The 124747-nt window shown below is 39.4% G+C and overlaps 3 protein-coding genes, 1 long non-coding RNA gene and 1 pseudogene across 5 annotated transcripts in view; 3 read left to right on the top strand and 2 right to left on the bottom strand.

Moving 5' to 3' along the window:
- Positions 1–3726: 3726 nt before the first annotated feature.
- Positions 3727–36189, bottom strand: MASTL (microtubule associated serine/threonine kinase like). Of its 2 annotated transcripts, none has more exons than XM_070408434.1 (12): positions 35983–36189; positions 32118–32255; positions 28907–29046; positions 28159–28247; positions 24501–24607; positions 23660–23810; positions 19675–19847; positions 15413–16555; positions 14042–14183; positions 7824–7937; positions 7635–7736; positions 3727–4641 (listed from the first exon to the last, which is right to left on the bottom strand). In XM_070408434.1, exons 1-12 carry the CDS (start codon positions 36166–36168, stop codon positions 4484–4486), a joined length of 2643 nt encoding a protein of 880 aa, XP_070264535.1. In that variant the 5' UTR covers positions 36169–36189; the 3' UTR covers positions 3727–4483. The 2 variants fall into 2 exon arrangements, with proteins under 2 accessions (XP_070264535.1, XP_070264544.1); XM_070408443.1 differs by having other exon boundaries at positions 14042–14180.
- Positions 36190–36425: 236 nt separating this feature from the next.
- LOC139006003 (uncharacterized) lies at positions 36426–37375 on the bottom strand. The gene is made up of 2 exons (XR_011470732.1): positions 37191–37375; positions 36426–36576 (listed from the first exon to the last, which is right to left on the bottom strand). It is a non-coding gene; the product is annotated as an uncharacterized lncRNA (long non-coding RNA).
- Positions 37376–37487: 112 nt separating this feature from the next.
- YME1L1 (YME1 like 1 ATPase) lies at positions 37488–97293 on the top strand. The gene is made up of 19 exons (XM_070432972.1): positions 37488–37655; positions 41724–41855; positions 49083–49245; positions 54344–54442; positions 60767–60876; positions 62094–62244; positions 62628–62711; positions 65737–65819; positions 80928–81018; positions 84676–84828; positions 86509–86641; positions 87386–87448; positions 88708–88820; positions 89745–89900; positions 91019–91170; positions 92255–92381; positions 92476–92549; positions 93201–93287; positions 96004–97293. Exons 1-19 carry the CDS (start codon positions 37623–37625, stop codon positions 96145–96147), a joined length of 2148 nt encoding a protein of 715 aa, XP_070289073.1. The 5' UTR covers positions 37488–37622; the 3' UTR covers positions 96148–97293.
- On the top strand, positions 43735–46816 carry LOC138998895 (cdc42 effector protein 3-like; annotated as a pseudogene).
- Positions 97294–110008: 12715 nt separating the features above from the next.
- Positions 110009–124747, top strand: part of LOC139019917 (putative ankyrin repeat domain-containing protein 30B-like) — a 15503-nt gene continuing 764 nt past the window's right edge. The window contains exons 1-8 of the mRNA XM_070429302.1: positions 110009–110103; positions 110825–110939; positions 111102–111275; positions 112801–112898; positions 114963–115030; positions 117765–117821; positions 123078–123231; positions 123936–123967. Of these exons, the coding sequence (XP_070285403.1) occupies positions 110009–110103; positions 110825–110939; positions 111102–111275; positions 112801–112898; positions 114963–115030; positions 117765–117821; positions 123078–123112 (642 nt within the window). The 3' untranslated portion in view covers positions 123113–123231; positions 123936–123967. The remainder of the gene's footprint in view (positions 110104–110824; positions 110940–111101; positions 111276–112800; positions 112899–114962; positions 115031–117764; positions 117822–123077; positions 123232–123935; positions 123968–124747) is intronic.

Here is a 124747-nt window from a genome sequence, read left to right as displayed (position 1 = left end):
AGCTTCATCATGGAGGCATGATCAAACATAAACTCCATTTCCAGTCTTTCCCCTTTCTGGAAAATGGAGGAATGGGACTGAAAATTCCAAGCTTCTAATCATGACTTGGTCTTTCTAGTCACCAGCCCTGTCCAGGAGTCACCTCAAGACACTCCTACCACCCAGGAAATTCCAAGGGATCTAGAAGCCCTGTGTCAGTAACTGGGATCAAAGACCAAATATTAGAACAAAAGATGCCCCAAGTGCTCTTTAACACTTAGGACAGGGGTGGGAGCCTTTTTTCTGTCAAGGACCATTTGGGTATTTACAACATCACTTGTGGGACATACAAAATTATCAACTTAAAAATTAGCCTGCTAGCCTGGCCGGTGTGGCTCACTGGTTGAGTGTCAACCCATGAACCAAGAAGTTGCAGGATCATTCCTGGTTAGGGCACATGCCAGGGTTGTGGGCTTGATCTCCTGTAGGGGGTGTGCAGGAGGCAGCTGACTAATGTTTCATCGATGTTTCTATGTCTCTCTCCCTTCCTCTCTAAAAATCAATACAACATTTTTTTCCCAATTGAATTTACCATTTTTCAGGCTTGTTCACTGATGGGACATGTGGATTAAAGTACAAAAGCTTGGAACTGGAGTTTTAAAATATAGTTTTACTAGAGACCCAATGCACAAAATTCGTGCAAGAGTAGGCCTTCCTTCCCCTTGCTGCTGGCGCCGCTTCCCTCTGGCACCCGGGACCTGGGCTTCCCTCCTGCACCCAGGACCCAGGCTTCCCTTGCAACCCCGGCTTCGTCCAGAAGGTCGCCTGGAAGGATGTCTGGTCTAATTAGCATATTATGCTTTAATTATTATAGATTGATTGCAGAGAGGAAGGGAGAGGAGAGGGAGAGATAGAAACATCAATGAAAGAGGATCATTGATCAGCTGCCTTGAATAAAACATCAGCTCTTGACCTGACAACGCTTTCAGGATGACAAAAAAGCATCTCTCAGGCCACAAAGGAGAAAATGCAAGTCTACTTACTGTTAACATCTCAGGAAATTGTGCTGTGAATATTTTGTACCTTTTAAAAAAGATTCTTTATTGTTGAATGTGTTATGTATGTCTCCTTTTTCCACCATTGGCCTCTCCCCACCTGTTCCCACCCAGCACATACCCTCACCCCGCTACTGCCTGTGTCCATTGGTTATACTTATATGCATGCATACAAGTCCTTTGGTTGATCTCTTACTGCTGGGGTCTTTCCCGCATCTACAAGGGTTCAAGGAATCTGGAGAAGGGGCTGTGCATAAATGAATGAAGAGACTAGAGAAGAAATATGAATTTGGACGGCATTTTGGGGTGCCAGATGGAAACTTAGTTCTAGTGACTAAGCTCCCCGAATCTCTGGACCCAGGGCTTTTTATTCACACATTTTACCTTCTAGCAAAGCAGATACATATATCAAAGGTAAGGTTTGGTAAACAGTAAAGGACCATCAGGTTGGGGGAATTGCAGATTTTCAGCCCTGCTGAAAGAGTCCATTCAATCTTTCGAGGACTTCTCGCATTTATTATGACCCGCTGGACTTAGCCTCCAGCATCTTACCTCCCCCCCCCACCTCCCGCCTTCCTTCTAAGGTTTGTCAGTCTGTTCGATGCTTCTATGTTTTTGTATCTATATTTGTTCATAGAGCAGGACTCCCTTCAGCAAGGCTCTGGTGCCAGCTGAGTCTTTCCCTTGAGTGTGTTGCTGGTAGAGGACGTTGGGGGCAGCTCCAGTGTAATCTGAAGATGTCTATTGGGTGCCTTGGCTCAGGGGCCTACTGGGAGGTGCAGACCAAGATCAGCCACTGCCTTTGCCCTGCCCAGGGCCAACTGGCACGAGCTGCAAAGCGAGCTGCACGTGGCTGCCACTTGTGCTGGCCTTGGAGGTGTCTGGGAGAGGCCAAGCTGTGAGCTGAGACCAGTTGCTGCTAGTCCCAGGCTTGGCAGTACTTAACAAGTTACAGGGCATGCTGAGGCCACATGCTGCTTGTTGGGGTTTATGGGCCTTTGAGAGATTTTAGGAAAGTCTGCTGCATTAGCCAAGACAGGCTATTTGTATTGAAATGCCACTGGAAGCAGCTTGGGTGGGCCCACAAGTTGGGTGGGCTGGGCTCTCGGGGAACCACCAGGGCAGGGTGAATGATGTTAGCCAGGAAGATGGAGACTCAGATATGGCCCTGGATCTGTGAAGGGGAAGGCTCAACAAAGGAACAATGGCCTCTGTCAGCACTTCCGTCTGGAAGAAAGCTGCCCTCCAACCCTCGCCTTGAAGCCAGACAACTCAGTTCCTCCCTTATGTCCCTGGTGCCTTTCAAGCTGCTGCCCCAGCACTGGAGCTCAGAGGGAGTGAATCTAAGTAAGTCTGTGTGCTGGCCCCTTAAGAGGGACGCCTGGGTTTCCAGCCACCTTGTCTCACTCAGCCACAATCTCCACTGGTTTTCACATCCAGAAGTTATGGAGAGTTCTCTTCCCAGCACTGGAACCCTGAGCTGGAGATCCTGGTGTGGAGCTGGGACTCCTGGGTTCACAGGGGATCTTCTGCAACAGAGATATCCAGCTCTGTTTTTTAACTGTATGTGTTGGTGCGGATCTGCCTGTTCCTTATCTCTACCTCTCCTACCAGGCTCAGATGTGGGTTCTCTGTATATGCTTAGTTATAGGACTTCAGGTTGCTCTGTGATGGTTGTTTATAATTTTAGTTGTGATTTGATGTAGTTTTGTGGGAAGATGCAAGTGCCGAGGTTACCTACTCAGCCACGTTGACCCGAAGCCTCAGGTTTTTCTTTAACCAGTATCTGAATCCACCACATCCTGACAGATGCTTTAAAGGGTTAATTTTAGATAATAAATCACTTGTTCCCAGTAAACACCACTACAGCATGCAGAGTTCCAGGCGACTATAGCAGCACATGCTAGGTCAATAACAGCACACTTTTTCACTTAAAGGCATGGTTGTTTCCTTGGGAATAGGGTCACTGTACATTTCCCAAATAGAAAAATATCCCTGGTCCAGGGCGTGGCCAGCAAGTGAAATGTCAGTGCATTCCCACCTGCTGAGCATAAAGAAACCTCTAGGATTGGATCTTACTCTTTTGAGCACCAATATTTTTTTAGTTTAGGTCTCTTTCATGAATAATAAAACATAGTTTCCTGCTTTATTAAAAAAAAACACCTTGGTGAGGATTAAAAAAAATAATCTTATTCTTTTACCTAATTAAGGAAATATATAATTTATATTAAATTAAGTTTTAATAACTTATTTTAAATATTTTATTAGAAGAGACGACTATTAGGAGGGTTAAATCTAAGTAATCATTACTATTAGCAAAACAAGCTCAGTAAAAACATTAAGCCATGGATTAAATTATATAGCACTGCTTATAACTGTCTATCTTTCACTGTAAGTTTTACACTTGTCCTATCTTTCTCAGCTACATTAGCAAGGCTTTTACTGGGATGGTAATGGAGAGTAAAAACATAAAGCCAAATGCAAAAGGAACAACAGTATTAAATAGATTAGCAGCAAATTTACATACAGTACACTTCAATTTGAACTCTGCTCTTTTGAATGGTAAGTACGCTGAAAGCCTCAATGTGTTTAAGATATGACCTGTGAAGCAGAATCTTAGTGCGTGTATGAAAGAATGATGTTGACAAATAATACACTTGAAGTATGTTACAATTATATTTATTAAGCCAAGGTATATTTTTTATAAAGGATCAGGCTGATAATGCTGCATATATTTTAAACAAATTATTTTAAGATGTAAACCATCACATTTTTTCTAAAACTGAACAAGCTGTTAAAATTGCTACAGTATATCACGGCTAACCTTTCCATAACTATTTTAAACAGATATGCATTGTAGAGAAAGCAAAGGAAATAGTCAAAGGAGCAAAACTATATTCATAGGAAAGTAAGCCAAAACCATAGTTCTTTTGTTTGTCCCTCATTCCCAAAAGGAGCTACACTACTGAGTGAAGAAATTTTCCAGCTGCATATTGAGGTCACAAATGCAGCTTTAAAGGATTGCCCTGGAGACTATAGCTTTTGCAGGCAATCATGTACAAATAAATTACATTAAAATAAAACTGGATAGTGTTTTGTTATTTTAACACCGAACTGAATGGTGGACTGAAATCAACAGATGAGAAAGAAAATCAAGCTCAAGGCTCACTTTCTCTAAAATGGTAGTGCCATTCTAGTTTTATTGATGCATTAATTTTCATAAAGTGCAGTGACAAAATAAATAAGATGAAAGAAGCTTTGAGATTAAGATAACTTATTGCTTATATTCTTGATAGCCTTTTACCTCTGCGGAAGCTGTAACCATATATAAAAGCTCATTGATCCAGGAAAAATGATTTCCCCCCTTAAATAAAACTCATATTAAGGAATATATAATTATGGTAGCTTTTTCTATAAGACAAGGTTAGCTTAAAGGGCAAATTTATGTGCTATAGACTAAATCCAGATACGGTCAAGTGCTGAGCATTATTTCTGGCTTCAAAATATGATGTATCTGTTTCGCCATCTGGTTGGGGTATGAAAGGCATAGGTTGATGCTGTAGATTTTCCCAGTCCACATCGCTGAAGAGAGGATGATGTTTCAACTCTTTGGAAAAATAGAAAACAAAAGAAAATAATATGACACCATTACCTAAGCAAGTACTGTTCTATCGGAATGAAGAAGAGACATTCTCACATGTACTTTGCCCTAATTTATTACGTCACTTTCATAGGCATTTGTTTGTCTGTCTCTCTGTTTACCCACATTCTTCTCAACGACACACACTGTGTCATTTTGTGTATCACTTGGTATAGGACAGGTGCCTGATCTGTATTTGTCAAATGAGTGATTGAATGATTTGTCTTGACAGAAGTCTTTCTCATTGCCTGCATCTTCTCACAAAATCCCTGACTTGAAGAGAGCGAGTGTGCTCTACTTCCTGATCCCCATACAGCTTCCAAACCACTCATCTTCCATGATTAATGTCCCATTCTCATCCCAAGTCTTTGCCACCTCTTCACAGCTCTGCAGTCCTTAGCACTACCTATTGCCCTCGATAACTTCAGCAAGAAGCTCATCTCCACTCCCTTACTGTCTGGGCTGGCTCCATCCTTATCTGTCATGGTGATTTCATCATATACATGGATGATACTTCTGACACATTTTTATTATGGTTCTTTGACTTCCTTGATATCACTGACTTGCACCTTCACAAAACACTGACTATCCAGCAGGATGATCATCTTTCCTATTACCTTCTACCGACTAAAATGAAAGTGTGCTCTTTTGATCACACTGATATTTAGTTGCTAGATACCACCCTTCTCAATCCTTCACTTCATGAGGTAACAATAAGAGCATTGCCAAAATAATGAAGTGGCCATTAAGGCAGTAAACAGTTAAAAAAAAGCAGCAATCATATTTGAGGAAAATATTGGGAGAAGACTACACAGACGGGAAAGAATTATGTGTCTGTATTGGGGTAATGGGTTGGAAAATCCGTATGTCTACATGTTGCCTTTTTCCTAAACTGAAAGACTGGTAGCAAGAGGAATAACATAGCAAAATCAACTTTCATTTAGAGAATTTATTTATCTTTTAATTGTTCAAAATAAATATCTGAGCATGGATTACTTTAGAGCTACTTGCCATAGTAATTCTTAAACTGTGATATCTGAATGTGATGTGGTGCTTTATGACCCTCTCATCATAGCTATTCACTTAAACTGAATCTACAGCCGAAACCGGTTTGGCTCAGTGGATAGAGCATCGGTCTGCGGACTGAGGGGTCCCAGGTTCGGTTCCGGTCAAGGGCATGTACCTGGGTTGCGGGCACATCCCCAGTGGGAGATGTGCAGGAGGCAGCTGATCGATGTTTCTCTCTCATCGATGTTTCTAACTCTATCTCTCTCCCTTCCTCTCTGTAAAAAAATCAATAAAATATATTAAAAAAAAACCCCCAAAAACAAAACTGAATCTACAAAGGAATTCTAATCTAGGTTAAAAGGAACTAAAACAGTTGAAGCAACTGTTTTGTAACTGAAGAATACCCCTATCATTGACTTCCCTATGTAAACTAAACTGTTCATTAAACAAGCAGAAATCTGAGGTCACTGGTAAAACTGCCTTTCTTCTGTCTCCACTTATTTTGAGCAAATTACTGTACATTATAGCTATTTGCTGAACAATGGTTTTTCAACTTCAGCACAACTGAAATTTGGGACCAGATATTTCTTTGTTGTGGGGACTCTCCTGTGCATTGTAGGATGGTGAGCAGACTCCCTGGCCTCTACCTACTCAATGCTCCAAACACTGTGACAACCAAAAATGTCTCCAGACAATGCCAAGTGTCCTTTTGGGAGCAAAGTCACCCCAGTTGAGAGCTCTTGTTCTAAAGTCAGTCTTAGAGCTCAGTTTACACAAATGTCTGTGCTCTCACATTATACAGATTTTTGCTCAAAGTCCACTTTTCACAGAGGTCTTCCTGACCCCTCCATCTAAAAAATATCTCCTACCATCACTTTGTATTCTCTCACCCTGCTTTATCTTTTTTTTTGTTTTGTTTTAATCCTCAACCGAAGATATGCTTTTCATTGATTTTAGAGAGAAAGAGGGAGAGAGAGAGAGAAGCATCGATTGGCTGCCTCATGCATGTGTCCAAACTGGGGATTGAATCCATAACCTGGGTATATGCCCTGACCTGGAATTGAATCCATGACCCTGCAGTGCACAAGACAACACTTTAGTCATTGAGCAACATTTGCCAGGGCCTGCTTTAACTTTCTCCATAGACCTTACAACTAGATGTCATTATGTCATGGTTGCATTTGTTTACTTCGTCTTTCCACTGGAATATGGGTACCTCTAGCACCTGAAACAACATTGTCTGGCACCTAGAAGTCACTCTGTAGGATTTGTTAAATAACAAACAAGCAAACAAACAAACTATGGAACTTATTAGAGGGGATACTCAGAAGCTGATGCAAATGACATATTACTAAAGCTAAATTTTCTAAATATACCCTGTAAATGGAAATGTAATGCTTATTTGTCTCTCTATATACCCTGTTACAAAAAGGATCTGATGGCAGCTGATGAGATCTACTAGCAGTTCAAAACTATAGTTTAACATATCCCTGCAGTGGAAAAAAACCACTGAATGGATCATAATGGACCAATTAGTCTTATTTGAGGTAGTATGGTACCTGATACATTTGTCAATCAATAATGGTATCAGAAAAGAAGCAGTATGAAATGATAGAATTAAAGTTTTGGTAAAAAAGTATTTCTTGTATTTTTTTTCTTTGTATTTATTAGGTTCTGATAAACCTAAGACACTGACAAGATAAAATTGTTTCAGGTACCTGCTTGAGATTAATAAAATTCAATGAGTGACTGTCACAACCTGACCACAGTAAATTTTAATGTAGAATAAAGACAAAAATATCAATGGATACCTAGAGGGCGAAAATAAACTAAAAATCTGTTAAAACAAATTTAACAGTTAAATTATCTTTAGTATTGTGAACTTCATATTATTAACATTCTGCCCCTGAAACAAATCAAGGGTAAAAGAGTTTATTAATACAAAAGCTTACCTTTCATTCCAGCTCTCTTTGTATCATCAATAGTTAAAAGTATTTCTACTGCACTTTGAGCATCATCAGATAACTTTTCTTCACCTTCAGGCCAAGGGATATCTACAAATATGAATAAGCTTATTGATCATTGCTCAATATAATACACAGAGATAAATGAATCTATCTTAATAGGAGAAAAAGAATCACCTCTTTTCAGAATATTCTGGAATACCTGTTGTGGTGTTTCATCATTGAAAGGGGGAATTCCTGTTAGAAACTCAAACAAGCAAACTCCAAGTGCCCACCAGTCTACCGCAGGACCTAGAATTTAAAAGGAAGTAGTTGAATTTGAAAGAATTTTCTACAAATGTCTGATCAACTAAAACATTAATACATGGATATTTGGGCACAAAGCATTCATTTCCTAAGGCTTTCTTCTGGCTTCATAAGGTACAAACAGTCAAATGACCTTCATTTATGCAATATGGCAATTACTTTCCTTCTCTATTTTCTAAGAAGTTAAAATTAGCATTTAATACAGCTAGTTAAAGAAAAGTTAAAGCTAACTTTGGTCATTTATTAATAACCTGATATTATGGATAGTTGCATGTTCTAAATCCTAAAACACAACCAAGGAATGCATTTAATCTAAAGATTATTCTCTAAAAGTAATTACAGTACCTCTCAATTTCAAATTGGGAAATAACATTTTGATTTCATGTTTCACGCACTTCACAAAGTATGAGATGAAGTAGCTACATTTATACTAATTGGAGGATAGCCTGGTAATTATGGAAAGCCTTACTTACAAAGTGTTTTCATGTGTTTTATTCCTTTTAAATTCATACAAGGATAAATTAGTTTAACAAGTAATATTCATTTAAACTACAGCTTGAGGTAATTAGGAGTTAAGTCTTAATAAGTAGGTAAAACTGATTTCTAAATAGTATTTTTATTGAAAGCACCAATTATATACAAAGATGTTTTAAAGGATTATTTTTAAAAATGACCGTATAATCTGGTTTATGCTTTTGTTTAGTTCTGTTCATGAATAAGGTATTTACTAACCAAAGATTAACTTTAGTCCCAAAATGGTTAACTTTAGTACAAATTTAGAATAGGGATTCTATAGCCTAGTGCTAAATTTGCCTGGAAATCACTCTTAAAATCCAATTTCACAAAATCCATTACAATGTTTAAACAACTGCCACCCTTTTAAAATAGGAAAGCACTGTGGAATATGCCATTAGGAAAAATAATCACATGCACATAGAATGCCTTTTCACCTGCAAGCAACATAACCCCATTTCCCCTGCGAACACAAGATGTAAACAGTCTACAGGCTTTTATGTCTTTAGTAATCACTATAAAAACATACAAACCACCTCAGTTAGTAGATTTTTAAAGCAGCACCAAGAAAGTATTCCTGTAGGTTAGATAATATAATGAATATAACCAAACAACAGAAAAGTAGGGGGACATCAGGAAAAAACATACATTTTATTTAGTTTACTTAGATTAGAAATTAGGACCCTTTGACCAGCTCAGCCCAAATGTACTTATGTCAAAAACATACATGCTTTCTCCATGGATATGTCACACATACCCATATATGTGAGTCAAAGTCTAATAAGATCATATATTGGGATTAATTGTAGCAATTATATCATTAGCCTGAGAAAGAGAACAAACTGATTTTATACTACTGACTTTCTAATTCACAGCCCACTTCTGTAATTGGTATATTGATACTGTTTATACCTTTTTATTTTCTAATAATAACAGAATTAAATGGTTTAGAAAATTCCAGCTATTTTGTAGCTGCTAATTTTATTGTTTTTATCAAGCCTATTTTCTTTGTTGCAGTAAAAAAAAAAAAGTGGTATCTTCAGTCTCTGCTACCTTTAAAAACTATAAACAATGCTGCATGCCTACATTTGTTTTCACAGAGCAGAGCAACCCTGGATGTCTTCCTGCTCAGAAGACAGAAGATACTTCATGTTTATAATTCATAAGTGAGCTGAAGTGAAAAATAATTTTTTTCTGCAATGTGATCTAGTTATACTTTGACTTTTCTGTTTAATGTGCTTTGCCGTATTGCTTTAAAGAGAAGCTCACTCACCGGAAGTCAGAAATCCTGCAGGTAAGAAAACAATAGTTAGGTGCATTGTATTAAAATTCTGAGTTCATTCTCTCATCATGCATTGAATTAGATAACAGGAATTGTGACGGTATAAGGGGTACAAAGATGATTAAGAAAGAGCTTTTTCTCAGGAGAAAATAGCCTGCTTTGGGAGAGACAACACAGATAATTTTAACACAATGTTAAGAAAGCTGAAACAAAAATATGCACAAGAAGCTATGGGAGTGCCCTGGCCGATGTGCTCACTGGTTAGAGCACCAGCCTGCGCACTGAAGGGTCTCGGGTTCGACTCTTAGCCAAGGGCATGTACCTGGGTTCCAGGTCAGGGTGTGTTTGGGAGGCAACCAGTCCATGTGTCTCACATCGATGTCAATGTCTGTCTGTCTGTCTGTCTGTCTTTCTCCTTCTCTCCCCCTCACTCTCTCCCTTTCATTCTCTCTGAAAAGCAATGGAAAATAACATCCTCTGGAAAAAATATCCTTGGGTGAGGATTAATTAAAAAAGAAAAGAAAAAAGAAAAAAAAGAAGCTACGGGAGAATCTGGCAGAGTTCCTATGTCTGCATGGTGAAGGGAAGACCAGGGAGGGCATCAGAGGAGTCATAGCTGTGCCTCAGCATGATAGTGGGAAATAGAGAGGTACACATGTAGTAAGGAGCAGAGACTGCCCCTGGGACCTGGGATGGGGACATGAGGGAACAGATAGAGAACAGGGAACTGCTGTTTTTTGTTTTTTTTCTCCTTTTGATTATAAATTGCTTTGTATTACTTGTTATTTTAAAAACGATATATCAAATCACTTTTATAGAAAATAAAAATTTAAAAAATATGTCACTAGATAGCGGAGGTAACTAGGTGCCCCACTAAAATAGTGGCAAGATCTGATAAAGTAAATCTTTACATCTGAAGCTGACGTTCATACTTTATCCTAAGTTAGAGAACATGCACATTGTAATACAGTAAACGGGTTAGCAAATCCATGACTTAGCAAAGGGGGTGCTCACTGCACAAAACCAGCTACGTGCCCGAGGAGCTTACTGCTTTGGCGAATAAAGGTGAACAGTAAATGCGTCCACTTGCAGCAGTGGAGAGATTTTTCTCAACGGCGACTGAGTGCTGCCCAGGAACTCTCCTGGACTGCTATCTCGAGGGAAACCTCGGACACTCGTCTTAGGAAACATTCTTAAGCGTTTGTAGTGGAGAAAATATAGTAACTAAAATATAACAACTAACTATCACATAGGTAGAGTGACATGAGCTTTAAACAGTTTCTAATGAAGTAATCCAGCAGTGAATAAGTAAATCTCCATAACTGATCAAGGGACATTTTATGGAACAGGTGACATGTGAACTGATGATAGATGAGAAAAAATTGGACAGGAAGATGATTGGGGACTGGCTTTTCTAAGCTACTTATGGAAATACTTGTGGAAAATTTGAAAACGAATGTGTCTCAAAGAGCGGACTGGGAATACAGGCCTGTTAGTGACTCTGAGAGGTGGCTGCCATGAGAGCTTGGGGTCTCACACACTACGACCACTAACCTGGCTTTTAAAGAGTCATCAGAGTTTTTCAAGGAGGGAAGCAGCACGAGCCATGTCACGTTTTAAGAGGAAAACCTGTGTTTTCTGTGCAACCCTCTGGGATGCCTGTGGTCTCTCTGACCATGGGCTCCAAGCTTTTAAAAGGTGGGCAAGGGTACAGAGTCATGGGAAGAGAATCATTTAAATTTCTAGACTGAAAAATACAAACCAGCTCAGCTATCTGTGCATTTTTCTATTGTTTTCCAAATAAATGTCTTAAAGAAAAAAAGTAAACAAGAGGGGAAGAGGAAAAATCTGGTGGCAATGATTATAGATAACAGAACGAAGTTGAAGAGACCAGAAAGAAAGCCATTAAATGAACGAAAGGAAAAGATGAGGCAGAGATAGTGGCAGAAATGAAAAGGTGAGGAGAAATACTGCAGAGATATGGTTAACCTGATTTAAATGTCTGAATGTAGGGACAATGGCTGTATCACCACAAAGATGGTGAAACCGAGATAGGGAACAGAGGAAGAGAACACTGGGTAACAAACCCAGTTTTAACAGGCAGCATTCGAAAGACCAGTAGAACGCTAAATAGAGACTAGGCATGTGTCTGCTGCCTAGTGAAAGTTAGGATTAGAGATCAATATTTGGGAAACATCAACACAGACCCAACCGAAGTCATGGGAGTGATGAGATTGACAGGGAGCACATGCATCAAAAAGGGTAAGGGGCAGAATCTGGAAGAACATCCGTATTTACAAGAGATAAAGGAAGAACTGAGGAGTAGCAATAGAGGTAAGAGGAGTGAGACTGAGAAGAGGCTGACAGATTTGTAAATAATGACATCATAGATGACTGGTAATAAAGTTTCAGTTAAATAGTTGGGATAATAACCAGATTGCCAAAGCAAAAGAGGCACCTTTGAGAAGTTGGGTAGTGAGTGGAAGGGTGGAAACTAATTTTCAGACTAAGGAAAAAAATCCAGCAAAGAAATAAAAGTTGTGGATGGTGGGGTGGGGAAGATGAGACAGATGACCACCAAGAGTTCAAAGCATCTATCAAGATGTAGAGGAAAGCAGCATGGATGGAACTGGAGAGCGTTACGCTAAGTAAAATAAGCCAGTCAGAGAAGGATAAATACCACATGATCTCACTCATTTGTGGAATATAATGAACAACATAAACTGATGAACAAGGACAGATCCAGAGATGGAGAGGCATCGATCGGACCGTCGGGCCTCGGAGGGAAGGTAGGGGAGGGTGGGGGTAAGGGGGAGAGATCAACCAAAGGATTTATATGCAAGCATATAGGCCTAACCAATGGACATGGACAGCAGGGGCATGAGGGCATGAATGGGGGGGATAAGGGGTAACGTGGGGATAAGGACACATATGTAATAACTTAATCAATAAAAAAATTAAACACAAACAAACAAAAATAGAGGATATGGAGCCCTAACCGGTTTGGTTCAGTGGATAGAGCATCGGCCAGCAGACTGAAGGGTCCCAGGTTCGATTCCGGTCAAGGGCATGTACCTTGGTTGCGGGCACATCCCCAGTAGGGGGTGTGCAGGAGGCAGCTGATCGATGTTTCTCTCTCATCGTTGTTTCTAACACTCTATCCCTCTCCCTTCCTCTCTGTAAAAATCAATAAAATGTATTAAAAAAAAAAAAAGATGTAGAAGAAAGGGCCCAGCTGGCATGGCTCAGTGGCTGAGCGTCGACATATGAACCAGGAGGTCATGGTTCGATTCCCGGTCAGGGGCACATGCCCGGGCTGCAGGCTCCATCCCCATTGTGGTACATGCAGGAGGCAGCCAATCAATGATTTTCTCTCTTATCATCGATGTTTCTCTCTCTCTCTCCCCCTCTCCCTTTCTCTCTGAAATAAATATATATAAAGATGTAGAAGAAAGGGTTATGTTGTGGGTTGAATCATGCCCTCCTGAAAAAAGATAAGTTGAAGTCTTAACCTTGAGGTTCCCTGAATGTGACATTTGGAAATAGGGTCCTTGCAGACATAATTAGCTAGGTTAAGATGAAGTCACACTGGAGTCGGGAGGGTCCCTAATTTAATATGACTGGGGTCCTTATAAGAACACAGCCATGAGACTACAGAGACAAAGGAGAACACATATGAAGAGGGAAGATTAGAGTGATCCATCTACAAGCCAAGCATGGTCCTGTCAACTCTTTGATTTTAGACTTCTAGCCTCCAGAACTGTCTGACCATAAATTTCTGTTGTTTTGAACCACCCAGGCGATAGTACTTTGTTACAGTAACCCTCGGACACAAATACGGCTCATTTTCAGAATGTAGGAAGGGAAAAAAGGATAAGTGAAAATGTCATCCTTTTTTTCCTATATTTCAATTTGAAAAATGGCTCATTTCTGGCTTGACCCTCTGCTAAACAGGAACAGGCTTCTGCAGACTGAACAGAGGTATTGGCTCAACTTTGTATTTTTGAGCCCAAACTACAACAGACTTGAGGAGACGTTTAAAGCAAAGGAAACCAGGGCTGAAAGGTGGGGCTTCTCTGGGTCACTGAGACGACACCAGAAGCAAACAACAAACGGCTGCATTTCTTCTTTTCCGGTAACAAATGCCACAGACAGGAGGAAAGAGTAATGCATGAGTTAATTTTCTTCTCCTTCAGGTAATCCAAGTACCAAAGAAATTTGAAACAATATTACCTCAAAAGAAAATGTAGTGTGATAGGTAACACTTCAAAAACTCAAGACATGTCTGCCTTACCATGGGCCCTGCCTAGTAACAGCTCAGGTGCGAGGTAGTCTGGGGTTCCCAGGATTCGCCCATCATCCACTGGGGCTGCCCCTCTTCTCACACTCTTTGGAGTTCGATACGGAGTTCCTGACTTGACCTGACTTGGGGTCTGCTAATTTAAAAAGAATTTTTAAAAGACAATAAATATCTTCATTTTTTTTACAGTGAACAGAAATGCCAAAACAAAAAAGCTGGGCATAAAGGACATACTCATATCCTTAAATTTGAAAAAGGACTCATAAAGAATTATAATTATACAAAGTCCTCATATCTAATAATACTCAATAGTTTAGGTAACACCAACTATTTCAATAAGATGTGGACATGCAAGAAAAAATGAAAACATTAACAAAAAAAAAAACTCCACTGTAGGAGCCTGAGGCTGACAAATGACTGAAATATTATGACAATATGTAAGATAGAACTAAATATAAATAACCTCTTGTGCTAACTGGAGTTTAAGTGCTTAAGGTATTTTGTTGTCTCATAAGGACTCTGACCTCAGCAGGATAGAGAGCATTATATTCTACAGACAGAAGGGAAACAGAGACTCTGAGGGTAAGGGACTTCTAAGTCACTCAGTAAGTTCTGAATAGAAAACCCAACTTGTAACTCTCAAGTTTCCACTTTTTTAAAAATTATGATGTCTCTCCAAGGGGAAAATAAAAGGGGTTAGAAAACAAAAACAAAATAAGATTTAGAATATGTATTTTCAATTTTTTTTCTGTAAAGAAGAGATCACCTAAATATGTCTTTAGAAGAGAGCAGAGTAGATTTTAATTTTATAACTCACAGATTTTCTGGGGTCAAGTGAAAATATGTAGTTATAAATATACTAGAGGCCCGGTGCATGGATTCGTGCACCAGTAGGGTTCCTCGGCCTGGCCTGTGGGGATAGGGCTGAAACCGCCTCTCCGACATCCCCTGAGGGGTCCCAGATAGGGAGAGGGTGGTTCTCGGGTGACACCCCCCGGAATTGGACTTGCTCCTCTCTGGTTCCAGGTGCGTCACCTGAGAACTGCTGCTGCCAAGTGACCACAGCTCGGCAACTCCTGCTTTGAGCATCTTCCCCCTGGTGGTCAGTGCACGTCATAGCTACTGGCCGGCCAGCCGGTCACTTAGGCTTTTATATATATCGATGATCGTAAATATGTGTAAGTGTATAGAGCAGTACAACCACTAGCTTTACCTTTCTTCATTAAAACTTCCAACAAATTTTCCAATAAGTAAAACAAACCTGTATGCTTAATATCATATAGTTTAGCTGAGAGGCAAGAGTCTGGCCTTCATAGTTTACTTTTCTACCATCCAAAGAACAAAGTGTTCGAAAGTTATACATACCTGATATGGCAAGTAGGATCTTTCTTTTTGAGTTGGGGTTATGGCCATGGGATATGAACCACTATAAGCACACGAAATATCCATTGCATCTAAATTAATGCTCATTTTGGATGGTTCTGAATTATTGGATACATTAATATGGCTGTTAAAACTTCGAAAAGCTACAGCATTTCTTTTAGAGACGGTTAATGTTTTCAACACCTCTGAAGAAGGAGCTAACATTTTTTGGTTACTGTCTTCGACAACAGGATTCTCATCACCTTTTGGCAAGGTACTTTCTTGGCAGCTGAGTGAAACACTAAGTAAGTCTTCAATATTTGACTCTTCAAAAGAAGATTCTTTGATGCTTTTGTTTGGATTTAAGGACTGCCTTTCTAATGGACTTTCCAATATAGAAATTCCAGGAAAAGATGAATCAGAGTCCATACAAATACTTTTAGAAGCTCTATCATCATCAGAACATAGAAAACTAGAACTTAAGTTGTCCTTGTTATTTTTGTCACAATCTTCATCCAGTTCGCACATAAGATTTTTTGCTATCACTGGGATATTTGTTTTTTCTGGTGTTTGTTGTTTATCCATAAAAGAATCGACCATATTCTCCTTATAAGTACAGTCATTTTGCTGACTTCTATATACTGATAATTTAAGGTCCTGAATTTCAGTTGTTAAGCCTGTACTTTGATTTGTATAACAATCTCTCATTTCATTACTATGCTTATACTCTATACAATTTTTTTTATTCAGTATAGTTTTCTGACAAGGACTGGAGTCAACTAACTCAAAATGTCTCTTAACACTTTTTTTCCCAAGGTGCTCTTCAGTTATCCCAGCAGAATTTACAGTCCCCTGATTTGACTGATGAAAACCAGACTGTCTCGTGCAAGTGGCCATATTAGTGTTATTTATATCCAGTTCTCTTGCTTCCCAAGAATCTTTCCCAGAGAAGCACTTTTTAGCAAGGTTTACACAAGAGCTTCCACTGGCAGGAACGGCACTACTATTCTGGATGGGAGAAAGGGCTAACTCAAGATTCTTCTTATTGAAACTTATGGTCTCGATGTCATTTGTAGATTTTGTACATAAAGGCTTTTCAGTTGTGTTCCAGCTCATCATTGGGGAGCCCAATCCATCGTCATTTTCCTAAGAGGAGAGGGAGAACCATTTTTTAGTTATATAAAGCTGAGATTTTTTTTAACCTATTAAACCTCTGTCCACTTAGGTGGAATAAATGCCTCATAAACTATTATGCTACCTATTCCTACTTTCCAATGGAACAAAAGAACGATGATAACAGATAATTAAAAAGCAGCATAAATTATATTATACATTTATACACATTATTTAGAGTGAAACACGGGTCTAAAATGTAAATCAATTACTCTTATAATACTTATTTGATATTCTATTACATGTTACTTAAATAGAAAAAATTAACAGGCAACATATTTAGACAAATTTTGGGGTAAGGCAGCATTATGTATATATCTTCTTTGCAATAGGAATATGATTGATTTTGTTTTGAACTGCAAAAGTACAGGGCTTGATATAAATATAGTTAATAGTAAATTATAGCTAAAATATTATTATTATTATTTGTTAAATATACTTTTATTGATTTCAGAGAGAAAGGGAGAGAGAAAGAAACATCAATGATGAGAGAATCACTGAAGGGCTGCCTCCTGCACAACCCACACCTCAGGATTGAGCCTGCAAACCGGGTATGTGCCCTGACCGGGAATCAAACAGTGACCTTCTGGTTCATAGATCAATGCTCAACCATTGAGCCAGGCTGGCGGGAATAGTCAAAAATATTATTAATACAAGCATGTATCACTTCAAACAAGTATAATAACATCAAGCTGATAAGGATGAGGCTAAATTAGTGGTAATTTATAATGAAAAAACAAAAATAACATGGGTTAAATCCATTTTCAATAAGTTGAATTAATGATACATTAATAACAAAATGTTTTTCTTGAAAACTGAACTCCAACCATCTACAGATGTTCTTGGGTGATATGAGCTTTGTACCTAATATTGCAAATTGGTGCATTAGGATTTTTACAAGATCATGCAATTAGAGGGAGTCTTCAATCACTATCTTTAATAGTACCTATTTTTGACATGTGAAAATGAAATTTTATTAACTCAGTATTAATTCGGAGCACTTAAGTCATAAACCAAAGAAAATTCCTGAATTACAACTCATTGATCTGTAAGCACAGAAATGATGCATTTGGGGATTAGCACAGGGTTCATCAGGGTTCCCTTGTCCTTCTATAATCCAATCATTGCATTCCTCAGGGATGCAGAAGTAGAGGAAGAAGGCAAAGCTGTGTACAGTTGAAATAGTATATTTTTTCCTTGAATAGGACAGAAATGAAATAATAGTACTAGTAATGCAAATCTGGTTTATTCTGTAACATATACGTATCACCTACAGAGCAGCCTATAAGGAGAAAAGGAAAAACAATTGAGAAATCCTGCCTTAACTAAAAAATAGTTTGACCTTGCTCCTAAAATGCAAATATCCAACAATAATAAAGAAAATCATATGACTGAGAATGAGGAATAAATACAATCCAAATTATTTAATCAAACAGAAGGTTTATTCTTTGTGTACTACCATTATTCTAATGAACATTAGTATTATTACTAGAGGCTTGGTGCATGAAATTCATGCACTGGGGGTGGGGGGGGGGGGGGGGGAGAGATGATGGTGGTGGTGGTGGTGGGAAGGTCCCTCAGCCCGGCCTGTGCCCTCTCGCAGTCCGGGAGCCCTAGGGGGATGTCCAACTGATGGCTTAGGCCCACTCCCCGCAAGGAGTGGGCCTAAGCCAGCAGTCGGGAGCACACTGACCACCATGGGGCAGCTCCTACATTGAGCGTCTGCTCCCTGGTGGTCAGTGTGCATCATAGCGACCGGTCATTCTGCTGTTTGGTCGATTTGCATAGTAGCCTTTTATTATCAAGATTATTATTATTATATTTAATCTTCACCCGAGGATATGTTTCCACTGATATGATAGAGGAAGGTAAAGAGAGAGAGAGATAAAAATTTATGTGAGAGAGAAACATTGATCAGTTTCCTGCCATACTAGCGCCCACTGGGGATTGAACCCAGAATCTGAGTATATGCCCTGATCAGGAATCAAACTCGCCACCTTTTGGTGTATAGGATGATAATCCAACCAACTGAGCCACACTGGTCAGGGCTAATCTAACATTATTTTATTGAAATTTTATGAGGGCAACTTTATTACAATTTAAAATTTTAGTTCCTCTCAGTTTTAATAGCTTTTAAAAATAGCAAAAACAGAATATATAATCTAAGTAAAATAATTAAGTAAATTCACTCATTTGGCAGCAATTTTCTTAGAATAGAAGCTTTTAAAGGTACACATATATTATCTTTGTGGTCTAAAAGTTATTTCTGGGGGCTAGGGGGTGACAAGATTTGACTTTGGGTGGTGAGCACATGGTGCAATATACAGATCTTGTAACATAGAAACCAACACCTGAAATCTATACGCTCATGTTGACCAACGCCACCCCAATAAATTTAATTTAAAAACCTCCACAAAAACAAAAAACTCTTAGGTAAAAGTTATTTCTTATCCAGAAGAGTTGCCATTCCATTAAATGAGAAACTGGCAGAAAACAGTACAGAAAGAGGTAGTGTTAGTTTAAAAATGAGATATAGGTTAAAAAAAATCAATAAGCTAATATCTGTTTCACAGGTAGGAAATTAAAAAAAGTCTATTTAGGTGCCTAGAAGACAAACATTTACTATCAATTTACAGCAAAAATTTTAAAAATTGAAATCTCATTATTTAAAGTGAGTAATTTCACATTTGAACAAGAAATAAAATATATGTATTTTTCTTTTTAAATATTTTTTATTGATTTCAGGGAGGAGGGGAGAGATAGAAATATCAATGATGAGAGAGAATCATTGGTCAGCTGCCTCCTGCACATCCCCAACTGGGGATCAAGCCCGCAACCTGGGTATGTGCCCCTGACCAGAATCGGACCCAGGACCCTTCAGTCTGCAGGCAGATGTCTATCCACTGATAGGGCAAAAAGTACAATATTTCAAAAGAATTTGACCGGATATACAGGAAAATGAAGAGTATCTTTACCGCTGTTGATGTAACAGCTTCATTTCCATACAGAATTTAAATGAAAAGGTAAAAAGTGTTCCTATCATTAATTTCACATACATAATTGGTTTTGGTTAAGATAAATTTCATTCTAACCTGGCAATCTTTTTCCCATGTAGGACTGCTGTGGCATTCAGATTCCATACTGGATACAAAAGTGTAGGACTGACTACTGGCACTGGATGTAGCCAGCCTTTTCCTAGACTGGAGTAGATTAGAAGTTAGACACTTTACAGGCATTCTGGGGTTGGAGGCAACTGTTTCAAGACCTGTAGGGAAGAGAAAATATTGAAGCTTATGACACATCTTTCTTTTTTTTAAAAAAAAAATATATTTTTGCCGAACCGGTTTGGCTCAGTGGATAGAGCGTCGGCCTGCGGACTCAGGAGTCCCAGGTTCGATTCCGGTCAAGGGCATGTACCTTGGTTGCGGGCACATCTCCAGTAGGGGGTATGCAGGAGGCAGCTATTGATGTTCTCTCTCATCGATGTTTCTAACTCTCTATCCCTCTCCCTTCCTCTCTGTAAAAAAAACAAAAACCAATAAAATATATTAAAAACAAACAAAAAAATCTCATAAATGATAAAAAATAAAACAAAAACTGTTCTGAGTTAAAAAAATACTTTCAACATTTGTAAAGTAAAAATCAGGACAAGGGAACTAATTTATAATTAGGAGGAAATCCATTTGAATATTCATTACCCAGTTTGATAAAGGAGCATTATTGATGTGCTATATCCAGATGTGACAGGAGGCTCAAATGTGACTAAATTTTCTCAGTTCAGTTTGTATTTAATTAAAAAATATAGCTTTATTTTAATGTTGGGGTTTATGTGCTTACAAGTGTGAATTATACACATCCATAAGAGATTTTTTTTTTAAAACCACTGGGTAAAACAAATAAGTAATGACAAAGTGACTAAGAGTGAGCCAGTGGAAGAAAGCAGCACTGTTAACATGATACATATTCCTTCATTGTGTAAATAAATAATGATGCCGAAAACTATTGCTCCTGAACTTATAATTAGACACAACAGACAATCATGCTTTTACCAAAGATCATAAAACATAAACTACAAAGATTTTGTACCTATATAAAAAGATACCTTTATCTTGTTTTCTTTTTCCAAAATGGGTGAATATAACTTTAATTCCAAATAAATTATTAATCTTAGTTTTTTAATTTAATAAATCTTGTTAGAACTTTAAATCTGGAAGAAGCATTTCAAAGCCCATCTAAGACAACTTTCTTTTTGGTACATAAATCTGTCAATGGAATTCCTGAAACTCAATGGATACCGTCCTTGATATTTGACCAAACTGTTCAGTTGCCTTTTCTGGTAATATGGAATTTGTGTCTAATCCAATGCCATGTGCATACTATGTATCTGCTAATGAGTTCTTTCTGGATCACTATGATCAGACTATTCCTTACTTTGGAACTTTTGATGTCTCCCCTTTTTCTACAGCTTAAATTCTAGGTTCTTGATAATGATCTTGACCCTTCTCTATCTGCTAAGCTTTCTTTTCCATTGTACATACTTCTCATCTCTCTATATAAAATCCTAAACAACCATTGCGACTGAACAACTTGTTGACCAGTTGCTATGATGCACACTGACCACCAGGGGGCAGACACTCAATGCAGGAGCCACCCCTTGGTGGTTGGTGTGTTCCCTAGCCACCTCCCCAGCCCCTCCCACTGGCCAACCTCCCGCAGTCCCTCCCCCTCAGCTGGCCGACCCCCACAATAGGCCTTAATCACCAGCCAGGCAGAGGGACCCCACCTGTGCATGAATTCGTGCATCAGGCCTCTAGTTCTCATATAATATAGTAAGTCCCTATGGTGTGAAGGTGGAATATACTTCCATGTGTCCATGCCTTTGCTCATGCTAGTGCCTCTATCTGAAATGCTCTTTTCTACTATACTTGGAGTTAAGTTCCTCTTTCTGAGTCTAGCTTGGCTGTTGCTATATCTTTATTTAGAACCATTCCTGATTTTCCAAGTTAGTATTTGTCACTTTCTGTTTTGCCTAAAAGTATGCCTCTGTGACATTTATTTCATTGTTATTGTTAGTTACCATTTTATACCTATAATCACCACAAAAGTATAATTTCTTCTGAGGCAAGGATATCTTTTATCCATCTTTATATCCATAGCAGAGTGCCTTGCAGCTATCTGATTCTGACTAAAGAATGACTAAGGAAGTTACAATTATTTTTTCTTAAGACTAAGGCTATAAAATAACACTGGCATATTACATACCAGGGGTACCGGTTAATAATGCGGATTTTGTAATCAAAGAAAACACGATAATTTCAAGAGAAACATCAAAAGGGCTTTATTCAAAGTAATGTCTATCGCTAGCTACAGATTTCCCCATCTTTAGGTAATTTGTGGATACTGTCCCAATAGAACTTTTCTTGTTTTGAGGCAAACCATTCAGAGACTCAATTTTCCACTTCTTCGTATGTTTTGAAGGGCTGCTCAAAAAGTGCATGTGCCATTGATCAGAATAAATGGTAAACTGAAGGAGCAAGGTCTGGTGAATATAGCGGGTGGGTTAATACTTCCCAGGCAAGATCTTTTAATGTGTCTTTAACTGGTTTTTAAGTGTGTGATGGTGCATTGTCATGAAGCAAAATTACTTTGCGTGTCTTCCGGCCCATTCTGGTTGTTTTACAATCAAAGCATGGTTCAAATTGACCTGGACGTTCTTTGTCTTTCACATCGAAATCATCACTTTTAAAGTGTTTAAACCAGCGTTCACAAGCATCTTGAGATGGAGCATGTTTACCATAAGCTTTCTGAAGTATACGATAACTTTCAGCAGCACTTTTATTCAAAATAATGAATTAAAACTTCTGGCAAATGCTTTTTTTTGGGCACAAAATTCGACATTTTTAAGCGTAAAAATGTCTATGATGTTAACACCTTCAGAAAAGTTGACATATGAAGTTTTGAAGCTTGTTGTCAATACAACAAAATAGCATACATATCAAATCGCCTATATATCAGCATATGTGTAACTCCATCTTATTGAAAAAAATCCACATTATTAACCGGCACACCTGGTATTTTATCAGTCTCTGTTTATCCAACCTATATATATATATATTTCAGGCATTTTCATTTTTACAGTGCGTTTTGACAGAAGAAACAAGATTCACTAATTTGGAGGAAAGTACAAGTGAACAGAAAATTGTATTTGGAACCAGGAGTCAGCTTACCCATTTACTAGTGTGTGACTAAGCGTTTTCAAATATTAGCTTTTCTCATTTGCACAAAGAAGTAACAGTAAATGTTCTAGACATGTACAGATTTGTCGAGGACCAAATTCAAAATGAGGTAACATCCATGAAAACAACTAACACTATGTCATTCACATTCTCAAGATGAAGAACATGATTGTGGAGAACTAAATTGCCAAGTAATAAAGAGTGATGTTAAGTACCATATAAATGTCAAGTGTCCCACTCTCCTCTTCTAGAACTTGGCTTTGTATTTAAAAAACACACACATATTTTATTGATTTTTACAGAGAGGAAGGGAGAGGGATAGAGAGTTAGAAACTCTGATCAGCTGCCTCCTGCACAACCCCTACCGGGGACCAAGCCTGCAACCAAGGTATATGCCCTTGACCGGAATCGAACCTGGGACCCTTCAGTTCTTGGGCCAATGCTCTATCCATTGAGCCAAACCGGTTAGGGCTGGCTTTGTATTTTATTGTTTGCTACTTAAAAAAATTATAACTTTTCTTTGACTATTTTATTTAAAAAATCTTTCAGAAATTTTACAAACACATAACAATATTACAGGTACTATATCTTCTCTATATAAGATTTCCATAGACCCAATATAGTGATATCTACCCAATGGTCATTCTAATGCTAGAAATAATTGAAGATTATCTCATTAGCTAGAATTTTTGTTCTATTGACTTAAACATCTGGAACAATCCCTGTCAGAAGTAGTGTCTACATAATGAAATATAGGCATGCCACAGAGTATTCAAATATTTGTATTTTTTTATTGCTAAACTGATATTAGAAGTAAACTGTTTTTTTTTTTTATACTCACATGATTTTAGTAGTTTGCTAGAATAAGGAGTACTGTCCATTTGTTCCACAGACATAGGACAAATTTGTCCTTGAGAAAGCTGTGAGGTTTCAGATACATGGGCTGAAAGAATATTTGCAGAGTCTTGACTTTCTTCTTCAACTGGTGGGTGCTATTAAAAAGAGAAAGACAAATATAAATGTTAATATTTATCTTCACAAAAACACCACCTACTGGTAAGTGCATATACCTAAGTAGATTAATTCTCAGAGTAATCTCACATGCTTGATACTTACATTAATTTCTAAAAAGCCATATTTTTATTGATTTTAGAAAGGAAGGGAGAGGAAGAGAGAAACATCAATGATAAGAGAAAATCACTGATTGGCTGCCTCCTGCATGCCCCCTACTGCCACCTGGGCATGTGCCCCTGACCGGAATTGAACCCAGGACCCTTCAGTCCACAGGCTGATGCTCTATCCATTGAGCCAAACCTGCTAGGGTTACTTACATTAATTTTCATAATTTATTTAAAAAGAAAAATATTTACATTTTATTATTTATTTATTTTTAAAAAATATATTTTATTGATTTTTTACAGAGAGGAAGGGAGAAAGAGAGGAATAGAGAGGTAGAAACATCGATGAGAGAAACATCGATTCAGCTGCCTCCTGCACACTCCCCACTGGGGATGCGCCCGCAACCAAGGTACATGCCCTTGATAGGAATCGAACCTGGGACCCTCCAGTCCGCAGGCTGACGCTCTATCCACTGAGCCAAACCGATCAGGGCAAATATTTACATTTTAAATGGTAATCATGAAAGACCATGTTATGTGAATTTTTCCTTATCAAGTACTTACAAATCCCAAAGAACTGATGAGAGATAGTATTTGTCCTGGGGTTCTTGAATAATCTTGCTTAGGTTTAGCCATTGATGGTGTTATAAGGATATCCATCATATTGATATCTATGGAAAGAAAAGTATATGAAATCTTTAAAAACTTTAATTGTCATTGACTAAGTCTATAATCATCTGTCCTGAACTTTGCCCCTCTTTCCACATTAAATTATCTACCAATTGGCTTGTGCCAAACAAATATACATAGGAAAGCCAGATGCCATAGAGCAAACATAAAAACTAAGCAACTGATTGCAATCATTAGTCTGATAAAACAGTCTTGCTCTGGAATGACTAAAATTCAGTGTAATGACAAAAATTCTTAGCTTTTCAGGGAGTTCTCAGTCACTAAACAAGAGTGTTATCTAACTGGAAACAAAATAATTCTTGGTAAATAAAATGTTAGAAAAGGTGGTGGTAAGCAAAACTAAGAAAGATATCAAAAGATAGTAGGAATATAAATTAAATTTTAATATCAGAATCTATTTAAGGAATTAATACAAATTATGGGCCTTTCATGTTAATTAAAATATGCAAATATAGGTCAAGATAAAATTAACACAGATCTTTATAGATTTCAGTGCATAACATTGTAAAATAAAATAATTCAACATCCACACATAATATATTTCTTGACTAAGGACCAGTGCATGAAATTCGTGCATGGGTAGGGTCCCTAGGCCTGGCCGGCGACCAGGGCCAATCTGTGGAGTGACCAGCAGGGCGATCAGGGGCCCCCACTGGCACCCATCTTGACTAGCCTGGGGCCTGTGGGCTCAGGGCAGATCCTGTGTTGAGCGTCTGCCCCCTGGTGGTCAGTGCGCATCATAGTGACTGGTCGTTCCACCATTTGGTCGATTTGCATAGTAGGCTTTTATTATATAGGATATGTCAAAAATGGTAAGAGAAGTAAAGGATGTAACTTTGCAGAGGATATAAGACTTTTAAAAATAGACTGAAAATTTGAATGTAACAAATTCCATTTATATGTCATCTGTACACCAGTATATAAAAGGTTAAGTGTCGGTCCTTCCCTCTGACCAGTAGCTATGACGCGAAATGACCACCAGGGGGCAGACGCTCAATGCAGGACCTGCCATGATGCGCATTGGCCATTTAAAAATAAACGGCACCACAGATCTGGCGCTGACAAAACAACATTTGGCTTCCCCTAAGTGGGACACAGGCCCACCACCACCCCAGAGCGACACCCCACCAAATTGCAGCCAACACTGCCAAGACCCCATAGCACGAAATGCGGCCCACAGCCCAGCCCAGCCCAGAAACAGTAGCTGTGGGTGCCAGGTAATGACATCACATAGCAACGCCCGGCTTCCTCTCCCTAGCGATTAGCCTCCTTGAAGTGTCTTCAGCCCAGGAAGCCGACTTGCTTTACAGCTGGGTGCAAACATTTCACAGTTCAACCAAATGTTTGTGAAGCATTTTCCTATGCCTCATCTTATTTGATCCTCACAGAAGTACTGGGGAAGATAGATAGGAGACTTGGTGGAATCCTATTTTCTTTTCATTAGCAAGACAATGGCAATTTAGAAAGTTTAGAAAGTTGACCTGACTGAAAAGAAGTAAGAAATGGTGGAACTTGAAAATGACTTCAGGTTTTCTCACTGCGCAGAATACAGTCAAACACTGCTGCAGCTAAATATTTTACCCTTTGTTCTCCCTGCATGATCTACAATAACAATATGCTTTGTGTTGATATTTACTGCTGTGTTGCTGACAATTACCTGAAAGTGAAGTTGGGGTGCTAAAGTTTAGCTAAATAAGAAAGCAGGTCTATTAAGCAAGTTTATCTATATACATAAAAGGCTGTTGACTCGTGCATGCATGATACATATAAACCTCTCACTGGTACCAATCACATGCATGTGTTTCAATCTGTCATTATCGATTGTGAATTTGGTTGATACTCCTATTATAGAGAAAGGGCGAATAGCGATATTAAAATATTTCTTCTAATTAATTTCCTTAGTATATGTATATTTGTTAATCCTCACCCAAGGATATTTTTCTATTGATTTTTAGAGAGAGTGAAAGAGAGGAGAAAGAAACATTGCATGCTCTCTGCAACTGAGGTACATGACCTTAACTGGAATTGAACCCGGGACCCTTCACTCCAGGATCTGATGCTCTAGCCACTGAGCAAAACTGGCTAGGGCCATTTACACCTCATATTGATAAAGCAATAAGTTCTTTTTTTTGCTAGTTTAGTAGTGTAAAATGATTCATTTATTATTTTTAATATGTGTGTGTGAATTGCATTTTCATTTTCTTTACCCTTTGTTTAATAAGATCTTATTGTTGGTCAAATATATTTGAATAAGTTTTTTAGCTATTAACTGTTCACCGTGTTATAGTTATTTTAGGAATTTACTAATGTTTAATTGGTCACAACCAGTTTCAGTAGGGGTAAAAAGTAAAAAAAACTCCCAGAAATTGTGAGTTCCTCTTTGAAGATCTAAAGATCTTCAAGGCCGAACCGGTTTGGCTCAGTGGATAGAGCGTCAGCCTGCGGACCCAAGGGTCCCGGGTTCGATTCCGGTCAAGGGCATGTACCCTGGTTGCAGGCACATCCCCAGTGGGGGGCGTGCAGGAGGCAACTGATTGATGCTTCTCTCTCATCGATGTTTCTAACTCTCTATCCCTCTCCCTTCTTCTCTGTAAAAAAAAATCAATAAAATATATTAAAAAAAAAAAAAAGATCTTCAAGGACCTTTGAGGATTTAAAAATAATTATTTCGCCCTGACCGGTTTGGCTCAGTGGCTAGAGCGTCGGCCTGCGGACTCAAGGGTCCCAGGTTCGATTCTGGTCGAGGGCATGTGCCTTGGCTGCAGGCGCATCCCCAGTGGGGGGCGTGCAGGAGGCAGTTGATCGACGTTTCTCTCTCATCGATGTTTCTGACTCTCTGTCCCTCTCCCTTCCTCTCTGTGAAGGATCAATAAAATATATTTTATATAAAAAAATAATTATTTCTATTTTTCATCTTTAATTGAAAGAAAGGAACCATTACACCTTTCCAGTCTATTTCAGAACAAATAATTATCAAAAGACAGCATAAGTTAATGAAATGTGGTGTCTAAAATTTGTTGGATTTTCTTTTTAATCCTCACCTGAGGATATGTGTTTTTTAAAAAAATATATTTGTATTTATTTCAGAGAGGAAGAGAGAAGGAGAGATAGAAAAATCAATGATGAGAGAGAATCATTGATATGCTGCCTCCTGTACACCCCCAACTGGGGATTGAGCCTGCAACCCGAGCATGTGCCCTTGACTGGAATCAAACCCGGGACCCTTCAGTTTGCAGGCCGATGCTCTATCCACTGAGCCAAACTAGCTAGGGCAAGGATATGTTTTTTATTCATTTTAGAGAGAGGGAAGGAGAGGGAAGGAGGGAAGGAGAGAAAGAGAAAGAGGAAGAGAGAAAGGAGTATCAATAGGTGGCCTCCTGTAGGGGTCCTAACCGGGGATCAATCCCGAACCTAGGTATATGTCCTGACTGGGAATTGAACCCGCAACATTTTGGTATATGGGACGATGCTTCAACCAACTGAGCTACCTGGCCAGATTTTAAAACAGGTACTTACCTCCCATTTTTCTTACCTCTATTCAAAGTAACTTTGGAAAGGCCAAAATCAGTTAATTTAATATGACCTTCATTAGAAATAAGCATATTGTCTGGTTTCAAATCCCTGCACATACAGAAAATAAATAGGCTATGATTAAAAGAGAGCTAGTATTGATGTTAGAGTTTTCTTGAGGGGAAAAAAGTTACAGAAGTCTCAAACCCTATTTATTTTCTTTAAAATAAGGCACTCATTGGTGGCTTTGAAACTACAGAAAAGTCTAAAAGCAAACAACCTTTTGTATATATGAATCTAAAACAAAGAAAACTAATTTAATGGTTATCTTCTGCATCATTCATTAGATAGCTCATTAAATGAAATCAATGTCATTGGATAAAATAAATCTCAAGCTAGGTCAAAATCCTGTTTACTTCTTTCAAGGAGGTTAAGATCAAGCTTTCATAGAGCAGAGCCACTAAACTCGAATTTCTTTGCACACCATAAATCAGCTGGAATTATAAAATATGGTAATTTTGTATGGTGGTAAAGGATTGAAAAAAAATGCTTCAATATTTATTAAAATAAAGTGGTACACTCATGGTCAAAGCAACATATTAAAAATACAAGGAGTCGAAGGAAGAACTGATGGAACCCGTTAATTTACACACGTCAGTCATAGACTTCAGATAACCTGGATATATGGGCAAATGATTATGCAAATATTTAAAACATAATTTGATTATTTGTGTTTTTAAGTAATAGTCCAGAGAAAAGTCAGTTTTTACCTGTGAATGATTCCATGTCTATGAAGGTAATCTAGAGCCAGTGCCACTTCAGAAATATATTTCACAGCCATCTTTTCATCAAAATAACCATATATATGTAGGAGAGATTTGACATCTCCACCAATAAGATATTCCATTAGCTATCAGAAAGGAACATAAATGTTGGAAAATAAAATCAATATGATTACATTAAAATTTATATTATCTGAGCATCACAGTTACATATTTTTAGCATGGTTCTCTATGAAGCACATTTTCTCGGTACCACTCAGTCTGCATTAATACCAGGTTTGGCCATGTTACCATATAGTTGTTGTTTTTTTCAATATTTTTTTTATTGATTTCAGAGAGGAAGGAAGAGGGAGAGATAGAAACATCAATGATGAGAGACAATCATTGATTGGCTGCCTCCTGCATGCCCCCCAACTGGGGATTAAGCCCTGCAACCTGGGCATGTGTCCTTGACGGAAATCGAACCTGGGACCCTTCAGTCCACAGGCCGACACTCTACCCATTGAGCCACACTGGCTAGGGCTACCATATAGTTGTTGTTTTTTGAATTTTTGAGTCTTTATTGTCTTAGAATTAACAAAGTACAATAACAAAGGATCATAACTGGTTAGCAAATGGTCTCTCTTCTCCCTTTTTCCTTGCCCTTGTACTTATTCCAACCTTAATAAGCCTTCCATGTGTCGTATATATCCCACCTCCATGACATTGATCCTTGGCCTTCCACTCTCCTCATCCCTCATAAAGTTGCCTTCTGACTACTCTTAATTATATACATTTATATTACTCCTTAATTATTTCCTGTGTGTTACACTTGTCTTCCTTCTTCATTGTAAATTCCTTAGGAATCTTATTTGCAACTTTTGTACAAAAAGTTTGGTTGATTCAGTCAATATTCTGGTGAGCAAGGTAACCATATAGTTTTTTAAAAAGTTTGCCAAAGTCACTTTTTTCCTCTCCACATATATGACTATAAAACAAATATTTATGTGAACCTTTAAGATAATTACGTTTCAAAATAACAATTATTAACATTAACACACATAAAAGCAGGTTTTTTTTCAGATAAAAGAGTTTAATTGAAAAAACTATATGGCAGCATTAGCAAATATTAATGTATAATTTTAAATCTTTGCTAAATAATCAAGAATAAGTTGAAGATATGATGACCCATCACTACTAAATTCATCATGTATCTGCTAACAAGCATGTTCTCAGCCGAGCTGGCCTGGCTCAGTGGTTGAGCATCGACCTATGAACCAGGTCACAGTTTGATTCCTGGTCAGGGCACATGCCTGGGTTGCAGGCTACAACCCCAGTGTGGGACGTGCAGGAGGCAGCCTATCAATGAGTCTCTCATCATTGATGTTTCTATCTTTCTCCCTCTCTTTTCCTCTCTGAAATCAATAAAAATATATATTTTTAAAAAAGGATGTTCTCACATAACTATGGCATAATATAATTCTGAGAACTTAACACACTAATATAATGCTATTATCTAACATATTGTCTATATTCACATTTCTCTGATTTCAATATTGTCCTTGAGAGCATTTCTCCCCATACCTCATGCCTAAGCCAGAATCATGAATGGGATTTAGTTGTCATGTCTTTTTTAGTATTCTTTAATCTGAAACAGTTATTAGCTTTTTAAAGGGGATAGTGGGAAGCAGTCTTTTATGACATCTTATTATTTTTTCACTATTCAATTCAAGTTATGCATTTTGGGCAGGAATACTACATTAGCAATATTGAGTCCTTCTCCGTGACTCCAACCAGGTGAGACACTCAACTAACATCAGTGTGTTCTTTTACTGGTGATGTTAACTTTGATCACTTAAAATTGTGACTTCCAGATTTCTTCACTGAAGAAGTACTTTTCCCCCCCCTTTGCAATTAATAATTAATCTGGGGGAGATACTTTGAAACTACTTAAATAACCTGTTTCTCAACAAACTTTCATTCAGTGATTTTAGCATTATGCAACTACAGATGATTTCATTATTGCTGTGTGTGGTTGCAAAGTTCTATTATTTCTTGTATACATACTGGTTATTATTTCAAAATTTTCTATAATATTAAGCTATAAAATACTGCCTACTAAGAACTTAATAAAACAAGGTCATTTCTTTCCTCCTTAGGTTAGTAGTTTCCCTGGTACATAGAAGTTAGTCAATATTTATTGATGAAATTAATAATTAAAAACATTTGTTAAGCACAGAATCTGTGCTATATGCCCTACTAGTACTGGAAATATATTCTCATCAACAGTGATTACCAATCCTTTTCATCTTTGTTAATCTAAGAAAGAAAAGACAGACCAGTTTAAATGTTTATTTATTTTCAGGGAGATATAGTATCTTTACATATTATTTTTGGCATTTTATATTTCTTCTTTGAACCACTTCTATTCTTTGCCCACTTTCTATTGGGGTACTTATCCTTTTTTTATTGCTTTGTAAAATCTCTTTATTAAAAAAATATTTTTTATTGATTTCAGAGTGGAAGGGAGAGGGAGAGAGAGAGAGAAACATCAATGATGAGAGAGAATCATTGATCGGCTGACTCCTGCATGCCCCCCACTGGGGATAAAGCCTGCAACCTGGGCATATGCTCTGACTGGGACTTGAACCATGACCTCCTAGTTCATAGGTTGATGCTCAACCACTGAGCTATACCAGCTTGGCAAATCTCTTTACATAGTAGTAAAATTAGCCCTTTTTTCTTCTGGACAATAACTATTTTATCCAAACATGTCATTTGACCATGTATATGGTATTTTGTGTCACATGTTTTTAAAATTTAAGCAAGTTTTATGTTGTACATAGTAAATCTTGTGCCATTCTATGATTATAAAAATACTGATATCAATTTTCTTCTAGTACTTTTATGGATTCCCGCTTTTCAGTAGATATCTCTGATATAAAAGGGGAACATAGGCACCTAGCTCTACATCATACCCTCACAGAGTATTATTATTTCAGGTCAGCATGAAAGGGTTGTTCCACAATGAGAGACATTTTTTTCAGTAAATAACTTGGTAGAGAACCCAATTGTTGGAGATGGGAGAAGTTAGAGAACTGATGTTTCACTGTAAGTGCAAGAGCTGGATTTTAAACCGAGGTACTCTGAGTCCAGAGACCTTAGCCTTAAGTCACTGTGATTGCTGATTGAAGACAAAAAAGTAAAACTGTTTACTCACCAAGTAGACATTGTTTGCTGACTGCAGTGAATAGTACAAGTGGACAATGAAAGGACTTTTGCTTAGGGCCAGTGCATCCCTCTCAGCTTGTACCTGATCAGTCATATTTTTGTTGATCATGTCTGCTTTTTTGACAACCTATAGTAGATAACATGACAATAGACATTCATTTTTAATTACAAATTGTTCTCAGGGTTGAAATTACCACCATGAAACAACCAGAGAGAGAAAATGCATAGATGTCATTTGGACCTTGGATTGCCACCAGGAAAATGCCAGAAAAACAGCTAATATGGGGGAAAAAAACAAAAGCAGAACTTTTCCAACAGAGAATTGCTTATCTTGATATCTAGTGTCAAAAGTATCACATCCCTTTTAAGAAGGAAAAAGAGTAAACAAATGGTCTTTGACTGCCCTGCATTTTAGGAGGGAAAAGAGTTTCTGTTCAGCTCTTCTTTTTTCTTTTAATCCTAACTGGAGGATATTTTTTTCCCCCATAAATTATTAGAGACAGTAAAAGGGAGGGAGAGAGGGGAAAGAGAAAGAGAGAAACATCAATGTGTCTTACATCCATTGGTTGCCTCCTGCATCATTGCACGTGCCCAACTGGACCAAAGACAGAACTTGCAACCCAGGTATGTGCCCTTGACCAGGAATTGAACCTTTGGTGTGTGGCTGACGCTCTAACCACGGAGTCACACTGGCGAGGGCATGTTCTGCTCTTTTTTTTTTTTTTTTTTTAATCTAAAAAAAATATCTATATTTTTATATCAGAGGAAGGGAGGAGAAAAGAAAGCAGCCTCTACTCAGTGGCAGCTTCTTGTTCCATAGGGTTAAGGAAGACTTTGAGGAAATAAAAGTTGTTTGGAAAAATCCAGGTGTAATTGCTTTATATGCTGTGATGGGTAGAAGGGATGAAGTAAAATGTGAAGGCCCCTCACACCGTCCATCTTGCCTCAGACCATGTCCTGGAACCCTGGGGCGGAGAAGGCGCCACTTTCATTCTGCTTCTTGGAATTGTTGACGGCCACGGCCACGTAGTGATAGAGAACCACAAGCAGGAAGAGGGACATGCCCAGCATGTTGGCGAAGAAGTAATCACCCTGACCCTCTGCACTGGGCTCCAACAGGGTCTGTGCACTAGCTCAAGGTAGGTCTGCTCTTCTTATAACAAAATCAAAAGGTAGTAATGTTCCTAATAGCTCCCAGATAACCAGGAACTTAGGCACAGAGAAATAGTAACTTACCTTATTACAGGGTGTCTCCCCACCCCCCCAAAAAATGTATACACACTTTAACAGCTAAGAGCTCAATTTTGAAAATAAAATGTATCTTAATAAACACTGCTTATTCAAAAGTATGTGTATATATTTTTTACTTTCTGATTCTTTGATGGATGGAAATAGAATCAGAAAGAGAAAGAATGTAGGAAGTTTGCCTAGAAAATAAAATCTTAATAATGGTTACAACTACTGAAACTTAGTCTCAAATGCTGCCTTACCAAAAAACAACAACAAACACTACTTTTTTCAAGTATCAAGGTAACTAGTAGAGAGACAAAACTATAATCTACGTTAAATGCAGAGCGCTAACTAAATAGTAACATTGAGATCAAGTTTCAGGACAATCTCAAGGAAAAGAAGATGAGGTATTTAATAAAATCATGAGTACACTGTCAATTCCAACCTTAGATCCTTACCATAAGAAAACTATGGGAAACTGACAAAGCCAGTTTGTAACCTATCATTCCATGAGATTGGAAATTCCATGAATGCAGGTTTGTTTGGATCACCACTGTAGCCCAGATCTTACAAATGAAGAGATGCTCAATAAATACTGAAAAATGAATTGGCTTCATTGGTTTTCATTTTAACAATGGATAATGATTGTTTAGAAAGTACAGTAGAAGGAAAAGCAAAGCATCTTGGGAACATAGGAAGCAAGGAAGAGTTCATTTTAATGGGATGGATCTGAAAGGTCAGGGAAGGTTTGAAGGGGAGGCTAAGATGAACCTTAATACATAAATAACGTAGGTGGCGAAGAGCAGAAAAGGGTAGAAGAGCACTTACGGAGGGACCAGAATAAAGATAAGCTCAGAAGGAAGACAAAATGCAAAATTCAGGGACTAGTCAACTGTCTGCAGTGGCTAGAACACAGGATATGAGGAAGATACAGGTGGAAGTTTAGAGCCAGAATGAAGCAGAAATGTTTTTTCTTTTCTTTCTTTCTTTTTTAAAATGAATGCTTTTCTAAGGGGTGCGGACTTTAGCTTGTATGCCACGGCCTACGGAACAGATGAAAAAAAAAGTTATTCCAGTTAGCGGGCTATTCTAGTAGACTAGGTATGGAAATGAAGGACTGTTGAAACTCAAAAAATATCATGTCAAGTGAACAGAAACCAAAGACCGTATATTGTATGATTCTACTTATATGCAATGTCTAGAAAAGACAAACCTATAAGATAGAAAGTAGATTGTTGGTTACCTGGGAGGAGGGTAAAAGGTGGAGGCACTGCAGATGGGCTGGAGAGAGCTTTTTGGGGTGATAGAAATGTTCTAAAATTGCATTGTGGTGATAGTTACCCAATCTTTAATTTACTTAAAAGCCAAATTCTACTTTAAGAAGGAAGGAATAAAGAAAGAGAATGAATTAAAGGAGGAAGACAGAATGAAGGGCAGACTTGGGAATTGGAATGGAAGGGGTAATAAGAATGTTAGACAAAATTGACAAGACTTCTTGAGAAGACAGGATACACAGTTGAAATAGAGGAAAGTTAAATGACACAAGGTTATGACAGGGATAATGGTGGTGGTTGGTATTAAATGGAGAGGGAATACAGGAGGTTCAGAGTTCAGGCAGTTAGTGGAGAGGAGTGGTCAAGGTTAGGCAAGTACAACAGGGAGATGCCTGCTAGACATTTATATAGCAATGTCCAACAGAAAGTCGAAACTTTCTCCTGCTGGTCAGACGGCTCTCCCCTTCCCTTTATCATGGACACTGACTGCTGAAATGTGAGTCATCTGAAACTATGATACTGGACAAGCAAGAATGACCGGAACAACTTCAAACACATTGAAAGCTCTTGAATGCTTTTGGAAGGCTATATACCGCTGCAAGGATAAAAGGCTGATTTAGGACATATTTCTGTTTAGTCTTTAAATAAAAATACATTCTAGACTTAAAATGGAAGGTTTGATGGTAAAAAATGAGGTTGTTTAATGAGATCTTCTCGCTATATAGCAGGTCAGACATTAATCTATATCGAACGGATAGAATCAAAACATAATTTGGAAAATAACTTTCACATTTAAAGTTTCAAACTTAATCCTTGTAAAGGCCAAATCAGTATAAAGCAGTGGTTCTCAACCTTCTTAATGCCGCGACCCTTTAATACAGTTCCTCATGTCGTGGTGACCCCCAACCATAAAATTATTTTCGTTGCTACTTCATAACTGTAATTTTGCTACTGTTATGAATCGTAATGTAAATATCTGATATGCAGAATGTATTTTCATTGTTACAAGTTGAACATAATTAAAGCATAGTGATTAATCACAAAAACAATATGTAATTATATATGTGTTTTCCGATGGTCTTAGGCGACCCCCAAAGGGGTCACGACCCACAGGTTGAGAACCGCTGGTATAAAGGATTCAGAAGTTCTGGTGTCTCCTAAGCAATCGCGGCGAGAAGGGAAGGGTGGGGCAGAGTTGAGACAACCAACTTGCCCTGGGCTGATGTCACCCTGGTGAGAAGTCAGCCGCCGCGGTGCGTGCAGGCGCCAGCAAACCGGGCCACCCAATCTAGTCGCTGCAGCGCCCCCGGGGCCTGCCTCATCCAGGGGGCAGAAATAAGGGCTTCTTACCTTGACTGCATACAACTTGCCGCCTTTCTGTCCCAGATACACCTTCCCAAAGGCGCCCCGGCTAATGGGCTTCACTATGGTGAACTCCTCGATGGAGGGAGGTCTTGGCACCGAGATACTATTCACGCATTTCCCTGTGGCTGCACCTCCTCCGCTCTCCTTCTCGCTCCCCGCGGTGGACTCCATTGCGGGCCACCCCAGACTGAAGCCTGCAGAAGCCGCCAGAGCCCCGGTCCCAGCCGCCGCTCCCGCCAACTGGGTTCAAAGCAAGGCCCCGCCCACGCCGCCCGCAGCCGTGACGTCACCACGCCGCCGCGCTCGCCTGGTCCAGCCCCGCGCAGCCCCATCTCAGTCATTTCCCCTTTGTAGACGCCGCAGGATCCAATGGGCGTGAGGGCGGGGACGCTGGGAATTTCTCCAACCAACCACACGCGACTCCGGAGCAGTGGCCACGGCCCACTTTATTTGTAATCAGAGGGGGTAGGGAGGCGGTGCTGCAAACACGGAAAGGGACAGCGGGTCCCTGAAGCGGAATCGCGGGGTTTGAAGAGTTAACTCTCGACCTTCAGAGGAGGCTGTTGGGATCCCGACTTCCTGCATTTAAAAAAAAAACTCCTTCGCGACCTTCCCCGGTTCCCCCTGCTCCCCCCTGAAATGTAAACCGGTTGGGTTTGTTCTGGAAAATGGTGGCTAGTGAAATCGTAGACGTCGAGAAACTGGAAGAGCAGGAATCGGGTGGTGTAATCTGACATTTTAACCGGATGTAACGTGCCTGATTGAAACAGATTAGGATCAAGAGTCAGAATTTTCTACTTATTGTGAAGACATAAAAAAAAACAACTTGTAACAGAGACGCCCTCCACGGCTTCACCCGTGGGTGTGGCCAGTTCCAGGAAACGGGCCCTGAGCCCTTGGGGACCTGGGCGTCTTCAGACTGCAGGTTCTGGGGCGACTGGCATCCCTGCACTTGGGCTTGGATTTCCCTGTGGTCAGAAAGGGGGGCGGGGTCTGCGTCAGGTGGTCCCCTCATCTGGGCCGGGGCTTCTCACATGGAGCTTGACCACACCACCTGCCCTCAGAGCCTACCTGTGCCCCGAGGAGGCCTGGCACAGGGGGTCACCCATTGATCATGGATTGCACAGCATCTGTTACCTCTTGGAAAGAAAAACAAAAAACAACAACAAAAAACTTGTAACAAAAGACCTTACAGCTCATTCTGTTCCAGTCGGGACACAATGCATTGCATAAGGAAGCTGCAGAAAGGTTTAACGGGGTGCATGCCGGTCCCTCAGAAACAGGAAAATACAGCCAAAGAAGCTTTCGGGGTTAGCCAATGTACTATTCCATATGATCATCAACTGCTTTCGGGGGCCAGCAGCACCGGCAGAGACGCCACTGGGAGGCGGAGGGCTGCCACAGGCCTGGCGGGGGCGGTGCTCCCCTGCCCCGGAAGTACTGTTGCGTTAGAGCTTTGCTTCCGGGGCAGGTGATCGGTGCCGCAGCTGTAGGGAGGGGAGGCCATTTTCCGTTCTTTGGGAGAGTGCGGGTAAGGGGAGGGTGAAAAAGGGCTGCGCCCCTTCCTTGCGTGGACGGACGGGCAGTTTCAGCCAGCTGCTGAGGTCGCTGAGGGCCCGAAGGCGATGTTTTCCCTGTCGAGCACGGTGCAGCCCCAGGTGAGTCCCGGCATCCAGCCCATCCCCCAGCCCCCCTCCGCCCGCGTCTGTTTGCCATTTGCTTTTCTTAGAAGCAGTTTCTCCTACCTAAGGGATCGTTGGAGGGAAGCGATTAGACCAACATGAGTTCTGGGGGCGAGAATGGATGAGGGGCATCGCTCAGGGTAAAGGGCTGACGGTGAAGCAGGGCCGTGACATAAGCGTGATGGGGATCTTGGCTTGTTGAGTTGACTGCGTGGAATTTTTGTTGGGGAATCCATCAGGCATTGTTTAGTGCCGGACATTCGGGGGTAGAGGTTGGGTGGGGGGGACCTCCTTGCCATCGACGCCATAGGGGGAGGACAGGAGACCTCCTTGCCATCGATGTGAAGGAAGCAAGTAAATAGTTGCTTCCCGTTTTCCTGCCTCCGATCCCCTATTCTCTTTCCCTTTAAATGGAATTGCCCCGAAACGTGCTGTAATTGGATAATCTGCCACGAAAGCTCTTTCTTTCTTTTTTATTGGACCAGAAATGTCAGATATTTTCAGGTTATTGACTGCCTGCAGTTAACGTTTTGATTCAGCTTCTTCCCCATCTTTTCTTAAAGCAAAAGGTGGGGCAGAGAAAAATGATTCCAAGAGTTTTCAATTATCTCCTCGTAAGCACTAAACACTTGTCACAAAGTTTTGTTCTGGGTTCATTTAAAAATCTCTTTTGATGATAACATTTTCCCCTTGGCTTTTTGTTGGCCACGCATCTTCACATGTTTTTCACATGGTCTTTTCTCTGTGTCATATTGAAGGTTTTTTATTTTTTCTTGAGAGTTCTTAAAGTTTTGCAAATGGGTTTTGAAAACATTCAGATGTTAAAATGTTTTTTTGAATGCTCTTTAGTTTCTTGGTTTAAACGTAATTATGCCCTGTGTTGTGTCATCCAGTGAACTGAAAGGTTATGGTTTGGTTCCTGGTCAGGGCACATACCCGAGTTGCTGGTCGATCCCGCTTGGAGTGTGTACCACTACAATCACGTTTCTATCTCACATGATGTTTCTCTTTCTCTATCTTTCTCTCCCTCCTCCCTCCTCCCTCCTCCCTCCTCCCTCCTCCTTCCTCCCTCCTCCCTTCTCAAAAATCAATAAAAAATATTTAAAAAGACAGAAAAACATAATTGTGTAACTCAAACACCCTTGGGTTTTTTGTTGTTTGTTTTGCTGGATAATAGAAAATAGAAGTGATTATTAACTGGGTGTCAGTAATGTGCCAGGTAAAGAAAGAAAATGTGGAATCTTGATGCTGATATGAAATAGAAGATGAATAGAAGTCAGTCAAGTGAAGAATGAATGGAGCCCTGGCTGGTGCGTTCAGTTGGTTGAGCATGCACCCAGAGGTGGTCTCAGGTTGGATTCCTGGTCAGGACACATGCCTGGGTTTCCCGCTTGGTCTCCAGTAGGGGGAGTACAGGAGGCAGCAGATAGGTGTTTCATTCTCTCTAGCCCTCTCCCTTCCTCTCACTCTAAAATCAATAAAAACATATATCAATATATATATATATATATATATATATTAAAAAAAAGAATGAATGGTATCTCAAAAGGATGAAAGGACATCTGGAGGTCCTGATATGGGAAAGAGCTTAGCAGACTGAAGAAACAAAAATAAGAACAGTGTGGCTAGACTCGCAGCTGTGGGCAAACTACGGGGATCTGGCCCGTTTGAAATGAATAAAACTTAAAAAAAAAATTAAAAAAAGACCCCCCCCCCCTTTTATGTAATGATGTTTACTTTGAATTTATATTAGTTCACACAAACACTCCATCCATACTTTTGTTCCGGCCCTCCGGTCCAGTTTAAGAATCCATTGTGGCCCTCGAGTCAAAAAGTTTGCCCACTCCTGGGCTAGAGGCACAATGACAGAAATGAGGTTGGGGAGAAGCCTTGAAACAGACCGTATAGGGAGTTACAATAAGGGACTTTAGATTTCATTTGTGTTGAAAACCATTGAATGCTTTTAAGCAGGGAGTAACATGATCAGATTTACATTTTTTGTAGTTCACTCTGGCATATTGTTCTTTGGCTGAGCCCTCACCTGCCCCTCCCCCCCATCCCCCAGCTGGCAGATGGGTACCATATTTGAGTCTCCATCAGTCTGGATAACACTATTTACCCAGCCCCATCCAACTTTCAGGCCCACCCACAACCCTTTGGTGCTCGGGCTGGCACTCTAACCATGGGAGTCACATCAGCCAGGGCTATTTCCCTAGTTTTAAAAGAACTAACTGTTTCACTCTGGTTCTAAAAATAATACAGCTCATTGCCAAAAATGCTGAAAAGAAAAATATAAATAATGAAATCAAGATGACCCTGTAATCTATTCAAAGAGATCACTTTTTAAAATAAATTCTTCTATATTTTTTTATCTCTACACAAATATGTGTTTGCATAGTTAAGAACAGATTTATAGATAGTTTTACAGCCTGTTTCAATTAACATAATAAATTTATTTTTGTATCAATAACTGAAATGAAAATTCTTTACTTGGAACCTGGATTCAGATGGTCTGTGTTAGAATTCTTGCTCCTGTACTTACTAGCTGTGTGACTTTGAACATGCCAATGAACCTATCTAAATTCTTGCTGTTTTAATTAAATAGGAAGTGTAATAGTAACAAATTTATGGCTGTTAAATGATAATGTAAGTAAAGCACATAGTACAAAACCTGGCATAGGAAGAACCTATTTAATTCATTTATTCAACAAATATTTATCTATCATCTACTTTGTGCATTGTTGCTGCACTGAGCTGTGGTATTGAATAACATAAAAATAAAATATGTAAGTTATGAATAAAATAAAGAAAAACAAAATGTAATTTATGAAACATTTTATATTAATTATATAAATAAAATAGAGAAAAATAAGGTAATATAAGGAAACAAATCCCTTGCCACATGGAATTTATATTTTAGTGTGGTATAATAAAGAATAAAGATTTCGTTTGTGTTCCCCACTTTTAGCAGAGTTTCTAAATCCCTTGGAATTCCTTTCTTTTTTTTCTTCTTGAATTTTTACTTATTGATTTTAGAGAGAGAGAGAAACATTGATTTTGTTATACCACTTATTTATGCATTCACTTGTTGATTCTTTTATGTGCCCTGTATGACCTGGGATTGAATCCGCAATCTTGGTGTATCTGGATGATGGTTATCCAACTGAGCTACCTAGCCAGGGCAAAAAAATCTTTGGAATTTTATGAGCTATGGGAGTGTAATTATTTATAAGAAGTCCTTTTGGATCACTCCTGGATTTATGCTAATAAAGTGATATATGCTAATAAAGTGAATAAGGTGATTTCTGTCAATAAAGTGACTTCAGATTTTCTGAAGCCTCTTTAACCAATAAATAGCTTATATACTAGATAGCATCAGGGCTGGGCTGGTTATCAGTAAGATCTAGTGATTAGAAAGTGGGAACTCGCAAGCATAGCCTCCTAGCCTCTGGTTTGGCCTGGAGTTTGAGCTCTGAAAACTTTACAGTGAAATTCAATGCAGAGATTCACAGTGCAGGAGAGTGGTACACTCAGGATCTGTTGATGAACTTTTGAGTTAAGAACTCAAGAGTGTATAAGGGCAAGCTATGTTACTAACTGACAAGAGGGAATAAATAATGTGCAGACCTTGAAGTGAGAACCTGCCAGGTGTGTTTTGGGAACAGCAAGGAGCCCAGTGGGGCTGGAGCAGAGAGAATGAAGCGGGGTGGGGGGAGCATAGTAGTGAATAAATTTAGAGAGGTAGTAAAGACCCAAGGAGGGCTGTGTGCATCATAGTATTTATGACTTTGGCTTTTATCTTAGTGAGAAGAGAAGCCATTGGAGGGTTTTGAGCAGGTGTGATGGATCTGACTTTAGTTTTGCTAGAGCACACACAGGGAGAGCAGTTAGGAGGTTATTATAAAAACCTACATATACGTGATGGTGACTTAGAACAGGATGGTGTAGGGGAGAAGTTGAGAAGTATCAAATTGTGGATATATGCTTTGAAATATTTCATTTTGTGGTGGTACATGCTAAATATCAACTTAAATCATTTTCTAGGTTACAGTTCCTTTGAGTCATCTCATCAATGCCTTCCATTCTCCAAAAAGCACATCATCTTCTGTCAGTGCATCAGTTTCTCAAAACCAGCATCGAGATGTGATTCCTGAACATGAGGCTCCCAGCAATGAGGTAATGGTTTTTACCCTGGTTGTGTGAGAAAGCATTTTGATTTAGTACATTGTAAACATCTTTGAAGCATTTTTCTATGTTTAGACATTTGTAAGGTGATTTTTGTCATCAGCTTAATCTTTAATCCCCTTTGTGATTAAAGATGTCTAATCCTGGCTTTATTGTACAGTTAGAAAAGTTACTTTATTTCATTTTTATAAAAATTTTATGTGGAAGTAAACTTGGTATTCACTTCTAGGTTACTACTTGTGTGATACTATGCAGATTTTATTTTGTGTTGTTCCAGTAGTAGCAGTGAACCCATAGTTAACTGACCATATTTACCTGCCAAGTCTCACGGAGGATAGAATAGTGTAATTGAACAACTAAAATGTAGGTACCTGCAAGTGAAATGTATAAGCTATGAAACTGTACTTTCAGTATTTTAGAGAATTATAAAATCAATGTTGCCTAGGATATAGGAAATTCCTACCTTGGGAACCCTTGGGTTTATAAAGCTCATTAATAAGAGGTGCTTATTATAGTTCAGAATACATTTTTTAAATAGAAAACATTATAATCTTTAAGTAAGTTTTAAAAGCCTCTTTAACCAATAAATAGATTACGTACTTAGTTCTGATATCAGGGCCTACGGCAAAGGACAGTCGAGGAAGAGTTGAAGGAAGTTGTTAGGTCAGTTTTAAGATAAAATTTTAATTAGTTGAAACTTTGTTTGCATCATCTTTATGCTTTCCTTTTATACTGTTTGCCCAATTCCTATTGCCTCTTTCTGTAGGCATTCCATTGTTTTTCTACATCCTGATACCCTTCTTCTAAATTACAGGCAAAGAGAGCTTTCCTAAGGAAAAATACTATGTGTTTTAAATATGATACATGGAGTGAAATTATATTCATTTTAGAAATTTTGGAAAATATGTATATGGGAGAAATGAAATTCACCTATGAACCTATTATTCCTCAGATATAATGCCAACATTTTGTGTTTATATTTCATGCCTCTTTTTTTCCTGTTTTTTTTGGTGCCCTTGACCGGAATCGAACCTGGGACCCTTGAGTCCATAGGCCGACGCTCTATCCACTTAGCCAAACTGGTTAGGGCTCTTTTTTTCCCCTGTTATCTATATATATAAAAGCCTAAGGAACCAAATGACCCGTCGACCGGTTGCTATGACGCCCACTGACCACCAGGGGACAGACGCTCAATGCACAGGATCAGGCTCCCTCCTGTCTGGATCAGGCCTGCAGGGATTGGGCTCCCTCCTGTCTGGATGTCAGCTATCTGACATCCCCCAAGGGGTCCCAGATTACAAGAGGGTGCAGGCCAGGCTGAGGGACCTCACTGGTGCACGAATCTGTGCATCAGGCCTCTAGCACTTTTATATTTTACTAGTGGCTCAGTGCACGGATTCGTTGCACATTGAAAGGAAATTGATTAGAAGGTGGCCGACAGGGCAGGACTGGCGAGAAGGGCTGGACACGCCCTGGAACCAACCTCCCGCAGTCCCTTCCTGGCTGGCTCGAAGGGTGTCCTGGAATGTGAGAGTTGCTATAGCTGGGCATCTCCTGCATTGAACGTCTGCCCTCTGGTGGTCATTGCACTTCATACTTACCAGCCAAGTTGGCCGGTCCCTTAGCCTTTTATAAATATAGATAATTGAATAACATTGCAGTGCTGATTTGGATTCTGCTTTCTTCATTTAATAGTCCTATGAACTTGTTATGTCATACATTTACCAATTTTTTAATGTCTTCAAAGTCTTCATCGTATGATGTCCTGTTGTTGGATATTGTTTCTAAATTTTTGTTGTTATAAACAACACCATTTTACTATCCAGGTTGCTAAATCTTTGACTCATTAAGTGAAATTGCTAGGTCAGTAATGAAGGTACATTTTTGGGGGCTTGAAAGGTAACTAAATTCTAGAAGCCAATGTTGAAGTTAAGACTAATGGTCTCAAATGTAGAATTGGTATTCTTAACCTTTGATGATACCTTCATTAGTTCTATTGTTTTGTCTTTAATGAGTGCTTGTTATTGCTTCACAGACCAATTCTTTTTAAAAAAAAATATATTTTATTGATTTTTTTTTTACAGAGAGGAAGAGAGAGGGATAGAGAGTTAGAAACATCGATCAGCTGCCTCCTGCACACCCCCTAATGGGGATGTGCCCACAACCAAGGTTAGGGCTCTCTCACCATTTTTAGAAGTCATCTCTTTAGTAGCAGTTAACATGTTGCATGAAAATTGCCATGTTTATATGTACTCTGTTTCTCTTATGTTCCTAAGACCTGATGACACTCTGAGTAAGGGGAATAATTTTCTGTCTTCATTAAGAGTCTTTGTTTTCCTTTTGAATTCTATGCATTATAAATAGACTTTTGGGCTTCCCATTTTACAAGATAACTTTTGAAAAGTAGCTCTTGCCCTAGCTAGTTTGGCTCAGTGGATAGAGCGTCAGCCTGTGGACTAAAGGGTCCTGGGTTCAATTCCCGTCAAGGGCACATGCCTGGATTTTGGGCTCAGTCCCCAGTAGGGGGCGTGCAGGAGGCAGCCAATCAATGATTCTCTCTCATCATTGATGTTTCTCTCTCTCTTTCCCTCTCTCTTCCTCTCTGAAATCAATAAAGATATATTTTTTTAAAAAAAGCTCTTGAATACTGTAGTCTTTTGTTTCCATTATGATAATGTGTTTTATATTGTACTAGAGGCCCGGTGCACGAAATTCGTGCATGGGGGTAGGGGTTGTCTCTCAGCCCAGCCTGCACCCTCTCCAATCTGGGACCCCTGCCTGCCTGATCTCCCTAACTGCTCTCCCCTGCCGGCCTGATCCCACTAACTGCTCTCCCCCACCACCTCTGCCTCGGCCTCTGCCACTGTGGCTTTGTTCAGAAAGATGTCCGGAAGATGTCTAGTCTAATTAGCATATTACCCTTTTATTAGTATAGATAGTTTTTAACAGTTTAAAAGACACTTTTAAATATCTTATTTCTGCTCGCACTTTCCCTCCAGCAGGCTGTCCCCAGCGGCAGAGGTGCCTGGAGGTCAGCAGCCTTGGGCTGTGAGGCTGTGTTTGCACTAGCAGGGAGGGACTGTATACGAGCCTCCAGGCAGCAGCTGGGGTGGCAGCTGAGATCCTCAGGTGCTGCTGATTTCTCCATGTTGTGAAAGGGATTGGATGTTGTAACTGGCTCTTCAGAAAGCCCCGCTTTGCTGAAACTTTAGGAAGGTCTTTTTTTTTTTTTTTTTTTTTCGCTAAAAGTATTACAAAGTGTATTACATAAGTGTCCTTTTTTTCCCCCCCGCCCTTGACAGACCCCTGCCCTCCCTTACCCCCCAGTGTCTTATGTCCATTAGTTATGGTTATATGGATGCATACCAGTCCTTCGGTTGATCTCTTAATCCCCTCCCTCCTCCCCCCCAACCCTCCCTGGCCTTCCCACTGCAGTTTGACAATCAGTTTGAGGCAGCTCTGCCTCTGTATCTATTATTGTTCAAAAGTTTGTAATGGTCTTTACTATCCATGAATGAGTGAGATCATGTGGTATTTTTCCTTCATTGACTGGCTTATTTCACTTAGCATAATGCTCTCCAGTTCCATCCATGCTGTTGCAAATGGTAAGAATTCCTTCTTTTTTACAGCAGCATAGTATTCCATCGTGTAGATGTACCACAGCTTTCTAATCCATTCATCTACTGATGGGCACTTAGGCTGTTTCCAGATCTTAGCTATGGTGAATTGTGCTGCTATGAACATCGGGGTGCATATATCCTTTCTGATTGGTGTTTCTGGTTTCTTGGGATATATTCCTAGAAGTGGGATCACAGGGTCAAATGGGAGTTCCATTTCCAATTTTTTGAGGAACCTCCATACTGCCAGGAAGGTCTTTTTGACCTCTGTCTCCTTTCATAGCCACTTCTGAAGATACCTGACACAAGTGTTGAGACAGGTCCTATCGAAAGGATTGTTGAAAACATAAAACCTCTGTGAAGAAAGTGACTCTTTTTCCCTTTTGCAAAAGAGACATTCTCAAAATGCCAAGACCCTTAATTAACCCTCAAGAATATTTTCTCCATTGATTAAATTTTTTTTAGAGAGAGAGTAGAAAAGAGGGAAGGAGGGGGAGTGAGAGAGAAAAACATTGATGTGAAAGAGAGACATCTATTAGTTTCTTTCCACACTCACTGATAGACCGGGGAAGGGATTGAACCTGCAACCCAGGTATATGCCCTCGACTGGGAATTGAACCTGTGATCCTCCAGTGTGCAGGCTGACACTCTAACCACTGAACTACACATGCCGGGGCTGAAGAACATTTTGTCTCCTGACATGTTAGTCATCCCCTTGGAGACTTTTGCCACACTATTCACATTGGCAGAGGGCCAGCATGACGTCTTTGGAGACATTTTCTTACTTCAAGGAACCTGTGACCTTTTTACCTGGAAACAGAGTGAGTTCCCTGGGCATAATGAGTCCTTCTGAGCCAACAGAACCAGAAATGCCCTCCCCTGTGCTCTAAAATGCCATCTCCCTCCTAACCATGGTGGGTCACAAGCACTCATGTTGTCCTTATTGTCACTAGTGACATTTAATTCCAAACAGGAGACCTTTGGGCCAACAAAGCTGCTCAGGCTTAACTGTGAGACTGTCATGGAGGAAAAGGCTCAGGAGAAAAGCAGTCTGTTGGAGAATGGGACAGTCCACCAGGGAGATGTCTCATGTGGTTCCAGTGGGTCTGCGTGGTAGTACAGTTAGGGTAGGGAGAGCTACTCCTCTAGCCTTTCAGAACAGTACCCGTGCCAAGGACATGTTTGACCATTCCACCCTTGTGCAAGGTTGGCAAGGAAAAGACTGAATCAGAGGAGTCCCTCTCTGATCTGGCAAGTTTCTGCCTCTCCATGAAGCTTGATCTTGGGCCCTTATTTCTGGATGAGGTGCTGAATGTTAGGGATAAAAATAAGTAATGAATTTTTCAGCAATTCCTTTGAGGTAAAAGTCCCCCCCCCCCACCCCGCCCCCCGCACCAAAACAAAAAACAAAACCAAAAAAATCCACAACAAAAAGCCAACAACCGCAAAACATATACCACCAAACAATGAACCTCAGTAAAAGAGGTGAAAGAGAAGAGCTTCACCGGCTCTATTTGTGGTGGTTTTCTAAAATAATGTTCTTACAAAGTTTTGTGTTTTTTTTTTTAATCTCTTATGCCCTCTTTGTAGAAACAGTTTTAAAAATCAAACCAAACAAAAACCCAGAAAAAAACTTGTCCTAGGAAAAAGAGGGAGTCAGAAGCCATTTTCACAGGCATGGATGATGTTAGCTCACGCTTTGTTTGTAGACATAAGAAATCTGGCTGGGCCAAGATGGGCACTACCTATGAAGGGCTGCACAAGTCACACTGAGGAATCTTATACTCCTCATTTTCTGAGCAAGCGGAAATAAACATTTAACACCTAAGCCTTTTTCTAGATTCTTTTCTATATAATATTGTTCAGATTCACCATATCAGATTCTTCATTGTTAAGTCCTTTTTCTAAGTTATTTTTATTTTTTTTATTTATTTATTTTTTAATATATATTTTATTGATTTTTTACAGAGAGGAAGAGAGAGGGATAGAGAGTTAGAAACATCAATGAGAGAGAAACATCGACCAGCTGCCTCCTGCACATCTCCTACTGGGGGTGTGCCCGCAACCAACGTACATGCCCTTGACCGGAATTGAACCCGGGACCTTTCAGTCCGCAGGCCGACGCTCTATCCACTGAGCCAAACCGGTTTCGGCTCTAAGTTATTTTTAAAGTTAAAATATATTTCATGTTCCTTTGACTATTTTTACAGTCTGCATTTTATAGATACTACATCAAATGCTATTTGACTTGTTTTTATTGCAGTCCATTGTAAGCTGTATATGTGTATATTTAGAAAAGTGTATTCCTATTTGGCTTTGTTTTATGTTTTCTTCATCTGTTAAACTTTTCACAGCAACCAACAATGGATTATAAAGTATAAAGGCACAGGTTACTCATAATGCTTCTGCAGAGGCTATGGGCTGTACCATGTAAAATGTACTTTGGAAATATAAGTATTTTAGTATAGTACATACTTGCATTACATACCACATAATAAAGAGTAAATGTGAAAATGAAAAAAAAATTATGTCATGATGCCTTTATCTTACTATGTGTGGGATAAGATAGGTAGATGAGCACAGCATGATCTCTTCTTTTGATCTGTACTATCTCATGAAATAGGCAGGACATATTTCATAGTCATTTTATTAACAAGGAAATGGATTCTAAGAATATGAATGACTTCTTACAAAGCTAATAAGTGATAAACTCCTGGACATCAATCTAAAGCTATATTATAAAAATTTGACACTTGTTTTGTTTATTTTTGCTCTCTTACTTGAAGTTCTAACTGTTTGGGGCTTGTAATTGTTGTCTTTAGTGTCTCTCAGTCAGCTCACATGGGCAAAAAAAATAACTCCTATCTATTTGTTACGTTAGAACTATTTTAGATAGGTATATTGCATAGTTTTCGCATATTTTTTACTTTGTTTAGTTTTCCTCATTAGAAGATAGATATGGGTAACTACAGAACCTGTCAGTTCAAAGAAGGATCTCAGCAATAAGGCCAGAGGAGTGAGATATCCTGTGGTAGCAGAGCATACACTTTATTTATCAAACTAGAGGCCCGGTGCACTGATTCATACATCGGTGGGGCTCCTCAGCCTGGTCTGTGCCCTCTTGCAGTCTGGGACCCCTCGGGGGATGTCGGATAGCCAGTTTTGGCCCAGTCCCCACAGGCCCAATCCAGACAGGAGGGCGCCCAATCTTGTGTGTTGAGCATCTGTCCCCTGGTGGTCAGTGCGCGCCATAGCGACTGGTTGTTTGGTCGACTGGCCGCTTAGGCTTTTATATATATAGAATATAGATGGGCTTTTGTTTATGGGCATTAGAGATTGGAGGGTTCTTTAAAGCTCCAAAGACTAGTGATGATACCATTGAGAAGATAAGTTTTTTCAACTTCTGTCAAAACTCACATGACTGACCTTAAGAAAACAAGAACTATGAAAATATTTTCACCAATTATATATTAGAAAGAAAAAGGAAACCAGTATATTTGTTAGATTTTTAAAAACCCATATTGCTTCAACTGATGAGTACTCTATAAATTAAATATCTTGATAGCATTAATGTTTACTTTGTTGACTTAATGTTTTACAGCCTGTGCTTAACTTAAGGGACCTTGGATTATCTGAATTAAAAATTGGACAGATTGATCAATTGGTAGACAGTCTACTTCCTGGAATTTGTAAAGGCAAAAACATTTCTTCCCATTGGCATACATCTCATGTCTCTGCACAGTCCTTCTTTGAAAATAAATATGGTAAGTTAATATATTTTTTGTTCTAATTAATTTTAGTACTATTAATAATTATAGTAGTGATTATCACAATCACTGTGTACCAGATTCTTTGCTACTTGTTTTATTCCTTTCTTCCTTCCTCCCTTCTTTCCTTTCTTTTTCCTTTCCTTCCCAACTTTTTATATTGGAATTATTTTATTTTGTTATTTTTTAATATATTTTTATTGATTTCAGAGAGGAAAGGAGAGGTTGAGAGAGATAGAAACATCAGTGATGAGAGAGAATTATTGATCGACTGCCTCCTTCATGCCCCGCACTGGAGATCAAGCTCTAAACCTGAGCATGTGCCCTGACCAGGAAATCGAACCTCGATGCTCAATCCAGCTGGGCTATTTTATATTATTTTTAAAAGATATTTTTATTGATTTTAGAGAGAGAGAGAGAAACATTGATGTGAGAGTGAAACATTGATTGGCTACCTCCTGCACGCCCTGGCCGTCCCCCCATCGGGGATCAAGCCCACAACCCGGGCTTGTGCCCTGACCAGGAATCAAATCAGTGACCTTTTGGTACACAGGATGACATCCTGCTGGGGTCCAACCCCAGCGGGTCCAGGGGTCCCCCAAGGTGTGGACGGAGTCAGCGAAGAAGGAATGACACGGAGGCAGCGTTCAGTTGATCAGCAGCCTAGCCAGGTTCTCTAGCCAGGATCTCCAGCCAAGTTCTGGTGCCATGTTCTCTCGCTAGGTTCTCCAGCCAGGTTCGGTCGCCAGGTTCTCCAGTCAGGTTCTATCCAGGTTCTTTTGCCATGTTCTGTCTAGGTTCTCCAGCAAAGTTCTGTAGCCAGGTTCTGTCCAGGATCTTTTGCCATGTTCTTTTGCTAGGTTCTGTCTCTAGGTTCTGTTTCTAGGTTCTGTCTAGGATCTCCAGCCAAGTCCTGTCTCTAGGTTCTGTGTAGGATCTCCAGCCAAGTCTTGTCTCTAGGTTCTGTGTAGGATCTCCAGCCAAGTCCTGTCTCTAGGTTCTGTCTCTCTCTAGGTTCTGTGTCTAGGTTCTGAGTCTAGGTTCTGTGTTTTATTGTCTTGTTACATCTGTATTTATACCAGTTGATTTTAATCCTATCAATTTCTATTCCAAAGGTTAGGGCGTTTCTTATTCCAGGGAGTAAAGATTATGTAGCTTAAGCGTGATTGTTCTTAGTTAAAGTGATTAACTACCCACCTGGCACTTAGTTAAGGGGTTTTATTCCCTCCCTAACTTCAGGGAAAAATCCCTACCTGGGAAAACAACCTTTCTCAGAGAGGTGACCTTGGTTAAAACACATAGCACTAAGGGGAGCAAACATATTAAGAACAGTATGCCATATACGCCAGGTTCCTTGAAACATATGCTGTGCAGATGTTTCTTCTCTGCAGCGACTGTGTCAAGCAGCAAGGATGGACCGGCTCCCGGCAACATCCAATCAACTGAGTCACACTGGCCAGGGCTAAATTGGAATAATTTTAGATTTACAAAGAAGTTGTAAAGGTAGTACAAAGTTCTATACTATAGACTTCTATTATTATAGACTTAATATAGATTTTTACCAAATAAAAGTTTAATTTTGCAAATCACTAGTTTTTCCACTAGGATTCATTTTCTGTTCCAGGATCTAATACATTATACTACATATATTGCATTCCATGTAACATACTACTAATCTCAGAATATATTGAAGAAACTGTCACAGTCCCTTTTCCCTTTTTTTTATAGAATGTCTACATATTTTCTTGAGTCTTGTAACAATCTGGAATTATAATAAGTGGGTATTTTGTTGGAAGAGATGTCAGCTTTATGAATTCTTTTTGGATGATGCTTAAACAAGGAATGTTAGAAGCTTGTCAAAATACTTGTTCTATATTGATAAAAGAACAGATTAAAAAAAAACAAACATATATTTTTATTGATTCCAGAGAGAGTAAGGGAGAGGGAGAGAGAGAGAAAAACATCAATGATGATCCCCTACTGGGGATTGAGCCTGGACATATGCCCTGACTTGGAATCGAACCGTGACCTCCTGGTTCATAGGTCCACACTCAATCAATGAGCTACACCATCCGGGCAAGAACAGATTTTTAAAATTAGTACAAGCACCCCGACTGGAGATTGAAACCTCATCCTAGGTATGTGCCCTGGCTGGGAATTGAATCTGCAACCTCTATGTTCATGACAGTGTTATCAATAGCTAAGACCTAGAAACAGCCCAAATGCCCATCAGTAGATGAGTGGATAAGAGTGCTGTGGTGCATTTTCACAATGAAATACCACTTGGCTATAAAAAAGAAAGAACTCTTACCCTTTGCAGTAGTATGGATGGACCTGGAGATTTTTATTGATTGATTGATTGATTGATTTAGAATCACAGACTTTATTTTTTTTTTTAAAAAAACTTTTTTTAATTGATTAAGGTATTACATATGTGTCCCCCATTGCCCCCCCCTCTCCCCCCCCGCAGCCTCCCACTCATGCCCTCACCCCCTTGGTGTCTGTGTCCATTGGTTATGCTTACTATATGCATGAATACAAGTCCTTTGGTTACTCTCTTACCCGCCCCTGCCTTCTCTCTGAGGTTGGACTGTCTGTTCAGTGTTTCTTAGTCTCTGGATCTATTTTTGGTCATCAGTTTATATTGTTCATTATATCCCACATATGAGTGAGATCATGTGATATTTATCTTTCTCCAACTGGCTTATTTCTCATGGCATAATGCTCTACAGGTCTATCCATGCTGTTGCAAGTGGTAAAAGTTCCTTTTTTATAGCAGCGTAGTATTCCATTGTGTAGATGTACCACAGGTTTTTAATCCGCTCATCTGCTGTTGGGCACTTAGGCTGTTTCCAAATCTTAGCTATTATAAGTTGTGCTGCTATGAACATAGGGGTGCATATATCCTTTCTGATTGGTGTTTCTGGCTTCTTGGGATATATTCCCAGAAGTGGAATTACTGGATCGAATGCCAGTTCCATTTTTAATTTTTTGAGGAAACTCCATACTGTTCTCCACAGTGGCTGCACCAGTCTGCATTCCCACCAGCAATGCACAAGGGTTTCCTTTTCTCCACATCCTCTCCAGCACTTGTCGTTAGTTGATGATAGCATTCTGATAGGTGTGAGATGGTACCTCATTGTTGTTTTGATTTGCATCTCTCAGATGATTAGTGGCTTTGAGCATGTTTTCATGTTTCTCGGCCTTCTATATGTCCTCTTTTGAGTGAAAAGTGTCTGTTTAGGTCCTTTGCCCATTTTTTGATTGGATTGTTTATTTTTTGTTAATTTGTATGAGTTCCCTGTAAACTTGGGAGATTAAACCCTTATTTGAGATAGCATTGGCAAGTATCTTCTCCCGTGCTTTCTTGTTGTTTTGTTGATGGTTTCTAACTATTTCACTTTAGAGGACCAGATGAAATAATTTAAAGTCCTTGTGGCCCATAGTAAGTATTCAGTAGAGTAAAATTTTTATTATTATTTTTGTCATATTTTTACTATTATGCCCTCCTAGTTTTCTTACTTGTGTATCCTTACTGCCAGCCATTTTCTAGGCTTAGGCAGACAGAGGTATTAGGAAGTGTTTTCTGACTTTACTCTAAGGGTTCTTAAAAGAATTATTGAATCCTTACTGGGATACAAGGACAGATGAGAACCACTGTTTTTGTTGTTTCTTCATTGCTTTTCTCTAGGCTCATGTAAATAAAGTAGGATGGGCCCATTAGTTAAAAATAGGACTTAGGAAGGAACCCCAAAGTATTCATGGCTTATAGCTATAGAAGAAACATTCTTTGTTCCAAATGACTGTGGAAGCCTTGAGAGAGAAAGATCGCAGTATATCTGGTTTTATCAAATTGTTCATTAGAGGATTTTAAATTGTCTCTAGGAAATAATGATTCTTTATCTTTTTATGTTCTTAAGTAACCAAACCAGCTAGCTTTAGCTGGTTTGACTTAGTGGATAGAGCGTTGGCCTGCAGACTGAAAGTATCCTGGTTCAATTCCTGTCAAGGGCATATGCCTGGGTTGTGGGCTCGATCCCCAGTGGGGGCGCGTACAGGAGGCAGCCGATCAATGATTCTCATTATTGATGTTTCTCTCCCTCTCCCTTCCTCTCTGAAATCAATAAAAATATATTTTAAAAAAGTAACTTTAGCTAAACATATATGTCTTTACCACTTAATTTGAATTTAATTTCAAATTAATTGGCTGCTATATTTGTATATCAGATAACATGATTGACAAGTGATGGATAGTAAAGTGGTGAAGAAGTATATTTGGACTAGTGGCCCGGTGCACGAAATTTGTGCAGGGGGAGGAGGGTGTCCCTTAGCCCGGCCTGCACCCTCTCCAATTTGGGACCCCGCAATCTGGGACTGCTGGCTCCTAACCGCTCACCTGCCTGCCTGCCTGATCGCCCCTAACCACTCTGCCTGCTGGCCTACTTGCCCCCAACTGCCCCCTCTGCTGGCCTTGCCCCCAACTGCCCCCCCCCCTTGCTTGCCTGCTCACCTCCAACTATCCCCCCACTGGCTTGATCACCCCCAACTGCCTCCTCACCAGCCTGCTCGCCCCAACTGCCCCCCCCCCCCCCCCCCCGCCAACCTGATTGTGCCTAACTGCCCCTACTGCCGGCCTGATCACCCCCAACTGGCCTCCCATGCTGGCCTGTTTGCCCCCAACTGCCCCCTCCTGCTGGCCGGATCACCCTCAGCTGCCCTCCCTGCTGGCCTGATTGCCCCTAACTGCCCCATTGCTGGCCTGCTCACCTCCAACTGCTCACCCCTGCCGGCCTGCTCACCCCCAGCTGCCCTCCCCTCCTGGCCTGATCACCCCTAACCGCCTCTGCCTCAGCTCTGCCACAATGGCTTTGTCTGGAAGGATGTCCGGAATGTCTCCCGGAAGGTCTCCCGGTCTAATTAGCATATTACCCTTTTATTAGTATAGATTAGCAGTGCTTTTAGATATATATAAAAGTATGTACAAATGAAAGGCAAAACATTTTGATTTTTCTAATACTTGGTAAAACTGTTTTATATGAATTTTTTTTTATGGTTTTGTAATTAAAACATTTAATTTTTTTCATTTCCCCTCTAGGTCATATCGATGTATTTAGTACTTTACGTTCCTCTTGCTTGTACAGACAACATTCAAGAACTCTGAAGAGCATTTGTTCAGATCTTCAGTACTGGCCAGGTATGAAGCAATGACTTTATTTATTTTGGAAAAAATAGATGTATTTAATAAATTCTGATTTGTTTTTCTTAATGATGCTAACTATTGAAAACATTAATTTGTAGCACACAGTAAAACTTATAGAGTATTTGTTATTTAGTTTGGGTATATCTATGGAAAATATAAAGTAGGAGCTAAATTTTGAATGTGATAAATGCCATAGTAAATCATAGTCTAGGGTACCCTTGCTTCAAAATGACTAAGCACATTTGCTTACTTTCCCTCATTTTCAAAATACTAATGCAAGACAGAAAAAAATAGAAAAATGAGAAAGAAGGGCAAGAAGAGGGATTTCATAAATGTGTCAGAAATTTGAGGGCTTTACGTACATCTATAATAATAATAAAAGCATAATATGCTAATTAGACCAGATGCCTGAACGATCTTCCAGATGAAGCTGGGGTGCAAGGGCCAAGCCCCTTGTATGAATTTTGTGCATTGGGCCTCTAGTAGTTTATAAAGTAGATGGCATCAAATTGCTAGCAAAATCAAATATGCATTTATTCATATTTATTGGTTATCATATGATAACATTATATCAGGCACTAGTGATGGGTTTTAGGTCACAGTGATAAATAAAAATGACATATGCTATCTACCTTTATGGAACTCAGATTGATATAAGAGGTCTATACTATTTACAGTGGAACTTAGTAAAAGCCCCAAAGTTCTAAAAAGTATAATGGGCTCTCGGATGGTTGATATAGTAAACATTTGAAAGATATCAAGAAATGGGCCAATCGCAGAGCAGATACAGCTTTTAAATTTTAGGCTACAATTGGCAAGAAACACCTTTGCAATATGGGTCTGTGTGTGTGTGTGTGTGTGTGTGTGTGTGTTGAGAAGAGTTTGTCTCTGAAGACTCCTGGTTTGAACTCTGATGTTGAAGAGAGAAACAACAAACAACAGTTGTACTCCAGATTGCTTTTGGACTTGAATCATACACTGAAGGTATCCTGCTCATTCACCATAAGTCTATATCTTATAGTCTAAATGCATTTACCACCTTGGTAGGTTTGAAGAAACCTATCAATGAATTAGCAGGACTCTCCACATATTTGAGGAAGGCTTGCAGCATGAAAGAGATGCATGAAGTTGAGTAACAAGATCAATAATCCTCTGAAAAAATTGTTAATGTATAAGACAGAAATATACTTAAGAATGATATATTTTTAAATATTCATGGAGACCAAAATTATTAGGTTATGAAGTATATCTTCATTTTCAAAACATTTATAACTGTATTAGGGTATGAAGTATATCTTCATTTTCAAAACATAACTCAGAGGTAGGGTCTCTGATCATACAACAAACCTGAAATCAAATAACAGAAAGGATAGTTAAAAAATAACCTAAATATGTGGAAATTTAAAGATACTTTTCTGAGTTTCTTGTGACTGAAGGGAAATATCAAAATCAAAACTGAAATGACAGACAATTAATAATGAACCACAATGAAAATCTGCATATCAAAATGTTTGGGTTGGTGACATACTGATGTATCGAGCTATTGTATAAGCTATTAGGAAATGAGGATGGGAAATAAATCGATTGACAATCATTTTGAGAATGTTTTAAATATGAGAAATTAATATGGACAAAACAGACATGAAATTAAGTGAATATAACAGCAAGAACATTTTACTTAATGAAATCAAGAACAGCCCTAGCTAGTTTTGCTCAGTGGTCAGAGTGTTGGCTCACCTGTGGACTGAAGGGTCCCGGGTTTGAATCTTGGCCCTGGTCAGGATATGTTTGGCTAGCAACCAATCAATGTGTCTCTCTCACATCAATGTCTGTCTGTCTGTCTGTCTGTCTCTCTCTCTCTTTTCTCCCCCCTTCCATTCTCTCTAAAAATCAATGGAAAAATATCTTCCCTTGAGTAAAGATTAAAACAATGAATGAATGATTGAAAGAATGAATGAACAAACGAATGAGTCAAAAACAAATTTACTTTGAAAAAAATTTAAGAAAATAGAACAGACAAATCTGACTAAGAAACAGTAAGGAAATACAAACAATATTAGAACTGAAAAGTGAGACCTGCCACAGATAATCCTGTATAATAAAAGGCTAATATACAAATCAACCAGATGGTGGAACAACTGGTGGCTGTGACATGCACTGACCACCAGGGGTCAGGTGGTCAACACAGGAGTTGCTCCCTGGTGGTCAGTGCGCTCCCACAGGGGCAGCACCGCTCAGCCTGAAGCCTGCCTCCCTATCAGTCGGACATCCCCCTAGGGCTCCCAGACTGTGAGAGGGCACAGGCTGGACTGAGGGGACCCCCCGACCCCCCAGTGCATGAATTTCATGCACCGGGCCTCTAGTGAAGATGATAAAATTATAAGATTGTTCAGAAAGATAAAGACAAATACCTTATGATTTCACTCATGTGGAATCTTGAAAAACAAACAATGCAAAAACTCAGATACAGAGCAGATAAGGAAGGGAACATAGAGGAAGGGAATTGGGAAATAGGCAAAAAATGGTGAAGAGGGTCAATTGCATGGTGATAGATAGTAACTAGGTTTTGGGGGCTGATAATTTTATAGTATGTACAGAAGTCAAATTATAATGTGCACCTGAAATTTATATAATAAAAAATAAAAAAGTTACAAGATGCTGTGTATAGTTTTATATTGTAAATAAAAATGTGTTTGAACATAATTATTCAAGCTATAAATTAGCAAAATTGACACAATAAGAGATAAGACAATACCGTAAAAATGGAAAAGTAACAGTTTTGAAGTACAATTCCTTTGCCCCAAAACACTAGGCTGGGATGGCTTTATGGTTATATTCTGTTTTCCAGGATTAGCAGTCTCCTGTTATTTAAAACTATTTTATTAATAAGGAAAAGATAAAATAGGCTTCCCTGTTTATTTTATGAAATGACTGATACTAAAATATTAGCAACAAAAAAATACAAAGGATCGATTTAGCTTAATAATATAGATACGGAAACCCTAAAATCTGAAAAAGCGAGTTTACAATGTGCTAAAAATTATGATTAAGGAGTAAAAGAGAGAAGAAAAGCAATGTTATTTCAGTGTATGATAAAAAGCTGTGTGATATATTTTAATTGTTGTGTTTCCTAAAGATTCTTAAAAAGAGTATAAATTTTAATTTCTTAAGGATAGCCCTTGGATCTCATTATTATTAGAAACAAGGTATGTAATATCCTGTGTGCAGCAGTAATTTGGAGGTTCTGAGCAATGTTATTAAAAAGAAAAAGAATGCGCCCTAACTGGTTTGGCTCAATGGATAGAGCGTCGGCCTGGGGACTCAAGGGTCCCAGGTTCGATTCTGGTCAAGGGCATGTACCTTGGTTGCAGGCACATACCCAATAGGGAGGTGTGCAGGAGGCAGCTGGTCAATGTTTCTAACTCTCTATCCCTCTCCCTTCCTCTCTGTAAGAAATCAATAAAATATATTTAAAAAAAAAAAGAAAAAGAATGGAATTATATATAAGCTAAAAGAAGGGGGCCCTAGCCGCTTTGGTTCAGTGGATGAAGCGTCTGCCTGCTGACCAAAAGGGTCCTGGGTTCGATTCTGGTCAAGGGCATGTACCTCGGTTTCAGGCTCCTCGCTGGCCCCGGTCCTGGTCAGGGCGCATGCAGGAGGCAATCAATTGATGTGTTTCTCTCACATCATTATTTCTCTCTGTCTTTCCCTCTCTCTTCCCCTCTCTCTAAAAATCAATGGAAAAATATCCTCAGCTGAGGATTTAAAAAAAGGGGGAGCAGAATTATAATTTTAGGTAAGATGCTTGTTTATCAGGATATTCAAGAAAATCAACTGAAAGGCTGCTCAAGTAGTAAGATCTCATTACGTAGATACCATGTAAGATAAATGCATAAATATCAGTAGTTATTTTAGCAATAGAGTTTATTTACAGTTTTTTCAAAACCCATTAAATATTTTATCCTGACAAGAAACATGCAACATAATGTATACACACATTATATATGTGTGTGTGTGTGTGCATAGAAAACTTCACTGAAAGAAGTAAAGGAAGAGCTGAGTAAAATACAAAGAAAAATACCATAATCCTTTATAGAAGGACTTAGTATTATAACAATATCAATTCACACCTAAATTTATCAATTCAGTACAATTCTAGTAAAGACTTGTTATGAAAATTAAGTTGATTTTAAGCTTGGATGTAAAACTAAACAAAACAGAATCTGATTTTTTTCTTTTTTAAAAAAAATATATTTTATTGAGTTTTTTACAGAGAGGAAGGGAGAGGGATAGAGAGTTAAAAACATCGATGAGAGAGAGAGAGAAACATCAATCAGCTGCTGCCTCCTGTACACCCTCTACTGGGGATGTTGCCCGCAACCAAGGTACATGCCCTTGACCGGAATCGAACCTGGGACCTTTCAGTCCACAGGCCGACGCTCTATCCACTGAGCCAAACCAGTTAGGGCTGAGTTTTTTCTTACATTAAAACAAAAGTTCCAAGTAGGTAGAGGTCTGACAAAAAAAGTCAAAGTATTAGATGAAGTCAGTAGACTACCTTTAAAATCATAGTTTTGGTGTTTGAAAGAGCAATAATTTTCAAGTTATTAAAGTGAGAACCTTCAATATCTGATTTCTTTTGTGGGCTTACTAATTTTCTCCATTTTTCTACTTATGATAAAGCACAGTACAGAAGCTCTGCTAGCATAGCTTCGTGATTGAGCATTGACCTGTGAACCAGGAGGTCATGGTTCAGTTCCTAGTCAGGGCACATGTCCAGGTTGTGGGCTTCATAGCCTGTGGGGGGCATGCAGGAGGCAGCCAATCAATGATTCTATCTCACTACTCATGTTTCTACCTCTCTTGTCTTCCTTCCTCTCTGAAATTAGTAAAAAGTTCAATGCAAAAAAACTACAGATTAAAAGATAGGGCTACATTAATTTTATAAATTACTGTATCAATTAAGAGACAAAGACATTAAAATAAATGTATGAAATAAATATAAATGAAGGGTAGTATACATGACGTCCATATTCTGCAAATGAAAATATGTGCACAGGTCATGCATGAGTAGTCAATTACTAAAGAAATAAAAATAATAATAAAAAATTTTTTTTTCAAATTTTACTCTCACTTCTATTCCAAGATGCAAATTAAAATAAAATACTACTTTTTGTCCATCAGATTTGTACAAATTAACAAGATTTATATTACCCATTGTTGCAAAGGCTGTGGAGAAAAGGATAATCATATTCATTGGTGGGTGTATAAATTGATAATAGCTTTCTAGAGGGCAATTTCTTAAGTGTTAAACCATGTAAATCTTACAGTTTTACTTTTAGGATTTTAGTCTGCATGTACTGTAAGAAAATAGGCATAAGAATTTTACTGCAGCATTATTTTTAGCAATAAGAAATAGGAAGCGCCTTAGCTAGTTTGCTCAGTGGATAGAGCGTTGGCCTGCAGACTGAAGGGTCCTGGGTTCAATTCCAGTCAAGGGTACATGCCCAGATTTCAGGCTGGATCCCCAGTAGGGAGTAGGCAGGAGGCAGCCAGTCAGTGGTTCTCGCTCATCATTGATGTTTCTATCTTTCTCTCCCTCTCCCTTCCTGTCTGAAATCAATAAAAATATGTACAGAATGAACTGGTGATTACAATGAATCAGGGACATAGAAAGGGAATGGACTGACTATTCTTGGGGGGGAATGGGAGATGCGGGAAGAGACTGGATAAATAAATAAATAAATAAATAAATAAATAAATAAATAAGGACAAAAAAAAAAAAAGGAAGCAACTAATGTCTGGAGTAGAGAAATGGTTAAATAAATTGCTTTACCCAGATAAAAAATTGGAAAACTATAAACAGCCATTAAGCTGAATGTATTGTCTGACCTATTTTGAAAATGTCCATGATATATTAAGTGAAAGAAAACAATGGCAGAAAGGTATGTACTATTTTTATAGAAAGAACATGTGTTTAAACACATAGAAGTATAGTCATGGAATTGTTAATCAAAACTGGTTAAATATAGGAAGTAGGAGTGGGATTTGAGGAATTAGGAGACACTGATTTTTATTTGATACGCATCTGTGTTTTGTCTTTTACATTTTTAAATTACCAAAATAAAAGTACAGTCGATTACATAGATCAATCCATTTTAATGATAAGTGTGTTGAAGTGTCAGGGAAAGAACTATTAAAAAACAAGATGAAGACCTAGGATGTACAGGTCTGGTGTCAGCATTTTGAATCTTAGGCATAATTCTCTTCTTGTACAAAATGTACAGTGAGAAGTAAATGTGACACTGTTTCATTCAGTTTTCATACAGTCTCGGAGTTTTAAAACGTTAAAATCAAGGACACGACGTCTGCAGTCCACCTCTGAAAGATTAGCAGAAACACAGTACATAGCACCATCATTTGTGAAGGTAATTAGACCATTTTTGTTTGTTTGTTTGTTTGTTTGTTTGAAAGAGCAATAATTTTCAAGTTATTAAAATGAGAACCTTCAATATCTGAGTTCTTTTGCAGGCTTATTAATTTTCTCCATTTTTCTACTTATGATAAAGGATGAATATCCTGTGTAATCCTAACTACAACTCTTCTGGGTGTCAGACTTATCTCTCCACTGGCTTTTTAGACATCTCACTCTATTTCTTCTCCCTACCAACCTATTCCTGCTTATGAGTAGCATCCACTCAAGCTAGTAGCCTGCTGATCAACTTTGATGTGTCCATCTTTTATCTCCCACATCCATTAATCACTAAGTACTATTGATCATTAAAATCCTGTTGATCCAACCCAGCCTCTTAAATCTCTTTTTTATCCCCTCCCAGTTCTGTTGCATAGATTATTACAGTAATCTAGGCAAGAAATGGTTACAGGCACTCACGTAGTCTCTATGCCTTTAGTTTTACTACCTTCAGTTTAGCCTCCAGACTGCCACCCACCAGTCCGTCTAAAATTTATTACATGTCATAATTGTATTCCCCTGCTTTATTGTTACCTGCCATGATACACAAGGCATGTTATTGTTTGTTCTCTTGCTTACATTTTTTGTTCTCATCTCTCAATGTGTAACCCCCTCATACCCCCACCTTCCTCTTTTGGCATTTTGAAGTCCTGTCACATAATCTTGTAGTTCTTCAGCTCTAAAGACTGTTGTTTTATGCCTTTTTAGATTGTCCATGCTGTTTGTTCTCTGTGGCTAAGATATCCCATTCTCTGAAAGGCCTTTCTTGACTTCCTTAGGTAGCATTTAGTTTACCACCATACCTAGTACTTCTAATATAATGCCAAAACTTTGTATATCTCTCCCCAATAGATGGAAAGCATTCAGATAATTGTTTATTCATCAAAGGAGTTTGAACATCAAGCAATTAGAACCCTAAGTCAGCCTATTTTAAGTATAGTGTTTTTACAGAGAATTTCTTGATTGACATAGGTATAGGATCCACTGTTAGTTTCCTAGCCATTGCTAAGTAATTTATTACTGAGTTTTTATAAAATTTGTCACACTAACAATAAGATTAAAAAATTCTAGAATTTCAATAAATTTTTGAATGTGTGAATGGTCAGAATATTTCTGGGGAGTGTTACTACCTTTTACAGTTAGTTAATACTAATGAATTGCTTGTGTATTTAGGGATTTCTTTTGCGGGACAGGGGATCAGATGTTGAGACTTTGGACAAACTCATGAAAACCAAAAACATACCTGAAGCTCACCAAGATGCATTTAAAACTGGTTTTGCAGAGGGTTTTCTGAAAGCTCAAGCACTAACACAAAAAACCAATGGTAAGCTAATTTGACATTCATGTTTGAAGAGAGTATATGAAAGGAAGTCAAAGTTCTCCCTTCAAGTGATTATGAATAACTTTTCTACTAATCCAGTTTTTAATTGTTTATATTGTATTATGTTTATAACTGAAGTTGTGCAGAAATGGAAATATTTGCTAGTATTTTCCCTTTCTCAACTGAGAAACCAAAGTCAAGGCTTTATGAAGTTTTTGGTAGCAAGGTGCTAAAAGGAAATTATGGCAATTATGCAAAAGAATACCAGGTCCCAAAATTGTGTGTGATGAAATATGATTACCATCAGTAACCTAATGTTTGCATCTCATTGAGCTGTCATTTCTCATTGATATCATTTGATTTACGGCTTTTTCTTTCTTCTCCAGATTCTCTAAGACGAACTCGTCTGATTCTCTTTGTTCTGCTGCTATTAGGCATTTATGGACTTTTAAAAAACCCATTTTTATCTGGTAAAGTTTCTTTTTATTTATCTGATGTACTAATTTAATCTTAAAAATATTTCACATACTCATTTCTTTTTCATAGTCTATTTAATATTTAAGACTTAAAGAAAGAAAACTTTACATTGATTTGTGGATTACAAGAAAAGTTTCTTTAGGCACTGTACAAATTCAAGTTTTGCGCATTTTGAGAAAATAATGTTTTGTGAAAGTTCCAAGGATTGTGTTAGAGTGAAAATGTTATTTCAACTTCTAGTAGTGATAGTGGTTGGTTTCCTAGATTTTAATCCTCAGAGGTTCACTATTGTTTTGGGTTTTTTTTTAAAGAGAGGAAGAAGGGAGACTGAGAGAAAGAGAGAGAGAGAGAGAGAGAGAGAGAGGGAGAGAGAGAAAACATCGATCAGTTCCCTCCTGTGTATACACACCTCTACCAGGGATTGAAATTGCAACCTAGGTATGTGCCTTTACCGGGAAATAACCCTAAACTTTTTGGTGTATGGGATGACGCTCCAACCAACTGAGCCACCTGGCCAGGGATATCTATACCGGTCCAATTGTTAAGTTAAAAAAACATGTAGCAGAATTTTATAATAGCAGTACAAAGTGATACAGTTATTTTAAAGACAAATTAATAAGTTGAATGAATTAAAAATTGCTTTATATAAAATTAAATGTGTCCTATAGTTTTTTAGTTTCCCAATCTAAAATGAAGTAATAATGTGAGGTTTAAGTGGCTCTAATTGCTTTTTCAACTACTATTTTTACTTTCTTCATGATTACCTTGAGAGGAAAAAAACTGATGTGTTATTAAGAACATCAGTTGATTTGGATCAGGACTTCATCCTAGAACTTGCATGTAGCCTGAGATATTTTTAAAGTTTTTGTGTGACATGAAACCTGAGACAGGGTTTTTAACATCCAGAAATCGCTTTTACATCTAGATTCATCATCTCATGCTTCCTTCTGTTTTAAAAAAAGAACCAGTGTCCGGCTGGTGTGGCTCAGTGGTTGAGCCAGAAACATTGATGAGAGAGAAACATCGACCAGTGGTTGAACGTTGACCTATGAACCAGGAGGTTGAGGTTTGATTCCCAGTCAGGTCACAAGCCTGGGTTGCGGGTTCTATCTCTCTCTCTGTCTCCCTCTCCCTTCCTCTCTGAAATCAATAAAAAAATATACAGGAATATTTTTTTAAAAACCCAGTATAGGATAATAGAGTGGGTTGTTAGAGGGAGGGATGGCTTAACCTCTGATTTTTTTTTTTTTTTAATTAATGGCTTACATTAAGCAAAACATGTTACAGTATGAAATGTGCTGCCTTAGGGTAATAACTCTAAGTTTTTATTAAGTCCAGCTGTTTCTGCTGCAAATTTATTAAAGTTTTAAAAAGTAATTTAGTGGGGGTAAACTAATTATGTGTATTCTAGAATTACTATTTTAAATCTGCTCTCCCGACTTGTATGCTCTTGATTTGCTAAGTATTTCTTGTTAATTCTAAGTTTTTGCCTGTTCACTTTTGGCTTTTATATTTCAGTATCCTAAAGATAATATTTGTAACTTATTTTGAGGAAATTAGAAATTGCTTAGTTTACTCATTTATATCTGTCTAGTCTGGAAGTTTACCAAAGGGGGAGAGGTTTAAGAAAGCTTTTTGTTGCCTAGTTGATTTGTTTGTTCCCCATAGTTGATCCCAGATATTTTACTATTCTATCAAACTTTTACTATCTGTTTTTTTTAAAATATATATTTTATTGATTTTTTACAGAGCGGAAGGGAGAGGGATAGAGATTTAGAAACATCGATGAGAGAGAAACATCGATCAACTGCCTCCTGCACACTCCCCACTGGGGATGTGCCCGCAACCAAGGTACATGCCCTTGACCAGAATCGAACCTGGGACCCCTGAGTCCGCAGGCCGATGCACTATCCACTGAGCCAAACCGGTTAGGGCTACTATCTGTTTTTTAAAAATATATTTTTATTGATTTCAGAGAGGAAAGGAGAGGGAGAGAGAGATAGAAACATCAATGGTGAGAGAAAATCATTGCTTGGCTGCCTCCTGCATGTCCCCTACTGGGGATCAAGCCTGCAACTCCGGGCATGTGCCCTTGATCTTAATCGAACCCAGGACCCTTTAGTCCGTTGGCGGATGCACTGAGCCGAACCAGCTAGGGCTTTTACTACCTTTCTTATTCTTAATGATATCATTATTGATAAGTCATCTAACAGCATATAATAACAGTTGTCAGAGGAAGAAGGTTGTTTAAAAAGTGCAAGTGTTAAGTTTCACTTTTTTATTTTTAAATGCCTAGATTGGTATGCTATGTTATGGCAAAATATTTCAAAGTGTAGATCCCTGACTGGTTGTATCACGATAACTGAAGATGATTGTTAAAAATGCAAACTCTACAGTGCCCTTTTCCTAAATCTACAAACCAGAACTTCTGTGCCATGGCCTGAAAACCTGCATTAACATACTTCAAGTGATGTTTATGCATTCTGGAGTTTGAGAACCATTGATTTAAGATTTCTGTCATTGGCTATTACAAGGAGAAGAGGAATATAGTCCTTAATTTTAATTGGAAAATACAATGATGTAATTTCAACGTGAGTCATTTATTCCTTGAATATGGTCCAGAAATCCAAAAAACCTAGTGTTTACTCCTCACTCTAATTTAGTGTATTTGAAGTTAGATATATAATTTGTCTGGGCTTTGCTTTCTTTTTTTTTTTAAAATATATTTTATTGATTTTTTACAGAGAGGAAGGGAGAGAGAGATAGAGAGCCAGAAACATCGATGAGAGAGAAACATCGACCACCTGCCTCCTGCACATCCCCCACTGGGGATGTGCCCGCAACCCAGGTACATGCCCTTGACCGGAATCGAACCTGGGACCCTTCAGTCCGCAGGCCGACGCTCTATCCACTGAGCCAAACCGGTTTTGGCTGGGCTTTGCTTTCTTGCTTAGGAAAAAATAAGGTGGTTGGAATTATATGAATCTTTTAAACATATGAACATTTTCTTTCTTTTAGTACGCTTCCGGACAACAACGGGGCTTGATTCTGCAGTAGATCCTGTCCAGATGAAAAATGTCACCTTTGAGCATGTTAAAGGAGTAAGTTAAAAAGTGTATCTTCACCTCTTTAAACATTAACTGTATAAGGTCAATATTTTATTTTAAAGGTGTGAATAATAGAAAATATATATATTGGTCTCTGCACCCAGGACCTGGAGCAGAGCTCCTAAAACACTCATAATTTCCTATGTGATGAGAGAACTGGAAGCATCTTTTGTTCAACTATTTGGCATTAGAGCACTATTCCTGACACAGAGCTTCTAAATCCCTTGGGATTTCTTGGATGCTAAGGAGCGTCTTCTGTCCTAATGAGGTGTCTATTGGTGGGCGATGAGGGCTGGTTACTTGAAAGACCAAGCCATCATTAGAAGCTTGGAGTGCATAGATCTAATCCTTGAGTGAATAGAATGGTTCACTGCTAGTTCATAGGCAATTAATTAAATCATTGGTTTGACAAATAATTAATGGTGTCTTTTAAGTGCCAGTCCATTTTACGTACTGGGATAGAAGAACTGAAAAAAATCTCTGCTGTCATGGAGTTTTAATTCTAACAGGAATTGGACAAGGATATCTACACTAATAAAAGAGAAACATGGTAATTGGCGTACGACCGCTACCCTTCCCATTGGCTAATCAGCATATCCTTATGCAAATTAACTGTCAGCCAAGATGGCGGCCGGCAGCCAGGCAGCTGGAAGCGAACATGAGGCTTGCTCCTGTGACTGCAGACTCCAACGTTCCCCGCCTGTGCTGCCGGCTTCACAGCTGGCAGTTTGAAACATTCTAACAAATATAGGCCAGGATCTCAGAGCTGGAGCTATACATTGTTTCGATTATAGAACGCTCAGCAGTGGAAGCCTCAGAGCTAGAGCCAGAGCTAAAGCTGGCCCAGAATAAAATTTAAAAAAGAGAAAAAAAAGGAGCAGATGGGAGCTTCAGTCAACAATCGCCAGCCTGAAAGCAGCCCTCAGCCCCTCACCCAGACTGGCCAGGCACCCCAGTGGGGACCCCCACCCTGAAGGGTGTGTGACCAGCTGCAAACAGCCATCATCCCCTCATCCAGGCTGGCCAGGCACCCCAGTGGGGACCCCCACCCTGATCCAGAACACCCTTCAGGGCAAACCAGCCGGCCCCCAGGCCTCTATCCTATATAGTAAAAGGGTAATATGCCTCCCAGCACCGTGATCAACGGAGCAGCGAGGCCTCCTGTCACCGGATCAGCGTGACAGGGGGCGGCGTCCCAACCCCCTGATTGGCCCTGCTCTGTGTGTGACAGGGTGCGGCGCCCCAACCCCCCCCTCCACAGGCCCTGCTCTATGTGTGACGGGGTAGAGCCATAACCTCCCCATCAGCCCTGCCCTGAGTGTGACAGTGGCTGCGCCCCAACCCCCTGAACGGCCCTGCTCTGTGTGTGACGGGGTACGGAACCCCAATCCCCCTGATGGTCCCTGCTCTGTGCGTGATGGGGGCAGCGCCCCAACCCCCTGATTGGCCCTGCTCTGTGCGTGATGGGGTGACGCCGCAACCTCCCCATCGAACCTGCCTTGAGTGTGACAGGGGGCGGTGCCCCAACCCCTCAATCGGCCCCACCCTGAGTGTGACTGAGGGTGGCATCGCAACCTCCCAATCTGCCCTGCTCTGTGCATGACAGGGGGTGGCGCCCCAACTCCCCAATCAGCCCTGCTCTGAGCCCGACCAGGGGCTGCACCTAGGGATTGGTCCTGCCCTCTGCCACCCAGGAGCAGGCCTAAGCCAGCAGGTTGTTATCTCCCGAGGGGTCCCAGACTGCAAGAGGGCACAGGTCGGGCTGGGGGACCCCCCCTCCCCCCAGTGCACAAATTTTTGTGCACCGGGCCTCTCGTATGGTATATAAGGAAATAATAGATGTTAAGTGATAAAGGATGATGGTGGAAAATAGAGCAAGGTGTAAAGAGGATGAGGAGTTCTGGGATAAAGGTCACAGTTTTATTATTTTTAAAATTTTATTTTTCAAATGACAGCTTATATTCAGTATTATTTTGTACTAGTTTCTGGTATACAGTATAGTGGTTAGACCAGTGATGGCGAACCTCTGACACGTGTGTCAGAGGTGACACCCGAACTCATTTTTTTGGTTGGTTTTTCTTTGTTAAATGGCATTTAAATATATAAAATAAATATCAAAAATATAAATCTTTGTTTTACTATGGTTGCAAATATCAAAAAATTTCTCTGTGTGACACGGCACCAGAGTTAAGTTAGGGTTTTTCAAAATGCTGACACGCCAAGCTCAAAAGGTTCGCCATCACTGGGTTAGACCAAACTCTTGATATTTTCAACACCTACTCGACACCATACATAGTAATTAGAACATTGTTGACTATATTCCCTGCCGGGAGCCGGTCCATCCTTGCTGTTTCAAGGGACCTGGCGTATATGGCATACTGTTCTTAATATGTTAGCTCCCCTTCTTGGTGCTATGTGTTTTAACCAAAGTCACCTCTCCGAGAAAGGTTGTTTCCCCAGGTAGGAATTTTTCCCTGAGGTTAGGGAGGGGATACAACCCCTTAATTAAGTGCCAGGCGGGTAGTTAAGCTACATAATCTTTACTCCCTGGAATGGAGATAAGAAACGCCCTAACCTTTGTAATAGAAATTGACAGGATTAAAATCGGCTGGTATAAATACGGATGTAACAAGACAATAATCGTCAGATCCTAACCAGAACCTAGCCAGAGAACATGGCAAAAGATCCTGGACAGAACCTGGCTACAGAACTTCACTGGAGAACCTAGACAGAACATGGCAAAGGAACCTGGATAGAACCTGGCTAAAGAACCTGGTGAACTGAAACCAGTTTCCATGTCATTCATTCTTCGCCGACTCCGTCCATACCTTTGGGGATCCCTGGACCCGCTGGGGTTGGACCCCAGCAATTCCCTATGTTGTACTGTATATCCCCATGACTATTTTGTGACTACCAATTTGTACTTCTTAATTCCTTTACCTTTTTCATCTATTTCCCAACTCTACTAGCCTGTGGCAACCAGCCATTTTTTTCTCTGTGTCTATGAGTCTCTTTCAGTTTTGTTTGTTCATTTATTTTTTTCTTTAGATTCCACACATAAGTGAAATTATATGGTATTTATCTTTCTCTATCTGACTTATTTCACTTAGCATAATACCCTCTAGATCAGTGATGGTGAACTTTTTGAGCTCAGCGTGTCAGCATTTTGAAAAACCCTAACTTAACTCTGGTGCCGTGTCACATAGAGAAATTTTTTGATATTTGCAACCATAGTAAAACAAAGATTTATATTTTTGATATTTATTTTATATATTTAAATGCCATTTAACAAAGAAAAATCAACCAAAAAAATGAGTTCGGGTGCCATCACTGCCCTAGGAGCTCTATCGGTAAAGATATTGCTACGACATCTGTCTGATATTTTGCTGCTTATGGATTTATGGTTTCCCGCCTTATATTCTCAGTCTCTTAATGGGCTTCAGAAATTGCACACCGTGGGGCAAGGTGTTTTCCAATAGGGTGGGTAAACTGTTTTCCCCTCAAGGGCAAGACTGACTATCGCAATTATCTGTGTGAGAAAGATGACCACTGCAGTATGAGGAAATGATTTAGCACAGGAAACCGTGGTGTCTGCCTTCTGAGCTCTAATCCCAGATCCCCCAACCCTGGCTTCTGCTCACACAGCTCCAGTCCACTCCAGTCCCTCTGCTGGAGCACAGGGTGAGTGACTGACTATACATGGAAATTTGTGTGTTGTCCCTTAAGAGGGTGCTGGCTTTTCCAGCTGTCTCTCTCTTGCAGGCAACAAACCTGCTGCTTTTCACAGTCAGATATTATGTAGGCACCCTTTTCAGTTCTGGTGCTCTCTACTTGGGGGTCCATCTTGGGGATTAGACCCCAGAGTTCTCAATGTCAATCCCCCACAACTGAGATATCTCTCTGGTACTTCAGTTGTTGACTGTGGGAGCCCCACCAGCCCTTTCGCACCTCAGCTCATCCTACCAGTCTTTATGTAGTCTCACTTTCCATTCTCAGTTATCAGGGTTCTCTCCAGCCAGTCTTCAGTTGATTATTCAGGAAGTTTTTCTGTATTTTATTTGTAATTCCATGTAGCATACACTTACTCCACCCCCATTTTAAATTAACCTAAACCTCTCTCTGCTTGGCTTCCTCTGTAAAAGATTTATATATATAAACTTGAAATGATTTCCAGTGTCTAAGATATACTATGTTTTTTTAAAAAAAGCAAAATCTCTAGCCTTCTCAGCCAGGAAGGAGGGGCAGTTCCATTTTTAATTTTTAGTTTTTCAAAGAGCATGGATTCTACCCAAGTTGCCTTTATATATATTTAAATTTTATTGGTTTTAGAGAGAGGAAGGGAGAAGGATAGAGAGATAGAAACATCAGTGAAAAACATCAGCTGCCTCCTGTATGACCCCTACTGGTGATCAAGCCTGCAACCTGGGCATGTACCCTAACTGGAAATTGAACCGTGACTTCCTGGTTCATGGGCCAATGCTCAATCACTGGCCGGGCACATTTTTAACTTTTTAAAAAAAATATATATTTTATTGATTTTTTTTTTACAGAGAGGAAGTGAGAAGGATAGAGAGTTAGAAACATCAATGAGAGAGAAACATCAATTAGCTGCCTCCTGCACACTCCCTGCTGGGTATGTGCCCGCAACCAAGGTAAATGCCCTTGGCCAGAGTCGAACCTGGGACCCTTGAGTCTGCAGGCCGATGCTCTATCCACTGAGCCAAACCAGTTAGGGCCATTTTTAACTTTTTGAGGAAACTCCATACTGTTTTCCATAGTGGCTGCATCAATCAGCATTTCCACCAACAGTACCAGAGGTTCACTTTTCTCCACATTCTCACTGTCACCTGTTTGTTGATTTATTGTTGACAGCCATTCTGATAGGTGTGAAGTGATACCTCATTGTCGGTTAATTTGTATTTCAATAATTAGTGACATTGAGCATCTTTTTATATACCTGTTGGCCATCTGTATATCCTCTTTGGAGAAGCATCTATTTAGGTCCTCTGCGCATTTTAAAATTTGATTGTTTTTCTGGTGTTGAGTTTTATGAGTTTATAGTAAATTTTTGAGAGTAACCATTTATTATGGAATTGAATGTTCTTCTTCTATTCAGTAGATTGTCTTTTCGTTCTTTGATGTTTCCTTTGCTGCTCAAAAAACCTTTCAGTTTGATGTAATCCCATTTGTTTACTTTTTCTTTTGTTTCCCTTTTCAGAGGCAATAAAGTAGAAAAAAACTTTGCTGTGAGAAATGTCAGAGAGTTTAGTTTTGTATTTTCTAGTCTTTGTCAAATATTACTTGCCCATAGAGGCTAGAGTTTATTTCTGGGTTCTTCATTCTGTTCCATTGATCTTTATGTTTATTTTTAAGTCTTTTTTTAAAAAAATTAAATCTTTATTGTTCAGATTATTACAGTTCCTCTTTTTTCCCCCCATAGCTCCCCTCAACCCAGTTCCCACCCACCCTCTGCCCTTACTGCCCCCCTCAACTGTCCTCATCCATAGGTGTACGATTTTTGTCCAGTCTCTTCCCGCACCCCCCACACCCCCCCCCTCGAGAATTGTCAGTCCACTTCCTTTCTATGCCCCCGATTCTATTATATTCACCAGTTTATTCTGTTAATCAGATTATTTATTCACTTGGTTTTTAGATTCACTTGCTGATATATGTGTATTTGTTCATAATTTGTATCTTTACCTTTTTATTCTTCTTCCTCTTCTTAAAGGATACCTTTCAGCATTTCATATAATACTGGTTTGGTGGTCATGAACTCCTTTAGCTTTTTCTTGTCTGTGAAGCTCTTTATCTGACCTTCAATTCTGAATGATAGCTTTGCTGGGTAAAGTGATCTTTGCTGTAGGTTCTTGCTGTTCATCACTTTGAATATTTTTTGCCACTCCCTTCTGGCCTGCATAATTTCTTTTGAGAAATCAGCTGACAGTCGTATGGGTACTCCCTTGTAGGTACCTAACTGTTTTTCTCTTGCTGCTTTTAAGATTCTCTCTTTGTCTTTTGCTCTTGGCATTTTAATTATGATGTGTCTTGGTGTGGTCCTCTTTGGATTCCTTTTGTTTGGGGTTCTCTGCGCTTCCTGGACTTGTAAGTCTATTTCTTTCACCAGGTAGGGGAAGTTTTCTGTCATTATTTCTTCAAATAGGTTTTCAATATCTTGCTCTCGCTCTCCTTCTGGCACCCCCATAATTCGGATGTTGGTACGATTGAAGTTGTCCCAAAGGCTCCTTACACTATCTTCGTATTTTTGGATTCTTTTTTTCTTTTTGCTTTTCTGGTTGGGTGTTTTTTGCTTCTTTGTATTTCAAATCTTTGACTTGATTCTTGGGATCCTCTAGTCTGCTGTTGGATCTCTGCATAATATTCTTTATTTCAGTCAGTATATGCTTAATTTCTAGTTGGTCCTTTTTCATATCCTCGAGGGTCTCACAAATTAATTGAGGGTCCCACTAAATTTATCAGCGGTTTCTAGAAGATTCTTGAAAAACCTTATAACCATGGTTTTGAACTTTGTATCCAGTAGTTTGCTTTCCTCCATTTCTGTCATTTGTGACCTGTTTTTTTGTCTCCTCATTTTGGCTGCTTCCCTGTGTTGATAGAGTGGCTTTCTGTGCTTGGTGTCCTATAGGGCCCAGTGGCTCAGCCTCCCCAATTACCTGAGGTGGACACTCTTGGTGCACCCCTTTGTGGGCTGTGTGCACAGTCTTGTTGTAGTTAAGCCTTGATTGTAGTTGGTATCACTGGGAGGAATTGACCTCCAGGCCAATTGGCTGTGAGAATCAGCTGTGTCTGCAGTGGGAGAACTTCTGTACTGGAGGCACCCTTATGAGGCAAGACTTGCTTCAGTGGGGCTTTGGTGCTCACTGAGTCTGCCCCCTGAGTGTGTCCCTTATGGATCTGAGGAGTTGTAATCTGGATGGTCCCACTCTGACCACTGGGTACACTGGCACTTGGATCTCTAAGAAGGTGCTAATTTAGCCTCTGCCTGAGGTTACCCAGCAGGAGCTACAGAGAGATCTGCAGATTCCTTTTCTTTGTTTGGGGTTTTGAGGTGCCCAGATGAGGCTCAGCTGTGAAGCAATGCAAGCTGCTGTGGGGCCTTGGGCCTTCTTTTGGATGTTCTGGGTCTCTCTGACCCAACTGCAGTTTGTTAGGTAATTTTCAGATTGCAAAGGGCCAGGCCTTTCATATGCAAAAGCCTCTGTGCACAGCTTGGGTGGGGTGGGGTCTCAGGGGATCAACAGGGCAGAGCAAGCAGCTATGGCTGCTCCTCAGTTGTACCCTAAGAGGCCCTGAGTCTCAGTGTCCCGAGGTAATCGCTGCAAGCACCTCTGAGAGAAAGCCTCCCTCGAGTTCCGACCGATGCGAGACAGTCCAGTTTCTCCCTGTATGAGTCTGGGTCCCCAGAGACTCACCCAGAACTGGAGTTCAGAGCAGTCGGTAGCTTGAGACTCCCTCCCGATTGAAAAAGACAACTGTGTCCTCAGTTGCCAGCCCTTTCCACCTGCGCCTCCGTACCTCTGCACTTTACTTCCGCACTTCCTCTGAGTCTCAGTGTGCTTTTCTCTTTCCTTCTAGTTGTAGAATTTCCACTCAGCCAGCCTTCCTGTGATTCTGGATGATGTCCGTTTTGTCTTTTACTTGTATTTTTGAAGTGGTTGTGCGAGGCAGCAATTTCCGGTGTTTACCTCTGCCGCCATCTTGGTTTCTCCTGTTTTTAAGTCTTTATCATGATGTTTTGATTACTGTAGCCTTGTATAATTTGATATCAGGTAGTGTGATATCTCCAATTTTGTTCTTCTTAAGATTGCTGTGGCTGTTCAGGGTCTTTTGTGGTTCTATATAAATTTTTGGAGTATTCTAGTTCTGTGAAATATGCCACTGATAGGAATTGTGTTGAATCTATAGATTATTTTGGGTAGTTGGACATTTTATTGATGTTAATTTTTCCTATCCATGAGCCTGGTATATGCTTCCATTTAATTGTCTCTTCTTCAATTTCTTTTTTTTTTTTAATTTCTTTTTTATTTTTTTAAGACAGGGAAAGGGAGAGAGAGAAACATTATTGTGAGAGAGAAAAACATCAATTGGTTGCCTCCCATACATATCCCAAATGAGGATTGAAACTGCACCCTGGGTGTGTATCCTGACTGGGAATCAATTCCACGACCCTTTGGTCCAGGGCAGAATACTCCAACCACCTAAGCCACACAGACCAGGGCAGATTCTTTCTTTAGTATCTTTTTTTTTTTTTAAATATATTTTATTGATTTCTTACAGAGAGGAAGGGAGAGAGATAGTTAGAAACATCGATGAGAGAGAAACATTGACCAGCCGCCTCCTGCACATCTCCTACTGGGGATGTGCTCGCAACCCAGTTACATGCCCTTGACCGGAATCGAACCCGGGACCCTTCAATCCGCAGGCCGACGCTCTATCCACTGAGCCAAACCGGTTTTGGCCTTTCTTTAGTATCTTATAATTTTCCAAATACAGGTCTTTTACGTCCTTTTTTTTCCCATTTATTTTATTTTATTTTATTTTATTTTTTAATTAAATCTTTATCGTTCTGATTACATTTGTTCCTCTTTTTTTCCCATAACTCCCCTTCTCCCAGTTCCCGCCCCACCCTCCGCCCTCACTCCCCACCCACTGTCCTCATCCATAGGTGCACGATTTTTGTCCATTCTCTTCCCGCATCTCCCATTCCCCCCCCCCCCCCAAGAATAGTCAGTCCATTCCCCTTCTATGTCCCTGATTCATTGTAATCACCAGTTCATTTTGTACATCAGATTATTTATTCACTTGATTCTTAGATTCACTTGTTGATAGATGCATGTTTGTTGTTCACAATTTGTATCTTTACCTTTTTCTTCTTCCTCTTCTTAAAGGAAACCTTTCAACATTTCGTATAATACTGGTTTAGTGGTGATGAAGTCCTTTAGCTTTTCCTTATCTGTGAAGCTCTTTATCTGACCTTCAATTCTGAATGATAGCTTTGCTGGATAAAGTAATCTTGGTTGTAGGTTCTTGGTATTCAGTACTTTGAATATTTCTCGCCATTCCCTTCTGGCCTGCAAAGTTTCTGTTGAGAAATCAGCTGACAGTCGTATGGGTATTCCCTTGTAGGTAATTGAGTCTCTTTCTCTTGCTGCTTTTAAGATTCTCTCTTTGTCTTTTGCTGTTGGCATTTTAATGATGATGTGTCTTGGTGTGGTCCTCTTTGGATTCCTTTTGTTTGGGGCTCTCTTCGCTTCTTGGACCTGTAAGTCCATTTCTTTCACCAGGTGGGGGAAGTTTTCTGCCATTATTTCTTCAAATAGGTTTTCAATATCTTGCTGTCTCTCATCTTCTGGCACCCCTATTATTCTGATATTAGTGCGCTTGAAGCTGTCCCAGAGGCTCCTTACACTATCTTCACACTTTCGGATTCTTTTTTCATTTTGCTTTTCCAGTTGGGTGTTTTTTGTCGAATCTTTGGTTTGATTCTTGTGCTCCTCTGGACTGCTATTGGGTATAATATTCTTTATTTCAGTCCGTGTATGCTTACTTTCTAATTTCTTTATCGTAGCATCGAGGGTCTCATTAGTTTTCGTGAGGCTCTGCTCAAGTTTATAGCAAGCCCTCAAAATTGCAATTCTTAGCTCCATATCCTCCATTTCTGTCATGTTTTTTTGTCTCCGCATCTTTTATGCTTTCTTGGTGCACCCCCTTGTGGTCTTTGTGCACAGTCTTGTTCTAGCCAAGCCTTAATTGTTGTAGTTAACACTAGAGGGATTTGACCACCAGGCCGGCTGGCTGCAGGAAACAGCTGTGTGGAAAACGTCTGCCTTCTGGGGAGGCGCTAATCCAGCCTTTGCCTGAGGCGCTCGGCAAATGGCTGTGCGCAGGGTTTGGGCGGGGTGGGATCAACAGGGCGGGCGGAGGGAGCAGTTATGGCCGCTCTCAGTCCCGTTCCCAGAGGCTCTGCTTCTCAGAACCCCGGCAGCCACTGCAAACCTTGGAGAGAAAGCTGCCCTCAGGTTCCAACTGATGCCGGATAATCCCGCTTCTCCCGTTTGAGTCTGGGTCCCTAGAGACTCGCCCAGATCTGGAGCCCAGAGTCTGAGACTCACTCCCGACCGAAAACGACAACCGCGCCCTCAGCCACCAGCCCGCTTTGCGCGCGCACCTCAGTACCTTTGTATTTTCCACACTGCGCCGCCTCTGAGCCTCGGTTTGCTGTTCTCTTTCCTTCTAGTTGTAGAGTCTCTCTTCAGCCAGCTTTCCTGTGGTTCTGGGTGATGTCTGTTCCGTCTTTTAGTTGTATTTTTGAAGTGGTTGTTTGCGGCAGCGGTCTCCGGTGTTTACCTACGCCGCCATCTTGGTCTCTCCCTCTTTTACGTCCTTGGTTAAATTTATTTGTAAGTATTTTTTTTTTTATGGAGTTCTAAATGGGGGATTGTTTTATTCTTTTTTTTTTAAATTCTCACCTGAGGATATTTTTTCCATTGATTTTTAGAGAAAGTGGAAGGAAAGAAGTGGGGCGGGGGGGGCGGGGGAGAGAGAGCAAAATATAGATGTGAGAGAGACACATCAATTGGTTGCCTCCCACATGTGCCCAACTGGAGCCGGGAATCAAATCTGCAGCTCAGGCATGTGCCGTTGACTGTGAATTGAACCTGCGACTCTTGAGTGCTCAGGATGGTGCTGTAATCACTGAACCAAACCAGCTCAGTTGTTGAGCATCGACCTATGAACCAAGAGGTCACCATTTGATTCCCAGCCAGCGCATATACTTGGGTTGTGCAGGAGGAGTGCAGGAGGCAGCCGATTTATGATTCTCATCATTGATATTTCTATCTCTCTCTCCCTCTCTCTTCCTTTCCTGAAATCAATAAAAGCATATCTTTTTAAAAAATGCAACCAATTACTGAATACTTACTTTGTATCTTGCTGCTTTACTGAATTCATTTATCTTTAGGTTTCTCTATATACAATATCATGCCATCTGCAAAAAATGACATTTTTACTTCTTCCTTTCCAATTTAGATACCTTTTATTTCTTCTTTTTGATTGCTGTGGCTATGTTGAGTAAGAATGGTGAAAGTGGACACTCCTCTCTTGTTACTGATCTTAAAGCAAACTCTCAGTATTTCCCTGTTGAATATGATGTTAGTTGTGGGTATGTCATATTATTATTATGTTGAGGTATGTTCCCTCTATTCTTACCTTTCTGATAGATTTTGTTATAAATGGGTTCTGGATTTTGTCAATATACTTATTCTGCATTTATGGATATGATCTTATGATTCTTACCCATTTTATTTATGAGATGTATCACATTAATTGATTTGGGGATACTGTATGAACCTTGCACCCCAGGAATAAATCTCACTTGATCATGATGTATAATCTTTTTATGTATTGCTGAATTTGGTTTACTAATATTTTGCTGAGGATTTCTGCATCTATGTTCATCAGGGATATTGGCCTATCACTTTATTTTTTTGTAATGTCTTTTTCTGGTTTTGGAATCAGAATAATGCTGACCTCATTAGATGGCATGAGAGTCTTTCCTCCTCCTGAAAATTTTAGAATAGTTTGAGGAGGATAGGTGTTAGTTCTTCTTTGAATGTTTAGTAAAATTTACCTTTGAAGACATCTGGTTAAGATCCTTTTTTTTTCTTAATTTATTGATTTGAGAGTTGAGAGAGAGAGATGGGGGTGGGGGGGAAGGAAGGGAGAGAGAGACAGAAACATTGATTTGTTTTTACACTTACTCATGTATTCATTGGTTGATTCTTATTTTTGTTTTGTTAATCCTCACCCAAGGATATTTTTCTATTGATTTTTAGAGAGAGTGGAAGGGAAGGGGAGAGACAGAGAGGAAAAACATTGATGTGAGAGAGACACATCTATTGCTTGCCTCCCACATGCGCCCTTCACAAGAATGGAAACCAGGACCCTTCAGTCTAAGGCAGGGGTGGGCAAACTTTTTGACTCGAGGGCCACAATGGGTTCTTAAACTGGACCGGAGGGCCGGAACAAAAGCCTGGATGGAGTGTTTGTGTGAACTGATATAAATTCAAAGTAAACATCATTACATAAAAGGGTACGGTCTTTTTTTTTTTTCTTTAGTTTTATTCATTTCAAACGGGCCGGATCCGGCCGGCGGGCCGTAGTTTGCCCACGGCTGGTCTAAGGCCTGACCTCCAAGCACTGAGCCAACCAGCCAGGGCCATTGGTTGATTCTTCTATGTGCCCTGACTGAGGATTGAACTTACAACCTTGGAATATCTGCTTGATGCTCTGACCAGTCAGGCCTAGAACCTTTGTTTTCTTGGAGAGTCTTCTTTCCCTCCAAATCAAAACATGGCTTTTTTTTTGCATATTTAAAATGTCACAAATAAGTCTGAAGAATGACTGGGCATCTTGCTGTTTCTATAGCTGGACAACGCAGGTCTTATTCATCAGCCTGCTTAACTGTTACTTTTTCAGAAATAGATATCATCCCAAATTTTCTGATATCCTTGTTTTTAACTGTTGTGACTTGCTGAATCAAAGCAGCTGAATTTGATACAAATTCATTGTCATGTCTATTAAAAAATTAACTCATTTTTCTGGACTTGAGTTACTGAACAAGCAACACCTGACCTCATCTGAAACCTGTGGATATATTTTTAGCCCCAGAAATTTCTGATTCCAATAAGAGAACCATTCTCCTGAATAACGACATTGATGGAGAAGTGAACATACACAAACCTCACCCTTGTAATGGAAACCCATTGTGATATCCTTGATCATATTCTGTACATGACTGCAGATTGTGTGAATGGTGGCCAGTTCCTTTCTATTTTCCACCATCTGTCAGCCTGGAGCCTCTTCTTTTTCTTCCCAAGGAGACTGTATTCTAGATTGATATGGTTGAAGTTCCTCACAGAGTGCCTCTGGGGCTTTTCACAGTCTCTTGAGAGTGATGTGGACATTTTCTGGAATATCAACAGTCAGATTGCTGACAATGGTCTTCATCCTCATAGTAGATGCACAAAGAGAGTGTTGGAAGTTTTTCGATTACTTCTTTGATTTCATTGGTTCAATTGGTCTGTTCAGATTTTCTGTTTCCCTTTATGACTCCAGTCCACCCCCAGCAGCTGTTCTCTGGTAGAGACCAAGGTGATTGCCATGTTTGTGCACTGACCCTTTAAGAGAGCGTTCCCACTGCTCACCATGGTGTGTGGAATCCTGCTGATTTTCGCAGCCACAGACTGTGTGGGCTCTAGTGCTTTGGGCTAGGTAACCTGGCATGGGGCTGATGCTTCTCTAAGGGAACTCTCACCCAAAATAGCCCAAAGGATTCTCACCCACCGCACATGCCCTTCCTACCTGTTTCGATGCGGGTTCCTCTGTAAATTCTTAGTTATAAGCCTTCTGTTCAGCTAGTGGACAGATGATTATTCAAGTTGATTGTTCCGTACTTTAGTCACCACTCTGATATGGTCCTGGGAAGAGGTGAGTGTAACTTCCATCTATTCTGCTGCCATTTTCAAAATTTCTAAAGGTGACTTTTTTTTTTCTTTTACTGATTTCAGAGAGGAAGGAGAGGGAGAGAGAGATAGAAACATCAATGATGAGAGAGAACCATTGATCGGCTTCCTCCTGCACGCCCCCTGATGGGGATTGAGCCACAACTCGGGCAATGTGCTCTTGACCAGAATCAAACCCAGGACCCTTCAGTCCCCAGGTCAACACTCTATTCACTGAGCCAAACCGGCTAGGGCACAATTTTAATTGGGGTGTTCAGGGAATGATTAACTGAGATGGTGACACATAAGTGAAGATTTGAAGAAGATGGGGAAAGCCATACATGTATTTGAACAAAGAACAATTTTTGCTAGAGGAAGAGAGAATAAAGGACCTAAAGAATTAATGTTCATTATTTGTTCATGGAGCTATTAGAGAGAGAGAGAGAGAGAGAGAGAGAGAGAGAGAAACATCAGTGTGAGAGAGACACATCCATTGGTTGCTTCCCAAAGGCACTCTGACCTGGGCTGGGGATCGAACCTGCAACCCAGGTACATTCCCTTGACTGGGAATCGAACTTGTGATGCTTTGGTGTGTGGACCGATGCTCCAACCTTTGAGCCACATTGGCTAGGGCACCTATGTTGTTTAACATCTGGCCTTCTGCACTAATTTTTGGTATCATTCTGGCAGTAGTGACTTTTGATATCATTTGCATTTGTGACTTTTCTAGTATGCTAACTAGGAAAATGTCTCACCATTTCTGATAGGCAGCTTTTGTAATCTTACATCAGAGTTTTAAAAATTGAGCTAATGCTCTACTTACTATTTTTGTTAGCGAGATTGGGCTTCATTCGTGCTAAAAATGACAGTTCTGCAAACAATATTTTGGGATTTAAATATTCTAAACTTTTTTTTGCCATATCCCTTTACAAAATATCATTACAAAAAGGAAGACCTATTTAATACTTTCAACAGTAAAGATTAAAAATAAATCATTACATCATAGCGCAGTTCTAGTTAATGCCCTTTGGTGTTTATGAGGAACTGAATAATTTATAATCTAGTAGAAATTCCTTATAATGAAAACAGCCTCATAATCACAAATTAATGTTTTAAGTTAAACACAGATCCCTTATCATTAATATAGCATGGCAATATACCGTTAGTAACATATCATACAGTAGTATACTTATCATTAAAAAAATATAGTAAGTCCACATAATTTGCCCTTGAAGCTTATAACCAGGTCCAAAAAAAATTCTGGATTTTAAACTTGATCAAATACCACTGACACATTTGAATAGAGTTTTTAATATAATAGTTTTTGTTAACTGGAGGAAGCAGTATTTTTTAAAAATGTAAGAAGTTTAAAATGTATTTTGTTGAGATATATAAGGAGACTTTGCATAATTGGCAGTAAGGGCCAGGAAAAAACTCTTTGTATATTTATAAAGGGATATTTTTTGTATACTCCTTTTACTGAAACAAAAAAAAAATTCCAATTAAATTTCCAATTTCCAAGGAGCAGGCCTTGATAATCAAATCTTTATTTTAAATTGTTTGGTAAATTGTGTCATTTTAGGTGGAGGAAGCTAAACAAGAGTTACAGGAAGTTGTGGAATTCTTGAAAAATCCACAAAAATTTACTGTGCTTGGGGGCAAACTTCCGAAAGGTAAGATATTTTCCCTTTACCAGATTTGCGATAAAAAAAATAGTGTAATATATTACTAACTTAATTGTTATCAGATTTAACTGGTTAAAGTTTAGTTCTTAATTACTATTTCATAAATAACTGCTCATTCTGAACATACCTTTCTATAAACCTTTTTTGTGTAATTTTAAATTTTATCATATAAACTTTAAGTCAGTTTGCAAGAATCTGACAAAGAACGCTACTCAACCCATACACAACATTTTGGGTTACTTGCTCATTCACTTTCTTTACATACATGTATTTTTTGAACAGTTGAGAGGAAGTTCTAAATATTACATCATGTATGCTTCTTTATTCCTAAATAGCTCATTATATATTTCTTAAGAATAAGGATATTTTCTTTACATAACTCCAGTACAGTTATTAAAATCAGGAAACTTAACAATGATCTAAAATTTATCAAATTCAAATTTCAGTATTTGTCCCAATAATAACCTTTTTAGTTAAGTTCCCTCATTGCACTCTCAACCCAGGTTGAGGACCCAATTCATGTTCACATATAACATTTAGATTTTCTTTAATCTGAAAAAATTCCTCAGCTTTTTTTTTTTTAAACAGGGATAAGGGTGGATTTTCTTATGATCTTCAAAATTGTATAGAGTACACATAAATTTGTAGAATGACTCTCAGTTTGGTTTTGTCTGATGTTTTCTCACAGTTATTACTCAATATGATTTTTTATTTTTATTTTTAAAAATATATTTAATTGAGTTTTTAGAGAGAGAAGAAGGGGAATGGATAGATAGAAACATTGATGAGAGAGAAACATCATTAATCGGCTGTCTCCTGCACGCCTCCCACTGGGGATCAAGCCCAAAACCTGGTCATGTGCCCTGACCAGGAATTGAGCCAGGGACCTCTTGGTTCATGGGTCTATGCTCAACCACTGAGCAATACTGGCCACGCTCAATATGAATTTTAATTACTGTGTGATATTGTGATTTACAATAAAAAACATATTTGGGCTTAGTCCCTGTTACTAATACAGAGCTCTTAAAACCTGAAATTTCTTAGTGAAGAGAGCAATTAAAGGTATGTTTTCACCCTACCTGGTTTGTCTCAATGGATAGAGCATCGGCCTGTGGACTGAAAGGACCCAGGTTCGATTCCAGTCAAGGGCACATGCCCAGGTTGCTTGATCACCGGTAGGGGGGTGTGCAAGGGGCAGCCGATCGGTGATTCTCTCTCATCATTGATGTTTCTATCTCTCTTTCCTCTCCCTTCCTCTCTGAAATCAATAAATATATATATTAAAATAAAGGTGTGTTTTGTTGTGTTAATAAGGTAACTTAGAAAACACCTGAAGATGGGGGCAGGTTGCCAGGAGAACTTATTCTGTGCTTAGAAGGTTGGAACATTTAGTACCACCCCCCCGCCCCCCCCCCCCCCCCCCCCCCAACACACACACATTTCCCCACCTCTGGGGAGTGAGAAGGGCTTGAGGTTGAATCCATGTTCAATATCCAGTGATTGAGTTAATCATGTCTATGTAATGAGGTCTCCATAGAAACCCAGAAGGATGGGATTTGCTTGCCCCACCATATGGTTGCTACAAGTATACATGCTATAATAAACTAGTAATCTACTAAGTAAATGTTTCTCTGAGTTCTGTGAATTACTCTAGCAAATTAACAGTACCCAAGGAGGAAGACATTAGAACCTTTGACCAGCTAAAAAGCATAGGAAATAACCTGGTCTTGCCTTTGGGAAAGCTCTCAAGAGGGAGTGGGGGACAGTGTTACGGTACTGAGTTCTTAACTTGTGAGAATCTAATGTTTTCTCCAGGTAGGTAGTATCAGAATTGAATTGAATTGTAGGATAAACAGCTGATATTAAAATTGCTTGTTGACATGAGGGAAAAACCCAATATTGGACGTAGGTACAGAATTGTAATGACTTTATAGTGTCCTTCCAGATACTTCAACCATTTATATTGAACTTTTAAATTATTTCTTATCTTTTACTATTTAAACTAGCACTGTTGTGACTATCTTAATATCTTAAGGCTTTGCCTACATGCTTAATTATTTCCTTTGAACAAATTCTAGATTTATTCATTTGCTATCTGTAAATTATTGTAGATTCCAGTGCTAGAAATGGAGTTAGTAAGTTCAAGAGGCACTACTATATAAGGCTTGTTGTTATACTCTATAGAGACTGTTCACTAGTATATAAAAATATCTGCATGAATCTTTTTTTTCTCTTTTATGCATGAATCTTTCTTAATGTAGAGTTCACTTATTAAATCAGTACTGTAACATCATAAGGAACATGTTTAAAACAAAAATTATTTTTCTTTCTGATCAAAGTAATATTTTATAAATTTGTGGGAAAATTCTCAGGTACCAAGATATACTCTACAGAAATTGATATGAGGATGATTTAAACCATTTTGGAACAACAATAACATGAGAATACAAGTATAGTCTGCAGGATATTTTGGAGTTTTTCTTAAAGAGAGTTTTTTAGCCCTCACTGATTTGGCTCAGTAGATAGAGCAAGGGCCTGTGGACTGAAGGGTCCCAGGTTCAAGTCCAGTTAAGGCCACATGCCTGGATTATGGGCTCGATCCCTAGTAGGGGCCATGCAGGAGGCAGCTGATCAATGATTCTCTCTTATCACTGATGTTTCTATTTCTCTCTCTCTTTCCCTTTCTCTCTGAAATCAATAGAAAAATACTAGTATATTTTAAAAAAGTATTTTTAATATTAATATATAGCATTAATACAATTTTGTTGCTTTTTGAAATGTCTGAAAAATGAAAAAGTTATGTAAACCAGGGAATTCTATTATCCTAACATGAAAAACTTGTTATGAAAATTTTCAAACATACAGAAAAATTAGAAAGCTTTAGACATTAACTACTTTGTTTACATCTAAATATTTTGTTGTGCATCACGTAAGAATAAGGACATTGTCCTAAATAAAAATAATAATTTATTCTACCAAATAAAACTAAACACTATTTTCTTAATATCATGAACTCACCAGTATTTTTCAAATTTTCAACAGATGCCCCTAGAATTTTTAAAAATACATACATTTTTATTGATTTCAGAGAGAAATGGAGGGAGAGAGAGAGAGATAAACATAAATGATGAGAGAGGATCATTGATTGGCTGCCTCCTACATGCCCCACATGGGGATTGAGCCCACAACCTGGGCATGTGCTCTGACCAGGAATTGAGCCATGACCTTCTGGTTCATAGGTCAATGCTCAACCACTGAACCATGCTGGCCGGGCCTAAATGATGTGCTTTTTTATGGAGGTGCATCAGTTCAAGGTTCATGCATTACATTTGTTGTTTAGTCTCTTAAACTGTTTTATGTGAATCTTATTTGCTTAGTCATAAGTTTATATTCCTTTCCCCCAAGATTTTGTCCTGTCTATGGCTGATATGTAAACAGTATTTAGATGATACAAGATAATGAGTTATGGAGAAGATCCTGCAGGTGAATTATTAGTATAGAGAAATATATTTTGCTATGTTTCAAAATATTGGTCATTGATGTGCTTGTAACCTCAACATTATAAATTAATTATTCATTTTTAAGATTTATATCAGAATTTGTTTTTGTTTTTAATTTCAATTCTTGTATACTTTTTTTTAATAGGAATTCTTTTAGTTGGACCACCAGGAACAGGAAAAACCCTTCTTGCCCGGGCTGTAGCTGGAGAAGCTGATGTTCCTTTTTATTATGCTTCTGGATCAGAATTTGATGAGATGTTTGTGGGTGTGGGAGCCAGCCGCATAAGAAATCTTTTTAGTATGTTTAAATGTATCTTTTATACAATACTAATTTTTTTTAAAAAAATTTCAGGGGAAGAGGTTTTTTTTACCCTTTCTTTCTACTTAAGATTGTTACTCAGCTGAACAAAGCTATTTGGGGGTTCTGGTTTCAGATAATTAAAAAAAAAAAATTTTTTTTATTGATTTCAGAGAGGAAGGGAGAAGGAGAGAGAGAGATGATGTTGTGAGAGAATTGATCGGCTGCCTCCTGCACACCCCCTACTGGAGATTGAGCCTGCAACCTGGGCATGTGCCCTGACCAGGAATTGAACCGTGACCACCCAGTACATTGGTTGATACTCAACTTCTGAGCCATGCTGGCCAGGCTGGTTTCAGGGGATCTCATATGTGAGCTAGAACAGAACTGTATTTTTTTCCCAGATACAGTCAGAGTAGCTAATGGAAGTGTTAGATGTAGTTGGGCGCTGCAGAAAAGCTGGGTCTTTCTGTTTTGTTTTTTATTTAGTTCATCATTTCTATAGTATGTAATTAACCTCAAACCTGATTGTATATAGTTGAAACAAGTAGGAAGAATGAGTGAATACACAGTTGTTTCTATTTACTTGTTTGTTGATCATCACCGGAGGATATTCTTTCCATCGATTTTTATTTTTATTTATTATTATTATTTTTTAATCCTCACTCGAGGAAATTTTTCCATTGATTTTTAGAGAGAGTGGAAGAGGAGAGGGAAAGACAGAGAGAAATATTGATGTGAGAGAAACACATCGATTGGTTGCCTCCTGAATGTGCCCCGACCAGGGCCTGGGCCAGGGAGGAGCCTGCAACCGAGGTACATGCCCTTGACCGGAATTGAACCCAGAACCCCTTGGTCCACAGGCGGACGCTCTAGTCACTGAGCCAAACTGGCTAGGGCTTTCCATCAATTTTTAGAGAGGGTGAAAGGGAGTGTTAGGGGGAGAGAGAAGAGAGAAAGACACATCTATGTGTGGTTGCCTCCCACACATACCCTGACTGGGGCTGGGGATCGAACCTGCAACCCAGGTACATGCTCTTGACTGGGAATCGAACCCTTGATCCTCTGGTACATAGGCCGATGCTCTAACCACTTAGCCATGTGGGCTATGGCTGTTTTTAATATATATCATTCTTTGTGGTATAATTATTTTTTTCCTTCTGAGGTTATTGTTTTTTTTTGTTTTTTTTTTTTTTTAGCCACGTGGGGAAGGGGAAAGAACCTCACCATACAGATTCCCACATGGGGAGGGGAAAAGAGTCCCCTGAGGCTATTGTTCTTCATCAGTGAAAAAAAAAAAAAGAACACAACGAAATCCATTTTGGTGTATTTTCTCCCTAATACTTTTTGTTGGCTTTTGACAATTTTGCAGGTGTTTAATATTTATATGATTTTTCATTAAAATTTGAATCTTGCCGAAACCGGTTTGGCTCAGTGGATAGAGCGTCGGTCTGTGGACTGAAAGGTCCCAGGTTCGATTCCGGTCAAGGGCATGTACCTGGGTTGCGGGCGCATCCCCAGTAGGAGATGTGCAGGAGGCAGCTGATCGATGTTTCTCTCTCATCGATGTTTCTAACTCTCTATCTCTCTCTCTTCCTCTCTGTAAAAAATCAATAAAATATATTTAAAAAAAAAAAAATAAAAAATAAAATAAAATTTGAATCTTTTCTGTTTTCCTAGGGGAAGCAAAAGCGAATGCTCCTTGTGTTATATTCATCGATGAATTAGATTCTGTTGGTGGGAAGCGAATTGAATCTCCAATGCATCCATATTCAAGGCAGACTATAAATCAACTTCTTGCTGAAATGGATGGGTAATTGGATCTTCTGTCTTTGGACTGTATTTGGTAACATTCTAGAGAGAGAAAAATCTTATGTTTGTAGGCAACAGTAGTCCTTCATGCAGAAGGTCAAGACAAGCTATTTTTAGGATTGCATTGTTTCTAATTCTAATAGCGTAGTTAATTTATCAACTCATTTAGGCTGGTGATAGTTGCACCTTTTTTATTTATTATGACAGGGAAGCAGTGATTCCTGCTGACACTATTTGGAGATGTAAAGGGAGAGTATGCTGGTCCCTACACAATTTGTGACCAGATTTTAGTGTTGCGACAGATTAAAAGCTTGCATCAGTTTTCATAATATAAAAAGCCAGAGGTGGGGTAGCTTGGAAAGAAGCAAAAATATTTCTTATAACACATTCTGGAACCAAACAGAAAGTTTAGGAGCACATAATTTGAATTGGTAAACTTGAAAATAATTTTTCAAAAATTTAGTCAGGTGCCCAAGCTTCTTGTGTCAGGTCATCTCTTCCTAAGTAAAACAAATATTGTGCAGGTATATAATCACAGATGATTTGGTGATTATATATTAGCAGTTGTAGTGAAGTACACTGTGCTAATATTTGTTTCTTTTAAAAAATAGAGATATTATTTGGGGCATAAAAATACCAATCCTTTTTCTTTGCTGTTATTAATGATAAACAGTTTTATGTAGAGCATTTATATATGTGTGCTGTTTTAATTTTTAGTGAAAAAGTACTTTTTTTTTTAAAATAGTTTTAAACCCAATGAAGGAGTTATCATCATTGGAGCCACAAACTTCCCAGAGGCATTAGATAAGTAAGTATTAAAAGAAAATTTTTGTGAAGTACTGATACATGTTGAAACATGGATGAACTTTAAAAATGTGATGCTAAGGGGAGGAAGCCCATCACAAAACATATATTATGTGGTTCCCTTTATATGAAATGTCCAATATAAGTAAATCCAGAGCAACAAAAAATAGGTAGATTAATGGTTGCCAGAGGCTGGGGAGAATGAGGAGTGACTACCAGTGGATTTGGTTTTTTTGTGTTTTATTTTTGAGGGGTGGTGAAAACATTCTAAAATTAGATTGTGGTGATGGTTACAGAATTCTGAATATATTAAAGAGCTTTGAATTATCCACTTATTTTTTAAATTATAAGAGAAACTTTATTTAGAAAGTCACAGAAATAGAAAAGGTAAGCCAGCTGGGCTGTGTGGGCACAGCAAAGGAGTCAGAGGCAAAAGAAGGGCACTTGGAGTTTAGGAAAAAGAAATGCTGAGAGAAGGAGCCCGGAGGAAGGGAAATTGCTCAAGAGAGAGGAAGAGCATGCTGGATTATCTACTTTAAATATGGTAATATGTAAATTATCTCAGTAAAGCTGTTTAAAGGCCTTCTGACAACTTATATATCACAAAAACGTTTTTGGGTGGAGAGCACTTTTATTTTTTAAAAATATATTTTATTGATTTTTTTACAGAGAGGAAGGGAGAGAGATAGAGAGCTAGAAACATCGACGAGAGAGACACATCGACCAGCTGCCTCCTACACACTCCCCACTGGGGATGTGCCCGCAACCAAGGTGCATGCCCTTGACTGGAATCGAACCTGGGACCTTTTGGTCCGCAGGCCGATGCTCTATCGACTGAGCCAAACCGGTTAGGGCTGGAGAGCACTTTTAAAATAAAATTTAGTATAATTTTAATTGATGTTATTATAAAAGTTATTCATATTTTTGTTTCATCTAATAGTTTGTCTTTGCCTGAGACTCTAATAGACTGGTATAGAATTATCTGTTCCCTGGCTGATTGACCTGCACATTTTTGTTTCTGAGGGGTGTCTGCTGTCTGTAGGTACACATTTATCAATGTATACCTTTGCTCTGTCTTCTGGTTATTAAAACTTATTTGAGCCATGTTTTATAAGGAACTATCTGAATACTTACCTTCAGAATTCCATCTAACCCCTGGTTGCATTGTCTTTCCAACCTCTCGTTAGTGTGGTGGTCCTATTTAACTTGACCTTCAGCATAGTCAGCTTACTAATTTTCATTTTCTTTTTGTATTCTCTTTAGTGCCTTAATTCGTCCTGGTCGTTTTGACATGCAGGTTACAGTTCCAAGGCCAGATGTAAGAGGTCGAACAGAAATTTTGAAATGGTATCTCAATAAAATAAAGTTTGATCAGTGTAAGTCTTATTCCATGATACAAACATTGTTAACTCCATAAAATGGTAATATGTCAATCCATCCTGTTTGTGGTTCTTACTTGAGCAATGTTTTAAAAGACGAGTTCCTTTATACATCATTTTATGTCATTTAAAAAAAAATCCATTTCATACTTAATGCATATCCAGTAGATTTTATCATTTTGAATTCTGATTCGAATGAAGGTTTTCTTTTGAGTATTCAGATAGATAATACTTAAAGATGAATGTATGTATCTTTTTAAAAATAAATGTAAAGTATGAAACAATAGAGAAAACACCTGCATATTATGAGCACAGTATCTCATGATATAGTCCCTTTGGTGTCAAAGGAGGGGAAAATCACCTGTGAAACAAAACACACGGAAAGGAAATATCATGGACCAACCTTGAGTAATAAAAGCAGCTATTAAAGCTGCAGTATTTTCAAGATAGCTGAATCAAGAAAAAAAAAGAAAAAAAAAAACAACAAAAAACCAAATAAGTTTTCCATAATAAAGGGAGCTTTTATGTCCAAAATATTTTAAAATGAAATTTTAGGAAAAAAAAATGTCTATGAGTATGCTTTTTCGATTTGTCATTAGGCCACTAATGACGTAGGTCATAACTGAAGGTTTTTAAATGATCAGATAACTCTACATTTCTTTGTATTTTTCACACAGTTATTTAAATTTAAGAGCTTTTGTTATTTGTCCCAATGGCAGTTTTAATGTCATATTTATAACAATTTTAACTTTTTTCCCTTAGAAGTTAGTAAAATAAATTTTTTAGTTTAATTAAGATAAATATTTTAAATTATAGTTCACGATGGCTGTTTGGTTTTTTTCTTTTGGAATTTGGGTTGTTTCTGGCAAACTTTCTTTTGGCTGTTTTGGAACTTTAATATATTGTGTTATATCTACACAGCTGTTGATCCAGAAATCATAGCTCGAGGTACTGTTGGCTTCTCTGGAGCAGAGTTGGAGAATCTTGTGAACCAAGCTGCTTTAAAGGCAGCTGTTGATGGAAAAGAAATGGTTACCATGAAAGAACTTGAGTTTTCCAAAGATAAAATTCTAATGGGTAGGTTTTCTTTATTTTCCTGTCTTATACTATTCATAATGTTAGAGAATAAATTCTTCATTTTGAGAGGTTATTAAAAAAACAAAGGTAGCCCTGCCAGTGTTTTTCTGTGGTTAGAATCTTGGCTTGAGTATTGAAGGGCTGAGGGTTTGATTACCAGTCAAGGGCATGCACTTGGGTTGCAGGTTAGATCACAGGCCCCAATCGGGGCAGGTGTGGGAGGCAACCAATTGATGTGCCTCTCTGACATCAATGTTTTTCTCTCTTTTTTTTTTTTTTTTTAAATATATTTTATTGATTTTTTACAGAGAGGAAGGGAGAGAGATAGATAGTTAGAAACATCGATGAGAGAGAAACACCGATCAGCTGCCTCCTGCACATCTCCCACTGGGGATGTGCTCGCAACCCAGGTACATGCCCTTGACCGGAATCGAACCTGGGACCTTTCAGTCCGCAAGCCGACGCTCTATCCACTGAGCCAAACCGGTTTCGGCAATGTTTTTCTCTCTTTTTCTTCTTCCTCCCTCCTTCCTTTCCTCCTTCCCTCTTTCCCTCTCTCCCTTTCCCCACCTTGCTCCTTTCTACACTTTCTAAAAATCAATGGAAAAAATATCCTCAGGTGAGGATTAACAACAACAAATAATAATAAAAACAAATGTATAGGGACATGAAAATATATATTTGAATGTAGAAAAACAATTTGGCCTCTCACAGACAAATGTAGATCATGGGTGCCTATGTTTTTACTCTTGTCTAATATTGCTGATGAAAGGATAGTTAATTTTACTCTTCTTAGTATTTTTTACTATAACTCATGAATTGGCTTCAGAACAAGTTAGATAAGACATTCCTTTTAAATTGAAAGTTTAATTTCTAGAAATATAATTAAGCTTTCCCTTTGGCTATGAGAGTAAGATGATAGTTCTAACAATTTTGGTTTTCAGTTGACATTGTTGTAGTTAATATGTACTTATCTTTAAGCTTTTTCTTTGTTTAAAATATTTCTTAATGAAATTAAATCATGTTACTCTGAGAACAACTTTGAAGCAGATGGGTTTCATTCCTTTAAATATATCTCTCTAATGGAGCATTTAACCTGATTAATTTTTTGCTTTTAGGGCCTGAACGTAGAAGTGTGGAAATTGATAACAAAAACAAAACCATCACTGCATATCATGAATCTGGCCATGCTATTATTGCATATTACACTAAAGATGCAATGCCTATCAACAAAGCTACAATCATGCCTCGAGGGCCAACACTTGGACATGTAAGTATCTTGCAGTTTTTCTTTGCTTTTAGCACTTTCCAGAAGGATATGCATGAAATTGCTGATAAAATCCCTTTAAGACAACATTCAGTTACTTGCTACATTTGTTGATGTTTTCTCATATGTTTTTAATATATATTTTTATTGATTTCAGAGAGGAAGGAAGAGGGATAGAGAGAGAGAAACATCAATGATGAGAGAGAATCATTGATCGGCTGCCTCCTGCACGCCTCCCACTGGGGATTGAGCCCGCAACCTGGCATGTGCCCTTGACTGAAATCGAATCCAGGACCCTTCTATCCACTGAGCCAAATCAGCTAGGGCTGTTGATATTTTCTTTCTTTCTTTTCTTTTCTTTTTTTCTTAAGTATTTTTATTGATTTCAGAGAGGAAGGGAGAGGGAGATAGAAACATCAATGATGACAGAGAATCATTGATTGGTTGCCTCCTGCACATCCCCTACTGGAGATTGAGCCCACAATCCAGGAATGTGCCCTTGACCAGAATCAAACCCGGGACTCTTCGGTCCACAGGCTGATGCTCTATCTACTGAGCCAAACCAGCTAGGGCTGTTGATATTTTCTTTAACTTCCTGAACCATCTTGAAATTAGAGATCCTTGTGAAATTTATCTTTTAATAAAGAATATCCTTAATATTCCAGATATTACATATTACAATATGAAATTTAATTCTGGAATAACAGCAAATTATAATTCTTAGTTATGTAATTGCATTTCCCCCCACAAAAGAAATGTACTAGCTCAGTAGTTTTTCTAAGATTTTTCTTATTGAGTACAAATTTTGTTCTCATATCTTTCTAATTGTAGAGATTTTAAGCATTTTTGTGCAACAGAGGATAAAAGAGTCCTATATCAGCATTATCTACCTGTTACTTATAAAAAAGTTTTCCTTATTTTATAAATTGCTGGTTTTGTCATCAGTCACCTGATGGTCATCTCTACTAAATGTCTTTGGGCTTTCATCATCATGGTATTAAGTAAGGTGAGAGGGCCAGATGATAATTCTGGTTAGTGTAGGTGTTCCAAAACTCTCTGAATTTTTTTCGGTTTTTCAATTGTCTAGGTTTCCCTGTTGCCTGAGAATGACAGGTGGAATGAAACCAGAGCTCAGCTGCTTGCACAAATGGATGTTAGTATGGGAGGAAGAGTGGCAGAGGAGCTTATATTTGGAACTGACCATATAACAACAGGTTGGCTGTAAAGAATGGCGTTAGTTCAAATTGTGTTTGTTGGTTTAAAGATATTTTTTTTTAAATGAGTTCTATGTTTATTTTAAAATTTTAGGTGCTTCCAGTGATTTCGATAATGCAACTAAAATAGCAAAGTGGATGGTTACCAAATTTGGAATGAGTGAAAAGGTATTGGCTAATTTTATTATTCCTCATGTCTCCAATGATATGTGCCAAGTGTCTCTTGAGAGAGGGTTTTCATTTTAAATTGATAACATTTACTTTCCTCTGTCTCATTCCAAATGGAGTTGTCTTTGCTTATTCTAAACTAAACCTTATTTTCTGAGTAATTTAGTATTCTGTTTCCATTTTAGCTACTTGAACACTAATAATTATTCGTTCATGAGTTAACAAAATGATAAGACAAATTCTTTAGCAGTTTCTATTCATATGACATAAAAAATCTTCTTGCTGAGCCTGCCATACTTTACCCTTTTCACTTTCTTGCATTATCGCTGTGGTTCCATGAAGCTACTCTAATACTCTGAATTGTGGATTTCTGGACTTGGAATAGCTGCCAAGATTTTCTAAGAAGGCACTCACTAGCATACTTATGATTTTAAATTTTCTGTCTTGCTCACACTTTAGTTTTAGTGTTATACTTTCAGAAAAATGATAAAATTTCTTTGCCCTTAAGGCCATTTTATATTGAATTTCTTAATTTCCCTGCATGAAATTGGTTTTCTTATGTATAGGATGGTACTTCCTCTGTTATATTTTATTTGTGGAGTTTTTTTGTTTTGTTTTGTTTTCTGTTCAATTTCTTCCCATTTGTTTTAGCTTGGAGTTATGACCTACAGTGATACGGGGAAACTAAGTCCAGAAACGCAATCAGCTATTGAACAAGAAATCAGAATCCTTCTGAAGGTAATGATCATATTTTTCTACATTTATTTATTTAGTCATAATGTGCCTAAATAGTTGGATTAAACCCTTTTGTTCTTTAGAAATAAAGATAATAAAGATAATAGGTGCACTATTTCAACCATGATTTATTTATTTATTTGTTAATCCTCACCTGAGGATATTTTTTTCATTGATTTTTTAGAAAGATTGGAAGGGATGGGGCTGGGGCGGAGGTGTGTGTGTGAGAGGAGAGAGAGAGAGAGAGAGAGAGACAGACAGGCAGATAGGCAGGCAGGCAGGCAGACAGACAGACATTGATGTGAGAGAGACACATTGATTAATTGCCTCCCACACAGGCCCCTACCAGGGCTGGGAATCAAACCTGGAACCCAGGAATGTGCCTTTGATGAGTCTTGACTGGGAATTGAATCCACACTCCTTTGGTGCACAGACCGATGCTCTAATCATTGAGCCACACTGGCCAGGGGGCAACCTTGATTTAAATATGTTGTTAGAGACCTTTGGTCATAGACTGGATCTTTATTTTATTCTGACTGTAGACTAAGAACAGTTTATATTAGTGATTATAAATATTTAATTTTCTTTTATTTATAAAACCATAAGAGTTATTAGAATGAACTATATTGATTATTGATTATTTATTGTTTTCCCATTCTGACATATATTCAGCATGTGTTATTTGCTTGTGCCTAGCAGTGTGCATATGCTCAGAATACTGAATAAGCAAAACAAAGGACATTTTGACTGCAGGGCTCAATACAGATTAGGATAAAAGAATGTGTAAGAGTAGATTCAGTGAGATCGTTGGTAGGTACTGTGGTCATCTAGTCATGGTATAATGGATGCTCGGGTTAGGGTGGTGAAATGTAGAAATTGAGAAACATGTGGGTTCAAGAGATACTGATGTAGTGGAATCAAATGCCTTTGTGATATTTTGGTTGAGAGAGCAGCTATGAATCTAAAAACAATATTTTAGATTTCTGCCTCATGCAACTCAGTTGTATCATTTACTGAGTAAACACTGGTGATGGCCTAAGGCTGGCAAGGATGTAGGTCATAAGGTCAGTTTCATACTTGTTGAATTGGAGGTAGTGTAGTGAAGATTAAAAGTTGGGAAAGATTCATGGGTGTGGAGCTAATTCAGAGGTTGGATATGGTTCTATTTGGGTTTGCATGAAGGTAGGTCTTGGAATGGAGAAGAAGACTGAGCCAAGAGCCAGAAGTCTTTAGTGAATGTGGACTTAGGTAGCACAGTGAAGGCTGTTGGGTAAGGCTGTAGTCAAATAGCATGAACTTGAAAGGAGTAGAGCTTGATAGAAGAGGGAGTACATTCATCATTGCACAAACATTGATACAAAAACATCACAGTTTAGAGTGTTTACATCATCTGTGTTGGTAAGGATCAGCCCAGAAATCCTCTTCTGCTACTTGTGATCGTGGCGTGGGTCCCCAAAGACTGGGACCAGCCAGAATCAATGGATGTGCAAAGGTCCTGGCTTTTTGGCTTGAGAGGAATCCTCAGATCAACCTCAGAATCTCAGGCAGAGCAGCAGGTGGGGCTCACCTCTATCCCTGGGCCCAATCCCAGGCATGGTCTTGTGGTCAGAAACGATAGCCACCCCTGCTGTGCCAGCTGGCTAGAATGGCCGGGAGGCCTGGGGGCCAGTCAATACTGGCCCAAGTTCTTTTCCACCCATTTTTATAAGGGCAAAAATATGACTAAATATAAAAATATTGGCAAAAACATTGTACAGACAAATGTGACGCTGCCACAAATGAATTGTTAGTAGTGTCATTATCTTACTACCTAATAAACTCAACCCAAACTCACTTTTGGAAAGACAATTGAAGGACTTAAGTGACAAATTCAAGGTGGGTTGCAAAGAAAAATGTATGAAAATCAGGGATCAGCTGTAATAATACTGTGATAGTTGTCACAGATTAACAAGTAAGTATATTATACAAGTGAATAACGGAAATAGTAGGTCTTTTCTGGTTGTTAAATAAATCAGTGAAATGAAGACGCAAAAGGAGCAAATTTCCTTCTTTTTAAACATACATACTGAATAGATAAATAGATTTCTATGTTCAGAGGCCTTATTTAAAAAGCAGATAAATACAAAGTATACTTTAATTTTTTAAAGTACCTTTTGATCGAGGTAATCATTTTTCTATGTGATAGATTTTGAGGTAAAAAATAAAACATTTGGAAAGTACAAAAGTATTATCTTTGGGAACCAAGCTTTTATATGTTTTTATTTGCCTTGGCTGGGTAGCTTAGTTGCTTTGTCCAGATAAGTTGAGTTTATAGATTTGATCCCTGGACAGGGCACGTATGAGAGTCAGCCAATGGCCAGGCTGGAGTGGCTCCATGGTTGAGCATGGTCCTGTGCACCAAAGGTTGCTGGTTCAATTCTTGGTCATGGCACATAAGGAGGGCCACCAATTGATGTTTCTCTCACACATCCATGGTTCTGTCTTTCTCCCTTCCTCTCTCTATGCTTGTCCTCGGGTGAGGATTAAATAAGAAAAAAAGAATTAACCACTGAATAAATACATCAATAAGTGGAACAACAAATTGATGTTTCTCTCCTCTCTAAAATCAATAAAAAATGTTTAAATGCTTTTATCTTTATAAATAGAAATAAATTGATTTCACGTTTTTAGGGTACATAGATTTTTTCTTGCCTCTTATAGATCTGCTTTTCTATTTTAGGACTCATATGAACGAGCAAAACATATCTTGAAGACTCATGCAAAAGAGCATAAGAATCTAGCAGAAGCTTTATTGACCTATGAGACTTTGGATGCCAAAGAGATTCAAATTGTTCTTGAGGGGAAGAAATTGGAATTGAGGTGATCTCTCTTGAAATGGGTCCGTTGCTGGTTTTATTGCAAGAATATAAGTAGCATTTCAGTACTCTCCTTTTGCAACACTTCTCTACCATTTTTGACCTGGTATCACTCAAGTGTGTGAAACACTTTGTCAACCTTTTGTCACATTTATCTACTTTTGGTTATTCTCATGATGACACCTATTGCAAATTAGCAATCCATAGCAACTATGTTAAAGAAAATAAAGAACTATCAGGATTGAAACAGCTTGTTTGAGAAATGTCCATCAGTTATTAAGTTGCACATATAATGATTTTATGCTGGGTTACTCTACTAGATGTAAATAAAATTGTGCCTTGAGCTCCTTGGAAGTCTTTTTACTTAGAAAAAATGAAATTGTTGAAGAATTGTCCTCATTTCTAGGTAGTACCATTGATCTTTGATAAAGAAATGATGCTATTTGGCTGCTGGTACACCATATTTCTACATACATCTGTGGAAACTTCATTAGATACACTAAATTATGCTCCAGATTGTCCACATATAAAATTGTGTTTAAAAAAAAATCTTAAAAATAGTGAATTGTAAATGTAAAGGTACAATCAGAATTAAGTGATTATAAACTTTTAAAAATGTACCATGCATTTTTGTGGGTTTTTTTTAACATTATCATGGTCACTAATGAAATTTATTTCAGGACTGCAGTCTTTTGAATAAGTATATAATGATGCTTGATACTGAAAGTAAAATTAGATCAAAAACTCGGTCCCCTTCAAAATGAACTTTTGAATTACACTGTATCAGAAATGGGAAATTGTGTTTGTTTTTCATTCAGATTTTGTGAATATGAACATGCTGTTACAGGATTTACAAATTTATTTAACTCAATAGAAAAATTAGAGTATATTTTATTGCTTTTTATATTTAACCAAATTATATTCTTGAAGTGATTTTATTAAAATTACCTGTAGTTTTCTAATAACTTTTAAGCTGTATATAGTCTTCATTGAGGATGTTGATTGCAGGAACTTGCCACATGATATTTGTGCCCCTTTTAAAAATAATTTTAAATTTGATGTAATTTCAAACTTACAGAAATGTTAACAGAATAATAGAAGTAACTTCCCTTTACTTTTTTTTTTTTTTTTTTTAATTAAATCTTTATTGTTCAGATTATTACAATTGTTCCTCTTTTTTCCCCCCATAACTCCCCTCCTTCCAGCTCCCACCCCACCCTCCACCCTCACTCCCCACCCACTGTGTTCATCCATAGGTGCATGATTTTTGTCCAGTCACTTCCCGCATCTCCCACACCCCTTTTCCCCCCAAGAATAGTCAGTCTATTCCCTTTCTATGTCCCTGATTCTATTATAATCACCAGTTCATTCTGTACATCAGGTTATTTATTCACTTGATTCTTAGATTCATTTGTTGATAGATGCATGTTTGTTGTTCATAATTTGTATCTTTACCTTTTTCTTCTTCTTCCTCTTCTTAAAGGATACCTTTCAGCATTTCATATAATACTGGTTTGGTGGTGATGAACTCCTTTAGCTTTTCCTTAACTGTGAAGCTCTTTATCTGACCTTCAATTCTGAATGATAGCTTTGCTGGATAAAGTAATCTTGGTTGTAGGTTCTTGGTATTCAGCACTTTGAATATTTCTTGCCATTCCCTTCTGGCCTGCAAAGTTTCTGTTGAGAAATCAGCTGACAGTCGTATGGGTATTCCCTTGTAGGTAATTGAGCCTCTTTCTCTTGCTGCTTTTAAGATTTTCTCTTTGTCTTTTGCTCTTGGCATTTTAATGATGATGTGTCTTGGTGTGGTCCTCTTTGGATTCCTTTTGTTTGGGGTTCTCTGCGCTTCTTGGACCTGTAAGTCCATTTCTTTCTCCAGATGGGGGAAGTTTTCTGCCATTATTTCTTGAAATAGGTTTTCAATATCTTGCTGTCTCTCATCTTCTGGCACTCCAATAATTCTGATATTAGACCGCTTAAAGCTGTCCCAGAGGCTCCTTACACTATCTTCACACTTTCGGATTCTTTTTTCATTTTGCTTTTCCAATTGGGTGTTTTTTGTCGAATCTTTGGTTTGATTATTGTGCTCCTCTGGTCTGCTATTGGGTATAATATTCTTTATTTCAGTCCGTGTATGCTTACTTTCTAATTTCTTTATCGTAGCATCGAGGGTCTCATTAGTTTTCGTGAGGTTCTGCACAAATTTATGGCAAGCCCTCAAAATTGCGATTCTTAGCTCCATATCCTCCATTTCTGTCATGTTTTTTTGTCTCCGCATCTTTTATGCTTTCTTGGTGCACCCCCTTGTGGTCTCTGTGCGCAGTCTTGTTCTAGCCAAGCCTTAATTGTTGTAGTTAACACTAGAGGGGTTTGACCACCAGGCTGACTGGCTATAGGAATCAGCTGTATGGAAAACGTCTGCCTTCTGGGGAGGCGCTAATCCAGCCTTTGCCTGAGGCGATCGGCAAATGGCTGTGCGCAGGGTTTGGGCGGGGCGGGGCGGGATCAACAGGGCGGGCGGAGAAAGCAGTTATGGCCACGCTCAGTCCTGTTCCCAGAGGCTCTGCTTCTCAGAACCCCGGCAGCCGCTGCAAACTTCGGAGAGAAAGCTGCCCTCAGGTTCCAACTGATGCCAGATAATCCCGCTTCTCCCGTTTGAGTCTGGGTCCCTAGAGACTCGCCCGGATCTGGAGCCCAGAGTCTGAGACTCACTCCCGACAGAAAACGACAACCGCGCCCTCAGCCACCAGCCCGCTTTGCGCGCGCACCTCGGTACCTTTGTATTTTCCACACTGCGCCGCCTCTGAGCCTCGATTTGCTGTTCTCTTTCCTTCTAGTTGTAGAGTCTCTCTTCAGCCAGCTTTCCTGTGGTTCTGGGTGATGTCCGTTCAGTCTTTTAGTTGTATTTTTGAAATGGTTGTTTGCGGCAGCGGTCTCCGGTGTTTACCTACGCCGCCATCTTGGTCTCCTCCCACTTCCCTTTACTTTTGACAGAGGTTCATTAGTTGTGTTCATTTGCCTAATTTTCTATTGCCGCCTCCCTTTTGCTCTTCCCTTCCACCCTCTCCCTCTTTGTGTGTGTATATGTATATGTGTGTACATGTCTATGTGGATTTGTGTTTCATTTCTCCTGGTAGACTTCTAGGATTAAAGTTGATGAGTCATGTGGTAACTTTTATGAACCTGAGGAATTGTTTCCAAAATAACTATACAACAATATTATATTCCAACCACCAGTGTTTGAGGGTTCCAGTGTCTCCACATCTTGTACAATACTTCTTATAGTCTTCTTCTTCTTTTTTTTTTTTTTTTTTTTTTTTTTAAATATATTTTATTGATTTTTTACAGAGAGGAAGGGAGAGAGATAGAGACTTAGAAACATTGATGAGAGAGAAACATCGATCAGCTGCCTGCTGCACATCTCCCACTGGGGATGTGCCCGCAACCCAGGTACATGCCCTTGACCGGAATCGAACCTGGGACCTTTCAGTCCGCAGGCCGACGCTCTATCCACTGAGCCAAACCGGTATTTGGCTTCTTCTTTTTTTAAAAATTTGAATGTATTGGGGTGACATCGGTCAGTAAAATTATGTAGGTTTCTGGTATACAGTTCTACAGTACATCATCATCTGTATATTGCACTGTTTGTCTTATTCATTTTAAGAAATCACATATTGTGACGGCAAGTCCTTTATCAGCCGGATCTTGCTTTTTTAAAATCCAGTCTGGCAATCTCTTCTGTTATTTCAGTTGGGTATGGTTCATTCATGTTTAATATTGATATAGTTGTTTATAATATCTGCTATATCACTTTTTGTTTTCTGTTTTTCTCATAGCTAAAGAAGTCCCCTGTGTTCCTCTCTTATTTAAGTTACATTTTAGTGGTTGCTCTAGGGATGATAATACACATCAACTTATCATAGTATACTTCAAAATAATACAAATTTAATTCTGGTAACATGGATTAACTATATTTTAGCATTTTCTTCTCTTTGTGCTATTATTGTCATTTGTAATATCTTTATATATTACAACTCAACAATACAATACTATACTGCTATCTTATATTTTCAGTCCTTGTTGGGAATATCTTTAATTTGCCTTTTTTAAAGAATAGTTTTGCTGGGTATAGCATAATACATGGACTGACTTTTTTTTTCTTTTTTAAAGATTTTCTTTTTAAAAAATATATTTTTTATTGATTTCAGAGAGGAAGGGAGAGTGAGAGAAACATCAATGATGAAAGAGAATCATTGATTGGCTGCCTCCTGCATGCCATCTACTGGAAATCAAGCCAGCAACCCTGGCATGCGCCCTGACTGAGAATTGAACTGTGACTTCCTGGTTCCATAGGTCAACGCTCAACCAATGAGCCATACTGGACTGGCAGTTTTGTTTTTATTAAATAACTTTGAATATATTACCCCAGAGACACTTCCATTATTTTTGGAGAGAAATTAGCTATTAATCAAAATTTTGGTCTCCTTTGGTGATAGGTTGATTATTTCATATTTTTAAGAAGTTTTTCTCAGCCTTGACTTTTAATAGTTGGACTGTGATATGTACATTATGTTTTTCATCAAACATGAGTTTGTTTTTTAATCTTCATCTGAGGATATGTTTATTGATTTTAGAGAGAGAAACACCATTGTGAGAGAGAACCATCGAAGTGTTGCCTCCATACACACCCTGACTAGGGATCAGAACCACAACTTAGGTATGTGCCCTTACAGGAATTGAACCCACAGTGTTTTGGTGTATGGGATAATGTTCCAACCAACTGAGCCACCTGGCCACGGCAAATTTGAGAATTTTTTTGACAATTATTTTTTCAAATATACTTATCTGTCCTTTATTGTCTCTCTTCTGGGATTGTTCTTGCAAATGTGCTGAAACACTTGATATTGATCTGGTCTCTCATGCTTTGTTACTTTTCTTCATTGTTTTCTCTCTTCTCTTCAGATTGAATAATTTCTTTTGATTCTTCAGGGTCAATGAATTCTTTCTTCTACCATGTCATATCAATGAGTTTCAGATCATTGTATTCTTCATCTCCAAATTCTATTTGGCCTTTCATATACTCTCTATCTTAATAGAGATTCTCCATGCATTGCATCATTTTTATCATAGTTTTCATTAATTCTTTAAATATGACTTGCACTAGTTCTTTGAACATGTTCACAACAGATGCTTTTAAGTCTATGATAAATTTAACATCTCGAGAAGATAGTTTCTATTTCTTCTTTAGTAAGGGTCACATTTTCTTATTTCTTTGTTTTCTAATTTTTTTTTTTTTTTTTTTGCTTTCTAATCTTATTGAATTTCAGCTAGTGTTGCAATATGGAGTCGATTTTCTTTATAGAGGGTTGTCCTTGTTTTGTTTAATAAGTTGCCTCCAGCAAATTTGTGAAGTTTGTCCCTGCTGGAGTGTGTAGCCATTCATGTCTGTTCATTTATAAAATGTTTAAATCTTGCTTCCTAAGGTTTGTTGCTATGTTTGCATTGCATAGCATTTAGCCAAAGATTAGACCGAGGTTCTCTTCACGTCCCATCAGTCAGGACTCCCACCTGCTGATCGATCTGTGTGTTGGCTCACAGGACATTCAATGTTCAGAACATTTTCAAGTCTGCCCTGGTTTTGCACATCCCAGAGAACAAATGAATCGGTTGTGGAAAAGTGTTCCACATGTTTCTTGGTTACTCTTAGAGGGAAAACACATTAATGACAGCCTTTGAACTGGAATTGGAAAACGTTTGCTAAGGGATTTGGTAAGACATCCATCTCTCAGTCATTTTTCATCACAAAACAAATACTAGTCTACACATTATGAATTCCGTTAGCATAACTTAAGTGAGTGTGCAGGGAAAGCTGAACCAGGGCATTATTTGAGTCTTAGATAGGCATGAGGATTCCAAGCAATACCTTTCTACAGGGCATCTGCTCTGGGTCCAAAATTAGTTCCACAAAAATTTAGGAATGGGAAATTTTAAATTCCAATTGCTCGTTTGTCCAAGGAAACGCAGAAACTCAGAGTTGGCCTAACGTCTATCTCTGGTCCATAGAGAAACTCTAGGGTCCACTGACCTGGAGTCCTGGTGACTGGTTCCTACCTCTCTGCAGCCGGGTCATGTCTTTGATCTTCAATGCAGGCTGAATCAGGACTGTCAGAGCCTTCTCGTCACCTGTCACTACAGAGAGCCTCTCCTGTAAATCTGAGGAGCAAATAGGGTACAATAGGTCATTTTCTAATTGGGCTGCTGAAGGAGGCAAATGCTTGGTGATCATTGTTTAAACCATTCACACACACAAAAACCATTTGGTCTAGCTTAGCTGAGTTGTCCTGAGAATTTTTTTGTTGATTTGGTTAATTCTTTTACCAGTGAAGGCACTCGTCCCTCAGCAGGGACCCCTTCACCAGCAGCAATTTTTGCGAAAGGTCCAGGCACTCAGCTTCTGGGTTTCCATTTCCAAGCAATTTTGCGAACTATTGAACCAAAGAACAAAATGGCAATAAGTGGCCTCAGAAGAATAACTCCCTAAATTAAAATCTGTGTGTCTGTCTGGCTGTAAGATGTGTTTACCAAACTTACACATTTTCCTGGTGCGTTTTATGCAGTGTTGGTTGCTGTTACTTTTCATTTTGGCTAGCTCCTGAAATCATTAGCAAATGTTGTAGGAATGTGGTGAGCTGGGTTTGCATTAGCTGTTGCTGTGGGCCTGCTCCTGTTCCTGTGCGTTTCACCCACCATAGCAGGTGCAGTCCTATTGGAATTGCTGGATCAAGAACTACACTAAAAGGAGTCTCTGTTGGCACTCACATGTTTATAGCAGTTACTGTTGAATATGGAGTCAACCTATTTTACCTTCCTAAGAAATGGAATAAAGATGGAAAGACAGGAGTTGCTGATAGAGAAAGACAAAAGCAAGGGGAAATGAGTATTTAGACTTTAAGTTTGTAAATCGTAAAGAATATGGAACATGTATGGAGCAGAAGAGACTTCATAATGGTGAAGATGATAAGCTCAGTAAGTGAATTACTGAAAAATTTGGCTAATGGGATTTGAGGAAAAAATAGGTATTTTATGTCATTTTAAAAAACAATTATCTTACCCTTCAATAAAAACAACCCCTCTTGCTTGCATTTTACTTTGTTTTTTCATCTGCATCAAAAAATTCCTCAATATTACATCTTTCTGGTGAAATCTTTACCATCCAGTTTGCCTTCCCTGTGAACCTGCCATAAACTGTCAACTCCTTCACCAGTTACAAAAGTACAGCTTGAGAACTTCAGTCTGATTGTCAACTGTACAGATATTAATATAATAATCACTTATAATGATAATGGAAAAATATTCCATCACAATAAAAAATGAAAAATCCCAAATATGTCTAAAGTGGACAGGATTCACATAAGGAAAAAAACTACCACATCACTACGCTAATAGTGTCAACAACAAAAACAAACCCAAAATCCAAAAATGAAAGTATCACCCTGCCTGGGAGCTCAGTTGGTTAGAGCAGTGGTTGGCAAACTGCGGCTCGCGAGCCACACGCGGCTCTTTGGCCCCTTGAGTGTGGCTCTTCCACAAAATACCGACTTCTGCGCATGGGCCACGAAGTTTCAATCACACTGTACGTGTGCGCCTGCATGTGTTATTTTGTGGAAGAGCCACACTCAAGGGGCCAAAGAGCCGCATGTGGCTCGCCAGCTGCAGTTTGCCGACCACTGGGTTAGAGCATGGTCCAGGTGTGCCAAGGTTGTGGGTTTGAATCCCAGTCTGGGCACATATAAGAAGCAACCAATGAAAGCATAAATAAGTGGGACAACATGTTTCTTTTTCTCGAAATAATATTTTTAAAAGATTTATTTTTTTAAAAAAACTAAAAGCTAAGAGGAACATATTAGTAGGACTTAAATAAATTGAGAGACATCATATGTATCTGGATATACTGATTCAAGAGATTCAGTTAAAATTCTCAAGCTAATTAAAATCTAACTAAGATTTTTTTAAAACTTGGAATACTGATTAAAACTTCATTTCAAATAATTTCAAGGTACACATTGCTGGGAGAAGACAGAAAAAGAATAATAAGGAGGGGGAACATTGAAACTGTAAAATACTACAATACTTATAAAGAAGTTAAAATAGTGCAGTGCTGATGCAAAAAGAAGCAGACAGTTCAATGGATAAAACAGACCACCCAAAAACAAAAAACATAACCTGAAAGTTTAATGCACAGTAAAGTGACATTTAAAACTAGGCAAGAAAAGGTGGTTTGGGACAGGTGAATAACCATTTTATAAGATAGTTCTTAAATGTGAACACCATGCTCCAAAATAAATCTTGGATTCATTAAAGATTTATTTGGCCCACCTCTTACACAAATTAAAATGTAAGAGGTGGGCCAAAGGGGGAGGATTAAGAGGCCTGCGGAAAGGTGCTTTCATCTGGAGAATGGGCACTGGTTTCTCATAAATTTGCACTTGCAGACACATATTGCCACAATCTCTGAAACCATGAAAACATCCTTCTGTTGCATCCGCTAAATTCCTTGGAGATTGGCTGGGGCTAGAGGGATGTGGAACAGATATAAACTAGGGCACAAGGAGATTTAGAGATGTTTTTATGGGGAGTTTTCTGGAGGACCAGACCTTGAGCGTCCTGAAGTTCCACACCACCCTAGCCCTGGTCTGAGGCAAAGACTTCTTTTTCACTGGGATAACTATTGCAAGCCTCTGGACACACCTGGCCAATTCCCAGGGATGTTTGAATAGAACCCACACCTGCCCACAGGCAATCACTGAGTTTTAAAAAAAATTTTGTTAATCCTCACTGAGTATATTATTTCCATTAATTGTTTCTTTGTGGAGGGAAGGGAAGGAGGAGGGGTGGGGGGTGGCAGAGAGAGAAACACCGATGTGAGGGAGACTTTGGTTGACTGTCTCCCGAATGCACCTGATGGGACCAGGGATCTAATCGGCAACCTAGGTTCTTGCCCTTGACCAGTTATGGAACCCGCCACCCTCTGATGCTCGGGCGGAAGCTCTAACCAGGGAGACACATCCACCAGGCAGTCTCTGCGATTTAAGTTACTTGGGCTTTGCACACGGGCTCTGGCTGCCCTTGACCACAAGGCCCTATGCGAATGCCTAGTGATGTCAGAGGCCGTTGCTTGGTTACTGTGATTCCTAGGGTAGAGATGCTAAAATGCCAAACTGCCCTGCTTGAATGCTGTGGCGTGAGGTGGTTGGCTAGAGAGCTAGTATTGGGCTCAGGAGGTGTGAAAAGTGGAGGGAAGGTGAGGCTTCTCTGAAGCCCTGACTCTCCGCCATGAAGAAGGTGTTTTCTTTTCTGAAAAGTCCCAGCATGGCTGCCATGGACTCCCCCAACCAATCCTGGGAGCAGTGGCGTGGGAGCCCCAAGGCCTCTCGAGACACAGATATGGGAGCGATCCACAAAGCTGCCAGCGTGGGCAACGTGCAGAAAGTGAAGCAAATCCTATTTTTCAGGAAAGTGGCCTGAATGATAGGGACAGGATGAGCAGGTAATGGGGACTGGGAGGCTGGGGGCCTGGGGTCCACTGGGAGGTGGTGAGTGGACCTAGGAGAGATGCACCCTTGCAAGTCTCAGCAGGTGGGAGCAGCCTTCTGTCAGCCAGAGCCCTGGGCTGACTTCCCTCCTGGGGCCTCACAGCTCCTCCCTGGTGGGCACCTGACCTGGGGTCTAGCGCTCTGACCAACTTTATGAGCAAAGACAACAACATAAGGACCCTCTCACAATGCCTCTTACAGAACATTTTACTGACAACTTTTAAGTGATGTAACTGCATATCAATAATGGAAACAAAATTAAGTATATACAGCATTTTATATCAGACCAGAGGCCTGGTGCACCACATTTGAGCACTGGGTAGGGGGCGGGGGAGAGATTCTTCAGCCTGGCCTGTGCCCTCTCACAGTCCAGGACCCCTTGCTCCTTATGACCCACCTGCTAATTGCTCCTTAGTGCTTCTGCCACCCCTGCTGCTCTCGCCAGCCATGAGCCTGGCTTCTGGCTGAACAGCGCTGTCCCTGTGGGAGCACACTGACCACCAGGGGGCAGCTCCTGCATTGAGCATCTGCCCCCTGGTGGTCAGTGCCATCATACTGACTGGTCATTCTGCTGTTCGGTTGATTTGCATATAAGGCTTCTATTATATAGGATGTACACATTTTTACACTGTAATGTTACATACTATAGAAAAATGCATAATGAGAGAAATACTTCCCATAATTGATCCACTTCTGGGCTAAAAGTTCTTTGGATAAAATCCAATAACCATTTTATATCAGTGTGCACCTGTGTTCTTTATGGAGGGACCTCAGAAGGAACTTTGAGGTGGGAAGATGGCTGTGGTCCTGATTAGGAAGATTCACTTTCTCAAAATGTGTGCTCTTCCTATGTTTATCAATTTTACAACCAAATAAATATGTTTTAAAATATTTTCAGCCCTAACCGGTTTGGCTCAGTGGATAGAGCATCAGCCTGCAGACTGAAGGGTCCCGGACTTGATTCCAGTCAAGGGCATGTACCTTGGTTGCGGGCGCATCCCCAATGGGGGGCGTGTGGGAGGCAGCTGATAGATGTTTCTCTCTCATCTATGTTTCTAACTCTCTCTCCCTCTCCCTTCCTCTCTGTAAAAAATCAATAAAATATATTAAAAAAATATTTTCAGTTACATGCTTTCATTGTTGTGATGAAATAAATAAAATTTTGTATAGTAGACACAGGTTTACCCTTCTAGCTATCAACAGGTGCTATAAACTTTCACTAAGTATTTATTTACAGATAAGTGATTGGAACAGAGTGGAAAATGCCCACACACCCCAAATATATGTAAGACTTTAAAAATTGATACTGGTGACATTTCATGTTTGTAGGAAAAGGTCAATTAACCCTTTGAGTGCCAACCAATATGCTAGAAACTATGCTAAAATTGCCAAGGTATTTTTGCTGATTTTACAGCAGTTTAGGAAAAAAATTATGAAAATTAGGCAGATAAATGCCAGTGGTCAATTTTAGAACTACAAACATTCGGCATCATAAGTAATCTGCACTTAGGTGCCATCTGTCAATAAAGAGTGAACTACTAGGATCTAATAGTGACACTGCTGGAGGAGCACGATAGCACTCCCGGCACTTTTGGGGAAAGACAGGAGGAGTGCGATCGCGTTCCCCGACACTCTAGAGGATAAAAATGGTAGAAATTTTCTGTTAAGTATTTGGAGAAAAGTAACTAGATTAAAATAAATTCCAGTTTAAAAATGTAAATATAGAAAATGAGAAAAGTACCAGAAGAAAGCACAAATGCTTATTTATACACTAGAGGCCCAGTGCATGAAATTCGTGCACGGGGGCGGGGGGATCCCCTCAGCCCAGCCTGTACCCTCTCTAACCCGGGACCCCTTGGGGGATGTCCGACTGCTGATTTAGGCCCGATCCCCAGGCCGTCGGATATCCCTCTCACAATTCTGGACCGCTGGCTCCTAATTGCTCACCTGCCTGCCTGCCTGGTCTCTCCTAACTTCCTCCCACCACCAGCCTGATCACCCCTCACTGCCTCTGCATGCCTGCCTGATCGTCTCTAACTGCTCTCCTCTGCCGGCCTGATCATTCCTTGCCAGGGTTCTTGTCCCAGCATCAAGAAGGGTTCAGGAATCTGGAGAAGGGGCTGTGTGTAGATGACATAGGAATCCAGAGACTAATAAAGAGTCTGGAGATGAGATAAAATTTTGAAAGGCATTGGGGGTCAGAGGAGCTTAGCTAAAGGAGCTAAGATCTAAGGTCTTAAGTCTAAGGTCTTAGGTTCTTTCCATCCCCAGGACCCCATGCTTTTTATTAACACAACTTGTTCTGAGGAGAGGCAAAGATATACACATCAAAGGGTCAGGGTGTGGTACAGAGTCCATTGTTAGAATGGGGGACTTAGCCTACGGCTGTTCAGGTGTTTGGTCAGTAGGAGGCAATAACATGTAGATTAAGATGCCCTTTAACTGTCTGGCAGCCACAATCAGTTTCCTATTCAGGTTTGGGGAAATGCCTTTAGCCATTCCCAACAGGTGACTACATGTATGATTCAACCCTGTTGAGTCCCCAAGTCTCATCAACCTTTTGATGAAACTCTTGAAATTATGACATGCTGGAACTGGTCGCTGGCAATTCCTAACTGCTCTCCCCTGCTGGCCTGATCACCCCTAACCACATCTGTCTCAGCCCCTGGCACCATGGCTTTGTCTGGAAGGACGTCCAGAAGGACATCTAGAAGATGTCTGGTCTATCTGGTCTAATTAGCATATTAACCTTTTATTAGTATAGATAGTATTCCATTCTCTATATATACCACAGGTTTTTAATTCACTCATCTGCTGCTGGATACTTAGGCTGTTTCCAAATCTTAGCTATTGTAAATTGTGCTGCTATGAACATGGGGGTGCATATATCCTTTCTGATTGGTGTTTCTGGTTTCTTGGGATATATTCCCAGAATTGGGATCACTGGGTCAAATGGGAGTTCCATTTTTAGTTTGTTTTTTTGTTTGTTTGTTTTTTTAAATATATTTTATTGATTTTTTACAGAGAGGAAGGGAGAGAGATAGAGAGTTAGAAACATCGATGAGAGGGAAACATCGACCAGCTGCCTCCTGCACACTCCTCACTGGGGATGGGCCCGCAACCAAGGTACATGCCCTTGACCGGAGTCGAACCCGGGACCTTTCAGTCTGCAGGCCGACGCTCTATCCTCTGAGCCAAACCGGTTTCGGCCATTTTTAGTTTTTTGAGGAAACTCCATGCTGTCTTCCACAGTGGCTGCACCAGTCTGCATTCCCACCAGCAGTGAACACATCCTCACCAGCACTTGTTGTTTGTTGATTTGTTGATGATAGCCATTCTGACAGGTGCGAGATGGTACCTGATTGTCATTTTGATTTGCATCTCTTGGATGATTAGTGACTTTGAGCATGTTTACATATGTCTCTTGGCCTTTTCTATGTTCACTTTCAAGAAGTGTCTATTTAGATCCTTTGCCCATTTTTTGATTGGATTGTTTATTATTAAGTTGTATGAGTTCCCTATAAATTTTGGTGATTAAACCCTCTCAGGCCTTTTTCATCCTTATAATCTTCATGTTGCCCAATATGAGCAAAATGAAAAATTCATAATTGAAGTACTAGGACCTCACCAGGTTGAAGTTTTTTCTCCCTGCTTTCAAACAAAAGTATTTCTGAATGTAGGAAATTGTAAAAGCTAACCTTTGCCTGCCCTTTTGAGATGTATAATAATAATATGAAATGTGAATATTGATCATTGGGAACTTATGCTTTCCATACAATCTATAAATCTAAATATTGAACAAAATGAGCCATCCTATATATTTGAATCCTGATTCTCCTCTGGCTTGTTTTCTTTGAAAATCAGAGTAAGAATTACTTAAAAAGAAAATTCGTGGTTTGCTTTTTTAGTCCTCTTTCCCCCATAAGGCTTTTAAGAATTAAAATTTATTTAAATGCCAACCATTTGACTAGAATTGCAAGAGGTCTGTTGTAGTTACCATTACTTCACTTAATGTAAGGAACCATGAATGGCATGATGTCAGTATTTTCTGTATCAATAAAACTTTTTAAATGCTGCCCATAATGGTTGTAAGACATTCTGAAGTAAAAATTGAATTCCGATGTCAGAGATGTTAAAATGAGAGAATATAAGCATTTTAGAATAATTGAAATACTGTGTTCTTTCTAATCCTTAAAACACATCTGCGAAGTATGTATACTTTTATCAGTTTACTTAATTGAAATGATATCTTTGTAAAGTGGTAGTAATAGTAATAATGATACTTGCCCCGACCTGCAGGGCACGCATCGTGGGTACACCGCACCAAATCCTGCAAAGGAATGAGAGGATAGGAGACGCGAAGAAGTGGAGGCAAGACAAAGTTCTGATCAAGCCTCAATTTTATTCTTACAGCGGGTAGTATTTATGTTGGTGGGCAAAGGGGGGTCCATGGGATAAGCCTCTCATTAAGGATGTAACAAAGGCTCTGGAATGTCACAGCTATGCGCTTATCAGCGGAGATGTAGCAGCTTATCAGCTGAGATGTAGCAGGTTTGTGCTAAGGGTGAGGGTATGTTATCCTTTAACTCCAGGCCAAACCGGGAGTTGGCTTGGAGGGGCCATAAACCTATTATGCTGTAAACTGGAGATGTATATGTGATTTATAATGGCTCCCAACAGATACTAATATTATCACAATTATTAAGCTGTTTTATGTGCAAGGTACTGTAGTAAACACTTTGCATAGATTCTCATTAAAACAAACAGTGGTATCCTGTGAGATACCTATTATTTTTATCCCCATTTTGTTGATGAGGAAATTGAGGCCAGAAAGGCCAAGAGACAGCTAATAAGTGACAGTTAAAATAAGATCAGAACTAAGTTGAGCTGAATTCTCAGGTCATCCTCTCTGTATTCAAATAGGCTTCTCCTTCACTAATGGGGTGAGTGACAAGAACTAATAAATATTGTACTATCTCCAGAAGAAAATTATGCTTTGAAGGCATAGGGAGCAATGTTTACAATTACTTGGATATTGTACGCTTTCATCTAGTGCCCTCTAAGTTCCTAAGCAGTCCTCTCACTTTCATAGGACTGCTCTGCATGTGGCCTGTGGCAAGGGCTGTCCAAGAGTGGTGAGACTGCTAACACGTAGACATTGCCTATTGAACCTCTGTGATATTGACAACAAAACAGCTCTCATTCACGTATGTATTAGCCAACTATGTGAACTTGAGAGGGGTTTAATTGAATTACTTAGATTAACAATGAGTTTATCTCATTTAACTAGAAGACATTGGTGAAACTTGTGGAATGTTTACTTTGAATTCCCAGAATTTATAATCTATTTCTTGGCATAATACTGACAGGCCATACAATATGAGCAAGAGGAATGTGCAACCATTCTTCTAGACCGTGGCACCGATCCAAATGTAATAGACATCCATGGCAACACTCCTCTTCACTATGCTGTCCTTGGTCATAATACAGCTATAGTGGAAAAGCTACTTTCCTGTATGGCAAATATGGAAGCAAGAAATAAGGTATAGATCAAGTAACTTTATTTACAAAATATTTGAAATACATGTTTTTACTTTAGTTTCAAGCCTTTTTAAAAAAATATATATTTTATTGATTTTTTACAGAGAGGAAGGGAGAGAGATAGAGAGTCAGAAACATTAATGAGAGAGAAACATTGATCAGCTGCCTCCTGCACATCTCCTAGTGGGGATGTGCCTGCAACCCAGGTACATGCCCTTGACCGGAATCAAACCTGGGACCTTTCAGTCTGCAGGCCGAGGCTCTATCCTCTGAGCCAAACCGGTTTCGGCTAGTTTCAAACCTTTTAAAAAATTGTATGTTCTATTAATTTTAAAGAGAAAGGAAAGGAGAGGGAGAGAGAGATAGAAACATCAATGATGAGAAAGAATTATCCATTGGCAGCCTCCTGCACATCACTGTCTGGGGATTCAGCTCGCAAACTGAACATGTGCCCTGACCTCCTGGTTCAAGGGTCAACACTCAACCACTGAGCAACACCAGCCGGGCATAAGCATTTCCTTCCTTCCTTCCTTCCTTCCTTCCTTCCTTCCTTCCTTCCTTCCTTCCTTCCTTCCTCTCTCTCTCTCTCTCTTTCTTTCTTTTGCACAAGCATTTTCTTTCTCACATGCATACACTAAATACAATAGTTCAGGCCCTGTCACCATGGAAACAACTCGAAAGCCCATGCAGGGAGGGCTGGAGAAATGTAGTGTTAATGGAAGGGGCAAAGCTCTGCCTCCCAGCTACCCTTCCACCCCAGAAGGAAGAACTTCCTGTTAGTGTCTGGGAGTGGGAGATAGGCTCAGAGCCCACAAAGGACTGAAGGCCGGGGGGAGTGAAGTGATGGTGGGGACTGGTTGCCGTGCTGACTGGGGCTTAGGAAATGGTGCTGCTGGGGATGGGTGGGAGGAGGAGGCCTAGTACCCAGCAAGGGGAGCTGGGTGAGTGCAAGAGGGAAGAGGAAACCCAAGTCCACAGGCAACAAAATAACAACAGGATACCACGATAGGAACACAGATTCTGGGAACCCGTACTATAAATGTTGGAAGTGAGATTTGGAGAAGGATGCTGCAGTTAATCTGTTGAAGAGGCAGTGGAGGGCATTTTAAAGGGAAGAACAGCCAGTGACTGCACAGGGGTGAGAAGATAGGGGATCCTTTTATTTATTTTTCCTCCTCACCAGAGGATTTCCCCCCCCCATTGATTTTAGAGAAAGTGGAAGGGAGGGAAGGATGAGGGGTGAGAGAGAGAAACATTAATGTGTGGGTGGCTCCTGCATAGGCCCAAACCAGGGCTGGGGACCAAATCTGCAACCCAGGTACAATCTCTTGAATGGGAATCAAACCTGGACCCTTCCATGAGCAGGCCAATGCTCTAACCAGTGAGAACACTAGCCAGGGCAAAAGGGGCTACTTTTTATTTACTTTCTATATTATATGTGTAAGTTCAGAGGACCTTTTATAAGTTTTGTTATTCAGTTTGTATATATATAATTTAATAAATTATAAACTTTTTCTGTTTATACAGGATGACTTCACACCACTTTCACTTGCTAAATATGAAAACAAAGAGAAAATGGTGGAATTTTTAGTAACTAGAGCTTCAAAAGTCGATCACATGGAAAGGTATAATTGTTCATTCCTTGTTTTATATTTGGAGGGTACATTTATTAAAGCTGGGGCCAGTGAAACAATGAAGGGCTGAGTTGGAACTATCCTAAGCTGTCAGAGAGACTGAAATAAAGCTGCAGGAAAAGACCAGACTTTCTCCTTTGTTACCAGACCTGCCCCCCAAGGACACTAGAACATCTTTGTTCAGGTAATGGAAGGTCCCATGTCGCCTTTCCCAGAGAAGTAGGCAGCAACCTGCCTGAGACTCCATAACTGAGGTTGGCCCTGCAAAGGATCTCTTTGCTGTAAGAATGAAAGATTCCCAAGTGAGTTAATTTTACCTCAGGTTTCAAAATATTTTAAATTATGTCTCACATGGAAGCCAGTTAGAAAGCTCTGATTCAAAAGTAGGTTATTGGTCCTTACAATTGCTAAGGCCCCATTCATGACTCATCAGTATCCATGAGTGACAAGTAGGATTCTACCATCCAAGCCAATTGGGTGTGGACAGTGATATTAAGCATCATTCTCATAAAGATCTGCTGGTTCACAGTGTGAATAGATATTAGTGGTCCAGGCCAGGTCCTGACTTCTATTAGTTTTCTGTGGTTGGTATGATTCACAACAAAAATAAGGGAGCATTGTGTTATCTGACTTCATGAGGTAATGTATTTGTACATACATTTAGTTGCAAGTTATATAGTAGCTAAGACACCCTGAATTACAAACCACAACGAAAGAATAGGTAATAACCAAAATCCTATATAATAAAAGCCTAATATGCTAAGTGTCTGGTTGTCCAGTCGCCTGTTCAACCAATCAAAGCATAATATGCTAAGGCTGCTCAAACTGTTCACTATGATGTACACTGACCACCAGGGGGCAGACACTCTGACTGGTAGGTTAGCTTGCTGCTGGGGTTCAGCTGATTGGGACTGAACGAGATGGGCCGGACATGCCCTGGAGCTTTCCTGCGGTCCCTCCCCAGCTGGCCAACCTCCCGCTTCCCTCCCCAGCTCCGATTGTGCACCAGTGGGGTCCCTCAGCCTGGCCTGTGCCCTCCCTCAATCCAGGACCCCTCAGTGGGGCACATTGACTGTCAGTTCCATCCTATATAATAAAAGGCTAATATGCAAATCAACCAAATGGTGGAATGACCGATCACTATGACGCACACTGACCACCAGGGTGCAGAAGCTTAACACAGGAGCTTTTTCCTGGTGGTCAGTGCGCTCCCACACGGGGAGCACCACTCAGCCAGAAGCTCTGAGCTGGGCTCACAGCTAACAAGCACAGTGGCAGTGGCAGGAGCCTCTCCCACCTCCCTGGCAGCACTAAGGATGTCTGACTGCCATCCTTAAAGATCTGCTGGTTCACAGTGTGAGTAGATAGTCGGACATCCCCCAAGGGCTCCTGAACTGCGATAGGGCACTGGATGGACTGAGGCCACCGTCCCCCCCCCCCTCCACCAGCCCCACGAGTGCATGAATTTTGTACACTGGGCCTCTAGTTAATATTTTCTGAGAACTGCAACATTTGAATGTTAGAAACTATGAAAAACCCACATTGGGATTTCATTGGTATTCTAAAATAGTTTCAAAAAATAAAGCTCACGAAGAGATTTTTCCTTTGCCTTGCTGTTTCTCCAAGCATCTCTTTTTGCTGTATTATCTCATTTAATTCTCCAAACAACCTTTAAAGTAAGGCAGTAAGACCATTATTTTGTAGAGGAGGACCTTGAGCCACAGACAAATGACTTGTTTGAGAACAAATAGCTGTTGATTATAGAACAAGGATGTCTGAGTTCAAGAGACTTGCCATTATGTCAAACTAACTCTAATTAATTCACCAAACTATATTGCCCTCAAATCATGACTGTTTTGTGTTTTGTTTTAAAAAATTACATAGCTTCATAAGAAGTGTGTAGAACTTACAAATTTGAAGTGTATAGTAGAATTAAAGTTTTAATATTGACTCATATTATCTGAAATATTCTAAGAATTTACAATATTTGTGAAATATTTTTATGTTTGTATTAACATAGTAATATTATTTATCACCATTTTTTTTAATTGATAGCAAGCAACAACTAACTTTGGAATATAAAGAAGAAAGACCTATAAGATCTTCTGAAGGTAGCAATCTTGGTAAGACTTCTGATAATGAATTACTCTTGGTGGTCCTACCATAGATGAATTAAGAGAAAGTTTTGCTAATGAAAGAGCAATAAAAACTCACCAAACAATGTGTAAGTTGCATGTATAGTTTTTCTTAATCTCTTTCTTAATAGAAAAGTATTCACTATTATTAAAACAGTTAATTATAGGTAATTTAAAAATCTGGGGCAATATTGTTTAAAAAGAGGTTCATTTATTAAGTCCTGACCCCTAAAATCCTATATGATATCTTTATGTAAAAAAGAAAATTGACTTTAAGTTAGGATGTTGTATGTTTCCTCTATATTCACATTGTAACAAATTGGACTTGTTCTAAAAATGGATCTTTTGTTTAGTTTTTAAAGCCAGTGGATTACATTTAGTAAATGCAAACCTGTTTTTTTTTTAACTTTAAAAAAAATATATTTTATTGATTTTTCACAGAGAAGAAGTGAGAGGGATAGAGAGTTAGAAACATCAATGAGAGAGAAACATCGATCAGCTGCCTCCTGCACACTCCCTACTGGGTATGTGCCCACAACTGAGGTATATGCCCTTGACCGGAATCGAACCTGGGACTCTTCAGTCCCCAGGCCAACGCTCTATCCACTGAGCCAAACCGGTTAGGGCTGAAAACCTGTTTTTACATAGTGAATTGTCTCACTAAAAAAAGTCACTAAAACTGGGAACTCAACAATACTTTCCTGGTACCACAAACAAATGGCAAACAATAAGAACGACAACGCTTAGTGAGCAACAATCTCAATGAGATTGTTTTTCTTGATTTCAGAGAGGAAGGGCAAGGGAGAGGCATAGGAACATCATTGATGAGAGAGACTTATTGATTGTCTGCCTCCTGCACACCCCACACTGGGGATTGAGCCTGTGCCCTGACCATGAATCGAACTTTGACCTTCAGTTTCATAGGTCGATGCTCAACCACTGAGCTGTGCTGGCAGGGCCCAATGAGGTTGTTTTTCAAAGATAACTACCAAATAGCACAGAAGTCGGAAAGGCAAAACCTGTTGAGAATCATGGAGTATTTTATATATAATGCCAACAAGATCTCACTATTATCAACTTTTTTCCTCAGAGGTCAAAGCAGAATGAGATATGTTGATTCATTAGAACAAGATGTTTCCTTCTGTTTGTTGGATAATTGTTAGGACATTGTAATTTCTTTAGAACAAGATGCTCTGTTACCATTGATCAGTAGGTAATCATAATAAGTATTCAAATAACCCCATTCAGGACTCTACAAATTACAATAAAAGTACAAAAGAGTTTCAAAATGACAAAAATGCCATAGTGCTACCCAGATGTGGCTCCTAGTTCATTGGACTTGGTAGACCTTCATCAGAGGACTTGTGTAGGCTGGTTTTGCAACTTGTAGGAAATACAAGGATGAAATGGTGTTTTGACCTTGAAGATTCTCATATTATGAGAGCGCTGTCCCTGGCTTATTTCTTTGTGTGTGTGTGTTTTTTTTTAATCAGAATTTTCAATATATTTTACAAAATTAATAATTATTAATTTGTAACTATTCTAAGCTGTCAGAGAGATTGAAATAAAACTGTAGGAAAAGACCAGACTTTCTCCTTTGTTACCAGATCTGCACCCCAAGGACACTAGAGCAACTTTATCCTCTCCCTGTGAAGTTTCCAGGAGGTCTTCATTATTCCAGTGTCAAATTCTGACAACACACGTGAACTATGTCATCTACCAGTCTGGTTAGACTCAGTGCCAAGGTTTTGTGTTTTTTTAAAAAATCCTTATTTCTGGGCTTCATCCTCCGGAAATTCTGTTTCTTTGTTATGGGGTGGGGCCACAACATTAGTAACAAAGAAACAGAATTTCCGGAGGATGAGGCCCAGAAATCAGGATTTTAAATTTTTGTTTTTTAAATATATTTTATTGATTTTCTACAGAGAGGAAGAGAGAGGGATGTGTTGTCCCACAGTAGCATGGGACAACGCTCAAGCGTGGTCTACTATTTAACTCTCAGGTGCCTTTTATTTTTTAAAATATATTTTATTGATTTTTTACAGAGAGAAAGGGAGAGGGATAGACAGAAACATCGATGAGAGAGAAGCATGGATCATCTGCCTCCTGCACACCCCCTACTGGGGATATGCCTGCAGCCAAGGTACATGCCCTTGACCAGAATCGAACCTGGGACTCTTCAGTCCCCAGGCCAACGCTCTATCCACTGAGCCAAACTGGCTAGGGCTCAGGTGCCTTTTAGGTACTGAATGCTATTCTGATGTTGCAGAATGGAAATATTTTAAAAACACAGTCCCTGCCCTCTAAGAGCTTGTTATTGTCATTGTCATTCCTATTACTTACTATACTTTATTCAGTGCTTACCAGGTGGTAGAATGCACTAGGACCTTATAATTATCATTATGTATTCTTTTTTATTGATTGTAGTATGTGCCAGCCACTTTAAGTCCATGATGAGAATTAGAGTTTTAAAAATGTGGGTGAAGCCTTGGCCCTGTGGGTCAGTTCTTAAAACATTGTTACCAATATGCCAAAGTTGTGAGTTTCATCCCTGGTCATGGTACATACCAGAACCAACCAATGAATGCATAAATAAGTGGAACAACAAGCCAAAGTTCACTCCTTTTCTCTCTCTAATCAATTTTTTTTAAAGTAGTTAAAAATTAAATAAAATAAAGGCATGCTTGCACACCCAAGCCTTCCTCCCTTTCTTTTCCCACAGGGATGCATCTCCCAAACTCTGAGGGACCCCAGGAGGCTTACAACCAGAGCAACAATGGTCAGTGGCAATTTATCCTGGGCAAACCCTCTCAACCTGTCCCTAAGACCCTCTTTTGTCACACTTCTTAGTGAGCCTGCGTTCATTTCACCTTTCCTTTCTTGTTTCATTATCCCCAACTTTAGTAAATGTCCTTGAAAATTCACACACACACACACACACACACACACACACTGAAAAAAATTAAAAAACTAAAATGTGGGTGGGATTTAAAGTAAGCAAGCAGATGGAGGAGAAGTTTGCCAGGTAAAGGGGAAGAAGGGTTATGTTTGGCAAGGGGAACAGGTATTGCAATTACACGTTAGGCAGCAGGAACAGCATGGCAAGAGCTAAGATGTACACGTGAAGTTTATGGGATTCACGAGTAGTACCGTTTCAATGTGAAAATGTGCGCTACGGGAATGGTTGGGAATGAGGTGAGTGCTTAGCTAAGGCAGGTTTACGAAAACCTTTAGTACTACAGAAAGGACTAGATCTTATCTTGTAGACCAGTGGTTCTCAACCTGTGGATCGCGACCGCTTTGGCGGTCGAACGACCCTTTCACAGGGGTCACCTAAGACCATCCTGCATATCAAATATTTACATTACGATTCATAACAGTAGCAACATTACAGTTATGAAGTAGCAACAAAAATAATTTTATGGTTGGGTCACAACATGAGGAACTGTATTTAAAGGGCCAGAAGGTTGAGAACCACTGTTGTAGACCTTGGGAACTTATCAGGTAGAATGTTGTTAGCTTCAGATAATAGGTGGCCTAATTAAGAGGCTGAAACAATAGGAACTGGGATTGTTTTGGTGGCTTGGTGATGACATAAGTATCCCAGGTGTTGTCCCTTATTCAGCTGTGAGGTTGTCAGTGATTATGTCTGCTTTCCTGGTCAGTAATCAGCTATGGCTCCAAAGCATCCTATTCCATATGGCAATATGTGAAGGCCAAAGGACTGCTTTGTTCATTTTTAAATGTTTTGTTAAAGTCTAGTTGGCACACAATATATTACTTTCAGGTGTATGACATAGTGGTTTGACATTTACATACCTTATGATGGGTTCACAATGAAAAGTCTAGTAACCATCTGTCACCAAGCAAAGTTATTACAATAATTAACACATTCCCTGTGCTGTGCAGTAGATCCCTGTGGCTTACATATTTTATAACTGGAAGTTTGCACTTCTTATTCATATTCTTTATTTCATCCCTCTCCTCAATTTCCCTCTGGCAACGGTCAGGTTGTGTTCTCTGAGGCTACAGGGTGTGTTTCTGTTTTGTTTGTTTTGTTGCTTTAGATTGCACATGTAAGTGAGATCAAACAGTATTTGACTTTATCTTATTCACTTAGCATAATACCCTTTTGGTCCATGCATGTTGTCCTAAATGGCAAGATTTCATTCTTTTTTATGTCTGAGTAATAGTATATATGTATACACACACACACACACATATAATCTTATATATATAATAATATATATATGTATACTTCACCTTCTTTATTCATTTATCTATGGAAGAACATCTATGCTGCTTCCATATCCTGGCTATTGTAAATCTTGCTGCAGTGAATAGGGGTGTGAATATTTTTTCAAATTCGTGTTCATGTTTCTGTTGGGTAAATACCCAGAAGTGGAATGGCAGTTATATTTCCAATTTTTGGGGGGTTTCCATGCTACTTTCCACAGTGACTGTACCAATTTACAATCATGTGAACAGTGCTTTCTTTAACTTTATTTATTTATTTATTTATTTTTCTTTCTTTTTTTAAAAAATCTTTATTGTTCAGATTATTACATTAGTTACTCTTCTTTCCCACCACAACTCCCCTCCACCCAGTTCCAACCCCACCCTCTGCCCTCACTCCCCACCCACTGTCCTCATCCATAGGTGCACGATTATTGTCTAATCTCTTCACTCACCCTCACACCCCTTTCTCCCCCCGCCAAGAATAGTCAGTCCATTCCCTTTCTATGTCCCTGATTCTATTACAATCACCAGTTCATCAGATTATTTATTCACTTGATTTTTAGATTCACTTGTTGATAGATGTGTATTTGTTGTTCATAATTTGTATCTTTACCTTTTTCTTCTTCTTCCTCTTCTTACAGGTTACCTTTCAGCATTTCATATAATACTGGTTTGGTGGTGATGAACTCCTTTAGCTTTTTCTTATCTGTGAAGCTCTTTATCTGGCCTTCACTTCTGAATGATAGCTTTGCTGAATAAAGTAGTCTTGGTTGTAGGTTCTTGGTATTCATCACTTTGAATATTTCTTGCCATTCCCTTCTGGCCTGCAAAGTTTCTGTTGAGAAATCAGCTGACAGTCGTATGGGTACTCCCTTGTAGGTAACTGATTTTCTTTCTCTTGCTGCTTTTAGGATTCTCTCTTTGTCTTTTGCTCTTGGCATTTTAATTATGATGTGTCTTGGTGTGGTCCTCTTTGGATTCCTTTTGTTTGGGGTTCTCTGCACTTCCTGGACTTGTAAGTCTATTTCTTTCACCAGGTAGAGGAAGTTTTCTGTCATTATTTCTTCAAATAGGTTTTCAATATCTTGCCCTCTCTCATCTTCTGGCACCCCTATAATTCGGATGTTGGTACGCTTGAAGTTGTCCCAGAGGCTCCTTACACTATCTTCATATTTTCGGATTCTTTTTTCATTTTGCTTTTCTGGTTGGGTGTTTTTTGCTTCTTCATATTTCAAATCGTTGACTTGATTCTTGCGATCCTCTGGTCTGCTTTTGGGAGTCTGTATAATATTCTTTATTTCAGTCAGTGTATGCTTAATTTCTAGTTGGTCCTTTATCACAACATCGAGGGTCTTATTAGATTTCTTGAGGATCTCACTACATTTATCGGCGGTCTCACCAGTCTTTTTGAGGGCCTTACTCAATTTATCAGCGGCTTCTAAACAGTTCTTTAAAGACCTTAAAAGTGTGGTTTTGAACTCTATATCCAACAGTTTGCTTTTCTCCAATTCTGTCGTTTGTGTCCTGTTTCTTTGTCTCGGCATTTTCTATGCTTCGCTGTGTCGATAGAGTGCCTTTCTGTGCTAAGTGTCCCAATTACCTGAGGTAGACACTCTTGGTGCACCCCCTTGTGGGCTTTGTGCACAGTCTTGTTGTGGTTAAGCCTTGATTGTTGTAGTTATCACTGTGAGGAATTGACCTCCAGGCCAATTGGCTGTGAGAATCAGCTGTGTCTGCAGTGGGAGAACTTCTGTGCTGGAGACACCCCTCTGGGGCTAGACTTGCTTCGATGGGGCTTTGGTGCTCACTGAGTCTGCCCCCTGAGTGTGTCTTTTATGGTTCCAGGGAGCTGCAAACTGATGGCCCCACTCTGACCTCTGGGCTTCCTGGCTCCTGGATCTCTAGGGAGGTGCTAATCTAGCCTTTGCCTGAGGCTATCCAGCAAAAGCCTCCCTGCAGGGCTTGGGCGGGACGGGTCCCACAGGATCAACAGGGCGGGGTTAGCAATTATGGCTGCTCTCAGTCTTGCCCTCAGAGGCTCTGCTTCTCAGTGTCCCAGTAGTCGCTGCAAGCCCCACGGAGAGAAAGCTGCCCTAGGGTTCTGAGCGATGCCAGACAGTCCCGCTTCTCCCGTATGAGTGTGGGTCCTTAGAGACTCGCCCGGAACTGGAGCTCAGAGCCTGAGACTCCCTCCCAATTGAAAACGACAACCGCGCCCTCAGCCTCCAGCTCGCTCCGCATGCACTCCGCACCTTAGTATTTTACTTCAGCACTGAGCCTCCTCTGAGACTCGGTATGCTTTTCTCTTTCCTCCTAGTTGTAGAACTTCCACTCAGCCAGCCTTCCTGTGGTTCTGGATGATGTCCGTTCCGTCTTTTAGTTGTATTTTTGAAGTGGTTGTTCGAGGCAGCAAACTCCCGTGTTTACCTATGCCGCCATCTTGGTTTCTCTCGCTTTCTTTAACTTTAAAAAAATATGGTTTTATTGATATTTAGTGAGAGAGGACAGAAAAGGGAGAGAGAGATGGAAATAGCAATGAGAACCATCACATTGATCGGATGCCTCCTGCCCACCCTTACTGGGTATCAAGCCTGCAACCCATGTGGCCTGACTGGGAATAGAACCAGCGACCTCTTGGTGCATGGGACAATGCTCAAGCCTCTGAACCACACTGGCCTGGCCTATGTGTTTCTTTTAAATAGGGAGAAAACAGACAGACTTTCAGTTGACTTCCTCTAAAGTTTTATAGGCCTGAGTTACATCACATGCTGTCTCACTTGATTTAGGAGGGCTTGGGAGTCCCCAAGAATTATCTTCCAGCGAATTTCTGCCATGTGAGTAATGTTCCTAAAAGTTTGTGCAGTCATGAGGAATGGGTCTCTCATTATCTGTGCATGATGGGGAATTGTTTTCTCTCATAAAACCTTTCCATCTCCTGGTAAAGGGGAAGCTGTGGTATGACAAAGAGTTTTGCCATTTGGTGAGAGAGGGGGGTGTCTTTTGTTTGTTGCAGTGAAATTCGTCAAGTGAAGTTTTGTGCTGTCTTTGCCAAGGTCTTACAGGAATCCTACAGGGGCACAGGCTTTCTTGATGGCAGTTGGGGTTTTCAGTTCAACCTTACTTGAGTCACCAGATGTAAATTAGACATTTCTCTAGCTCCCAGTATACATTTTGCATATCATCACCTGAAATACTTAGTCTTTAAGAGCTCTACTCTGCAGATTGTCTTCCTGAGATGGATGTGTTTGTTTGGCTTTTTGAGGCTCTATTCTGAGAGAGTTACATTCTTTTTTCATCGGTTCTAGTTCTTGTTCCAAGCCATGGATCTTCAGGTCACAACTCAGCTTTTCCACCTCCCAGTTTGATGAAGTGGATTTAAGTCCCTTATCACCTGCTGTGTTTCCACCTCTGTTCTTAGCCTGAGGAGTTCTATTTCTTTAGAATGCTGCTGTTCATTCAATACTTTCAAACATTCAGGTTGTCTTTGTTCATTTACCCAATTTTCTCTTTAAATTATCTCTATCAACGCAAACCTCTTGGCAGGCATGATAGGCCTTATTTACTTGTTCTTGGGCCACAGAACGTGTTTCTTCATCCAATAGAGCACCTGTAAGCTTTTCTTCCAAAAATCTTACTCTTTTCTTTAGGAAAGATTTTTTCTCTCTGAATCCTTGAGGCATTTTTTGATGTCTTCATCAAAAAACAGTGACAAGGGCAAAATGTGAAGCAACAGACTCATCTGAATATATTTAGACCGGAGTCACTTATCTCTCCTATGGGTTTTTTCATGATTTAGAATGCAGACACCATCTTCCACCAGCATATCCATGACAGCCCGAGTCAGGCTGCGTTTGGATCCCCAGCGTTGGGAACAGGGTCACCAGGGGTCACCACGGGCTCCGGTTTCCTCGAAGACACGGTCTCTTCCCCACCAAAGGCCTCTGCTCCAGGTACACCGCTGAAGGGTCCCCATTGCTTTGGCCTGGGCTGAGCCAGGACTGACCAGTGGGCTGGGACCTGGGGATCAGGAAGGAGTGGCAAGCGGGGCAGGAGAAGCTGAAGCGCCACAAGGAGCAGTCCCCTTATCCAGCAACACGTCCGCGAGGCACAGAACCCAGTGTGGCCCTCTTGGGCCAACCCCCTCCAACCCTTCCCCAGCAGGGAAACGCAACTCAGGGGGGCTGGAGGCTAGCAGCACCCGGCCTGAAGGGGGCTGGAAAGCTCATTTTTAAGAAAAATGAATTTAAGTAAAAACAAAACAAAACAAAACAAAAAGCACTAAATTTTTATAAATAGCACTTTTTCTTAGAATTGCAAAGTAATGCATTCAGTGTGAAATATGTTTAAACTTCTTTAAACCAATGGTGTCAAATATTACTTTTCTGAAGTTATGGTTATTCAATGGACCAATAATAATTGTATTTTTATCAGATTAATCTAAATAGCATTATATATGCCTGCTCTCTATTATCTAAAATTAAAATGAGTCTGAATTAATTTTATTTATGTGATTATCTTTTTATTTGTGCAATCCCCGGTGCTCCAGTCTCTAAAAGTAGTATATAAAGGACAGATTTCATAAGCTATATATCATTCCTCTAATAATGTCACTTATTTAACTTAAATACTAAAAATAATATTTTATTTATTTCAGATGTGGCAGGGGTATGGAGAAACTAAAAGAAGGTAAGTTGCCAAAATTTATTAATGATTTTAGATATCATTGATTTTGTAAATTAACTGAGACTAGGAAATGTCATCTGTTTCCATCTTTGAGTAATATATACTGCATTAAATATTTTCTTATCCATGCAAATGAAAAATGTGAAATATAAACAGTCATAAGGAAGACTATACTTATTCCACATGTAATCATCATGTTCTACAGCTCTTTAAAGACCTCAGAAGTCTACCAGTATGCATCTTTCTTCATTTCTGGCTATTCTCTTCCTTCCCTCTGCTGTGGACTGTCGACCTGCACACTGAAACTATGGTCAGAAAACTGGCTTCATCACTTCTCATGTTTTTACTAGTGATATAAGGCCAAATAACCAGACTCATCTAGTAATACTGAGTCAGGCAGTTACAGTTCACATAACTGACAGCTGAAGGGCAATATTCAAAACTCCAGTCATTGACTTGGCATTCTTTTACCCTCATGAAAAACTCCAAATTCCTTTGCACGGAGTAAAAACAGTGAAATCCACTTAGTTCTTGCCAAATAATGCAGCCTTATATTTGCTACTCTGCCCCTTTGCTCTAGCAGCTAGCTAAACTAGACTATTTCTAGTTCCACAAATGTTCTTCCTCATTTTTAGTCCTGGAATCTGCTTCATTTCTCTTTCTGGCATACTTTTTTTTTTTGTCCATCAGGTATCAACTTATATATCACCTCCACCAAAAAGCCGACAATATTGACACAAAACTGACATGTCTCCTCTGAGTGCTCCAATAGTGCCTTGTGTT

Source organism: Myotis yumanensis, unplaced genomic scaffold (genome assembly GCF_028538775.1).
Source record: "Myotis yumanensis isolate MYYU_CA2020_CCGP unplaced genomic scaffold, mMyoYum1.0.hap1 SCAF_1, whole genome shotgun sequence".
Taxonomy (NCBI): Eukaryota; Metazoa; Chordata; class Mammalia; order Chiroptera; family Vespertilionidae; genus Myotis; species Myotis yumanensis.
This window is presented reverse-complemented; position numbering and strand designations above follow the sequence as displayed.

Bases quoted from the DNA above. Each gene is read 5' to 3' on its own strand.
- MASTL (XM_070408434.1), bottom strand. From the start codon at position 36,168: ATGGAGTCCACCGCGGGGAGCGAGAAGGAGAGCGGAGGAGGTGCAGCC. The intron at 32,256-35,982 runs GTAAGAAGCCCT...TATCTACTATAG, and splicing joins GCAAGTTGTATGCAGTCAAG to GTTGTCAAAAAAGCAGACAT. The intron at 23,811-24,500 runs GTAAGTACTTGA...TCTTTTTAATAG, and splicing joins TCATCAGTTCTTTGGGATTT to CACCCACCAGTTGAAGAAGA.
- YME1L1 (XM_070432972.1), top strand. From the start codon at position 37,623: ATGTTTTCCCTGTCGAGCACGGTGCAGCCCCAG. The intron at 62,712-65,736 runs GTAAAGTTTCTT...TCTTTCTTTTAG, and splicing joins AAAAAACCCATTTTTATCTG to TACGCTTCCGGACAACAACG. The intron at 65,820-80,927 runs GTAAGTTAAAAA...GTGTCATTTTAG, and splicing joins CCTTTGAGCATGTTAAAGGA to GTGGAGGAAGCTAAACAAGA.